This window comes from Primulina eburnea, chromosome 15 (genome assembly GCF_022965805.1).
Source record: "Primulina eburnea isolate SZY01 chromosome 15, ASM2296580v1, whole genome shotgun sequence".
Taxonomy (NCBI): domain Eukaryota; kingdom Viridiplantae; phylum Streptophyta; class Magnoliopsida; order Lamiales; family Gesneriaceae; genus Primulina; species Primulina eburnea.
Window position 1 is genome coordinate 18396564 of NC_133115.1, and position 144179 is coordinate 18540742.

Here is a 144179-nt window from a genome sequence, read left to right on the forward strand (position 1 = left end):
AGACAGACTAATCTCATGGTTCAGCAAAAAGCAAACATCCATAGCTACTTCCACAACTGAAGCATAATACCTTGCTGCTGGAAGTTACTGTGCCCAACTGCTCTGGATTCAGCAACAACGGAAAGATTATGTAGTTGATGCTAAAGAATCTCCAATATTTTGTGATAATACAAGCACGATTGTAATAACTTACAATCCAGTTCTTCACTCAAGGACCAAGCACATTGATGTCAGACATCACTTCATCAGAGATCATGCTCCGAATAAAGCTATCAGACTGGAATATGTGTCAACTGAACACAAGCTGCAGATATCTTCATCAATCCATTACCAGAGACTAAGTTTTCTCATTTTCGAAATATACTTGGCTTAATTGATTTGACTTAATAATATCTTAACATTATTCTTTTGTTAATTACCATTAGTTAATCCTTTATTTAGAAGTAATTGCTAAATTAGTCAACTGTAAGTTCATATTATCATTTAGTATTATGCGATTAATGTCAGTTTGCTTACAGAAAAGTATAAAAGAAATGATAAACAAAATAAAAATTTTATATATTATAAGAGGAGCGTACATTGACAGTATCTTTTTTGACTGCAGACCTTGAGTGGTTATATCCACTGTGGAAGCCTTTAGGAAGCCATCTGAAATAGCAATATTTTTCAGAGTCTTCCTCTCTTTGATAAGCATCAGAAGGTAGACACTTTCATTCGTGAAAATGTCAGCGACACGAGGGCCCTGCCGAAACTTCCTCATAGTTGCCACCCTTTTAGGAGTATCAACTGATCCCCCCTGCTGGAAGGATAGGAAGTCCTGAAGCTTAAGCCAAAATAGGAGAATCTTCTCAAAAACTTCATCCTCCATGGCCTTCTTTCGAGTCTCCAAAGCCGACTGCGTGAACATATCTGCCATGTCTGGACACTTTGAACTACTTGATCCTGTCATTCTTGCTTAGATAATATCTACTTGTTGATAATTTTTAACAAACCATGTTATTCTTATTTATAGCCAGAACTCAACGCAACAGAAGAGACGCAATCATTATACTGGACGATTCATCTTCTGAGAATAAGATTTGAAACGTCTGTCCTTTTTATTGTTTTTAAAAGTACTTAAAATTTTTTTTCTAAATTTCAGCCATCACATGAAAATATTTTTATAAAATATTTTACCCTTTAAAATAAAATATCAACCAACTAGCATTTTAAAATCAAAAGAAATAGTTCAAAACGTAAAATCGTCTACTGTTTTGCCAAACTTAAAAAACAATAATTTGAAAAGAATATCTCATACTAATCCTCTCAAAAATCCCTCAAAAGCATAAATAAAATGTCGTAAAAATCTTTAACTTAAAATCGTAAACTTAAATGCGGAAATAGAAGCGCTGATCCTTGGGTTATGTGCACCGACAGTCCAGCAAAATCACCCGTCAAGACCTCCAACATCATAATTATTAATATAACCTGCATCAACACACCTAGTGAGTCTAAAGACTCAACACGTCCTATCTTTGATAACAAGTAATACGTAATACAGTTAACATAGAACAGTGAAAAATACTTGTACTTAAAATATCATTTTCTTAATGATGCATAAACTTTAAACATTTAAGTAAACATTTTCATGATGCATAAAAACATTTTCATAAAAACGTTTTCATATAAACATAAACATATCACATAAATATATTCATATTCATATCCATATTCATATTCATGTTCATATTCGTGTTTGTTGAATTCAGATCGTGATTGTGACTCGTATTCTTAAACGTATTGTGCGATGGATCCATCTAAAGAAAACCACAGTACTGGGCGGCGGGGGACACCAGCAACACTCTCACCGGTCAACTGGGCCCTGGCCTACGTATTAACATAACATGGCATTGGAAATACGATCGTCGAGGCTCCCTCTAGGGCCTTTTCCCATAAATGGGCTCCCTCTGGGGCCTTCTCCCCTCACGACATCTCCAATCATATTCATCATATTCGTATTCGTATCAACGGAAACACGATCGTCGGACTCCCACTGGTACCATAACCCTCACGATATTTCCAACATATTGAAGTAGTCACAATCCCTTCACGTCCTTCAACATGTTATCATCACTTAATAAAAACATGTATAAAATATCATTTTTTATTTTGAAACCAAGCATGCAACATGTCTTTTAAATGCCCACATTCAAATCATAAAAATCATAGACATTTAAAAATCGTAATCTAACATATTAAAAATCATAAATATTCATGAACATTTTAAAATAAACATTTTTACATCATAACTGTTTGAAATAAACATTTAAAATAAACGTTTTAGCATATTAAATCATAAAACATTAAACATATTAACGTCTTAAAAATCCATAAACATATAGAATTGACATATTAACATATAAACATCCATAATCATTGAGAATGATCATATTAGCATATAAAACAGCATTACGGGCACTGCCATGACGTTTACTAATTTCTAGGTGTAAAAAGATCGTTTTACCCCTAGACGTAAAATTTCACATTTTGACTTTTTTCTTAATTTCATTGACTCTAACATGTTCCAAATAATTATTTAAGCCTACATGAATTTTCTCATATTTTTATTTGGCATAATTCGATGACTATTAAATTAATCTTTAAATGTGACGTATTAATGCGTTTTAATCTCGAATTAAATCAAACCTTATTATAAACTCCCAAATTAAAAACTTAGACTTATAATAATTATTTAAGCTTAACCCTAATTTTACATAATTTTATAAGGCTTAAAACTAGGCGTTTCAATTAACTTGTTAATTAGCGTTTCGTGCGGCGATTAAATCCCGGATAAATCCAAAACTCGTTATTTTGATCTCAAATTTTAAACATAACATTTTTGAGATTTATTCTACCCTTCCAAGTCATGAGCCACCCCCGTGGACCCATGGACTCAATTTTCTTCTTTAATTTCTCGTTTTTGACCCTTTATCGAACACACCGAGCCATCTCCTAATTTACTAGAGCCACGCCCGAGCCACCTCGAGCCAAACCCGAGCCAACCCACCTAGGGACCCTACTAACAAAGCCCAGCCCATATAATCAGCCCCTAAAGCGCTCAAACACCCTGGAACCGAGCTACCAAATTTGTGCATGTGTGTGGGCGTGAGTCTCATTGGTAAAAAGGACTCCTATATAGTTTAGGCCCCTTCCAGCCAAGCCACCCCTGAGCCCACATGACCCTAACCATCCCTGGACCACGTCCAGCCCAAGCCCAGACCAACCCAGCCCCTGGACCCTGCGCACGAGCCACCTGAAGAAGGCAGCACCTGTGCGTGACTCTAATGATGCAATCCTCACGTTCCTGTTGCTAGGCCTCTAACCATCGAACCACCCCTTGAACCATCATGATTGGACTCACTTAGGACCCCAAGGAGTCGACCTAACCCAGCCCAGGCCCCCTGGACCGAACCCACAAGCCTGCGGAACTCACAGAACCTGCGCCCCACTCCTTTGCACTCTCGGGTAGGAGTCCATGGTGTATAGGACTCCTCCCAGCCCACTTATCTCGAACCCTAGCCTAGCTAGGACCCTACCCTTGACTCCCCCACAGCCCTGGCTATCCCTGGAACCAAGCCAGAACCAGGCCAAGACCACAAGACCCAAAGCCGAATTCTTGAAGAATTTGATAGCAAGTCGGACAGCTTGTTCTTGGCTTTGTGTATGGTGTTTAGATGGTGTTTTAGGAGTCTATATACCGTGTAAAATCATGCCTTAACATAACCTATATCATGGCAGCCCTTATATACATGAAAACAACAAGAGTTTGAATCAAAATCATGCTAGAATTTTCATGGATTACATAAGAACGAAAATAATTCAAGTGTCACTTGTTTTTCTTTTTCTTTTTCAAACATTTCTTGGATTAATAAGTTGATGGTTGGATGTTGCAAAATGAAGCTTTGAAAATAAGAAAACCATTAAGGAAGCTAGCCATGGATACTCTCGGTTTTCACCCATGTCAATTCTGAATTTCAAGTGAATGATGACACGTTCAAGGGATGGCCAAGACAAGTGTCCCACTTAAATTTCCATATTTGCACTTTAGTCCCTCAACTTTTCACTAATTGCAAATTGGCCCCCGCTCAATCTTTTTAATTCAATTCAATCCTAAATAATTTCAATCCTAAATAATTCCATTTCAATCCTAAATAATTGCAATCATCTTGGAATATAATTCAACACTCCAAAAGTTTCCAATTACATACTCTCGGATTAAAATAATATCATCTTTATTATCTCGGGCCTTACATGTGGTTGGCTTTTAGCCCTTAGCCATGGTCCAAGCCATACCTTAGGATGCTGGTAAGAGTCTCTGGTTGGTGGTGCAAGCCTCAATGGCCATTAGTTTCATAAATTGATCAAAACAAGCACAATAGTTGTTGCTGCCATTTCTGTTCTTGACAACAGATTTGAGTTGCGGTTCAGGAGGTGGTTTGAGTTCTTGGTTGGCTTTTAGCCCATGTCCTTAGACTGGACAGTACCCCAATGAGTTAGGAAAGGCATGTTTTTGGCCGTTCGTGATTCGGTTGAGTTTATAGGTCGTACGAGAATTTACGGTGTAATGTGCCAAAATGACTCTCGAAAGAGTGTTCTATGTTTTTGGATTCCATTCACCAATTTTCGTGTACAGCTGCCCTCATGGTTATGTTTCAGTATATTAGGGGTATTTTAATCATGGTTAAACGTCGGTTTAATGTTGGTTCGGTTTGGTACGAAGCCATGATTAAAAATCAAGTTATCTGTTCTAATCGTCTCGTTTTTGGTTCTATTCCTAAGTTTTGGTCAAGATTCCTAAGTTTTGGTCAAGATAAGAATATTTGAATGTGTCACATAATAGAATTAGGTTGCAGTAAGTCTGGGAGCGATCCAACTCATCCGGTAAAAATAAGGTTATAATTATATTACGTGCATAAAAATATAAAATGTTTATTTTTGAGATATATACGATATGTCTTGTGGCCACCTTACGTTTATGGGTTTGGAAGTTGGTAGGCGCAACCGAGGACCTCTCCACCCGGTGATTACGACCGGTTTATGATTATGTATGGGTACGGATATCTAGTCTAAGGGCTGTGGTGATCTCTACCGCCAAGTATACTGTGGTTTAGTCTGATCAGGCACTCACGTTATGTTATGGGCCACTTGCTTAGAAACATTATCTCTACCAGAAAATTATGATATGATATGACAGAGCTCTATTGAGCCAAGCTTTTACATATGATTTTCAGATATGCACGTAGTTATAATTATTCATGATACGACTTTCACTGTACGCTTTACGATACCATTTTTTTTACGTTGCATGCGATTTTATGATATATTTACTTGTTATTCACGATATATACATGTTGAGTCTTTAGACTCACTATACTTGATTGTTGTAGGTACTGATGAGGTCGAGGCCGAGGGCGGAGACCAGTGAGTTGGCTTGGGTCAGCGCTAGTAGGAACCCGAGCACCTCATGTTTTAGTTATGCATAAAAATATAAAATGTTTATTTTTGAGATATATACGATATGTCTTGTGGCCACCTTACGTTTATGGGTTTGGAAGTCTGTAGGCGCAACCGAGGACCTCTCCACCCGATGACTTACGATCGGTTTATGATTATGTATGGGTACGGATATACAGTCCAAGGGCTGTGGTGATCTCTTCCGCCAAGTATACTGTGGTTTAGTCGTATCAGGCACTCACGTTATGTTATGGGACACTTGCTTAGAAACATTATATCTACCAGAAAATTATGATATGATATGATAGAGCTCTATTGAGAAAAGCTTTTACGTATGATTTTCAGATATGCATGTAATTATAATTATTAATGATACGACTTTCACTGTACGCTTTACGATACCATATTTTTTACGTTGCATGCGATTTTATGATATATTTACTTGTTATTCACGATATATACATGTTGAGTCTTTAGACTCACTATACTTGATTGTTGTAGGTACTGATGAGGTCGAGGCCGAGGGCGGAGACCAGTGAGTTGGCTTGGGTCAGCGCTAGTAGGAACCCGAGCACCTCATGTTTTAGTTTATGCATTTTCTCATGTTCAAACTCAGTTTTAATACGTTGGATATATTTTTAAGTTGTTGTTTGAAAACAATATTTGCTTCCGTTGTTATTTTAAAGTTAAAATTATTTACATGTTTATTTTATAAATGAGGCAAGATAATTATTTATTTAGAAAATTTTTAATAATTCCGCTAAAATATGAATACGAAATACCGGCCTTTACAATGACGCTCATCTTGGAATTGTTTCCATAAACAGAGAAGTTCAATACACATGTGTCCACTAGAATGCGTCTCAAGAGTCAATAAGATGTTATCTAAAGACTCCTTACTCAGCCCATTCTTAATGAAACCAATTTTATATTCTCTGTTATTGGAAACACATCCCAAAGATCTACATCGTTTGTCACAAATTTATCTTGCACACTTATGACAAACTCCTAACCTTTTGGCCCTTCGTTTTTCGCATAAGTGTTTTTTCCTAATCCAGGCAAATGCTGAATGAGCAATGATTGTGGAACTTCTCCTCCTAATCGGACCTTAACTTCTATTACAAGACGAATATCTTCTAGAATTCCTTTCTGCATTAGCAATCTCAATATTTCACACCTACCTGCATAAATTTTTCTTAGAACATTTTCAGAAACAGAGGAAAAATATTTACAAATTTTTGAGAGAATTTCATCCATTTTGAAAAGAAAAGAAATGAATTTTTTTAATTTTTGTATCAGCAATTGTGGGAAACTGATTTAACCGACTAAAAGAGTCACAGAGTACCGTTATCCGCCATTTAGCCGGGAAAATAAAAAATTAAGGAATCCTGAAATAAAAAACAAACAAAATTAAATGCAACACAAAGAAAAAAAATCAAGAATCGGAAAGGGAAATAAACTCTTCTTCAAAAATTTCATTTTCTAAAAATGGTTTAATCCTTTGTCCATTTACTTTAAAAACATCACCATTTTTAGGATTTTCAATATCCACAGCTCCATAAGGATACACATTCTTTACAACATATGGGCCTATCCATCTGGATCGTAATTTTCCTGGGAATATGTGAAGTCGCAAATTATAAAGCAAAACTTTTTCACCAATCTCAAAAGATTTTCTAAGAATTATTTTATCATGAAATGATTTGATTTTTTCTTTATAAATTCTTGTATTCTCATACGCGTCATTTCTGAGTTCATCAAGTTTATTAAGTTGCAATTTGCACAATGTTTTGGCATCATCCATGCTTGAATTAAAAGTTTTGATCGCTCAATAAGCTTTATGTTCCAATTCCAAAGCAAATGACAATGTTTTCCGTAAACCAACTTATAGGGAGACATATTCAATGATGTTTTAAAAGTTGTTCGATATGCCCAAAGCGCATCATTAAGTCGTAGAGACCAATCTTTCTATTTGGATTAACGGTTTTTTCCAAAATTTGTTTTTTCTCCCTATTAGCTAATTCAACTTTTCCATTTGTTTGAGGATGATAAGGAGTAGTTACTTTGTGAGTAATACCATATTTTTTCATTAATGAAGCAAATGGTTTATTAACAAAGTGAATTCTTCCATCACTTATCATGGCTCGAGGAATTCTAAATCTACTAAAAATATTTTCTTTCAAAAATTTGATGACGATTTTGTGATCATTTGTTTGACATGGAATTGCCTCTATCCATTTGGAAACATAATCAACTGCAACTAAAATATACAAGTATTCAAACGACGGTGGAAAAGGTCCCATAAAATCAGTTCCCCAACAGTCAAAGATTTCGATTTCAATGATAGGATTCAAAGTCAACATGTTTCTTTTTGAAATCGCACCCAATTTTTGACAATTTTCACAGATCTTGCAAATTTCGTGGGTGTCTTTAAACAAAGTGGGCCAATAAAATCCACACTGCAAGATTTTTGTAGCCGTTTTCTGAAGAAAAATTTCCTCTGCATGCTTCTAACTGACAAAATTTAATGACACTACTTACCTCATTGTCGGGTATGCAACGTCGTAAAATTTGATCTGGACAATACTTGAACAGATACGAATCATCCCAATAAAAGTTTTTTACTTCATTCAAAAAATTTCTTTTATCTTGGGAACTCCATTGCAGTGGCATTTTTCCTGTCACAAGATAATTTACTATGTTAACAAACCAAGGTGTAGTAGTAACTAAAAATAGATGTTCATCAGGAAAATTATCGTTAATTGGTGTCATTTCACAAGATGATCATGTTACTAATCTCGATAAATGATCGGCTACGACATTCTCGGTACCTTTTTTTATCTTTGATCACAATGTCAAATTCTTGGAGCAACAAAATCCATCGTATCAGTCGTGGCTTTGCATCCTATTTGGTCAACAAATATCTAATAGCAGAATGATCAGTAAACACAATAGTTGTTGATCCAATCAAATAAGAAAGAAATTTATATAATGCAAATATTATAGCAAGTAGTTCTTTTTCAGTTGTGGAGTAATTCGTTTGAGCATTATTTAAAGTTCTACTTGCATAATATATCACATAAGCCTTACCATTTCATCTTTGACCCAATACTGCACCGACTGCATAATCACTCGCGTCGCACATGATTTCAAATGGTAAAGACCAATCAGGAGGTTGCATGATAGGAGCTGATGTTAAATGTCGAATGATTTTATCAAAAGCATTTTGACATTCTTGAGTCCACTCAAATGTAATGTCTTTTGTTAAGAGGTTACACATGGGTTTAGAGATAAAACGAAAGTCCTTTATTAACCTCCTATAAAATCCAGCATGTCCCAAAAATGAGCGAATTTCTTTAATGGTTTTTGGAGTGGGTAAATTGGCAATGGCATCAACTTTTGCTTTATCAACTTCAATTCCATGAGATGACATGACATGTTCCAAAACAATTCCAGAAGTAATCATGTAATGACATTTTTTCCAATTTAAAATAAGACCTTTTTCCTCGCATCTTTTTAAAACATTTTCCAAATTTGCAAGACAATTATCAAATGTATTCCCAAAAACAATTAAATCATTCATTAAAATTTCCAAACAATTTTCAACAATGTCGCAAAAAATTAATAGCATACATATTTGAAATGTTGCTGGAGCATTGCATAAACCAAATGACATCTTTCTGAATGCAAATGTTCCAAAAGGACACGTGAATATAGTTTTTTCTTGATCTTCGAGAGTAATGAGAATTTGATAATAGCCTGAATATCCATCAAGAAAACAGTAGTAGGGATGACCTGCTACTCTTTCTAAGATTTGATCCAAAAATGGTAATGAAAAATAAAATTTTCTAGTGGCGTCATTTAATTTCTATAATCAATACACATCCGCCAACTAGATAGGACTCGACTTGTTAACAAATCACCTTTTTTTCATTTTTTATCACTGTGAAGCATGATTTTTTTTAGAACTACTTGTGTTGGACTTACCCACTTACTATCAGAAATAGGGTAGATAATTCTAACATCAAGTAGTTTGAGAACTTCGGTTTTCACAACATCTTTCATGTGTGGATTTAATCTCCTTTGTGGTTGTTGAGATGCTTTTGCATTTTCTTCTAAGTGAATTTTGTGAGTGCAAATTATTGGATTAATGTCCTTGAGATCTTTTAGTGTCCAACCAATAGCATTTTTAAGTCTTTTAAGCATATCAACTAATTTACCTTCTTGATCACTTGCTAGTTTGGAAGAAATTACCACCGGATATGTTTCATATTCTCCAAGAAATGCATACTTCAATTTTTCTAGTAAGAGTTTTAACTCCAATATGGGTGGTTCGTCTTTGTTCTCATATTTTGCCTCAAATTATTTCTCTGATCCTAGTAACGAGTGATACCTGATACAATCATCAAGATCATTGTCAATATTTTTTTAACAGTATTAATTGAACAAATATCTAATTGGTCACGACTACTCCCTTTATCAATGTTTTCTTCCACACGAGTTTCAATAAGATTTTCATCTTCACTTTCATATCCTTTGTCATGTGGTTGCTTACAAAGATTAAAAACATTGAGCTCCATGGTCATGTTACCAAATGACAACTTCATTATTCCATTCATGCAATTTATTAGAGCATTAGAAGTTGCTAAAATTGGACGACCCAAAATTACAGGAATTGCATTACACGCTTCGATAGGTTGTGTATCTAAAACAATGAAATCGACAGGATATACAAAGTTATCAACTTGGACCAACACGTCTTCTACCATACCTCTTAGCACCTTAACATATCTATCGACAAGTAAAAGTGTTACCGAAGTAGGTTTTAACTCGCCTAGATTGAGTTCTTGATAAACTGAATATGAAAGTAAATTTACACTAGCTCCAAGATCAAACAAGGCTTTTTTAATATTTCATTCTCCAATAATACATAAAATAGTAGGACAACCAGGGTATTTGTATTTCAAAGTATTATTATTTTGAATGATTGCACTTACTTGTTCGGCGCAAAATGCTTTCATTTTCACATTCAATTTTCTTTTCACAGTGCACAAGTCTTTCAAAAATTTGGCATATGATGGTACCTGCATTATTGCATCAAATAAAGGAATATTAACTTTTACTTGTTTAAAAATAACATATATATCAGAAAACAAATTTGATTTTTTTGTATTTTTCAATGCATGAGAGAATGGTGGTGACACTGTTTGTTGATCCTCTTCTTCGCAAGTTATGTGTTCCACTTCCTTACCCTTGGAGTTGATTTATCATCATCTTCACAAGGTTCAAGAAAGGATTTTTCCACAACCTTACCACTACGAAGGGTAATAACAAATTTTACCTGATCCATCGGTTGAGTTCCAGAAGTTTCATTTTGTGAATGATGATCCTTGGGATTAGGCTGTGGTTGTGAAGGATATTTACCTTTTTCATGAACATCAAGTGTAGATGCAAATTTAGCAAGAGTATATTTCAATCTGTCATGGTTTGAGCAGTCTGAGTATTGATATACACTTGCCAAAGAGGTAAATCTAGCTTGGAGATCATGTTCATCTTTGAGGGTGCACATACCTCCACCGGATGTGGGAGATTGAATCTTGTTTGATGGTTCGATTTTACCTTTAGTGTCCCAATTTTGAGCATTTTCAGCTAATGAATCGAGATACTCAATTGCCTCGTTTGGATCTTTATCTTCAAATGTTCCATTACACATAAATTCAACCATTTGCCTATCTTTAGGTGTTAATCCTTCATAAAATTGTGAAACGAATTTTCAAATTTCAAAATCATGATGTGGACAAAGATTAAGCAATTATTTATATTTATCCCAACACTGATGAAAAGTTTCTCCTTGTTTTTGAGTGAAAGTGATGATTTGCCTTTTGAAAGAATTTGTTCTATGAGATGGAAAAAAAAAATTTCAAAAATTGTTGTTGCAATTCATCCCAATTTCGAATGAATCCCGATCTAAGATTTTGTAGCCAAGTTTTAGCTTTATCTTTTAAAGAAAAAGGAAAAAGTTTAAGTCGAATGGTGTTCATGCTACAATTTAGATCATTATATGTGTTGCACACTTCTTCAAAATCTCGTAAATGCTCATGCTACTATCACTGGGCTTGGTCAGTAGGGTACCTAGGTGGGTTGGCTCGGGTTTGACTCAAGGTGGTTTGGGCGTGGCTCGAGTAAATCGGGAGATGGCTCGGGTGGTTTGGTAATGTGTCAAAAATGAAAATAATAAAGCTAAAATTGAATCCATGGGTCCACGGGTGTGGCTCATGACTTGAAGGGTAGAATAAATAATAAAAATGTTATGTTAAAATTTGGGATAAAAAAAATGAGTTTTGGATTATTCGAGATTTAATCGCCGCACGGAACGCTAATTAACGAGTTAATTGAAAAGCCTAGTTTAAGTTTTATAAAATTATGGAAAATTATATTTAAGCTCAAATAATTATTAAAAGTCTAAGTTTTTAATTTTTGAATTTTATAGTATGGTTTGGTTTAATTCGAATGGATCCCGGTCTAAGATTTTGTAGCCAAGTTTTAGCTTTATCTTTTAAAGAAAAAAGAAAAAGTTTAAGTCGAATGTGTTCATGCTACAATTTAGATCATTATATGTATTGCAAACTTCTTCAAAATCTCGTAAATGAATCTATGGATTTTCAGAATCTAAGCCATGAAAGTTGGGTAAAAGTTGGATAATACCAGGCTTAAAATTGAAATGAGATGCATCTGGGGGAAAAACTAGACATGAAGGTGTACTAGTACGTGTAGGATTCATGTGATCTCTAAGTGTTCTTCGCCTATCATGATCATGTTGAGATTGAATTTCATCTTCATTTTCTTGGATGGTTTCTTCCGCCATGTTTTGTAAAAATAAATGGTTATTTCGAATGAGTCGACCACTAAGTGCACGTGACCAAATTCTCATGCAAGTGCAAAAGAAAAACACACAAAAACAATAAAAATTCAAAGAAATAAAAACAAACTATAAAAAAAATTAAATAGACTTTAAATTAAATTATAATTTGCCGACAACGGCGCCAAAAACTTGTTGCGACTTTGATTGTAGCACTCCCAAGAGCAGGTTGTCCACAAGTAGTATAATTCGGTGAGTCCGAATATCGTATCCACATGGAAGCTAAGATAATTACAAGTCCACTACAATGTCTTTTTGTTTTTGTTTTTGTTTTTTTTTTCGTTTAATTGTATGAATCTTTAATTGGTAATTTTTAATTGTTCAAATTTTAATCTAAATAGTTGAGATTAAAGGATCCACTCTTGGTATATAAATAAAGTTAACATTAATGAATATTATTGAAATCTACTTAATAAAATGGTTCCAATATATTAAATAATCATATTTGTATTATGTTATATATTATTATCTTATAAGTATATAATATTTACCAAAACTTATAAATGTTGTCAAGTATTTATTGTGCTATATATATATTTGTAAACACAAAATCAAGGTTCCGCCTTAAATGGTTGGTAAAACCAAACAAACATTTAAATGGTACCAAGAAATTAATATTATAATATATTCATATATAATAAATCAAATCATCCACTTTAAATGGTTGGTAATACCAAACTACCTTTAAATGGTTCCCAAAAATTAATATTATGATATATTCATATATAATAACTCAAGGCATCCTCTTTAAATGGTTCCAAGAATTTAGTGTAACATATAGCAACAATAAATCAAAACTCCCACTTATAGATAGGGTATAATAATACTTAAAGAAATAAATATAACATAAACAATAAATAATGATTAAATAATATAAAACATAGATTCTTACCTTTTAATAACCTTATTATCATGACAAGAGTTTCACCTTTTCATCTCAACTTTGGGAAGTTAGCTACTCATTATTCAAAGTGTAAAACTTTGAATATGAAATTAACATGCTAATTATATTTAATTGAAGAAATTAAGGAAAAATAAAGAGAGAAATATTATGAACTCAAAGGTTTGTTCATAGATGAGGGATATCTCAATTCATTACAATGCACCCCTATTTATAGCCAAATTTGAGGAGACAACCACAAAAATTATGTGAAATTATACATAAGTCTTCATTGGTGTTCCAAGAAATTATATTTTAATACACATCACTTTTGAAAATCTTCCCATCCGAATTTTCTTTTCCACATAAAACAAAACATGTAGATATCTGAGTTGTTTGAATTGTGGTATTTTTTTTTACCATTTGACCAAGTAATTTGAGAGATATGGTCAAAATGCTAGGGAATGGTAAAACTGTCACTCCTTTGGTAACTTTATTTGTTTCTTAAGTTGATCCCAATTGTGAGAGTATTTTTATCTCATGCTTGTCACCAATATTGTAGATATTATCATCAATTGGGATCAACTTAGTGAGAGTACTTTTATCTCATGCTTGTCACCAATATTGTAGATATTATCATCAACTTTCTACAGGTCCAAGAATCATCTTAATCCCATTTGCAACGCCAATATTATTCTTTTTTTATCGAACCTGTAAAAATAATAAAAATTTATAATTACACAACAACTTATTTTTTATACAATTTATTATAAAACATATAATATTTAAACATTTAATAAAACAAAAACTGTAAATTTAAATTATAAAACATTTAATTAATGTACAATTTTCATGTTTATCACTGGGCTTGGTCAATAGGGCCATAGGTGGGTTGGCTCGGGTTTGACTCAAGGTGGCTTGGGCGTGGTTCAAGTAAATCGGGAGATGACTCGGGTGGTTTGTTAATGTGTCAAAAAAGAAAATAATAAAGCTAAAATTGAATCCATGGGTCCACGGGTGTGGCTCATGACTTGAAGGGTAGAATAAATAATAAAAATGTTATGTTTAAAATTTGGGATAAAAGAAATAAGTTTTGGATTATTCGAGATTTAATCGACGCACAGAACGCTAATTAATGAGTTAATTGAAAAGCCTAGTTTAAGTTTTATAAAATTATGAAAAATTATATTTAAGCTCAAATAATTATTAAAAGTCGAATTTTTTAATTTTTGAATTTTATAGTATGGTTTGGTTTAATTCGGGATTAAAACGCAGTAATATGTTATATTTAAATATTAATTAATAAGCCCTTGATTTAAGCTAAATAAAATATGAGAAAATTTATTTAAGCTTAAATAAATATTTGGGATATGTTAGAGTCAATGGAATTAATAAAAAGTCAAAATGTGAAATTTTACGTCTAAGGATAAAACGGTCATTTTACACCTAAAAATTAGTAAACGTCATGGCAGTGTCCTGAATGCTGTTTTATATGCTAATATGATTATTCCAAATGTTTATGAATTTTATGAGATTGATTTTAAATGTTTATGATTTATTATGTCAAATTGTCATTTTAAATGTTTACGATTTATTATGTCAAAATGTTATTTTAAAAGGTTATGATTTAATATGTTTAAAATGTTTATTTTAAATGTTTATGATTTAAATGCATATTTTAAATGTATATGATGTTGAAATGTTTATTAAAATATTTATGGATTTATATATGTTAAAAGGTTTCTTTTCAAATGTTTATGGATTTTTACGAAGAAATGATAACGTTAAAAGATATGTTGCATGATTGTTTTTAAAAGGAAAAGGATATTAGATGCATGATTTTTATGAAGTGATGAAAATGTAAAACATTGGAGGAGGTGAAGTAATTGTAACTATTGAGGATATGAGTATATGAATGGAGATGTCGTAAGGGAAAAAGGCCACAGAGGGAGCCCATGCGTGGGAGAAGGCCCCCGAAAGAGCCCCCGACGATCGTATTTACATTCGATGAGGATAGGAGAAAGCTCAGTTGACGAGTAAAAGTGTCGCTGATTTTCCTGCCGCCCAGTACTGTGGTTACATGTAGATAGATCCATCGAATTTTTGAGGATGAGGAAAGTCACAATTAACGATCTGAATTCAATAAAAAAGAAATATGCATATGCTCATCATGGAAGGATATATGTTATGAAATGAGGAAAAGGAAAAATGTTGAGGTTTAAGTTATACATGTTCATATGAATATATTTATGATGATATGAAAAAGGTTCAAGAAAATGTTTATGAAAATGTTTAGGCTTAAAGTTGATGCATCATTATGAAAATGTTTTTATTTAAAGTTTATGCATCATGAAAATGTTTATTAAAATGGTTATGTTTAAAGTTTATGTATCTTTATGAAAACGATATTTTATGTACAAGTATTTTCACTGTTGTATGTGATCTGTATATGTATTACTTGTTATCAAAATTATGGTGTGTTGAGCCTTTAGACTCACTAGGTGTGATTGATGCAGGTGATTATGATAATAATGATTATGGAGGTCTTGATGGTTGATCTGACTGGACTGAAGGTGCACATAACCCGAGGACCGACGCTAGTTTTCCGCACTAATTATGATTTATGATTTCAAGTTATGTTAAAAATATTTTACGACTTTTTATTTATGTTTTGAGATGTTTTTGAGAGTTATAGTATGGGCTGTATTTCTAAAATATATATTTGGTTGTTTTATTTTAAAATGGTGTCAAAATATTTTATGGTTCGGTCGGATGCTATGTGAGGTTTGAAAAAAATTAAAAAAAAAGTCTAATACTTTATAAGTAGAACGAATAGGAGACATTTCAACCAACTTCGAACCAACCCTCTCCTGGACCCTCGTGAACCCTTACCACCCCTAGAACTTGACCCTAGCCCGAATCGAAATCCACAACACCAGCTGCAAGCCACGACCGAGAACTCCCACATGACAAGGACTCTTCGTTTATGCGCCTAGGAACCTAGCTACCAGACCCAACCTCTGAACCAGACTCGTGTGCACCCTCCTAGGTGAAAGGGATCGATTTTAGGTGCCCGAATGCGCAACGGAAGTTTCAGAATTTATTTTCAAGAAGAAAAACGAGCACCTCACTCTAGATTGTGTAGCAAATACAAAAACATCAAAATGTCATACATATGGTGTTAAGAAAGTACCTATCAATCACAAGCATTGATGTTATGGCTCCAACTAAAGTGTAAACACCTTAGCTCTTGAATGGATGACAATCTACAAGCCTCCTTTCTTCAAGCTTCCCTTTGAGCACACCTTGCTCAAAAATTAAGCCCACCACCAACTAGGTAGATCCCCTCTTATTTTGCACTAGAAAAATAAGAGGATTTTTCAAGGAGAAGTGAGAGCTTTCTTCAACAATTGAAGGAGCAAAAAATTAGGAGAAAAATGGTGGTAAATTTTGGCCAAAGTTACTTGAAAAATGGGAGAGGAAGACTTGTCTAGATTGTGGGAAAAGCTAAAACACTTTTAGCATCCCAAGCCTTGATAATAGAAAAAGTTGTCTCCCAACCTTTCACATCCCATGCATGCAATATTATATGGTTTTTAACAATTAAAAACCCATGGACTTAATTTAATTATCTCAAACATATTTGAGACTAATTAAACATTACTTGAATTTACTCAAGTCACTAGTTGAATAATTATTTTACTATTGGGCTCTACAAGACCCAATATGATTTAATTAACTTGAATTAATTTAATTATTTGGACTCTACTAGGCCCACTAGTGTTAAATTAATTCAACATTTGAATTAATTTAATTTAGTCCATAATAATGTTTATGAAAAAATCACAATTTTCAAATACATTATTTATTTGGCCAACCTTTTTAATTTAGGAACACATTCATAAATTAAAAATTACATTTCTCTCATAGAAGTCATACTTCTATTTTTCCTTACGCTTATAAACTCCTTTATAAGCCGTTCAACACATTGAACTATTTTACTTCTCAACGGGATCTAGAAAGCTAGTACTTGTGTGGCCCTCAATGGTTCATTGATACAACTAGCCGTGGGTTCACATCTCCATGTGATTCGGACTAAACATGTCCTTATACGAGCATACCCCAATTGCTTCATTATTACTTATCAACTCCTTGATAACAAGAATGTCAGAACTCAAGTCTGATAGTACCCAACCAATCATGTTAAACGTCTAGCAGCATCGCTTACATGATTCCCTAGGTATCAAATGATAGTGCCTGCAAGAACCATTCATTTATGGTTAGCGTATAGTACAGTCCATTCAACTCATATATCCCGATCGATTCGACAACCATTGGTTTATCGAGAGTTGTCAATGAATCGATACTATGTGTCATGTCGTAGTTGCATCGATGGTGTAATCTAAGAAACTCCTTTCTTAATTACCACCATACTCTGATCAGAGATTTCAAACTACACATACATGACAACACATAGGATATCCATACCCGAAGGTAAGCGGTGAATCCCCGACTACAATGCATCGACTCCTATATGTTTCGACAGAACACCCAACCTTGCCACCTTGATGACCCCTTGAGAGTCGGTAAACAAGTCAAAGTGTAATTCTAGCATATAGAGTCTCAATGTTGTCCCGGATCATAAGGACTAATGGTGTACAACCATAAACTAGGACGTTTCCACTCGATAAGTGAGAACCACTTGGAAAGTCCTTTATGGAGGTTGTTCAGTGCACTCTACAAGGATCACCTATCTGCATGCTCGGACATCACAATGTCCCCTACCAATGAAACATGGTACTCACATCGCATATACTAGTCTCGAACTCGAGCGGCCTTTATCCTTCTTAGCGGCGGCTGAATCGACTAGGAACTGTTTAGAATATACATTATTCCAAATATGAGTTTCATGATACTCATCATATGAGCATCTCATATTTTTTCTACTATTTGTATATTCAAGGGCTTTATCTATGCAACTAGCATGGGTATACAGATAAAGATGTGCCAAAATAATAATTTCAAATATTATTAAATAAAGACTGTTTATACATAGAGTTTCATTGTTAACACTCGGACAAAACTTGGCTCGACGTGCACCTACTCTAACAATCTCCCACTTGTACTAGAGCCAACTACCCATATGCTTCAAACCCATCGATTCGCGATGCTTCTCGAATAATGGTCCAGGTAAAGGCTTAGCTAGTGGATCAGCAACATTATCTGCGGAGCCGACTTTGTCGATCGACACTTCTCCTCTTTCCACAATCTCTCGGAGGACGTGGTACTTTCTCAATACATGTTTGGATTTCTGATGAGACCTTGGCTCCTTTGCTTGAGCTATAGCTCCCGTGTTGTCACACAACACCGGGACAGGAGCAACTCCATTTGGAATGACGTCCAACTCTTGGACGAAATTCTTTATCCAAACAGCCTCCTTTGCTGCATCTGATGCAGCAATGTATTCGGCCTCTGTGCTGGAATCCGTAGTACTGTCTTGCTTGGAACCCTTCCAAGAGACAGCAGCACCATTGAGCATGAATACAAACCCAGAGGTTGACTTCGAGTCATCGATATCGCTTTGGAAGCTAGAGTCGGTATAGCCTTCCAATTTCTGTTCTCTACCCCATAGACCAAGAACAACTTATTAGTCATTCTCAAATACTTGAGGATGTCTTTCACAGCTATCCAGTGTGGAAGACCAGTGTTCGATTGATATCTACTCACTATACTTAGTGCGAAAGCCACGTCAGGACGTGTAGATATCATGCCATACATGATGCTACCAATTGCAGATGCATAAGGAATGCTTGTCATCGCCGCTATCTCATGCATCAGTCTTGGGAGACATAGACTTGGATAGGGACATGCCATGACACATTGGTAGATGTCCTCTCTTGGACTCATCCATCGAGAACCGCTTCACAATGGTATCAATGTATGTGGACTGGGTGAGACCAAGCAATCTTTTTGATCTATCTCTATAGATCTGTATTCCAAATACAAAAGATTCTTCACCCAAGTCCTGCATCGATAACTTACTCGCTAACCATATCTTAGTTGATTGCAACATCCCTACATCATTCCCAATGAGTAGAATGTCATCAACATACAGCACCAGGAATGTCACAACACTCCCACTGACCTTCTTATACACACAGGGTTCCTCAGGATTCTTAGTAATACCAAACTCTTTAATTGTACTATCGAATATAAGGTTCCAACTCCTAGATGTCTGCTTTAGACCATAAATAGATCTCTGAAGTTTGCATAGCATATGCTCACTTCCGACAGATGTAAACCCTTCGGGTTGAGACATGTAAATCTCTCCCTTAATATCCTCATTAAGAAAGTCTGTCTTGACATCCATCTGCCATATCTCATATTCATACCATGCAGCTATGGCTAGCATATCCTTATGGGCTTGAACATTGCAACTGAAGAAAAGGTTTCTTCAAAGTCAACTCCTTGTCTTTAAGTATATCCTTTTTGCCACCAATCGCGCTTTGAAGGTCAATACCTTCCCATCCGTCCCAAGTTTCCTCTTGTAAATCCATTTACGCCCTATGGGAACAATTCCCTCAGGTGGATCAACGAGATTCCAAACTTGGTTCTAATGCATGAAATTCATCTCAGATTCCATTGCTTCAGCCACTTGGATGAATCAGCATCAGATAACGCTTCCGTGAAGGTCCTTGGATCACATCCATGGTTAGGCTCATCATGACCCTCTTCAAGAAGCAGACCATACCTCATAGGTGGTCTCGAGACTCTCTCGGATCTTCTAGGAGCTTGTATCTCCTCTACTTAGCTCTTCGGGTGTGGGTTCTATAATTGTGGGTGTCTCTCGAACCTCTTCGAGTTCTATCATCTTTCCTTTTTTATCCAATAGAAATTTCTTTTACAAAAAGGTTGCATTCCTAGAAACAAACACCTTTGTTTCTTGGGGATGATAGAAGTAGTATCCAACCGAATTTCTTTGGATATCCCACAAAGTAACATAAAATGGATCGACTATCCAATTTATCTCCCACTACTTGCTTCACATATGCAGGGCACCCCCATATTCTAAGTATATTTGGGTAACTTACCCATCCATATCTCATATGGTGTCTTGTCAACTGCCTTTGAATGGATATTGTTCAACAACAGTGCCGCTGTCTCAAGCGCATATCCCCAAAAAGGATGGCGGCAACTCCGTGAACCCCATCATAGACCGAACCATGTCCATCAAATTCCGGTTACGACGCTCCGAAACACCATTCAACTGCGGTGTAGCGGGCGGAGTCCACTGCGAGAGAATCCCATTCTCCCTAAGATACTCTTGGAACTCGGCACTCAAGTACTCACCATCTCGATCCGTTCGAAGTGACTTGATGCTTCGTCCCAACTGTTTCTCTACTCCACTTCTGAATTCTTTGAACCTTTCAAAGGCTTCAGACTTGTATTTCATCAAATATACATACCCATACCTCGAAAAGTCATCGGTAAAGGTGATGAAGTAGGCATGTCCATGCTTAGTGGTGATGCTAAGCGGACCGCACACATCGGTATGGATCAAATCCAATAACCCTTTGGCTCGCTCCATATGGCCCTTAAAGAGAATTTTGGTCATCTTTCCTTTTAGACAAGATTCACAAGTCGCGAGAGCATTAATATCAGACATATCAAGCATGCCTACTCCCACTATCTTGTTCATCCTTCTTAGGGAAATATGTCCTAATCGAGCATGCCATAATTGTGCCGAATTTAGAGTATCTTGTTTTCGCTTGTTTGTTGTTGTTATAGCTTGGACATTGTTTAGTGGAATATCTTTCAATTTTAAGTTATAGAGATCGTTTTCAAGTTCTCCAGTACCAATTAAACATTCATTCTTGCAAATGTTGCAAACATCTTTGTTAGATAAACAAGAATATCCATTTTTATCAAGCATAGAAATGGAAACCATTTTTTTCACCAAATCAGGTACAAACAAAACATCTCTTAAAATCAACTTAAAAACATATATTGTTCAACAATAAGTAAACATTTCCCACGGCCTTGGCAGCAAATCTTGCTCCATTGCTCATATTCAAGAAGGTCTCACCTTCCCTAAGCCTCCTACTTCTTCCCATCACATGTAACTCATTACAGAGATGTGAGCCACAACCGTATCTAATACCCAAGAAGTAGAGTTAATTGAAATGTTTACTTCAATATAGAACATGTGACACCTCTGACCTCTTTAAATAAAATACACAGCGGAAATTAAAATTTATTTAAAATATGGAAGGAGTTTCAAAAATACATTTCTTTAAACATCTTTACAAAATAACAATACATGATCATTTGAATGACATAACAAAATACAAAACATCATTCCTATGATCATGCCAAAATCTTCCTTCCAACGGTGTATGCATATGACCCCCTATCCACAGTCAACGTCCCGAGCCGCCACTCTGATCTGCATCACATGAAATAACTGAAATGAGAATAAATCTCAGCAAGTGGAACTCTTACATAGCAATGAACATATACTCTGTAAAACACAGCTTTGAAATCATAAATACCATCAACTCTGAATCATAAACTCTGAACATGAATATCATAGCAATAGCATATAGATGAGATGGTATTTCTCTTTACTCTGGGGATTGATATCAATAGTATCTCTGCTCTGGGGTGCTCGTATCCCTATCGATATAAACCGATAACTCTGAGGGATATAAGCCTGTGGTCGTTGATCAACTAATTGCATGCAATCTCTGACTATGTATTATCAATCCGAAAACATTTAAACTCTCTCTTGGCATTAATAACACTTTGAAACTCTATCTTTACTCTTGTATTCCCTTTGAACGATAGTTGAGACATCAATTGTCTCCAATAAACATAGCAATGGAATCAATACATAACAATGAATCAATTGAATGGAATATCATATTAAAACCTTTAAAACACAATACATATAACATCATGTGAGCAAAAAGGATGAATTTCAACTTACAAACCAATAGAACACCTCAATCAAAGCTCTTGAACACCACCTACAACAATAATCCATAAATAACACCAACATCAACTCTATATCCAAAAATCCAAGCTAAATAATCCATAAATCCACAAGAACAACAAACCCAAGTCAACTCTTAACTCAAAACCTTAAAAGAATCGCACCAAAAGCTTACCTTAGCTTCCTAGTACCAAGGAAAACCATGATCTCAAGTTGAATCGCCAACTAGAAGCTTGAATCGAAGATAGGAAGCAAAAGAAATGGAAGAAAACCCTTGGAATAGAGAGAAAATCGAAGATAAGAAGGAAGGAAAAGGGAAAGTATGGCCAACCACTCCCAAAAAGTAACTTAAAATCTCGCCCATACCTAAACCGCGGGTGCGCTGCCACAAGCACCGCGGGTGCGCCTAGCTCACGGCACAACACAAATTCTGGAACACTCGGACCACGGGTGCGGCGCTGCAGACACCGCGGGTGCGGTGCGCACCGCGGGTGCGGTGCTACCTCTACCGCGAGTGCGGTGCTGCCACGGCTTCCCAACTCCAAAATCATGAACAGTCGACCGCGGGTGCACTCCTTGCACTACCGCGGGTGCACTATGGTCACGGCAAAGATCAATACTCAACCAACTAAAATCGATCCGAAACTCTGAAACGAACAACCAACAACAACTAACACCATCAAGAACAATAATAACCAATAATACTATGGCCCAAAACATAACTCTAAACATCCAATCACATAACCCAAATAACAAGCAAAGCTTAAACCGTACCGTACACCGGGCTCGGCTATTACAACTCCCCTCCTTAGAGGAATTTCGTTCGCGAAATTGACGTCACTGCACGAACAACTCAGGATACTTCTCTCTCATCTCATCCTCTGGTTCCCTCGTAGCCTCTTCAATCAAATGATTCCTCCAAAGGACTTTAACAATGCCGATCTCTTTGTTCCTCAAAACTCTAACTCTGCGATCCAGAATCTGAATCGAAATCTCTTGGTACGTCAAATTCGGCGTCAAGTCCAATGGCTCGTGGTGAAGAACATGGGAAGGATTCGGAATATACTTCCTGAGCATCGAAACATGAAACACATTGTGAACTCTATCAAGATCTGGCGGTAGGGCTAATCTGTAGGCTCGATCACCAACTCTGTCCAATATCTCGTATGGACCAATAAATCTCGGACTCAACTTACCCTTCTTGCCAAACCTCATCACACCCTTGAGAGGTGCTATCTTCAGAAACACATGATCGCCAACCTCGAACTGCAACGGCCTACGCCGAACATCTGCATAGCTCTTCTGTCTCGACTGCGCTGTCTTCATCCTCTCTCGGATCACAGCAACAACATCAGCAGTCTGCTGGACCAACTCTGGTCCTAACATCTTCCTCTCGCCAATCTCATCCCAATACAAGGGCGATCTGCACTTCCTGCCATAAAGTGCTTCGTACGGTGCCATGCCAATCGTCGCCTGATAACTGTTATTGTACGTGAACTCAACCAAAGGCAACTTAGAATCCCAGCTACCTGGATAATCAATAGTACAAGCTCTGAGCATATCCTCTAGAATCTGAATGACTCTCTCTGACTGACCGTCGCTCTGAGGGTGATAAGCTGTACTAACGTCTAACCGCGAACCCATAGCTCTGTGCAAACTCTTCCAAAACTCTGAAGTAAACCTGGGGTCACGATCAGACACGATCGACACTGGAACACCATGAAGTCTAACAATCTCTACTATGTAATCCTCGACATACTGGTTCATGGAGTACGTCGTCTTGACTGGGACAAAATGCGCTGACTTGGTCAATCGATCAACGATAACCCAAATGGAGTTAAATCCTTTCTGCACTCTGGGAAGACCAGTCACGAAATCCATCGTAATATGCTCCCACTTCCACTGAGGAATCGGCAATGATAGAAATGTCCCAGCAGGTCTCTGATGCTCAATCTTCACCTGCTGACAAGTAAGGCACTGAGAAATGAACAAAGCAACATCTTTCTTCATACCTTGCCACCAATAGAGTCTACGAAGATCCTGATACATCTTGGTACTGCCTGGATGAATCGAATATGGCGCGGTATGAGCCTCTGTCAGAATGTCTCGCCGAATATCATCACAAATAGGAACACAAATACGACCTCTGAAGGTCACCAAACCATCACCATTCATCGCAAACTCTGAGTTACCTCTCTCCTCTGCTCTAGCTCTCATCTCTGACAACTGAACATCGTCAGCCTGCTCTCTACGGATCCTGTCCGTCAGTGTAGCCCGAATGACCAACGCTGAAAAGCGAGCAATAGTCCCCGGAACTACCAAAGCAATCTCCTCTCTCTGCAAATCCATCAACAACGGCTTCTGAATCAAATAACTCAAGAGAGAACTCGACTTACGGCTCAAAGCATCAGCCACAACGTTCGCCTTCCCTGGGTGGTAATTGATAGTCACATCATAGTCTTTGACAAGCTCTAACCACCTCCTCTGCCGCATGTTGAGCTCTCTCTGAGAAAACAAATACTTCAAACTCTTGTGATCCGTGAAAATCTCACACTTTTCGCCATACAAGTAATGTCTCCAGATTTTCAGGGCGAAAACCACAGCTGCCAGCTCTAAATCATGCGTCGGATAATTCCTCTCGTAATCCTTCAACTGGCGAGAAGCATAAGCAATGACCTTACCTCGCTGCATCAGCACTGCACCAAGGCCTTTCTTCGACGCATCGGTAAAGACAACAAAATCCTCTGAACCACTAGGCAATGAAAGAACATGAGCTGTCGTCAATCTATCCTTCAACTCTTGAAATGCACTCTGGCAATCAATGGACCACTCGAACTTCACAGTCTTCCTCGTCAGATTGGACAATGGCAGGGCAATCTTGGAAAAATTTGAAATGAAACGACGATAATAACCCGCCAAACCAAGGAAACTGCGTACCTCTGAGACGGTGGTAGGAATAGGCCACTTCTGAATCGCCTCTATCTTCATCGGATCAACTGCTATACCATCCTTCGAAACGACATGGCCTAGAAAAGACATCTGATCCAACCAAAACTCGAATTTTTCAACTTGGCATACAGCCTCCTCTCTCTCAACAACTGAAGAACAACTCTGAGATGCTCTGAATGAAGTTCTCTGGTCTTAGAATAGATCAAGATGTCGTCGATGAAGACAATGACGAAGCTATCCAAATAAGTCTTGAACACTCGGTTCATCAGGTCCATGAAAACTGAAGGAGCATTGGTCAGACCAAAAGACATCACAAGAAACTCATAGTGACCGTACCTGGTCCGGAACGCTGTCTTAGAGATATCAGACTCCCTAACCTTCAACTGATAGTAGCCAGACCGAAGATCAATCTTCGAAAATACAGTAGCACCATGAAGCTGGTCAAATAGATCATCAATCCGTGGCAACGGATACTTATTCTTGACAGTCACTTTGTTAAGCTCTCGGTAGTCGATACACAGCCGCAACGACCCATCTTTCTTCTTACCAAATAGAACCGGAGCTCCCCAAGGCGAAGAACTCGGACGAATGAAACCTTTGTCCAATAGATCCTGCAACTGCGACTTCAACTCTTTCATCTCAGTAGGAGCCATCCTATACGGAGCCTTAGAAATAGGAACCGTACCTGGAGCTAAATCAATAACGAACTCAACATCTCTGTCCGGCGGCAAACCCGGAACATCATCCTCAAACACATCGGCAAATTCCCTCACAACATCAATATCATCAATATTCAACTTAACCATACCATCCACATCCACAATAGAAGCAAGAAACCCATCGCAACCTCTACACAGCAATCTCTCAGCCTCAAGACATGAAATAAAAGGAAGGACCAGCGAAGTACCTGCACTGGCGAGAACTCCTCCCTTAAAGCTATCATCTGCAAAGGTCACAGTCTTAGCAACGCAATCCATAACAGCACGGTAAGTCGATAGCCAATCCATGCCAAGAATAACATCAAAGGCAACCATCGGGATCACAATCAAATCAGCAAAGACCTCTCTATCATCAATACGAACAGGGCATGCATACACAATAGACGTCGGGCACAAGACATCTCCCGAAGGCAAAACAACATTAAGCTGGAGGGGAAGAATAGAAGGAACTATACCCAAAGATCTCAAAAACAATTCAGACAAAAAAGAATGAGTAGCACCAGTATCAATCAAAGTCGTAGCTACTCTGCCTGAAATCAAAATAGCACTAGAGATCACAGAAGAATCATGATTAATACCTTCCTTGGTCATCGTAAAGATACGACCCTGCACCTTCTCTTGGCTAGCTCCTCGAGGACAATCACGGGCAATGTGGCATGCCGTGCCACAACGATAGCAAGAATGAGTGCCAAATCTGCACTCTCCCCTATGATGTCTCCCACACTTAGGACACAAAGGCTTCTCGGGATCAGATGGAGCAACTGGAACTGTCGGTGGCCTAGGACTCGAGTCCAACTTGCCTTTCCCCTTGAATCGATCTCTGCCTCTCTGACTCGAACTCTGGCCCCTCTGAGCAATGGCCTGGTGTCTCGCTTGCCTCTCCCGGGCAATGTCCTTCTCGTCCTGCTCGGCCAACAAAGCTTTGGACACGATCTCCTTGAAAGTAACAGCCTTGGACATGTTGATATCTCTACGAATCTCTGCTCTAAGGCCTCGAATGAAATGAGCGCCTTTATCTATGTCGTTGGAAGCAATGTACGGGGCAAATAAGCAACCCTCCTCAAACTTCAGGATATACTCACCAACATCCATGCTCCCCTGTCGAAGCTCCAAGAACTCCGTAACCTTCCTCGCTCGAAGTGCGTCGGGGAAATACTTGTCATAGAACAAATCTGTAAACTCTGACCACTTCAATGTCGAAACATCAACGCCAACCTTGGTCGCATTCCACCATATGCGAGCAGCTTTAACCAACATGAAAACAGCACAACTGAGACGGTCTCTATCCTCGTAGTGGAGATGATCGAAGATCTCCTCTAAAGCCTTGATCCACTCTACAGCAACTAAAGGATCGGTGCTCCCTGAAAATTCTGGTGGATCCATCCTCTTGAAAGCAGAAAATATGGCATCAGTGCCAACAGCCTGAGCAACTTGCCCTCTACCTTGACCTCTGCCCTGACCTGCTCCTTGCAATCGGAGCAACTGCTGGATCTGCTCACTATGGACTTTGGCCTGCTCTTTAAGCAACTTGCCGAACTCGTCGACAACTCTCGAGGAAGAACTATCCTCACCCTCTACTGCTTTCCTCTTAGGTGCCATCCTCTACTCTACAATGTGCTCACAAAAGACATATCAATATATAACAATGGATAGATGCAAGAAAACATACCCGGACAGTTGAAAGTAGACGAAGTCATATGCATTGGTCCGAAAAACACCGCTCTGATACCACTAAATGTGACACCTCTGACCTCTTTAAATAAAATACACAGCTGAAATTAAAATTTTCTTTAAAATATGGAAGGAGTTTCAAAAATACATTTCTTTAAACATCTTTACAAAATAACAATACATGATCATTTGAATGACATAACAAAATACAAAACATCATTCCTATGATCATGCCAAAATCTTCCTTCCAACGGTGTATGCATATGACCCCCTATCCACAGTCGACGTCCCGGGCCGCCACTCTGATCTGCATCACATGAAATAACTGAAATGAGAATAAATCTCAGCAAGTGGAAATCTTACATAGCAATGAACATATACTCTGTAAAACACAGCTTTGAAATCATAAATACCATCAACTCTGAATCATAAACTCTGAACATGAATATCATAGCAATAACATATAGATGAGATGGTATTTCTCTTTACTCTGGGGATTGATATCAATAGTATCTTTGCTCTGGGGTGCTCGTATCCATATCGATATAAACCGATAACTCTGAGGGATATAAGCCTGTGGTCGTTGATCAACTAATTGCATGCAATCTCTGACTATGTATTATCAATTCGAAAACATTTAAACTCTCTCTTGGCATTAATAACACTTTGAAACTCTATCTTTACTCTTGTATTCCCTTTGAACAAAAGTTGAGACATCAATTGTCTCCAATAAACATAGCAATGGAATCAATACATAACAATGAATCAATTGAAGGGAATATCATATTAAAACCTTTAAAACACAATACATATAACATCATGTGAGCAAAAGGGATGAATTTCCACTTACAAACCAATAGAACACCTCAATCAAAGCTCTTGAACACCACCTACAACAATAATCCATAAATAACACCAACATCAACTCTATATCCAAAAATCCAAGCTAAATAATCCATAAATCCACAAGAACAACAAACCCAAGTCAACTCTTAACTCAAAACCTTAAAAGAATCGCACCAAAAGCTTACCTTAGCTTCCTAGTACCAAGGAGAACCACGATCTCAAGTCGAATCGCCAACTAGAAGCTTGAATCGAAGATAGGAAGCAAAAGAAATGGAAGAAAACCCTTGGAATAGAGAGAAAATCGAAGATAAGAAGGAAGGAAAAGGGAAAGTATGGCCAACCACTCCCAAAAAGTAACTTAAAATCTCGCCCATACCTAGACCGCGGGTGCGCTGCCACAAGCACCGCGGGTGCGCCTAGCTCACGGCACAACACAAAATTCTGGAACACTCGGACCGCGGATGCGGCGCGGCAGACACCGCGGGTGCGGTGCTACCTCTACCGCGAGTGCGGTGCTGCCACGGCTTCCCAACTCCAAAATCATGAACAGTCGACCGCGGGTGCACTCCTTGCACTACTGCGGGTTCACTATGGTCACGGCAAAGATCAATACTCAACCAACTAAAATCGATCCGAAACTCTGAAACGAACAACCAACAACAACTAACACCTCAAGAACAATAATAACCAATAATACTATGGCCCAAAACATAACTCTAAACATACAATCACATAACCCAAATAACAAGCAAAGCTTAAACCGTACCGTACACCGGGCTCGGCTATTACAGAACATATCGTTTCCAGAACTCTTCTGGTCAATATATTCTCTGCAGTTACGCCTCCAATGTCCAGGCTTCTTGCAGTGATGACAAATATCAACAGTCTTGTCAGCCTTCACTGGTATGGCTGCAACAATGGGACTCGGAGATTGCCTCTTCAAGGGCACGTTCTTCTTGGGACGTTGGAAAGAACGTTTCTTTCCTTTCCCGGGTGGACCAGTCTTCGTACCAGATGAAGAGCCCACATAAAGAACCGACTTCTCATCTTTCATAGAAGCCTGCATATAACACTTGGATTTCAAGTCATGGTCACACCATTCCTTGTAAGTCTGAAATTCCTCAGGAGTGCAGTAAGTCGGAGCCTCAACAGGGGATGACTTAGTTAAGTGCATACGCTATTCTTTCCGAATTCAAGAGGATTTTCAAATTTCTTAGCCAATTGAGGTAATTAGGTCTTGTTAATACGTGTTTGTCGAGCATTACATATAGCGAATTGTGAATCGAAAACATTGTCAAAAAGTATTGAAAAGTAAAACAGCTAAATGTTAATGACTATTTTAAAATATTTAGTAAGATACAAAGTATGGACTTTTACTTATAAATGTTTTCTCCCACTGTTTTGACATCTTTCACTACCCTCTAGTGAAAACGGGAAACTCCTTTTCTCATTAGGTACGTAAGGTCCAATTAGCGAATTATGATCCCGAATAATATCAGCCAATCACAATTCCTAAAAGGTAGTTTCCAATTGCATCTCCATGCAAGCCTCTACGTAAACTTTTGTCTCACGTTTGATTAGGACCCAATAATATGACATCGTTCATCTTTACGTGTCAAGCCTTACCCATCGATGTTGAACCTTAATGGACGATCGTCATGAGTTCCCCCAATAATATGAGCCGAAATCATGGGAGTTCCACGTAGTTCACATCACCGTGTCAATAGATGTCACAGCTTTCCGGCACCCAGGGCCTCCCCAATGATATGAGCCGAGCCCCGAGCATGGGTAGTGTTCATCATGCACCCATTGTCGATGAAAGACATGGAAATTATAAATAAATTTATAATTCTCCTTTTCAGGCTTGATATTAATTTTGAATCTTATTCAAAATGAGGGTTTTTAATTTTGAAAGGTCTCATCATTAATTTTATTTTAAAAGCTCGCCATGTTTGATCGTATGTTTGCCGGATTCATGCAACTTTGTTATTGTCATAATAATAACGCACATACTCATTATTTATAACATATCATGCATATATTATAAACAGTAAACAAAACAAGGATGAACAATCGCCCCAAAACAAACGGACCGTGTGAGCTAAGCACGGTCCTAGGTCCAATCCTAGGGAAATGCATGGGATGCAAATGCAACTATTACATATGCTTCCAATATTTACATGTCTTCGATCTTCATAATCATCAAGGCCACCATCTTCCAATCTTGATCTTCCACTATACTAATATTTACAAATAAATATCCATGACAAATAGGGATACATCTCATGGGGTGGGAACGGGCCATAAACCAAGCCCACTTTAAATTTGATAATTATTACAATCATTCAACACAAAATATCCTACCATACACCTAGCAAATTGGGCTTGGGTTTTTGATCATCCTTCATGCATAATATCACATATCATACACCATCAATTAATTATCACAATAATTAATTGATCCAATATTATATATCTTGATCCAATCACTAACCGCCACGATTATAAACTAAATTAACAAAGTATACAAACACCTTTGTCTACTAATTAATTTATTTATAACCGAATTTCTTGTAAATCACCATTTACTATAAATAATTAAAGTCCAACTTCAATTATTTATTTCATGAGAAAATATTTGCAACTTTTGTAAATTTAAACTTAAGGGCCCAAAAAATCATTTTTCACCAAAAACATTTTGGCCCATTAAAATTTCACCAATATGTTAGCCATCCAGTTGCCCAAAAACTCAAGGCCCATGACACTTTGATATTTCAAAACACCTTTTGAAAACCCTAGTCGTCATCGCCGTCGCCGGATTCTGGCCAACCAAAATTTTTTTTTTTATTAAAATAGGGGGGCCGTTCGGGGGCTGCCCTTGCTGCCCGTTTTAGAAATTTGCTGCCCGAAAGCCGCCCCAAATCCGCCCTTGAATCGTTGCAACAAATCATCTCATGCGGTTAGAAATCGACCTCAATATAATATCATGTAAATGCTACACAAAATAGTATCCATAGTTCTTGATACCACTTGAAAGGGATTGATTTTAAGGTGTTCAAATGCGCAACGGAAGTTCAAAAATCTTTTTTAGGGCATAAAAACAGAAATTTAAAGAGAAAAATTTCTTGAACACCTCATGTACTAGCATGTAACATATACAAAAACACAAAATATGACATTCATAGTGTGTTTAGAAATATACCTATCAATCACAATGATTGATGTTATGGCTCCAACTAAGGTGCAAACACCTTAGCTATTGAATGGATGACAATCTACAAGCCTCCTTTCTTCAAGCTTCCCTTTGAGCACACCTTGCTCAAAAATTAAGCCAACCACCAACTAGGTAGATCCCCTCTTATTTTGCACTAGAAAAATTAGAGGATTTTTCGAGGAGAATCGAGAGCTTTTTTCAACAATTGAAAGAGCAAAAAATTAGGATAAAAATGGTGGTAAATTTCGGCCAAAGTTACTTGAAAATGGGAGAGAAAGACTTGTCTAGATTGTGGGAAAAGCTAAAACACTTTTAGCATCCCAAGCCTTGATAATAAAAAAAGTTGTCTCCCAACCTTTCACATCTCATGCATGCAATATTATATGGTTTTTAACAATTAAATACGCATGGACTTAATTTAATTATCTCAAACATATTTGAGACTAATTAAACATTATTTGAATTTACTCAAGTCACTAGTTGAATAATTATTTTACTATTGGGCTCTACAAGACCCAATATGATTTAATTAACTTGAATTAATTTAATTATTTGGACTCTACTAGGCCCACTAGTGTTAAATTAATTCAACATTTGAATTAATTTAATTTATTACATAATAATGTTTATGAAAATCACAATTTTCAAATACATTATTTATTTGGCCAACTTTTTTAATTTAGGAACACATTCATAAATTAAAAATTACATTTCTCTCATAGAAGTCATACTTCTATTTTTCCTTACGCTTATAAACTCCTTTATAAGCCGTTCAACACATTGAACTATTTTACTTCTCAACGGGATCTAGAAAGCTAGTACTTGTGTGGCCCTCAATGGTTTATGATACAACTAGCCGTGGGTTCACATCTCCATGTGATTCGGACTAAACATGTCCTTATACGAGCATACCCCAATTGCTCCATTCTTACTTATGAACTCCTTGATAACAAGAATGTCAGAACTCAAGTCTGATAGTAGCCAACCAATCATGTTAAACGCCTAGCAGCATCGCTTACATGATTCCCTAGGTATCAAATGATAGTGCCTGCAAGAACCATTCAATTATGGTTAGCGTACAGTACAGTCCCTTCAACTCATATATCCCGATCGATTCGACAACCATTGGTTTATCGAGACTTGTCAATGAATCGATACTATGTGTCATGTCGTAGTTGCATCGATAGTGTAATCTAAGAAACTCCTTTCTTAATTACCACCATACTCTGATCAGAGATTTCAAACTACACATACATAAGAACACATAGGATATCCATACCCGAAGGTAAGCGGTGAATCCCCGACTAAAATCAGCAAAGACAAAATAAAAGATCTGTTGGTTACTCCTTTTAGCTAGTGTCCAAAAAATTGAATTGACCGTTAATATTTTTTGAAATATGACAAGGACACGTGGCACTCTTTGTTTAATTGTCGGCTACCCAGTACATTTGCGAGTCTCGTTTTTTATTTATTATTGTCGGGGACCAACACCTGTAATAGGTGTAATGACTTGAATCCTTATTTGAGTATAGTATTTATTAAGACATGATTAAAGATTTGTTAATTAAATATTATTAAGAAATTAATTAATTCAAGATCAACATGTTGGGATCTATCGTATTTTAATTGGACCAGACAATCTATTTCACAACACATTACTCCTAGAAATCTAGCTAGATGAATGAGATTATGACATGCGACAGATAAGATTGAGTTCGGATCTTCTGAATTAGTCCGGATGAAGCCTATAAGTAGAAGCTGATTTCATTTGTTTCCTACACCGTTTTCCCTCAGCTTCTCTATCTCGAGTTCTCGTCGTATATCTTTGGTTTTTAGCCAGTTTCAAAGGTAGTTCTAGTCTAGAAACTTCAGAGCTAGTGTTGACTTGAGAAAAGGTCGGTGAACCTGGATACGCAGATCGATACGTCATCAGCGGACCGACGACAGATGCATGTATAATAATAAAGACTTAAAAAGTGATTAAAAATCATTAGGAAGAACTTGAAAACATATTTAGTAATTCTGGATCTAACGTGATAATGATTTAAGCATGTTGGTATTGTCTAGGTTCAGATGAGTAGACTTTCTGTCATATTGTTTTAGTAAGGTACGTGATGTACTGACTGAGATATCCAAGCGTAGTATACACACTTATATGTTGCATATTTATCTGTTACATGATACCTGTTTTACTTCTTTGACATAATATGCATGACATATAACGTAGGGTCTGATATCTTTTGAGATATACCTCGATTGTTTCGGTCGCTCAGCCATGTTCTATATTATGGAGGGTTGGGTATCGAGAGCTATAGTGTCCAGTGGGACCAATGGACTTTGATGACCTTGGACATTGTAGGTTCATGTCTTGATGATAAGTGTCAAAGCTAAAATATGCCTGTGGCAGATCAAAAACTACTCACTCAAGCACCTCTAGACTGAGCATGAGATTCTTGACTTGATCTTTGATATTCGAGCATATTGCATTTCACATGCATCATATCGGTTTGTATACTCGTACATTTTCATATTGGGTGATTGTCGCTCACATCTTTGTTATCAACTTGGACACCCTATTCCATGAGGTATGTCTTAGTTTGGACGGTTTGTGCGGATTTTCGGTGGCGATCCAGTGGATGTTTTTACTTTGTTCATCATATGCTCGTGCAAGATTATTCTATTGCACTGACGCACGCATTGGGTGTTTGTACAATATATTTATAATTCATTTGTTTTATATTTAAATGAGGATCAAAATATAATTATAAAAAATAGAGAGAGACTACAATTTTGATATATGAGTTAAAAAAATAAATAGAAAAATAAAAGGAAAAAAAAAACACAAGTAAGAATTGAACCTACAACTTGATTTTTGAGTAATAAAGTTCTATCAACTAAGCTCTATGTGGCTTAGATTAAATTTTTAGCACTTATTAATATGTATAATTATTATAACATATCATAACACTAAAAATAAGTTAATGTGTCATAAATTTAATAATATAGTATATATAGTAATAGTAATAGATATAAAACTAATTCGAATATGATAAATTTGCAGAAAACAATGTTGTACTAATTTATTTTATTTTATTTTAATTGATGTTAAGACTATAATTTAAATCGTTGAATCGATATACCCTCATTATTTTATAAAAGAACAAGGGTAATTTTTTTCATTGAACTTTGTGCATAATCATTTACTTAATTATCCCAGTCTAGATCCCTTAGAAGTTCGGGCAAATTGCATCCATGACCCCTGTAAGTATATATTAAAAAAACCAAAAAAATCCATGGCTAAAATTAAGACTTCATTAGACAAATACTTATACAAAATATTTTTTATAAAAGAATTAAAAATATTTTAAAATTTGTGTTGAGATCGGCTGGGGAGATAATCGTTGATAGTTCGGTTATTGAAATAATGAACACTGATGAATTAAATCGAGTTTAGTTTTCAAACCAAGCGTAAGACACTCGAAATAATCCTTCGTAGAAACCGATTGAACATTTTGCAAAGCATTTAAAATATATGCAAGTTGAATGAGTAAAAATATTTTAGTTGAAGTATTTTATCAAACACTTGGTATCCAATATTTTGGTATTTGAAGAACACATAAAATGCTTCAACAATGCATCTTTAAAACTATGAAAATGATAAGTAAATCCAATAAACAAATAGACACGAATTTGTTTATAGATGTTCGTAGACTTCAAATGCTCCTATGTCACCCCTTCTTTCTCTTGGGAAGGATTCACTAGAATACTTTGATTTATACAACAACTTGTACAAACTACATCATCTAGGACTTATCCACTGCCTAAACTGAACTCCTAGCACTCAAGATTTTAGGCAGCACCTCACATTCAGCATATTGTTTAATGTCTCATATGCAAAGATTACAAACACAATATTTTACGTCTTTGTACAAGACTCGCTCAACTAATCTTTGACGTTCAACTCTCTTGTATAACTGTGAGTGATTGTGTATGAGGAATTTATCATTTACAGTGTACATCTCAAACATATCCTCACACAAGGGCTTGTGCTCTCAACTAATTGATTTCTTCATGCTAACTGCCCATGCTTTGAATCCTTTTCAAAAAGCGGCCGTAAGAATGATTGTAACTATCGGCTCTTGTTTTATCTTCTAGATGTTGTATTTATAAGCCCCAACAATGACATATACGTTAGACACAAGAATATGACCATTTGGAAATTTTCTGTACTGTTTCTGAAATTGCAACAGTCAAATTCGTCTTGCTCGGTATTTTCCTGACTGGTCAACTATGTTCAACTCAACCGGTCGTTCAGTTCAACTGGTCAGTAGCTGGTTCAGTTTAGTTTAGTTGGTCAGCTGATGGTTCGGTTGAGTTCAACTGGTTTAGTTGGTCTGGTTCAGTTCAACTGGTCTGGTTCGGTTCAGTTCAGCTGATTCAGTTCAGTTTCAGCTGGTGTGCTGAAATCAGCTATGCTGATTTCAGTTTGTGCAGAACCAATAGCTTCAATCGTCATTTATCAGCATCTTAAGGTTCGAATCAGACTTTGACTTCTGAAGATGATTTGTAGATCATCGTCTTATCTTTCCAACGCATACTGAATCGCTTCATTTTGATAACCGAGCTGAGAGATATGACCAAAATATCGCAACTGCTCATATCCAACTGATTGTTGTTTTTGTGCAATCAGTTTGGTAATTCAGCGATATTAGACCTTGATACCATCCGAATTTTCTTAACTGACGTGGAATACGACTTGTTCCAAATTGAGTTTTCTTATCAAGAAAGTTGGCGGATTGTCATATGGATTATCCAGTTGAGAGATATCAAAACATCGAAGCTTGCTAGAAATTCAATTTGTGAAGAATTCAGTTTCGGTTTGCTTCTTGTGTTTGCAACTTCACACTTGAGTAAATATGTTAGAAACACTAATAACAAGTTTTGTTAACATCAAAATCATGATTGCTAACTTGAAAAGTTCCAAACAATTTGTTTTAACAATAAATATGTGTTTGAACAACTATTTTATAAAAACGTGTTTAGAGTTGGAAAGTTGTTTGAAAAAGATATAAAAAACGATTTTATAGTTAAAAATAATTTAAAAAGTAAAAAAGATTATATATAAAAAAATTGGCTAAAATCATTTTTTCTCGAGTTGAATTTTTTTTAAACCACAAGTATGATTTCGAGTAACTTTTATCAATTTCATAAATGTAACGTCCGAAAATTCGAACATACTAACCACATGCATGCATGAAAACTTATTTGAAATTATTTAAATAAGTGGTAAGCATGTTTAAGTATTTACATGATTTAATGATTATTTAATTGAATGTTATGAATGGAACTTTCTGTAGTCGAATACGCGATGTACGACAAAGGCGAGAGAACCGAGGACGATTTTGATAAAGTTTCTACTTTTAGAAAGTTATAAATAGAAACTCTATATTTAGTAGTCCAAATTAGGAAAGCAGCAACCTATTTATAGTAAGGAACGAATTTAATCGGTAACGAACTTTTGCTAGAAAATTAGTAGTTTCAGTTGTGCGATACTAGAAACGAGTGGCACCAAATATTTTTAATTATTGTTGGGACTTTTTAGTGGATTAATTATGAGATTAATTAATTCTTTAATTAGACCTAGATTAGCAAAGATTTAATTAAATAATTAGGACCCATTAGGTAAACTTAAGCCAACTAATAACTAATTAAATAGAGTCCTACCCTACCCCTCCCCATAACCACAAGCCACTTCTCTTGCCAGCACACAGTCACACACACTAGAGTCCTAGGAAGGGCTGAGACAGAGGAAGCAAGGGAAGAAGGAAATTTCACGTCCCCTTCATCTCTCGTCGTGCCATATCTCGTATCTCGTAAGAATAAAGGAAAAAAGCATGTTTTCAACCTTTCTTTATGCACCATTCAATCCCTATTATTGCATGTATTCTGATTTTATGTGTAAAGTTTACAAGGATGATGATTTTCAATTTCCAACATGTGCATATCATGTTTTCATAAAAGATTTTTGATGTTTATTAAATTGTTGAGATAAGGATACAAACCGAGGGTTCCAGGGGCTGGTCTAGATGTTAGGAAGAGGATTGAAGGGGCTAAAAAGGCGAACCAAACAGCCGCAAGGGGCTGTGGTCCCTGCACGCAAATTGCGTGCAGGCTGAGGGGATGGGGCACGACTTTGGGGTTTAGCAGCCATGGGAAGCTGCATGGGACCGTAGTCGTGGTCTTGAGAGAAGGGTAAGGGTCCTAGGAAAGTCTAGGATGGGTTTGGCTAAGGTTTGGACGAGTTGGTTTAGGGCTGGAACCAAAACTTCAGAACTTGCACGCTCGGGGGCTGTTTTGATGTGCCACGGATATGTAGGCTAAGGGGTTGGTTTAAGGGCTGGTCCAGGGGCTAGGGACGTGCCTTAGGATCCTAGTGAGAGTCTATGGTGGGCCAAAATATGAGTCCAGGAAAGCCACCGCCGCTGGAGCGTTTGTTCCTCGGCTGCACGCGAAGAGCCATTCGACGGGCTGCTGTTGTGAGGGGTTTGGAGCCTTGAGCGTCTGGTCTGTGTCCGAAAGGGTCTGACCATGGTCTTATTTAGGGTCTAAGGAAGGGTTCAAGGGCGTGGTTCGGGGTCGTTTCGAGCCGTGGTCTATTCGGGGTCGTAAATCTCCCGAACGTGCCAAAAAAAGGGCGAAGTGAGCCTAGGTTAAATTCTAAATCCATATTTTCGGTTTTGGCTTGGGCTTGGAGACTTCAAACATCTGAAATGGTGTCTTAGGATGTTAATAAAGGACTGGTCTCGGGTTGGTTCGAGTCGGGAGGGTAGTTTGGGCATTTGTTTAACCAAAAACGCGAAAACGGTGGTAAACGAACCATCCGGTAAGCGAATTGAGTCGTTTTTGAAACGTAGGTCCTAAGATTAAATTTCCAGCAAGCTACTGGATATTTGTGGGTGTTTTTAAAGTTTTGAAATCGAGTGATCTCCTTGAGTCAAAGTTTAAGGTCGTCTGGATACGTATAGCGTTGAATCGTGAGCAGGTCGGTTTGAGGAAAATCGAGGGCGGTTTGCAACTTCCTAAAACAATTCCAAATCATGTTAAATGTTGTTTTTAGAAGCTTTAAAGTATATGCATGATATATGCTATTTTTAGAAGTTTTAACGTATTTTATCTCGATGTATATGAACGATATAAAGCAACTTTTGGAAATTTTAAAAGAACATGGAAAGTCATAAATTTTTTACGAAATGATAAAGTAAAGGAAAAAATAGAGGAATGTGAATTGATTGTGACAAAAATTAGTAAGAGATCCGTTGCAAACGTGAACGTTTAACTTGCAAGGAAAAGGGAGTGAACCGTCAAAAACGAGGACGAGAATCTCAATGATAATAGATACGTTGAAGAAGTGAACGGTGAAGTTATTCTTATGATAGTCAGTGGCATTGTCAAAAAAGTAGACGTTGAACCCGACAACCTAGTACTATGATTTATAGATTGATCAATCAAATAAATGTCGTCACTTTCGAGAACCCAACTTCACCTAAAAATGATAATTTTAAATGAAAAATGTTCATAACTACGCATGATTTCAAAAGAAGCATATTTTGAAGGTTTCATGATTGCACTGGAAAAATCTATTTTTAGTAAAAGTAATTTTTATGCATGTGAGTGTATGTATATCTACGTATTTGCTATATTAGGTTGGAATAGACTGAGTCATTAGACTCGCTAGGTTTGAATGGTTGCAGGTAACGATGATGTTGAGTCGTGAGGTGCGGACCATCGAGTCATCTGAGAGGCGCAATGCATACCCGAAGACCTAGAAATTCCGCATATGTTTAAGTTTTTTGAGGATTTTATGGATTATCGCTTTTATTTATAGACGGTTAAGATGCTATAATTTATTGAGTTGAATTTGAGACTTTTATTGCTTTATTTACTTATTCCACATAAAAGGTTTTGGATATTATGAAATTCATATATTAGATTATTTATGCTAGTTTATTTATGATAAATTAATTATGAATGGTATAGAAAAAAACTAGTGCAAATTACATGAATTTAGAAGTAGGATCGTTTAAATAAACTTAGTATATATTCACTATTGGCATAATGATGAGATGATAATAGACCATTTTTTTTTTTTACAAAATTGCACATAATTTATATCTGACTGTAAATTGTTGAAATGAATCCAGCCCAATACCTCTCTCTCTCAAAAAAAATAAATAAATAAATAAATGATGTACATGCCACTCATCCGATTAGATATACATGTGATCATTATGTCACTAACGAGAGACCTTGAAATTTATCGCTTACGTTTCAATAGAGCAGCTCACCTCTTTGGCTAATATGATTGGGAAGCCTTAACTCGCTGGAAGTTCAAATTGAAAGAGTATGGTGTTTATTGTGATCCTTACTAATTACAAGAGTTTTAATATGGGTGCTCTTACTTTGGTTTAAAACCTTTTTGGAATGTCTTATTATTATTAATTTTAGTCACTTTTACTTACATATTCGAATTCATTGCTAATAAAATAGCAACAGGGAGTTTACAAATTTTTGTTTTGACGTTCAAAATATTCATTGGACATCATATAATTTAAATCATTCATAGGACGTTTGGATTTGGTATATCTTTGCGTTTAAAAATGCTGGACACCAAACCAGTCTGATATTAGCAGAATTGATATTTCTTTTAAATCTTGACGAACAATCTACATGAATCAACAACCTATTTGAATATCCTGAATCAGGTCCATGATCAAATGTTTTGTCCTCTTGTGGATTGCATTAGAAATCAACACGAAATTTATGTCGAGATCAAATCGTCAGAATTTTGAAATTCTGGAAAGCGGCGACGACGGGTCATGGTGGAAGAAGGGTGACCGAAAAATTTTCCTTCAAAATTAGGAGTGGCCGATTTTTGTGACGGTGAGGAGAGAACAAGATTTTTGTAGACAAACTTGGGTGTAAAATTATGTTTTTCATATGAACCTTAATGAAATATTTATAAATTTTAATTCTCGATCTAATCACGACTCTTTTGAATCAAGATATTGTATTCCATTGTTAAAAATTCTCATGCATGTATTTCCCAATCTTGAAAATATCATGCATTATTAAAATATTATCAACTATTGATAATACAATATGTATATACACACACATATAACCATATACACCCATGTATATACATTTATATATAGATTAATTATGCATTAAATTAAATAATTTTTATTTAATTACTCAATAAATTATTAATTAATTAATCTATTATAGATTCTTCTATAATGTTTTATTATGAGAATTTTGTATTTAGTGGTTACTACTACTAATTTGTTCTAAATTTACTAAATAAAAATAATTGTGAACTCTTCATAACTCCGATTGATAATCAGGTAACAGAGATTTATCAAATGTACATATCTTGTTACATAATAAAAAATAAATTTCGTAGGACAAAATTTTCACTGATCCATTTTTTATGGCTTCCAGTTTTGTGAACTCATTCATTAAAACATTAAGTTCCACTCCCCTCACTTAATTAGTAGTTAAACTAACTTCCACAACTTCTATTATATGAAATCAACTTATACAATCTTTTATAAGCATTCTGATCTCCATAAAACTACAATCGCTAAATTCAACTTCTTGAATTTGACTATCTCGATGAGAACACATAATCTAATACTTGTGTGACTTTCAATGGTAAAGAGATAAAGCTAGTCGTGGGTTCACAATTTCATGTGATTCAAAATAATATTTATTCTTATTCGAGCTTATCTTAATTAGCCTCCTTCTTTTCAACAACCCCTTGATCAAGAACGTCAATACTTAAGTCTTATTTACTCATTGGATCATGGTAAAAACATGTAGTAGCATCGCCACATGATTTACTAGTATAACTTATAAAATTTCCAAGAACCTTAAGTTATGGTTAGCGTACAATATGGTTCATTCAACTCATATACCATGATCGAATATGTGACCATTGGTATATCTAGAGTTGCAAACGAATTCGATAACGATGTGATGTGTTTTTGTGTAATAACAGTGACATGATATGTGCAATTGATAAACTCCTTTCTAAAATGATGTCTTACTATGACTAGAGATTCCTTGCACTATTAACTCATCAGATCACATATGATATCTTCACTCGTTGGTGAGCGGTGAATCTCTAACTACAATGCACTGACATACATATTTCGAAACTACACCCAACCTCACCACCTGATGAACCTCAATGGAGTTAGTTAACAGATCAAAGTGCATGCTACTACGTAGAGCATCCATGTTGTTCAAAGTCAAATGACTAATGGTGTACAACTATAATTGCGGACTTTTCCACTCGATAAGTGATAACCACTTGGAAAGTCTGATAGATGGTTGTTTAGTGCATCATCAACTGATTACTCATTTATCTATATGAATGAACATCTATTTACCTTTACCAATGAAACATAGAGTTTACATAACTGATTCTAGTATCAAACTCGAGCGATCTTAATATTTATTTTAGGCGGCTGAATCAACTAGGAATCAGTTTAGAATACACAACACGCTTCTTATGAACCTATTTATAATATACAACACGCTTCCTAATAAGTTTCATACTCTTACGTTGAGAGGCAGACCTCATGATAAATATTGTATATTCAAAGACTTTATCTATGCAGCTTGCATAATGTAAATATCATAATTTGATAAAATCGAAAAAAATTATTAAATTAATATTTTTTTTACATAACAGCCAATAAAGTTCAAACCACAAGTTAGCTCGCAGTGTACCTACTCTAACAATCTCCCACTTGCCCTCAAAACCAACTACCTATTGGTTCACGATGCTTCTCAAAAAATGGTCCTGACAGGGTTTCGTCAGTGGATTAGTTATTTTATCTGTAGAGGACGACTCTCTCTACTGATATGTCTCATCTTCGCACAATCTCCCAGATTATGTGGAACGATTGTTGATGAGACCTCGGTTTCTTTGATTACACAATGACATCTGTGTTGTCGTAGTAGATCGAGACTGGATCAACTCCTTGAGAAATGACGTCCAACTCTTGAATAAAATTTTTCATCCAAACAACCTCCTTTGCTGCAGCTGATGCAACTATATATTTAGACTCGGTGGTTGAATCCGCCGAAGGGACATCACCACTATTGTTCTTGAATACAAATCTAGAGGTTGATTTCGAATTATGCACATCTGATTGGAAGCCAGGATCAGTATAATCTTTCAATTTTAATTCTCCACTCTCGTAAACCATCAACAAATTCTTTCTTCTTCTTAAGTACTTAAAAATATCATCACGACCTTCCAATGAAATTTTAAATACTTAAAAATATCACTTTTAATTCTCCATTCTAGTAAACCATTAACAAATTCTTACTTCTTCTTAAGTATTTAAAACATGAACATAAAAATAATAAAATTTTCAGTTAAACACGTAAAGAAACATAACACAGCCCATCTGAGATCAGTCCAAAATCGAATTAATATTTTGAAAGACAAAAACATGCTCACATTACACAAAATGTCACATTGAAAAACGGTTTTAACAAATTCAAGCAAAATAGGTAGTTTGCAAGAAAGCTGATGCTCAGATAATAAAGTAGATTAAAGGGAAATCACTGAAAAACATTTACTGCATATGTAACCTTTATATTCAGAACTATGCTCAAATCTAGTCGTGGAACACCGCCTCCCTCGATAAGCAGTTTCCATTCCAGAAACCTGTTAAAAAATTTCATAGCATCATCACTCCAGTATAAGAACTAACAAATAGCTATGATATATTGTGAAAATTTTTGAGCCTTGACATAGTTTTAGTTCCTAAAACTATTTTAGTCACCATAGTGCTACTACATGTGCCAGTTTTCATTGATTCAGAAAGCACAGAATGTAGCAGTCCTCAGCTAGGCCGGGTGGGATTCTCTATCGTATGCTAATATTTCATGGCAAGCAGTTGCATAAGCCCAGCCCTCAAAAATTTCTCCCACTCATATTTTGCCATTTCTATGATCATATATAGGAGTGACATATACAACGTGATTCTCCAGCCTCTCTCCGTGGCCAAGAAAATGGAACAAAAGAGGAAAAGAAAATCTTTTCATCGCAAAATCGTTTGAATACAATAAAGAACAATTTCTCGAATTCATCTATTCTATGCAAGCTTTAAAATGAAAAAATAAAGGGAAGAAAAATTCTGTGGTGAAGCCGTTGGTATGAAAAACCCAAGTTTAGATGTGCTCTACTAGTTAAAGTTTGACTAGAAATCCATAAATAGAGAGCTGAGAGAAACGAAACAAACCAAGTTTATGAAGTGGAACACTCTGCTTGCAGTTCGGCACTCAACATATGGTGGAGAAGGTTATCAACTCTCTGATTCCTTGACTTTATGCTGCTCAGCATCAAATTGAGGAAAACATTGATTCAGATCAAGATGCATCATGCAAATTGGTTATAAATTTTAGAACCATGATGTCTATGGACATACCCGATGTTCCGCCTCCGGAGGTTTCCTTTGTCATCCTGGATTGTCAGATAAACAGTTGTTTAATCACAAGTAGGCAGGGTAGAGAGATTACTTCAAATTTTTAAGGGTGCAGAGAAATAAATCTTTGCGTGGAAGTCAAATGAAACTAAAAACTTTGAAAAAAGCTATATTGGTTTAATTTATGATGTTTCTGACAAAAATAGTATCCATAGTTGACGGTTTCAGTCGATTGGATACCTCCGGTCATTCTCTACCAACTTCTTCCCGGAAAAACTCCTAAATCGGTAAATCCAGGAGTTCCTTGCTTCCCCAGAGTTCTTCCTTGTATGATATAAGTTTCGTTCCGTTTTCCAAGTGGGATAGTTTTCTAATACATTACAACATCCCTCTAGTTTAGGTCTAGTTTCTGGTTCAGTCCTGAATTAAGTTGTGTGCTAATTTAGTCCCTCAAGTATGTTAACTTGTCTCGATCACGTCACCGACGTTAACTTCCCCATCAATGCTTAATGGATCAAACACGTGACAATCACATATTTTCAGTTGGCCCAAATTAAAACGACGAGATGATGAATATCCCTCCTTACGGTTCAGTCTCTCAATTTTCTCGTGTGCTAATTCAGTCCTTCAACTATGTTCAATCCGTTAAATATTAATGAGGGAAGTAACGTAAAGGTATAAAAGTTTTATATGTGATGATTTTTAGTCTAGTAAGAATGCTGAAATCCTCTTGGAGGATCTCCATATACACCAGCAATACTTGTTTGTCATGAAGCTACACAAAATCCGGTATGTTGGCATATTTTTGCACAGCTTTCAAAAAACAAAGTATGCCAGCTGAGTAAAGTCACGGCGTATTTGTCTCAAACCCATAAGGGGGGAGTCATAAACCAACTATCAAAGTTCAACGTTTATATTATTGCTTTTTGGAAGAGATTAATCGATATGTTTACAACATTTTGCAAGAATATCGTCATGCTACTAATTTTTAACTCATCAGCATGATATCATAATTTCAATTTTAAGGAGTACTGGAAAACAAAAATGGTAGCTCAACCAAAAAAAGAGCAAGATAAGCATTTGGAATACGGATACTCTGAACCATGAGAAGAAATTTTTTTCTGAGTCAGTTACTAACCTGGGCTTCCCCATCTTCAGATTTCTCAGAAGATTCAAGGTCCATTTCAGCAAAGAAAGCCTCCAACACAAAAGCCACCACCTGCAATCATTAAAGATAATTCAATGAGCATCAAGATAAGTGGAGTTATGGTCCAGTGGATGGACCAAGGATATTCATTTAACATCGAGCATTCTCGGGTAAAATAAGAAGGTGAACTACATAAGTTTGTGAAATATTGTTGACAACTCACCAAATTCAAAAGTAGTAAAACAGTAATTAGATAGAAGCTGACGAAGTAGACTAAAGTCCAAACAGTCCCAGTCAAATCCTTGTAGCTCTGTAATTTCAACAATTAGTGAACCACATAGCCAAGTTTCTATCCATGAGGCCATGAGAAAATATTATGCCAACTGAAGCGGTGCCATAAAAAGCAGGAAATAAGTTGTCACAATATGTACTGCACCTTTATGTATAAGCGCATCAACAAAAAATAATCGCCTCCTCACAGTATCATCTAATTAAATTCTCAAATATCAGATTTTTTCCTGTACCTCCCAACAGGCAAGGTAATAATACAAATCTGAATATATGCACAAGATCCCAATATCTTAATAACATCTTCTTAACAAAAGCCATCTCATTCCATATACAGGTAAATTAGCCAAACAATTAACATTCTCAATACGAAGCACGGTGATAAGAACATATAATACTGGGAAAGCAAAATCTATCGGTAAAACATCATGTGGAATCAAGTGTATTGCAAGTTTGATATTCTCCAAGCACTCAACTTCGACTAAACATGGAATGATAATTCAATTGCAAAAATTAATGTTGCACACAGCATCCTATCATGAGAAAGGAAAATGATACGATGATTATTTTATTCAAAATAAACTGTCCAGAAAATAGTTAACCCACTAAATCAACAATCAAACCTGATTTTACTAAATTGCAAAATATAGGGAAGAAATAAAGTTTCACATTATTAAAATGCATCAATCAAGTATGTAACAGAAATCTTAAAAAAGCAGTTTTTATTAATATTACCTGCATCCACACCTGCCAGTTTCCCATCACGACTAAATTAAAAAGTGTTACCATCCCGTTGGGGTAGTCATTGAAATTGAAGAGTAAGTAGCTTAATAAGTCAAGGAAATACAGTCATCATCTGATTAATCGAAAAACAAACCCTCCACTAAAATGTCTTTAAAGGGGAAAACAACAAAAGAATTATTGACATGTTCCAGCCATGAGTCATAGCATATGTACAGCTAGAACTAGGCAAAGATATGTCATATTTAAAAGATCTTCACGAACAACAAAGGATACTCATCATCTTGAAGATCAGTGCCATCTAGATCTGGATTTCCAACATTCACAATCCCGCCAAAAATCTGCTTAGTAAAAACAAAATAATTATAAATTTCAAGAAAAATAAGAGTGAGAATGTTTTTGATTGTCCTACAATATTTTTCACCTTCAAATCTATGAGTGTTGTGGGATATGTTTCTTTTGAGATAATGTTTAAATTAATATTAATATTTGGAAATCGATGCAATAGGTAAAGAGTGATTAGTGTGCTACTGTGTTATGATTTGTGAAAACATAAAGAGAAAAATAGATTGACTGAGTAATTATTTTGTTTTGAAAAATGATTCGGTACATGATACATGGTTTAAAAAATTCAGAATAAGATTTCAAAAGATTTGAAAAAAGTAAAAATAAATTAGTTCAAAAGGATTAGATATAATAATTACAAATGAAGTTGAGTAAAAATTCAATTTAGATGAAACTTATTGACTCAAAAATGGAACAATTAGACCCTAGGTTTCTAAAGGATTCAGATGAGTCTATGCTCTGTTAAGCGTGTACAAAAACATAGACAATGTTTGGTTGAATTTTAAACTTAATTCAGTTATGAAAATAATTTTGCGATGGCATTTAAATATAAATTTAAAAGTTGATGTATTATATGAAAGAGATGTAGAGTGTGGGATTATAAGAACAAAGGTGAATAAACATAATGATAGGTAAAAATGTAGAGAATACAAGAATGATTGTGAAATTATTCTGTTTTAATAGTTGATTTAAAATGCAAAACAATATAAAAATTTTAAAAAGAAAATAATTCAAGTTCATGGAATTTATTGGTCCAAACAAAGTACCAAACATCCCCATAGGTTTTGCGATCAACAATGTCCTATGTTGCATAGATACGGGTACGGGTATGGTATCGAATATGATACGGATACGGCGATATGACAAATTTTGAAAATATAAGACACGATACGGCTATGATACAACAATTATTAAAAAATATATAAATATTATATATATATATATAAATTTAGTATTAAAAATAAAAAATTGCAGAGATATAAATTTTTATATAAATATATTGTAGAAATATATATGCATATTTATGTCAATATATAAAATGTACATCTTCATAGCAGTGATCTAAAAAAGAAAAAAAATCAAATTTTTTTGCTGAAACGTGTCCGAAAAATGTGTCCGCGGCGAGTCATCGCCGTGTCAGACTAGTCAACTTTAAAAAAGTTAACGTCATGGATTTTGCCGTATAAATCCCGTATCCGACACGCATACACATGTCGCATCCGTGTCCGTGTCGTATCCATCTCCGATACTTCATAATTTTTTTTAAGGTCTCCGTGCTACATAGACAATGTCTCTATGGTTCTTATTTTCCAATAACGAAACAAATTTTATCATTTACTTTTATTCCTTTTCCCTAAAACAATTTTTTTTCTCTTTTCAGATCTTCTAATATAATCATTACTATTTTCAACATTTTCAAAAATATTCTACTATCATAGTATATATTTTAACCCAAATATCACTACAAAATTTAAAATTAATTTTATACAACGATTTTTGACATGATTTGATAACCACGGTAATATTTTCATTTTCCTAAATAAATAAAACATAAATTTTATTTTCCCAAAACATTACCCTAGAAAACCTAAAATTTTAAACTAAACGTTGTCTATAATTCTTTGGGAGGTAAAGAAAATTTTTGTTTCAGAGTGCAGCAATTACAACTTATTTTCACTGAGTCATGAAAATTATATCAAGATGCTTCAAGCTAAGAGGGTAGAAAAGAGATGACAAAATCAAATATATATAAATGCAGAAAGAAATCAAACCTGCACACCAAGGGAGCAATAAATGCATAAGACACAAAATAAGGTTCCAAGATATGGCATCAGACTTGGTATCAATGTCAAAAACGTCGCAACAAAGGCCCGATATTGTGGAACATGCATCAATAGCCTTATCAATCTTAACATTCTTGCAAGAAGAAGATATCTAATCCTGTAGGGAAAAATCATTTCATTTAGAAATCTTGGAGAACCCAACTCATGTATATTTAAAGATTAAGTTTTTTCAAGAAACCACCTTGATGAAAAGCCTCTATTTCTCTCCATTTGAAAAAAAAAGTACAGGCGCTTTTTATTAATTGTTTTTGATGTTTAAAAACCTTACAAATGTTTCTTCCTGGGGGTAAATTTCTAATGCAAATCAGAACCATCATCATTCAAAATTGGTTCCTACCAGCAGTCTCTTGGTTGTGAACAAGAATAAAAATATAACGAATGATCATGAACTTTAGCGTACGAGTTAAATGGCTGGACGTGCTCAGATTAGTGTTTTCCATAACTTAGTAAGGCCTCGTAAATTTCGTTCCAAATTTTCATCTTTCTAGAATTCCACATGAGACCGTACCCATTTCCTTCTTACAGGAATAAACATGAATATCTGAAGGATCCTCTCTGATCCATATTTCACTGAGGGCTGACCACCGGACCTTAATTAAAAGTTATGAACTAAGGAAATGTGGATGATGTGATGTAATTTAATTTAGGCATTAGGATTGAAGTACAACAGAAGATTGCAGAAACCAAGAAGAAAACTATGTCTAGCAAGATTAATGACGAGAGCACACAACTGTACTTATTCCACATATTGTTTAATATTTATAAGATAATGAGTTAATATTTAGAAGTTTATTTATTGTCATCGTAATATAACCAAAGCAAGGAAAATGGAAACTATCATAAATTATTTCCGCATTTTAGGAAATTCTTCAAGGAATACATGATGTACAAATGCTGATACAATATAAATATTTTTTGATTTGCCTGGTCAATAATAAAATCCAGTCTTGTTCCTTTTTAATTATCTCAACCAAATAAATATATGAAAAAAAAATTTGACAAAAATAAAACAAATCTTCAGGAATTTAAATAAAATATTCTCACCATTCACCATTTGAGAGGAATGTAAGGCCACGGGGAGATATAAAAGTTGTCGTTTCTCCAATAACTGCAATGAACAAGACAAGATATTCATTCAATAAATAATGTTGCCAATACAAGAAACACTATAAAATTTTGTTATATTTCTTTCTTTAAAATTTATCCAGTAAGTATTGACAGCCATCCAGTAGCTTGAATTGAATTTGTATTTTAAATGTCTTAAACCTTTTGATCTCAAAGGAACACAAAAAGTTTCTGTTTATTAACTTTTAATTATAAGTAAAAGTAAAAGTAAATTATATGTTCATAAACTTATTTTCAATCACGCACAAGATAAAACTATATACATGCAACATGTTTGACATTCCATGGTACACTGACCAAAGTGACATCTACATTAAGGTCAAAAATTTATTTGACCACATCCTCCTATCAATTATAATTTATATTCCTCGTTCTCTTTTAGCATTAAAACTGATACATCAGTGACTCGCTACCTGTTAGACAGATGAATGCTACCTTAAGCTTGGCACTGTAACTGCTTATACAATAACTCGAAACATAAACATGCACATATCCACAATTTCATCTGTTTATTTTTTCTTTATTTCCTTCACCTACGAAGTTATTTACCACGCAAACTAGATGCTTTAAATGTTTCAATCACACCAACACCAATGAACTCTTCCTCAAAAAAAAAAAAAAAATTCCCATAGAATAAAATTTAAAACTCAAGCTAAATTCTATGAATTGGTATAAGTTTCTATGTTTGATGAGCTGATCCCTTGGTACTCTACCATCAATAAGCAGCTCTAAGATAATTATTATTCGAATTCTAAATGTGACTGAAGCAACAATTAGGTGAATCTGTTACTATTATGTCTAGGTACTTACCAATTACCCAGGTGATCACAAAGTCAAAGCGATTTTGCCCATCCCTCCAATAATTCATAAACCCATACGAATAGACTTTCAGAGCCATCTCAAGGACATAGAGCCATCCTGTGGAGGAAAATACAACTTGTCGATTAAAAAGTACAACAAATATTACAAAACTTCGTGATTTTGAAGATTCATTAGACATGTACGGAGATAATTCAGATAGCTATCTCATCATTCTTATGTCCAAGTGTCAAACTTGCGCTTCTCCACCATTTCAAAACCAACAATGGTTTGAGACTTTGATATTTTTGCAATAGTTACAAAGATCAGTTTGACACGCTTCAAAACAAAAATTGCACAACAATTTCATCTCCTTTGTATAGATATCTCATTCGTTATTTTCTTTAATGTGCAGAATGAGACAATATCTACATCAGCACCGGTATAGATTAGCAGCATTGTATTTTACTTGGTAATGAACTCTAAAATTTAAGACCATATCAGAATCTTTAAGCAAATAAACTTCATTTCTGTGCACAATGCCATTAAATTGTAATTCTCATTATTTTGGCGCCTCAACTCGAGTTATTGGTTGATGGAAAAGTAATTCTTCAAGATCTCGAATATCGTATTTTAAACAAATATGATGTATGGTCTCACAACTAAATAAACATATATGGGTAAAAGCGCTTAGAGACTAATTAATCAGACAGCAGAGAAAGAAAATGAATCAAAATGTAACTACTACAAGTTTACCAAATCACTTGGCACAACTATATTTACATAGTAAACGCCGTTCTTTCCCAACTAAAATAGAAAAGGTAGTCCAGTGATTACATTATGCAGTATGAGATTCATGGATTTCTTACCAAATACAAACTCCAACTTTTGCCAAAACCCTTGAGCAGAATTATTCTCTATGTCAAGCTGCAGATCAGTCCACAACAAAATTTCCTTGTGTTAAAAAATTGCTTTTGATGATGGAAATAGCGAGTTATTTGACAAGTTTTCTGAAAGAAATTTCCTAGTTTCTATGGCTTGTGATCGTTACAGAGAAACAAGTTTAATGAGCGGCATAGTACAGGCTTCAATTTTTTAATGAGATAATATTTCAATATTCCAATAGACAAAGGTCAATGAGAAGGCCCTGGACTAATATGCTTCTCATGCGCGTTGATAACAAAGAGCTCCACATCTAAATCTCAATATCCCAAGAATATTATTCAATCATGCATGTTGCTCAGCCACATGCAGGAAGATAATATTTATGCCTTGTTTAAATTATGTTGAAAGTCTGCAACTTCAAATATTTGATCAACACAATTTTTCCAATTCAATGCTACTACACCAGTAACTTAGTGGAATCTAATTCATCCAATAATGCATCACTCGTATAATTCATTGAACTGGAACAGAGTATATAGAATGCTGCTGGAAAAAGTTGGACTGCTCAAAGGCAGAGGGCGACGGAGAAGAGAATAGATCGAGCCAAACTATCGATGTAATTCTCTTAGTTTTCCAAATGACAGCAATGTGTTTGCACTTATAGGCTGTGCAGGTGGTATCTAATAGTAGCTACCTTTCAGTTAGCTACTCCTCTAAAGACAATGACATGATTGTATCATTCCTCACTCCCTGGAAATCTACCTTATCCTCAAAGGTAGAAAAATGTTGTATCCCTGCTCTCCCAAATATATCAATGTACAAAGTTCTTCCCTCTTTCCAGAAGATTTGATAACTTTAGAAAACAAACTTTAAAACAACTCCCTTAGCCGTCTTTGATTAATTTGGGGCCGTACATGGTTCACCAACTTCAAAAAGAACTTATATTATATTGAGTGATCTGAATGATTACAGAGATTTTTTAAAAGCAGAAAATAAAGAACATTGAAATATCACACAAATATTACATAATGCTATTCAATGTGTATCAGAACATATAAAATGGCACAAGGGGTCTTATATAAAAAAGAGACTATATCAAGCAAAACAATTAAATCACTACACTAAGGTACAATTTTAAAATTGTTTAAATAAACAATCATACCGTTGTCTCAATAACGACAGCAACAAAATTCATGATGAGAACGAATGCTATTACGTAACCAAACATGGCGCTTCGCACAAAGTTTTTCAGCATTTCAGATGCAGGTGAATGGTAGTACGTCGTGCAACTTTCAAAAATAGGTTCCTGAAAAGACAAATTAGAGGCAAGGCATATTCAGTAAATTCAGATGGACATACTTCATGGTTACACATAAGGGAAGTTGGCTCACTATATCTTCTTTTTGAAAACTGAGTCCTATCGCTTGAGAGAGATCATGAAATTCTTCTAACGTAATCTGCATGCGCACAAAAAGAAGTCACACGATAAATATCATTCCATAAAATTATGCACCTTTTGAAGCAATAGGTTCACATGATAAAAGAAACCTGCATACAGTTGAGCTTGTGACAAAGTATACAAGTCAAATTTGAATATGACAAGGTATTCAGAATGTGCCAAGACCCATATGATCTCAAACCAGGACAAAAATAAAAAAAAGGAAGGCAGTTGGGACACGGACATCAAATGGATATAATGCCACCCATTTAACCTGTATGTTGAACACATTACTCCAGGAGACTAAATTTCAAGGATATATAATACATGTAAGCTATAGCAGAAAAAATATCTGTAATTTCGATGCTTTGTTCTTTTAGTATTGTTTAGTAAATAAATTGGTTTAATTAGCAAGTTGGCCCTTCTTGACAACATGAATCGAGATATAATTTTTTTTTGGCAGAATTTTTGTATCCAAAGAGTATCTGATTGCATGAGGTGTTATTAAGACACCATAAAAACTTAAATTATTGGTCTATGGTGATAGAAACAAAGAATAATCAAGCAAATCAAATCAACTAGAAAACAAAATTAAATCCCGTAAAAAATTCCTTCCAAAGCCTAAGTTCCTTCGAACAAGAAATAAAATGATAATTTAGTGCTTAGTGGAAAAGTAAGAATGAGAAAAGACGTGGTAATAGCTAAAGTTTGAATTCTGCTCGGATCCTTTTAAAAGTCTACTTGTTCATTCTTAAAGCTTCTAGATCAAACAACCAGAATATTAAAAATTGTAATCAATTTTTCACCAAAAGCTGAAGTTCCAAAAATCTGGTACGAGTAAAAATGAAAGAAGATGGAATCAAAGGGAAGCAGGTACAGGAAGGGTTCTTTAAAGCAAATAATCTAATTAGGTAGCATTTGCTAATCTGCATAACAGTGCAGAATAGCTCAAAGTAATTAAATTACAAAGAACAATGCACACATGCTTCTACAATATAATTCAAATAAATCAGTCCAAAACAAAAGTTAAGAGCAAAATATTTATCGAAATGCTTTTGTAAATCACATGGTTTATTCAACTCAAATTAGCAAATTTTGAGAGCAAACAAGAACAACGTGGAAAAAATCACTGTATTTCAAAAGTAGATGATTTTTTTTACATCAGGGACGGAATAACTAGACTTACAGATCAAAATAATTGAACAGAAAAGTGTAAATAAAGTAAATCAATTACATCTGCCCACAAAAATGAAAGCAAGGGTATAGAATTCACCTTGACGTCACGACTGTCATCCAACTCATCAAATATCAATTCAAAATCATCCCGTGATATTTTTGGCAATGTCCTAAACACAATGGAGACATTACATGTTTAACCATTGACATGAAAAAATGCTGCAAAAGAAAACTGTATGTAAAGAAGAAATACTTGAATCATGACATTATCATATCTTCACATCAAAACAATGGTTTGAAGCTGAAAAATATAAATCAGTATCTTATTAAATATCATAGAAGCTATCTCATTAATGTGCAAGTCACCTGTTTTTTGTACAGATCCTTACGTTGAATCATATGAAACGAAATATCCATGTTGCAAAACATCACTTTGCAGAATGGTAATTGTCTCTTGTACGTAATGTTTCATTACACTACCAAAAGCTTATCTTTATAGTTGGTTTCAACAGAATAGCAATCTTCAACTATCCAACACTAAAATAATTTTGGGCGAGTAGAATTGTGTTCAAAGTTTATCAATATTTAGCAATCTACAATAGTCTCATTTGTTATCACATCGTTAATGTTACGTCCTTGTGGGCTAAGTTCCTATCTCAAGAATCAATTCTAACAGTTTGACAAGTTCAAAGGCAAACCCGAAGTTCATAATCCCCATTATTGATGCATATTTATTCAATTGCAAGGGTGACAAATCATGCCCTTCAGAAATTTTGACGTCAGAATTATATAATTCATTTTTTAAAATTTTAATATTGATGATTCCACAATTTATTGGTAAGTATTTCGAATAGACAGCTCCTGCATTATAATGACCAAAATTCAGATTGAAGAATAGTTTCTTCATCTAGAGACTTCCATTACTTAGGAAAAGAAATTTCAGATTTCACAAAATTTAAAGAGCCAAGGCCGTATTTATTTGTAGTTTGTAAAGAGAGAATGGGGAAAACGTACATATTATGCCACTTGAAGAAAAAAGAAGAGTGCTTTACAAAGTATATATAGAAAATACTGCTCTAAATCTATACTACAAACCAGGAACAAACTTAGAAGATAACCCAACCTAATCCTGAGAATTCCAATACAAATAAAGATAGATGAATACCAAACTTATGAGATAAAAAGAGGATCTGATTTTCAATAAACCCCCTCAAACTGGTCATATAGGTTCATTATGCCTAGCTTGGAACACAAATCTTCAAAATTAGGACGAAAGAGTGCCTTTTCAGAATATATGCCACTTGCAATTGTGTATGGATGTAATTGATATTGATAATTCCATTTTCAATCTTCTCGCTAAGGAAGCGACGGTCCACCTCAACATGTTTAGTTTGATCACGGTGGACTGGTTGGATATGCTAATGGCTGCTTGATTATCACACAAGATTTCAACTGGATAACTTTCTTCTACCTTTAATTCGCTTAGTAGTTTTCTTATCCACATTTCATCACAAATTCCATGGGCTAATGCAGAAACTACTGCGAGCAACAAGAAGTTGCTTCTTGCTTCGCCATGTTATTAGGTTTTCCCATACAAATGTGAATGTAACGCCCGAAAACCCGAACACACTAACTACATGCACATGCATGCATGAAAATTTATTTGAAATTATTTAAATGAGTGGTATAGAAGCATGTTTAAGTATTTGCATGGTTTAATGATTATTTAATCGAATGTTATGAATGTGAACTTTCTGTAGTCGAATACGCGATGTACAACAAAGACGAGAGAACCGAGGACGATTTGGATAAAGTTTCTACTTTTAGAAAGTCATAAATAGAAACTCTATATTTAGTAAGTCCAAATTAGGAAAGCGACAATCTATTTGTAGTAAGGGACGAATTTAATCAGTAACAAACTTTTGCTAGAAAATGAGCACCAAATATTTTCTTTATATTGTTGTGACTCTTTAGTGGACAAATTAAGTATTTAATTAATTCTTTATTTGGCCTAGATTAGCAATGATGTAATTAATTAATTATAGGGCCCATTATGTAAACTTAAGTCCACTAGACAACTTAAAGACTTAATTAAATAAAACCTAGCCACCCTACATCCTCATTCACGTCACTTTCTCCTTTAGCACACACAACTCACACACACTAGAGTCCTAGGAAGGGCTGAACACTAGAGGACACTAGAGGAAGGAGGGGAAGGGAGAAAGCTTTGCGTCCCGTTCATCTCTCGTCACTCCGTCTCTTGTATATCGTAAGAAAAAAGAACAAGGCATGTTTTCAAACCTTTTTTCATGCACCATTCAATCCATATTATTGCATGAATTATGATTTTGTGTTAAAAGTTTATGAGGATGTTGATTTCAAAGTTTATTGCATGTGCATCTCATCTTTTACAAGGATTCTTAATGTTTTGACGAATTGTTGAAGGAGGGATGCAAACCATTAGATGCAAGTGAGGATCTAGTAGTTAAGGGTAAGTTTTGGAAGGGACAATAGTCGTATAGGGAGCCGCATGGTGCTGCTGTCCTTGCACGCAATCGCACGAGGCCAAGAGGGGGAAATCGTGTGGTTTGGGGCTCCATCAATCATAGGGGCTGCATGGGGTCCTAGCCATGGTCTTGAGCAAAGGTTTAGAGTCCTAGGGAGGGCCATGATGGGTTCGGTCAGGGCTAAGAGGGGCTGGGTGAGCGCTGTAGCTGGAACACCACGGACATGCACATGGGGTGCTGTTTTGGTGCATGGGGTTTCCTAGGGCTGAGGGGTTGGTTCAAGGGCTGGTCCAGTGGTTAGGTACTTGCCTTAAGGTCTTGGTGAGAGTCTAGGGTGAGCCAAAAGTCGAGTCAAGGGAAGCCACAGCCGCTGGAGCGTTTGTTCCTCGGCTGCACGCGAAGAGCCATTCGGCAGGCTGCTGTGGTGGGGAGTTTGGAGCCTTGAGCGTCTGGTCTGTGTCCGAAAAGGCTTAACCATGGCTGCACGCAAAGAGCCATTCGGTGGGATGCTGTGGTGGGGAGTTTGGAGCCTTGAGCGTCTAGTCTGTGTCCGAAAAGTCCTAACCATGGTTTTATTCAGTGTCTAAGGAAGGGGTCTAGGGCCTGGTTCGGGGTCGTTTCGAGCCGTGGCCCGTTCGGGGTCGTAAATTGCCCGAACGTATCAAAAAAACGACGAATTGAGCCTAGTTTAAAATTTAAAATCTATGTTCGGTTTTGGCTTGGGCTTGGGGACTTCCAGCAGCTTATATTATGTCTTAGGATGTTAATAAAGGTCTGGTCTCGGGTTGGTTCGAGTCGGAAGGGTAGTTTTGTCATTTGTTTAACCAAAAAGCGAAAACGGCGGTAAACGAGCCATTTGGGAAGCGAATTTGAGTCATTTTTGAAACGTAGGTCCTAAGATTGAATTTTCAGCAAGCTACTGGATATTGTTGGGTGTTTTTAAAGTTTTGAAATCGAGTCATTATCCTTGATTCAAAGTTTAAGGTCGTCCGGGTACGAATAGCGTTGAATCTTCTGCGGTCAGTTCGAGGAAAGTCGAGGGCGGTTTGCAACTTCCTAAACAATTCCAAATCATGTTAAATGCTATTTTAGAAGTTTTAAAGTATATGCATGATATATGATATTTTTAGAAGTTTTAACGTATTTTGCATGTATATGCTATTTTAGCAATCTCGACGTATATGAATTATATAAAGCATCTTTTTGGGAATTTTTAAAGAATATGGAAAGTTATGAATGTTATATGAAATGATAAAGTAAAGGAAAATATTTTTGAAGAATGTGAATTGATTGTCACGAAAAAGTACTAAAGGATCCGTTGAAAACGAGAACGGTGAACTTGCAATGAAAAGGGAGTGAACCGTCGAAAACGGGGGCGCGAATCTCAATGATGATGGATCCGTTGAAGAAGTGAACGGTGAAGTTATTTTTATGATAGTAGGTGGGATCGTCGAAAAAGTGGACGTTGAACCCGGCGGCCTAGTACTATGGTTTATAGATTGATCAATCGAATGAATGTTGTCACTTTCGAGGATCGGACTTCACCTAAAAATGTTATTTTAAAGAGAAAATGTTCATATCTACGCATGATTTCAAAAGTTGCTTATTTTGAAGGTTTCGTGTTTGCATGAAAGAGACTATTTTTAGTAGAAGTAATTTTTATTAATGTGATTGTATATGTATGTACTCACTATATTAGGTTTGCGCATGCTGAGTTATGAGAATCAATAGGTTTGAATGGTTGAAGGTGATGATGATGTTGAGTCGTGAGTTGTGGACTATCGAGTCATCCGGGAGGCGCAGTGCATACCCAAAGACCTAGAAATTCCACATATGTAAAAGACTTTTGATGATTTTATGGATTATCGCTTTTATTTATAGACTGTTGTTAGGATGCTAGAATTTATTGAGTTTAATTTTAGACTTTATTGCTTTATTTACTTATTCCGCATGAAGGGTTTTGGATATTATGGAATTCATTTATTTGATTATTTATGCTAGTTTATTTATGACGAATTAATTATGCATGATTTAGGAAAAAAACTAGTGTAAATTAAATGAAAGATGGATGAGTTTCTATCCAACAAAACTTGCGAGATAAATTTAGGATCTTATTTTCAGCATTATTATCTCAAAATTTTAAAAATATTCTGTGCGATATTTCTTTTAAAATTTTTATGATGTGCTTCGACAATAATTTTTAAAACTGAAGTGATCTGTAACGATGATGCAGTAGAGACTGTGTTTTGATCCGTCAAAGAAGAAAGAAAAAAGCGTGATTGAGTTATTAAAACAGGATATTTAGCATGCGACATGTTCACTGTTTGAGAAAATAGATAATATTTTTGAAAAAGGAATGAGAAATCGTTTTGAAACGACAACTCTTATGATGAAAAATTCACCTCAAGAAGTGAAGGTTGTCTCCAACAAATTATTCCTGATGTGTTCACATTGATTATTTCCAGATACATATAGTGCTGACAGGGTAATCTTTCAGCAGTCAAATATGATTAAGCACCTCATCATCTTGCAGAGTCTCAAAATGTTTCTTATATCAACAGTATTAATGTATATCTAATCACTAGAATGGAAACTGGAGATGAATGCTTCAAGGAAGCAGGAAACAACATTTCGCAAGTGCAATTTATCACAAAAAAAAAAAAGTAACTCCACCTGTAATTGTTCAATTCTTCAAATAGATGAATGCATTGATCTTTGTCAAGGTAACCATGATTCTGCCAATTACCAAAATCATGAAAAAAATATCAAGACGTAATAATTGAAAGCAAAAAGAGAAAAGAAAAGATTTTGTTGCGATTTTTCAACACTGATAAGCTATGATTTTCCTGATTTCTAAGGAAAGAGAGAGGAACTTGCACTTGTTCGTTTACAAAAGAAAGAAACAGAAGTATAAGATTTGGTTCACATAAGTAATCACAATGTCATTTCGATGCTTCACAGTATCAACATCAGACAATGAATGGAAAAACATCTTTATTGATGATAAAGAATGAACCCCGTTCTTTTGTGGATTACGAACCAACCCCCAAAGAAACCTCCTTCAAAATCACAAGATTTTTTGACATCTACTTACCATATTGAAATCAATATTTTTCTTGTTTTACAGCTATCTTTAGCCTAGATAGTATCACATATTTTACACACACAATATTGTATCCATGGCTTCTATGAGGCACTCATCAACCTTTTAAATAAATAATTAAGTAAATAAACATATTTGTGTTAAGTTTATTTATTCTTTACAATATGTAGCAATATTTTGGTAGGAATGTGTAACCAATAAATAATAAAATTATGGAATAAATTTACTACCTCTAAATGAGCTTGCATTTAATAAGGCTTAATAGGAGCCCAGAGATCGAGTATCATACAAATTCCCTCCCTAAAATACTCAATGTGAAAACAAATAAAACTCTTACTCATAACCTTTGCACTGTAAAAAGGAAAAATAAGGGTAGAATGGAAAGGGAAAAAAAACAGAACAGGCGAACAAATTCTCTTCCTCGATCGAATAACCCATTAAAGTTTGTTTAATTCCTGGGTTTGTACTGTCAAAATTTGAGTTTAATCATAGAACATCATGATTTAGAATATAGTAGAAATAAGACATTTTTGGATGCATGTGGTCGAGATCATATTATGGCTTATTTTTTTTTTTTTGATAGGAAACATTATTTTATTCAAAAGAAATTTTAAAGGTCCAAACAAAAGACGCGGAAGAGTATTCCGCGAATTAAAAGTGATCAAAACATAAAATTAAATTGTTACAAAACTCCAATCCCTAACAACATCTGAAATAGCTAGATGTCCTAGTTCTTTTAAATTCCTTGTTGACTGTGCGACTCTTAATTTCAGCATTTCCCAAAGTTTGTCCTCCGAGGTAGACGAGTCATTGAAAATTCTGTTGTTCCTCTCTAGTCATATTGTCCAGAACGTGTAATGAACAACCATGTACCAGAAAGTATCCACGCTAGCCCCCTTGCCAAAACCCGGATCTATGGTGAACATATCTTTGGCCCTCCTCGGAGTAATCCAAAGAAATTTCAGCTCTTGCATCACCTTAATCCAAATATTTCTCGAGAAAGAACAATGCAGCAATAAATGATCCTGATCCTCGTCGCTGTTTTGACACAAGCAGCACCACTGTGGCCGTAGAGCACATGATGGCCATCTTCTTTGCACCGAATCAGAGGTCTGTAACTTGCCCAAAGCGACAGTCCACGAGAAAATTTGAATCTTTTGCGGGATAGGAACTTTCCAAATATGAATGTATTGATGGAAAACTGGAAAGTTATGGATCGGAAAGAATGACTCGTAAAAAGAACGAACTGAGAACAGACCCGAAGAATCTCCCAACCACACCTTTCTATCCTCCGAACCCAACTCGATAGTCACCGAATGAATGACACCCAATAAATTACCAAAATCCCCCAACTCTCTTTCATTAAGATTTCTTCTAAAACGCACATCCCAACGAAAATGACGACTGTCTCCTAACTCAAAAACCTCAATGAAATGACGAATAGGTTTATTGACGACGGTACAAATCGAAAACAAAGAAGGAAATCGATCTTTGAGACAAAGACTCTCTCCCCCCCAAACGTCCTCCCAAAACCTAATGTAATTACCTCCTCTCAAAACCCACTTACTCAACAGTTGAATTGCCGGGAAGGAACGAGAAATATATTTCCAAGGGCTTCTAGAAGTCGATGTCCTAGCCAAACCCAAATCCCATCCATTAACTTGAAGACCATAAATGCTCGTAATTACGTTCATCCACAACTGCTCCTTATCCTCCCTTCCTCGCCACCACCATTTCCCTAGTAAAGCTTTGTTTCTCAATCTGATGTTCCCCAAACCTAGCCCACCCCTATCCTTCGGCCTGCAAACCTGATCCCATCCAACAACGTGACAACTTTTATCCCCGTCCGCTCCATCCCACAAGAAATCCCTCATCAATTTTTCCATTATTTTTGCTACTTTCGCTGGCACTCGAAACAAGGACATGTAATAAGAAGGCATTGCACTTAGCACAGCTTTGATGAGGGTCAACCGACCTCCTCTTGATAAGAATGATTTCTTCCAGCTTGAGAGTTTTTTGGTCATCTTTGTAAGGACCGGTTCCCAAAAATCAAGAGTCGTCGGTTTCCCTCCCAAAGGTAATCCGAGATACTTAATCGGCCAATCATCTTTTTTGCACCCAATCGTTTGGGCCAAACCAACCACCTCCTCTTCCTCACAACCAATTCCCAACACCACACTTTTTTGAAAGTTGATCTTCAATCCCGATTTCATCCCAAATAAAGTGATAATTTCCACTAGTTTCCTCACATGTCCTTCCGTCTGTACCAAAAACAATGTATCATCAGCAAATTGTATGTGGGAGATTTCCACATTACCCCTACCAACCACCAGCCCCCTTACCTCATTCAAAACCTTAGCCCTATCAACCATTCTCCCCAAAGCGTCAATGACCAAGTTAAAAAGAAAAGGGGACAAAGGATCTCCTTGTCGAAGTCCTCGTTCCCCTCTAAATTTCCCCCTTGGTTTGCCATTAATAAAAATCGAGAACGATATGTTAGACACACACCCTTTTATCCACCTTCTCCATCTAACGCCGAATCCTTTTTTTTCGAGCACAAAATCAAGAAATCTCCAATCAACATTATCATACGCTTTTTCCAGATCCACCTTAAGCACCCACCCCTTTTTTTTCTTCTTACGGTATTCTTCAACCACTTCATTAGCAACAAGGCAACAATCCATTATTTGTCTTCCTTTGATAAAGGCACATTGATTTTCTGCAATTGTGAAGCTCAACACTTTTTTGATTCTGTAGGTCAACACTTTTGCAATTATCTTGTACAAGCTCGTTGTGAGGCTTATCGGTCTAAAATCATTTATCTTAACAGCATCTTGTTTCTTGGGAATGAGGCATATGTACGTTTCATTTGTGATGCCGTTCACCACTCCCCCACTGTGAAATTCAGCAAATACCTTCAATAAGTCTTGTTTAACCGTGTCCCAATTTTTTTGAAAAAATGCTATTGTGAATCCATCCGGTCCCGGCGCCTTCGATCCTTCACTTTCAAACACTGCTTTTTTGATTTCCTCCTCGGTAAAAGATACTTCAAGCTCGTCTCTCGCACCCAATTCCAAAGGGCACCACTCCAACCCATCAAATCCTCCCCCATCCCCCTCTGATTTCCTATACAAATGCTTATAAAATCTAACGATGTTTTCCTCAATCTCTTTTTCCTCCGTAACCAAAGTCCCATCCTCCAACTCCATCTTATCTATAACTGCTTTATTTCTTCTGTTTGTCAACATCGAATGAAAGAACTTGGAGTTTTGATCACCTTCCCTCAACCACCTCACTTTCGCTTTTTGACTTTCCATTTGATAGATTTTAAAAGTCAAATTTTCCAGCTCACATTTCGCATTTCTTCTTTGTAGGCTTAAATTTTCAGTCCATCTTCCCTCGGCTTCTAACTCATCCAAAAGCTTAACCCTGTGCCTCAACTCTTCCAATCTAACACCCACATTGCCAAAAACTTCTTTGTTCCAACTTGATATATCAACTTTCAATTTTTTGAGTTTCTTCATAAACTTGTAGCCCTCCCACCCTTGCTCCTCCCCCTCATTCCACCACAATTGGACCATATCTTTAAAGTTTGGATGTGTCAACCATACGTTCTCAAATCTGAAGGGGGCAGGTCCCCATTTCGCCTTCGTTGTGTCAAGTAACAGTGGGTGGTGATCCGAAGTAATTCTAGGTAACACGTTTTGTCTGGAGTGTGGAAAAATGTCCCTCCAACCAGTCGAAAATAAGTATCTGTCTAATCGGCAGCAAATCGGATCATCCCTGAAATTAGACCACGTGTATTTAGCGTTCAAAAGTGGAGGATCATAGAGGCCCAATTCACCTATCAACATATCAAAGCATAACATGCTAGTAGTGTTAGAAATGCTATACATCTTTTCTCCCGTGTTTCTGACCACATTAAAATCTCCTCCCAAACACCATTTCTCCCCGCAAATAGTACTGAGTCCTGCCAATTCATCCCAGAATCTCTCCTGTCGCCCGGCCTTACAGGCCCATAAATTGCTGTGAACCACCACGTGTTTCCATCGGTCGTCTCTATCTCAACTGACACGGAGAATTCGCCTATTAAATTATTTCTGACCATCACCATTCTTGGATCCCACATGACAAGGATACCTCCCGAACGCCCATCCGACGGTAAACAGACCCAATCCACAAATCTAGACTTCCACAAACTAGTCACAAACCATCTGTCAACAGATTCTTTTTTAGTTTCCTGAAGTACCACGATATCTGGATTTTCCTTTCGAATCATCCTGCGGACCAATTCTCTTTTCCTCGACTTTCCTCCACCCCTTATATTCCATGAGAAGATTTTCATAAAGAAATACGTGTGCCCTTAGAGGATGAACCTCTCTCATAATTAATTCCACACTTCAACCTATGCAATTCCCTCTTCAAGGCTGTGGTTGGAACCTTCCCCTCTGCCCCACATAAACCAGCGTCACAGACTGCCTTTTTTTCCGGTACAACTCTCCCTGACCTTACCTCCTGTTGGCCCTCGAAAAGTTCTTTCCCGTAACCCGGCAATTCAAACACCCTCTCACCCCCCCCCCCCCTCCTAAAAGACCACTAGACAACCCCAAAGCATTGAAAGACGCAGGAAAGTATGAATGAAGCTTGAAGGAATGATTGAGAATGGATGAATGAAAATTGGTTAGTACATGTCCCACAGCAGACGTCGCGTTTTCAAGTGGATGTAACTCGGCATGTGCATCATTCTTTTTTGGTGAAGAGAACATCTCCTTCAATATTTCAACATCTTCTACCCCTTTGATCGAGTCTTCTGATTTCATAGTGCCATGACTGTCTGTGTCTGAGAATTCGTAATCAATATCATCTCCGAGCAAGTCATCCTCCGAATCGTCGAACTCCATTACTGCTCCATTGTCTGGTTCATAGAAACCGCCAGGTTCTTCACCTTCGGTAAAGCCGAAGCTTGTGCCCTTCTCTTCACCCTCGTTGACCTCCTTTCCTCTAAGACCACTGTTTTCTACAAATTTCCTTGAATAAACCTTCTCGAAATTCTTAACTGTGTGCCTGGTTGCTCCGATACCCTCGCTAGACGTCTTTGTCTCCTCCTCCTCTCCTCTTTCAGTGATCGATTGGATAGGAGTTTGTTTGAAATTCGAAGCACTTTTCGGACTAACTCTCGTCAAGATTTTGTACACTTTGCCTCGATGAGTTTGTGGTCCTATTCCATTATTCCCCACTGTAGGGCTCTGTTTATCATTCAATGGCACCTCGATCTCGCAAGTTTCCCTCGGGTCTTCCTTGCCTTTAATGTTAGATGTTGCCTCAGCTCCCAATCTCTGTTCTTTATCAATGTATTTGTTTCCCCAACCAGCAATCTTCCTCTTTCCATTCACCAGAACTTGTGCATATGTTTGGCGTTGGTAATGTTCGTATGCCTTTGGGTCAAAAGAAACTACCTTGATACTGATATCAAAGATCCCACCTTCCAAGGGGACACGCAGCGCACTCTGAATAAACCCGCCTTCAAGGCCTTTAACTTTAATCTTTGCCGCTTCCAAGTTACGGTAAAGAATAGTGTCATGACTGATGGCCAACAAACCCCCACACTGTTCTCCAATGATCTTGAAAGTGTTGTTAGACCAAAGGTTCCAAGGTACCCCGAACACTTGTAGCCAGCTGTTGCAACAGTTTTGCATCCTCTCTTGCGTATTAATGTCAGGTCTCCATCCTTCGAAATCCAATGTCACCCCTTTCTCAAAAAAACCTCTTTTCAGCCTGATGTAATAAGCCAAGTCTTCCGAGCTAGAAGGCCACCACATTGCCTTGTTGGCTTGGAAGGGGTACAACTCAACCGATTTGTTGGTGGACTTCCAAAGAATTTCTTGAATAACTTTCCAAGTGATATTCACCCTTCCTTTAGTAATCACAACCGCTTCCTGCCAATTCCTCATCACTGTCTGATGTCCATTAGGCTTCGTAGCTAACTGCTCCTTGTGGCTAAGGTTCCCCTTCTCTTCCTTATCATGTGTTTCCACATAATTGACTCTAACTGGGGCGAAACCTCGTTGCATCCTAGCTTGAATATTCTTTCCCTGATATTTCCCTGCCAACAGCACCCTTAATGAGGACGATATACTCTTCCATCCCCTAAAGCTATATCCACTAGGCACAATTGTAACTTGCTTTCGTCCGTTGTGACTGAATTTGGTCAATTCGATGAAACTGCCTCGTTTATTGACCAGTTTCTGCATTGAGAAGATCGCATTCGTTCCCCTGAATCTCTGGAAATCCGGAGCTGCAGAGGGATATTTGACAAAATCATCGAATTTCAAGCTAACCCATCTTGCTACCTCACGATCAAAATCCAAACTGTAACTCGCAGACCTGGTTCGTTCTTCCCACCAAACGGAACCACCCCCATTTCCCAGCCGCAACTTGAAGAATTTGTGTTCAATGCGTATAACTTCATCGCGACTCCTGTACCCAGCGTCTGATTCCTTCTTCCACGACCCCATTGCACAGACTTCGATCGGAAAAAATATTCTGCCCACTGACAAAACCGAAGGAAACGAGAACAAGCCAAAACAAATCGGCGAAATACGAGAGTAACAACGAAATTGCCGCCGACGCCCGGAAGCCGGCGCCGGTGACGGAAAGGAACGGCAATCACCAAAGCTCGGGAAGAGGAAGAGCCGATCGAACGGTGGTTGACGCGAACGGTAGAAAAATAGAATAGAGGGAGAGCATTTCAAATTATTCTCTCTCTAGGGCTAAGCTTTTTATTATATTATGGCTTATTATTGCATAATCAATTGATAGTTGTTTAATGATTCCCAAAAACTGACTTTGTTATTTCTCAGCTTTAGAAAATATTTATTTTATTTCAGATTTCGCTTGGTATTACGACTAAACTGGGAAATTAAATATGATTTATTTTAAAATGAAAATATCTAAGTTAATTATAAGCTTTGGCAAAATGTTAAGGCTGTTGATTTCTTTTAAAATAAAAGGAATGCTTTTAAGCTTTTCACTTCTTCAAAAGATATAGGGATGGGATATTAATATTTAGTAGTTAACTAAGTTTCAAATCTGACCTTGTTTAGCATTCAAAAAATTACTAGGTTTGATTTCGTTCAAAACTTAGATGGTTTGAATGTTTCAGACAGTTTTAAATTCACTTCAAATTTTGTTACAAGTCGAAAGATCATCTTGTGTACGTGGAATTCTCCTGTAACTATTTGGATAGATGTAGTTTCCTTCGATTAATTTTAAAATAACACGCACCTAAGATTTTATGAGGTTGGGATGTAATCAAGATGGAAATTTTGATTAACAATTGATTATTATTGAGATTTTATCTTTCGAAAATTCCAAAGTTTTGGTTTTGCTACATCTTGTGTGTTTTTCAAATCAAACTAATCAAAGTTTAATACTTTGTAACATTGACCAACTGTTTCTTCACGCGCATTGTCAAAGACGAGTTCTTTGAAACTTCACTTGAGATCAATTGTTATTCTCGTGTTATTTATTAGGGTGAAACCACAATATAATTGTTTCAAAGATTGGGACAAAACTAAAGATTCGTTGCGTACTTGGATTGAGGGCTCATTTTCTTCCAAATGTTCGAGTCTGCTTTTCATGTTCACCAGGAATCATATCACCTTGGCACATAATTTGTGGGAGTTGATTTGGTAGCTTGAGTGCGATTATCCTTTCTCAGGAGTAAAGTTATGACGTGTAAAATTAACGGTAACATGTATTTTAATGGGTTAATTGATATGATCCATTTGTCTACTCAGAAGCATGTTCATTTGATTATTTATGTGACTATATGCATACTTTCATCCCCGTTTTTACACATAACAATAACACTTTTCAAGTGTTGGTTGGGGACGAGAGTTTTGCTTGGAAGCCAAAGGCGAGCGTTCGAGTTTTGTATTTTCTTGTGATGATTTGTATTTTTTAATGATTGTATATTGAGATTGTATGGTCATTTTTATAAGTGATTCGTATTCAATAGCCCCAGGGAGATGTCCCAGGTTTGTTATCTAAATTTCACTTAAAAATAAACTTGATTCTATTATTTAGATGTTAAGCTCTTTATATGCATGTTGTGAGAATAGACTTCATTTAATAATGGATTGAAATGGTTATAAATTAATTTAGGATTTTTAATTTTTTATTTTAGAATGCAGACTTTTTATGTGCTCAAATAAATATTGTACAATAGAGTGAAAATCTGAGGTCCCACACATACAACACTATGACGTACCGAAATGATTACCTATAATAGAGGCAAACGCAAAAGGGAGGGGAGATAGATTTAGTTAAGAAAGGAACTATGCTGCATAAATAGGGTTCAACCAATATATTTAAAATAAAATAATTTTGTGCAACAAAATCAATAAAACATGGATGAGAATCAAAATTCAATTAGAAAATGGAACCAAAATTATACTCACGTCAGAATCAAGTATGTTAAAGGCTCTCTGCAGTATCCTCGTTCTTTTCCGATCCTTCTCAGCCACTTGTTTTACAAGCTAAAAAATGGAAAATCATGACATGACTAGCTTTAAATCTAAGAATGCACCATATATCCGCATTCACAAGGTGGCAGGCACGAGGTAGAATTTAGGGAGTGTACCAAACGTTATATAAAAACAGACATCACATTTACCTAAAACATGCATTTCTCTATATCTGGTCTAAGTATTACAGTCATAGTTTCAGTTTAAATTTATAGTTAAATAAGTAATAACTCCACTCACATTTCTGTCCTGTTTAACTAAGCACGTAAAAGCCAATAAGGTAATGACAAAGGGCAAAGAGTATGACAATGTAACATATTGGACTCTCAAATTGATCCAACTAAATCTGCATTTTAGCCTGCTAAAACTTCTCTAATTTAAGAACATTCCGCACGCATGTAGGCTTGCATGATTAGAATCTCTCTCGCTTCCTTTTCCTGTTACTTCTAACTTGCACTCTCTAGATAACTCAATCAGGTTTAGTACCAAATCCATTGTCACCCTAAAACAGCCTAACCAGTTCAAGAACCTGATCAATAGTTATTAACACTCAAATGCTCTAAAGCTGACAAATTTTTGCATTTGATAAATTTAACCGGAGTAGTTGAAAACACCAATGTGATATGCGTTTGAGGACGGAGGAAGCAATACCATCCCCATATGTATAAAGATGCCATGTTTATCAACTGAAACTTATAAAGGGTGCCATAGGCAATGACTCAGAAGGATAGATACCTCACTCTTAAAGCTATCATACACAACGGCAAGGATCAAATTGGTGACAAAGTAAACACCCAACAGCACATAGAGGACAAAAAATAGGCAAGACCAACGCGATTCCCTGCAAGATTAAATATGTGAGTGGAATAGAAAAAGTTAAAAAACTAATGCAGGAAAATAAAAGGACTACAAAAATTAAATTATAACTACATAAGAAGCACCAATAATTCCAAGCAGTTTTAGCAACTCTTCTCCGTTTCTATGGGGTTTGACCAATGCTAAAGGAAGCTTTAACAATGTCGCCACTCGAAAAATTTTCACAGTTGAAAATTTTCATTATATTGTCTTAAAAAATGAACTTTCTCTACATGGGTTAAAATATTCACAACCACTAGATTATCTCTTTTTTTTTTAACTAAAATATCCCAAATTCAGCTATCAAGCACTAATTTCAAAATCCGAATCTCGAATATGTTCCCAAGTGGCCTAGTTTGAATCGGAACACATTTGTCTATGCAAATTTTCAGTAGTGCATAAATCGAAGCCATGAAATCTTCTAGATAGTAAAACATAGTATCCAAATTTAGCCTCTTACTTGTATGCAGGAATCCAAACATCTGGGTTGTTGGAAGTGGTGAATAAAACAAACATCTGGTACAATGTTGTGCCATATGATGTGAATATGGTCTTCCCTTGTTTAGTATCTTCAAAGATAACGTACGCCAACCAGCTCGAGAACAGAAGAAATAAAAGAAATAATGCCTGCATTTGATGCCCCGCCACGCATCCCGCAATGGCCAGAAAAGAAACGAACATTAAATATCATCATTCAAAATAATAGACAAATTCATCATAAAGGTATGTATTTTGGTTATCCACGAGTCTTTATTATATCTTAAATTTAGGAGGAGAAAAGTGTGTTTTATGGCAGCAGACACACCAGAACATTAAGGTATGTGCCGAGCATTCCAGCCAGGAGGATGATGCTATCTTTTATGTCCCTATTGTCAATTAAAAGGAAAAAATATCAATCAATCAATAAGTTAGTAAATGTAGCTCAACAGGCGACATGAGATTGCATGATGCCACATCTACTTATGAGGAAAAAATATAATACTGCATTCTTTTTGGGTAACCCAAAAGGTTATGACACATTTAAAAATTAAAAGGATAAAATCAATAGCAGTACAAATAAGATTAGAAATGAATAACGACTTACTTCAATAAAATAAATTTAAATCACCTAGCTAACTAAAATAATTAAAAAATGTAATATTTATAAATAATAATGAAGAATATGGATGTGGAATAGATAAAGTCAATTTAAATGGGTTGATTATTTTAGAAAAATAGAAAAGCTAAAATTAGTAAAAATACTAAATAGAGATAGGAGGTGCCACATTTTAATTTTGGGTTGATTTTATTTAATTTTTTTGTTTCAACTCCCAAACCGAACCCTTTACCCAAAGAAATCAGATCGTCTTTTGGTTTTTTTCCAAGCAGGACCATGATAAAAACTAGTGTCAACACATAATCTTCACAAGTAACAATGGGCGAGCTTTTGAACTAAGCTATTGACCCTCACCTGCATTCTAATGGCACGATTCACCAATGCAGTATTTATAGGGTGAAGCCGTTTTAACAACCTCACACCTTATCAATAGAATGCCCTCTTCAAGGTCTTAAAATTTCAAAATCTTTTCAACATTAAAAAAAATTTGCTCGCTGTTCTAAGACCTTTCTTAACTTGAATGTTATCAGGCTGTATGACCGTTGAAACTTTATCCTAGAGCCACCGAATGCGTTTTCAATAGTTACCTGGCTCAACAGAGGAGTTCATTCTTCAAGTTTTATTTTTCACTCGAGGATTGTTTATAGCATTTGTTCAATTTTTAAGTGTTCGCACGCTTCTGATCTCAAGCTCTTTGTAATACTCTCAACATCAAATTCTTCGTCAGGGGCTACATGACTTCTAGTGTTGCTGTAACTTCAGTTCCAACCTCAACTCTGACCAGTCCTGAGAGCCTATCTATATTGATCACCCATCCTAGACCGAATGGATCCAATTCTGGTCACAACTATTTTTCGGGTACTTAAGGAAAAGGAGGGACTTTGCTTTGTCAATGGCATACATCCTCCTTCACAAGAGAAAATTTCTCTGTTTTTTATGCTTAAAATTCAATCGTTTTTGGCTCGACCAGTTAATTCAATGAAAAATAGTGTTTATAAATCAGTATTTACTTTGCAAAATTGTAAAGGAGATATGGTCCAATTCTTTTCAAATCCAGTTTGCAATCAGAAATTGAAGGAACCTCAAAACAAGAATAATTGTCTGTTGATCTTGAAGTACCAATTCCTCCTAGAAAATGGTCAGGGTGGTTATTAAACATTCAATCTACTATTTTCTATCTTACTCAAATTTATCTTAGTCAAGAATCTACAATATCAAGGCAAATTGAGTGGCTCACCGTCTCCTCGCCCTTCATAAAAGAAAATTCCAAAGAGAGCTATCATACTCAATTGCAGGATGTCCATTACAGCTGAGATTACTCTAACTAAGATGTCCCAACCCACCGAAATCCCGACCAGAGAAGTCGAGTCACCATGACGAACCTATTGACGATCCTCTTAACTTACTTGGCACAAAGAAACATAAATGGGATTTCTCATTTCCTAATTTGTCTCAAAATTGATCAAGTGTTTGTCTTTCTCAAGTTCTGAATATTGAGTTCGGACTTAACCCGGTTCCTACCAAACTGAGTTCTTCCCTAGAGCCTCCCCTACTAATAACTAATTTACAAAATATAGACTTTATCAAATCTATTCCGACTATTCAATATTATGTTCATACTGAAAGAATCATATTCTTAATTTGGAATTAATGGATTAACATTGGCTAAATCTGCATAAATCTTGCCAAATCTGATATCGTAACAGTAATCTCATGCGGTCTTGACTTATCACTGTTGTTGACTGTCCAACTCGTCTCTATGTCAGACTGATGAGAGTTTTTTTGGATCCAGAAAACTCCTACCCAGTGTTTCTAGGTGAGCTACTGAGTGTTCATGGTAAAATAATTGATGCTCCACTGCCGATGTTCTTTTTTCTGAGCTAGCAGGTCATCTATCAATTTGGCATTTGATAACTACTCATCACTGAGCTGCCAACTGCTCTACTGCTATGTTGGTTGGATCGGCTATCACTTACAGATTTCGTGGCTGCTCATCGCTGAGCTGCGGATGACTATTCGGCTTGCATGGTCAGCTCGGCTAACACTTAGAATTTTACTCATTTCCATACTAACCCACATCACGTGTTGATTGCTAGCAGCTCAGAAAGCGAATTTTACGCATTTATATTCTAACCCACATCCCTTGCCGATAATTTTTTGAAAATGTTCTCTCCTCTTGCTCCTGTAGTGTTGCGGCAGATTACTCCATAACCCACCTTTTCCAGCCTACCTCCGGCGTCCTTCACCATGGCTCCGACCGCTGGCAGTCGGTGGTGTCCTACCCTTCTGTTTTTTTCTTCCTCTTTCGCCCTGTTTCTCTTTTCCCATTGTTAGCATCCACAGCAGGCAACCGACCACCTTCGCTGGTGGACTTTGTCTATCTTTTCTGCCCTCGTTTCTTTGTCGCTCCTCTGCCCTTTGCTGTTGCTGCTGCCTGTCATTGAGAATCACACTCCGTGATTCTTTCCTCTGGTTCGCTTAACTCAAGTAACGTTGCGGGGACGTACGGTCCGAGCAGTGATCCATTCCAGCAGCGGAGACAGTTTCATTCATCAAGGAATGAGAAATGGGATGTAGAAGTGAAGATCGAACAAAAAGTGTTCCTGTTTAGTTTGGGTAGTGGGGGTCTTCGATTTGTTGGTCATAGAGAACCAGGAATGTGAGTTATGTGCTTGAATTTGATCGAAAAGGGGCATATTGGATATGCTACAAGTTAAAGGACTTAATCTACTCTCCATCAACGTGTACGGCTTTCAATCAGTTCAGGGGTACTATGCTGTGTTTACCACCCAAAGAAATACAAACGAACGAGGAAGTTTATTGGAAGTGTCCAAATATAACCAGCTCGGAAGAAAACAGCTCATCATAGTGCCAATCGGTCTTAATTTGTTTAGAAAAGAATATCAAATACGTTGGCTAATTATTTGGTATTCATTTTTTGTAAACCTCGAGAGACGTTTTTATTTTTATTTTTTTATGGAAGGGTGTATATGGTTTACGAATGTTGCAGTAGTTGGGTTAGGATTTTTGGTCTACCTTGGAACTTGTGATCTTCTGAAACTTTCAAAATCCTCGGGGATCATGCGAAGAGATCTTGGGGCAGTAAAGATTAAGGTGAGAGCTACTGAAGGAGGATTTATTAACAATGGGATGCAAATTCCATGAAAGAATGGATTATAGAGATTAGAATCAAGGTTGATTCTATTGATTTAGCAGCCTATGAGTATTACGAACGTCAATCGTACGCTCAGGTCGTGATTAATGGTAAAAGGATGTTTGCGGGATGGGGCAATTCAAATATTTGTAGGAAACAAGACGGAGTCGCGGGATCCACCAGTCGCTCTAATATGGCCGTCAATGAATCTGATGTAAGGCGAGAGCATGAACCTTATTTAGGAGATAGAGTGGAAGGTATCAGGATGGGCATCAATGAGGTTTTGGTGAAAGATAAAAAGACTCTTGTTCTTCCTAAGGAGGCTGAGTGTCGACCAGTTACTTCTACTATTTTGTCGGCACCTCCATTAGGGGGAAAGGTGGTTAAGATCTTAAAAATAATCGCCCTTAAAGAGGTTAGTGATTTCAGAAGATCACCTATCCATTCCATGATCAAACAAGGATTTGAGGGTCATACCAGACTTACATATTGAGCATGAGGTCACGGATTTAAAAGGGCTGTTCTCGTCTTCACATGGTCCTTTGCAAAATACCGGGGCACTTCAGCAGGAAATGCGAAACCTTGGGAGAGGTACTGTACTCTCTTGTATTCAATCATCATTTCTAAATCATTCTTTCGATCTTCATTCTATTCTTCCTGCTTCCTTCTCCGTTCTGGGGAAGTCTAGCAGCCTTTTAGGCGGAGGAGGGCAACCGAGGATAGATGCTGAGCCGTGTAAAAAAAAAATCAAATTTTACAGGGGCTGAGCTGGGGAATAAGTTCCAAGATGAGGATGAAGCTTCGGCAGTGCATTCAGATTATAAGTGTTTTTATGAAGATATGCTTATGGAATATTAGGGGGGAGGGGCAGCAAGAAAGAAGGGATTAATTTGTATTGTATTACGTAAGGAAAAACCGGACATTGTTGTGCTTTTAGAAGTCAAGAGAAAGACGCCAGATTGTAGATTTGTTCCAAGTTTATGGAAGACTAGATTTTTTGATTGGGTTTTCTAACCCGCGATAGGAAGATCAAGGGGTATTCTAGTGATGTGGGATCCCGGAGTGATGGTGGTCAGTGATAACTTGATAGGGAGTTTTCGATCTCAATAGAGATCCAACTTAATGATGATACCAAATGGTGGTTCTCAACTATTTACGGACGTAAGCCAACTATTTTGGGATGAATTGGTGGGGGGGACAATTTGTGGTGACAATGGTGCTTGGGAGGAGATTTTAACGTGGTTAGATATTTGAGCGAAAAGATGAACAACCTATCCACAACTACGAGGATGTCGTGTTTCAATAAATTGATCAACGAGGTGGAACTGCACGATCCACCTTTATTGAACGCCAAGTACATGTGGTCTAACTTCAGGGATATGCCGATTTGCTGTAGTTAGACCACATGTACTTGGCGTGATATCCGACCAATCCTCGGCATATTTTTGCTGAGGAAAGAAGGATAGTGAGGTGCGAAATGGAAGAAATGTTGTTTAGATTGTTTCAAATGGAAAGTCAAAAAGTAAAAGATGGTTGAGGGAAGGGGACCAGAACTCAAAGTTTTTTCATGCCTTGCTGAATTATCGAAGGAATATATCAATGATAGATAAATTGGAATTGGAATATTGGTATGGGGTTGCAAAGGTTTGTCAGATTGAAGAGTCTATAATCAGTTTTTGTAGGAATCTTTATAACAAATCGGATGGTGAAGGGTTTCGATGGGTTGGAGTAGAGCCCTATCAGTAAGGTGGATTCAGAGGAGTTGAAGATTCCATTTTCAAAGAAGGAAGATTAAAACGGTGTTCGATAGCAATGGATCGAAGGCTCCAGGTGCGGACGGGTTTACATTGGCTTTTTATCAAAGTTGTTGGGAGACAGTCAAAGAGGATTTACTGAAGGTGTTTATCGAATTCTTTGAAGGAGGCGTGGTCAATGGGAATCCAATGAGACTTACATTTGTCTGATCCCTAAAAAACAAGATGCGGTCAAGGTGAAGGAATTTAGGCCAATCACTCTAATAACGAGCATGTATAAAATTTTTGTAGAAGTTTGTCATTTATTCAGTTGTAATTTATTATGCACGTGTACTTCTGTTATCTCCTTAGACTTGTTCTATGTTGTTAGTCTGTTGCATTTTATTAGGAGTTTATTTATCAGCATTAGGCTAAAAGGTTGTTGCAGCAGATCCTATGTTTAAGGGATCAGTTTTTTCCTCTTCTGTGTATATATTTTAGGGCTTGTACGTTGGAATGAATAAGTGAGAAGAATTTCTCTATTTTTTTTTCTTCATGGTATCAGAGCCTAGGCTCTCTAAAACCAATCTTCCATGACTAAATACGGGATGGCATTAACCAACCCTCCTTCCTCATCGGAAACCACATCCTCACATGGCAATCCCGACCATTTGTCTCCACAAATCACAAATCACAAATCACAAACTCTCTGGCCAAAATTACCTTCAATGGTCACAATCAGTTATGCTCTTCATTTGTGGAAAAGGGAAGGATGATCACCTCACTGGAGATGTGGTGCGCCCAGATTCAGCCAAGGCGGAATACAAGACCTGGAAATCAGAAAACAGCATGGTTATGTCGTGGCTAATCAATTCCATGGCTCCAGAGATCGGGGAGAACTTTCTTCTCTATTCAACCGCCAAGGAGATATGGCAGGCAGCCCGAGAAACCTACTCCAGCAGCGATAACACCTCAGAGCTCTTTGAAACTGAGAGTCTCCTCCATGATCTTCGCCAAGGTGATATGATTGTTACCAACTATTTCAATTCACTAACCCGATATTGGCAACGTCTTGATCTTTTCGAGGTATATGAATGGAAATGCCCAGAAGATGAGATCCGGTTCAAACAGATTGTGGAGAAGAAACGTGTCTTCAAATTTTTACTAGGTCTTAATTCGAACCTAGATGAAGTCAGAGGCAGGGTGCTCGGATCCAAGCCTCTTCCCAGTCTGCGGGAGGCCTTCTCTGAAATAAGGCGTGAAGAGAGCCGTCAGAAAGTTATGTTGAAACAGCCATCCACTACCTCGACTTCTGATTGCTCTGCCCTCGTCTCCTTTGATGCCTCCAAGGATGATATCGCCTATGCTGCTCGTGGACGACAGTCCTCTTTTGCTGATAACAGGCCTCGCCGAGGACGTCCATGGTGTGACCACTGCAAGAAACCCGGCCACACCATGGAGAACTGCTGGAAGTTACACGGAAAGCCCGCTGATTGGAAACCTCGTAATCCTCAGACTCATGACTCCCGAGCCAACAACGTGACCTCCGACAACAGTACCACCACATCAGAGCTGTTCAACAAAGAACAACTTGAGTTACTCCACAAGCTCATCCATCAGAACAATTCTCCAACAACCAGTTCTGGTACAATCAGTTCTGGAACAATGGCTCATAGAGGTAACATTTCTTTTGCCTTGCATTCGCTGAATGATTTGTCCAAATACTGGATAGTCGACTCGGGAGCCTCGGATCACATGACTGGAAACAAAAAACTATTTCAGTCTCTCAGTCCATGTACCTCTACTCACACAGTTCGCATTGCTGATGGATCTAGTTCCAGAGTTGAGGCCACCGGAACTGTGCGGATATCTCCGAACATTACCTTACAATCAGTTCTTTTTGTGCCCAATCTTGATTGTAATTTGCTGTCTGTGCACAAACTCAATAAAGACCTGAACTGTATAACTAAATTCTCTGCCACCATGTGTATTTTTCAGGACTCGGCTTCGGAGATGATGATTGGCAATGCTAAATGCAAATCAGGGCTATACATTCTCAGTGTGGACGACTCAAATTCCGAACCCAGAGCTATTTCTAAATTAAATTCTATTTCTTGCTTACATTCTAGTTCCAATAAAGATAGTGAAATTATGATGTGGCACTATCGATTAGGACATCCTAATTTCATGTATTTAAAGAAACTATTCCCTTCATTATTCATCAATAAAAGTGCTAATTTATTTCAGTGTGATGTGTGTCAATTTTCAAAACACACAAGAACTATCTTTTCTGCTCTTCCCTATAAACGGTCTCACCCATTTTCACTTATCCATAGTGATATATGGGGACCAGTCTCGGGTTAACAATATTTCTGGTGCACGTTGGTTTCTCTTGTTTGTTGACGATCACACAAGACTTTGTTGGGTATTCCTAATGAAGGAAAAATCAGAAACATACAAATTGTTCATTCAATTCAATTCAAAAACATGCTCGAAAACCAATTCAAAACAAAACGGAGTTGCTGAGAGGAAAAATAGACATCTCTTGGAGGTTGCTCGATCAATTTTATTCACCTCCCACGTTCCAAAATACTATTGGGGAGAGGCGGTCCTCACTGCTGCCTACTTGATCAATCGGCTCCCGTCTCGAGTCCTCAATTTCAAAACCCCATGTCAATCTCTTCTAGATGTCTTCCCTGCCACACACATCCTCTCTACCATAACACCCAAGGTATTCGGCTATACTACTTTTGTCCATGTCCACCAACATCACCGAGGAAAACTTGACCCGAGAGCAATTAAATGTGTCTTTATTGGGTATTCCTCACACCAAAAAGGGTACAAGTGTTATTCCCCAGTCACAAGGAAAATCTTCAACTCCATGGATGTTACCTTCTTCGAGGAAACCCCACTCTATTCTCGTCCTGCAATTCAGGGGGAGTCACAATCTGTGATAGAACTGCAGCATGAGAATTCTCCAACTCCAAGCCCTCCTATCAGAACAACCAACACGGTAATCATTCCCTCTGAACCTACACCAATTCCCGAAGTAACTCAGGACCACATTCCAACTCAATCTGAAACACGGCCCCTCCAAGTCTATACTCGTCGCCCACGTGATGCCAATCCACCCATGCCGATTGTATTGCCAATACCATCTCCGGAACCGAGACCAGAGGCTGACCAGCAAGGTAATAACTCTCTCACTCCTATTAGACCAGTAACGGTCCCTTATGATGACAGGCCCATAGCAGTGAGGAAAGGCGTGCGATCATGCACAGAGCACCCTATTGGCAATTTTGTCTCACTTCATAGGTTGTCCCCTATACATCGTGCCTTCATCTCAGAAGTTGACAAGATCGATGTGCCCGTATCCATCGAAGAGGCTCTCAATCATCCTAAATGGAGGGCTGCCCCCTATGAGGAAATCCGAGCCCTTGAGAAGAACAGTACATGGAATCTCACAATCCTTCCAACTGGCAAGAGAACTGTCGGATGTAAGTGGTTATTTTCTGTAAAGCACAATGCTGATGGGAGTATAGAGAGATTTAAAGCTCGCTTGGTCGCAAAAGGATACACTCAGTCGTATGGCATAGATTATCAAGAAACATTTGCTCCGGTGGCTAAGCTTAACACGATCCGAGTCCTCCTGTCCCTCGCCGTTAATCTAGATTGGCCGCTATTCCAACTAGATGTCAAGAATGCTTTCTTAAACGGAGACCTCGAAGAAGAGGTGTTTATGGACATTCCTCCTGGCTTTGAGGATAACACCACGGATGGGAAAGTGTGCAAGCTGAAAAAATCCTTATACGGTTTGAAGCAATCACCACGGGCGTGGTTCGAACGGTTCACTAGGGTTCTAAAGAAGGATGGATATGTGCAGTGCCAAACAGATCACACCTTGTTCGTCAACCACCTTCCAGCAGGTCAGATCGCGGTTCTTATAGTATACGTGGATGATATTGTGTTGACAGGGAACTGCGAGGCAGAAATAATTCGGCTGAAACAAGTCCTCTCAAGGGAATTCGAAATCAAAGACCTTGGCACTCTCAAATACTTCTTGGGAATGGAAATCGCAAGGTCTCGCCAAGGGATTTCAGTGTCTCAGAGAAAATACGTGCTTGATCTCCTAAAGGAGACCGGAATGCTAGGATGTAAGCCGGCAGCTACTCCAATGGATCCAACTGTTAAGCTCACAAATAGTTCCGGAAGTCCTCCAACCGACAAGGGAAGGTATCAAAGACTAATAGGGCGCTTAATCTACCTCTCTCATACTCGGCCGGACATTGGCTTCGCAGTGAGTGTTCTAAGTCAGTTTATGGGGAATCCTACTGTTGATCACATGGAAGGGGCTCTCCGAGTGTTAAGGTACTTGAAGACGACTCCAGGAAAAGGGCTGAGATTTCAGAAGTCTTCCAGCCGTGATATCATTATGTACACCGATGCAGATTGGGCTGGGTCTGCCTCAGATCGTCGGTCAACCTCAGGATACTGTTCACAGGTGTGGGGGAACTTGGTAACGTGGAGGAGTAAAAAGCAAATCGTGGTGGCTCGCAGCAGTGCAGAGGCTGAAAATCGCTCAATGGCTCACGGAATTTGTGAAGGTATATGGATCAAGCGGCTGCTTGATGAATTGAAGATGGAGACAACTGGATCTTTTCAGTTGATGTGTGATAACCAGGCAGCCATTAGCATAGCAAAGAACCCGGTGCACCATGATCGCACTAAGCACGTGGAGGTTGATCGTCACTTTATCAGGGAAAAAGTTGAAAACAAGACCATTGCCATCAACTATGTCCCAACTCACATGCAAGTGGCTGACATACTGACAAAGGCCCTACATCAACCTCACTTCGACACTCTATGTTCCAAGCTGGGCATGTTAGATATCTACTACCCAACTTGAGGGGGAGTGTAGAAGTTAGTCATTTATTCAGTTGTAATTTATTATGCACGTGTACTTCTGTTATCTCCTTAGACTTGTTCTATGCTGTTAGTCTGTTGCATTTTATTAGGAGTTTATTTATCAGCATTAGGCTAAAAGGTTGTTGCAGCAGATCCTATGTTTAAGGGATCAGTTTTTTCCTCTTCTGTGTATATATTTTAGGGCTTGTACGTTGGAATGAATAAGTGAGAAGAATTTCTCTATTTTTTTTCTTCAATTTTGGCTAAGGTCTTAACAAATAGGTTGAAGAAAGTCTTGAGCGAAATGATTGCGGAAAATAAATATTCATTTGTACAAGGGAGACAGACTCTAGACTGTTGCCTTATACCTAAAGAAATAATCGAGGAGTGTAGGCGAAAGAAAAAGAAAGGGAGGGTGTTCAAAGTTGATTTGGAAAAGACTATGATAAAGTGGATGGGATATTTCTAAATGAGGTGCTACAAAAGAAAGGTTTTGGTGATAGATGGAGAAAGTGGATAAAGGTTGCGTATCAAATGTCTCTTTTTCGATACTTATCAATGGAAGGAAGGATCTATTATCCCCTTTTCTATTTAATCTTGTGATTGATGTATGGCTAAGGTTGCGACTGCAGTCAGGGGATTGGAAGTTGGTTGAGATAAAATAGAGATCTCTAACATCTAATTTGTGGATGATACTATGTTTTTTGTTAATTTGAGAGGCATTTGCGTTGTTTGGTGGAGATAACTATTTTAGCCAGAAGTCGGGGCTGAAGATTAACTTGGAAAAAAGTGTTGTTGGGTTTAAATTGTTCAGAGATGGAAGTGGAAGGGTTGGCTTTAGAGATTGGGTGTAAAAATGAGGAATGAACAATTAAATATCTGGGGCACCGTTGGGAGGCCATCCGAGGAATTATGACTTTTGGATCTGGCAAGTTAGAAAAAAACGTTTCTATCAAGGGAGACGATTAACCTTGATTGTGGCAAAAGCGTTGAGTGCGATGCCAACGTATTTCATGTTTCTATTTAAAGTACCATTACGTGTGGGCCGTGTGGCAAATGGTATGGAAAAAATTATGAGAGATTTTCTATGGGAAAGAGCCGATGGGGAGGTGCATTGCCATTTGGTTGCTTAGGATCAAGTTTACACGACTTTTCATCTTATAGTTAGGACGGTGTTCAAATGGGAAAATATCGTTGTTTTTTGGGAAGATACTTGGTGGGGGGTTTATTCGTTCAAATATTTTTTTTCCATCTCTTTTCCAAATCTGCTCGAGTCATAACAAACCAATCAACAACTTTACCAGTGAGGTGGACCTTCCGGTTGATTCCACATATGCCTGGGATCTGCGCCTCAGAAGGGCTTTGAATGAGGTTGAAATTGATGAATTGAGTACTTATGTTAGGGGTTTTAGATACTGTTCATTTGGAGTTGGGTACGGTGGATTTTAGGGTTTGGTTGGAGGACTCTTAAAAGGTCTTTTTCTATCAGATATTTTTATAATTCTTTTTTTCTGATCAGTAATTTATAATTTCCCTTATTTTTCTAATATCTGGAGAGAACCTGTCCCACATAAGGTTTAAGTTTCTCGTGGAATGTGGCTTTGGGAAAATTTCCGACTTCCGATTCTTTGCAAAGAAGATGGCCTAATTGTGCATTATGTCCGAACTGGTGTACACTTTGCCGCAAAAAAAGAGGGGAATCAAGATCACCTACTTTTGCATTGTTCGTTCACGAGTGAATTTGGAACAGAGTATTGCAGGAATTGGATATGGAGTGGATATTTCCAAGAGCGGCGCATGATATGTCTCTTTTGGACCCCGGATTACCTAACGGATGGAAATGTCGAACTTTTTGGAATACCGTTCATCACCTTTTTCGGTCACTTTGGTTGGAGCATAATAGAAGAATCTTCAACGATATAGCAGAGACTATAGACGAGGTTTGGGAAAAGCTAAGATTTAGGGTTGCTAGTTGGACGAGAAAGCTTTCAGAGTTTAATCATTTACCTATCTCAGATCCAGCCAGATATTGGAAATTTTTGTGCTATTGATGACAGGAAAGACTATTGTGCTTTTGCGGATATCTTATCTACCTCCCTGTAATCTGTTTTCCTATTTTGATATAATTTTGTTTCATACTAAAAAAAAAAAGATTGTCTAGGCCCTCAACACTAATTGACCCTAATTGCCAATTTAAAGAAACTAGAAGACCAACAAACACAAAAAATATACAACTCTCCCTGGGTCATTTACTTCCATTTGTTCAATTGAGCAATGATGTATCAAAAAAAAATTATTAATAATTTTAATTTATGAATAACCAAAGGGATGTCAGGGGATAAAGGAAATAATGAATAACTACAGTCAATGATATATCCAAAAGTTTAGTTCAAATGCAATTATAGCAACAAAACAAGGTGAATTTCCCTTCTCAAAGAAAAGGACTGAAATCAATAGATAAACAACTAAATCTTAATGCATAATCTTCCAATAACGAATATAAGAAATCCATAAAGCACAAATATACCAAGAAATAGGAGTGCGACTGACCTGATGTTTAGAGCAAAAAATGCCACACGAATGTAGGGTGCAATTCGAAATGGAAGAGTGTAAAATGCCACTGGAGATAGATATATGACAAAGACCGCTATATCAGCAATCAATAAAATCAACAAAAGCACCTGCAAATGGAAATTAATGATATATTTTAAATCATTGGTTCAGACAACCACACAACCCTACTGACTCTTTGGCCAAACAAAACTGAAAGTTTCAACACTTGAATTCTCATGAACAACATTCACATTTGAGGATGTAATAATTAGATCTTCTCAAGTATGAAAGAATTTACGAAAGAAATTAAATCACGACATAAAATAAAGCAGATAATGTACAAAACATAATAAAGGTCCGATACTTCACGAATGTAATTGAAAACTTATCCTCTTGAAAAAAATAAATTTGTAATGAACTGAATTTAATGAATTGTGTACCTTAAGCTTATTGGCATTATTCTTCCAAAAGATGGCAAACCCTTCGTATGTGATTGGGTAAAATATATGAACAGTGAGAATCAAAAGAGTTATTCCCTACAAACAAGGAAAGAGATGCAATCTGTAAATCTGTAAAACATATAAAAGGCTGAAAAAAACACCCAAAGAGAGTCCACGTGTGAATGATTTATTCAGTAAGTTCAGGCAAAGGTGATCTGGCACATGGAATGTTTTGCAGAAAATAATTTTTTCTTCTTCGGTCATATAGCAAAACTACCACACAACATGGAATAGTAAAACCGTAAGACCGAGTATGTGCCACTCCACCGAAAGCCATAGCTTTTGCTATCCTTTATGTGGTTCTTGAAAATGCTAGGCATTAAAAATCAGCACGTAAATATTTCATCCTTTCAAGCAAAGGTTCAAATCAAAAGGTAGCAAAAGTTCACGAGGTAACTGTACTGTGAGAAGAAAAACAAAAATGTCATCTCAATATTAGAAAACTAGCATTTTGATGCTACGATATCAATACATAATAAATCATATAAAATTGAAAAACAACAACTCACTCTCTTTTCTATAGACACATTTCCAGCAGAACAAACTAGCCTCAACTTAAGAGCATAAATACAAAGAGGGGCATTAATGGGATGGCAACAGGGCGGTTCTGGGCCGCCTCGCCTCACTTTAGACCCGCCCCGGAAACCCGGGCCCGCTAAAAATTCTATAATCCATCTATTGGATGTGATGAAACAAGACCCGTCCCGGACCCGCTTGGGACCCACTTGACCGGTTCTAAACCCACCCCGCAGGGGCCGGGTCCATCCCTGGGCATTAATGCATAACTGAAGATACATGTTCATGACCACATGACACCCATCAACAAGGTGAGTCAATGATTTCGAAGAGGGGTTAAAAAAAATGCTATGAGATTTTATAGAGATAGATGAAAAGATAAGTTAACATACATTTCACCCCCTGCTGGAAAATAGCTCACAAATCTATGGGAGAGAAAGTAGTTGTAAAAACTGCTATGATTTAAACATGTAGCTAAAACCCCGGGCCTCCAATGCGGGGCTGCATGTGCGGTGTGCCTTTTGTGTATCTTTATGATCCTTTTTACACATTATCCAATTTGTATTAAAGGTTTCTTTTTTATATTCATTAATCGCATGTAAATTCTCAGGGAAGGAAAAGGTTTAGAATGTAACCATTTTTCTTTAATTAAGTGTTTAATCTATGAAAAAAAACTTCAAATTCAATAAAGATATTAGGGTCGAGTTACAGCGCCAATACAAAAATAAAATAAAAATAATTGAAAAGAAAAAAACAGCACAATAATTGGAGAGCATGGAGTTTTTCACGATATACATAAATCTGGGGATTGTACACTATTTTTTTCTAAGGTGGTTTTATGCTACTTTCAAACATCGCTTAGGGTAAAATGTGTTCCACCCAAGAAAACATGATAAATATTCATCAAATTACCACAACAGAACATATGTGATGAAATATTGACTTGTGGTTTACCTCGTAGACAAGACTCTCAACACCATTCAAGTAAGGTAGCTGCCCCAGGAAGTAGTAGTCCCTGTCATTGCATTGCCCAGAACACCATAAAGGTTTCTGACAATCCAAACAATCCTTTTTAACTAAGGGAAATTTTCTTGAAGCCTAACCAGAGGTTAATAGATAAAGAAGCCACACAAACCTCGAAGAAACACAGAACAATTAAGGCAAAGTAGTTGAGAGACCAGAGGAAATCAAACTGTATAAATATTAAGTAGGACTTTAAGGAATCTCCAAATCTTGGCTGGTCAAAAATTTCCTCGGGTATGCCAACACCGTCTTCAGCCTGAAAACATAATACATTTTTGAAATGGTTATGTAATATCGATAGAGAAGAGGAAACAAGTATGTCACAACCAGTTGAAACCAATGAATACTTCTGAAGTTGATTTGCTTTACTACTCAATCGCAAGTTTAAACAGTAGAATAAGAGGTATTGAAAACTAACTAGAGTATGCAACTCTTCACCCCTGTTTAATCCATCCCCTAATCCACAAAACTAAGAGGGTTACAATTAGATTACATCAGAAGGAAGTCTTTGATTCCCAAGCAAACAAGGAGGGCACAGAACAATAAAATTAGATAATACTGCAACATCGCTACTTAAACACCTGTGTTGAAACTTTCCTTATGAACCCTTTTGTCCACCATAAAACAGATAAAGTCTCACTTTACCAGGTGAATTGCAATTCTAGCATTGAGTAGTCTTAGCAGACTTATAGATCTTATGAACTCATGTCATTGAAATAGGACAGACCGACCAGATTGACACTCCGAGTCCATTATTTAGGTTGGGATATTAGGAAAATAAACGAGATAACATCGCAGCGGAACATCATAAGTAATATCAACAATGAATAAAATGGACCCCAACATTTATCGTCGTTCACCACTAAATTGGACTATGTCCACTCTAAACTTTCAAGGAGATCACTTCTTTATTAATAACAAATAAGACAAGAGAATTGAGAATACAAAGTATTTTACTCAGAACTATCTGATTTTTAACATTCACTTTCTCTCTACTAATCATATTCCTCCAAGGATAAACACTCCTAAAAAAATTTCACACTAAATCTTTTATCTTACTTATACACTTGTGATTGTAGATGAGATAATTTTGTGTTTTGGTGTCTTTTTTAAATGAATAATGAATGGGTATTTATAGGTGAAGTTTAGGGAAGAAAACAAAAAATTATACATCATTGCATACATAATCAAAACTAATAATCTTTGACTAATCAACACGTGTTCATAATTCAAAAATTGTGTTATTTGAATTCAATTTTAGTTTGCTTTGAATTCAAAGTTTGCTTGATTACTTAGCAATTCTCCCCCTCAAACGCATTTTGTGAATTCGATTACACCTGCAACAACTCTATGATATTCCAACTTCTATTTCGGAAATGTTTTGGTCATCATATCAGAACCATTTTCATCCGTGTGCATCTTTTCAAACTTTAGCAACTTCTTATCCAATACATCATGTATACAATGATAGCGAACATCTATATGCTTAGATCTTGAATCCATTGAAGGATTCTTTCCATTATGAATTTCACTCGGACTGTCACAAAACAACTTATATTGATCTTGCACAAAATTTAATTCCTCCAAAAACCCTTCCATCTATAACAAGTTCTTGCATGCCTCAGTTATTGCAATGAACTCCACTTCAGTGGTTGACAATGCTACACATTTTTGCAACTTTGACTGCCATGACACAGCTTCCCCTGCAAATGTTATCAGATATCCTGATGTGGATTTTCGGGAGTCAACATCTCCTGCCATGTCTGCATCTGCGTAGCCTACAAGCTCAAGTCTGGATCGTCCAAAACTCAACCTATATTTAGAGGTGCACCGTAGATATCTGAATATCCATTTTCCTACAGCCCAATGTTCATTTCCCGGTTTTAAAAAGAATCTACTCATTACACCTACAAAATGAGCTCAATTCGACCGAGTACATAACATGACATACATCAGACTTCCTACAGCTGAAATATATAGAACATTTTTCCTTCTTGATCCTCTGTAATAGGACTCTGTTTTGAGTTCAACTTGAAGTGGTTGTCAAGAGGACATTCAACCGCTTTGGTCTGGTCCATGTTGAACCATTGAATTATCTTTTCAATATAATTCTCCTGCGACAACCAGGTTTTCTTGGCATACTTGTTTCGATGGATTTCCATGCCAATAATTCTTTTTGCTAGCCCCAAGTCTTTCATATAAAAGGTCTTGCTTAGTTGCTTCTTTAGGCCTTTGAGTTCAGTAGCATTTTTGCCAACAATCGACATGTCATCTACCTAGAGCAGAAGCACCATCAAATCATCATTAGAGGTATTTTTTACAAACAGACAATGGTCTGGAGTGGTGTTCTTGAATCCGTGTTGAGTTATCACTGATTCAAACTTTTTGTGCCACTGTCTTGGTGCTTGCTTGAGACCGTACAAACTATTCTTTAATCCGCACACGATGTCCTCTTTCTCCTTCTCTACAACTCTGGTTGATCCATATAGATTTCTTCCTCCAAATCCCCATGAAAGAATGCGGTCTTGACATCCATTTGTTCCACCTCCAGATCAAAGTCAGCTGCTAACCCTAGCACAATCCGGATGGATGTCATCTTTACCACAAGTGAAAATATTTTGTCAAAGTCGACCCCATGTTTCTGCTCAAAACCTTTGACAACAATCCTAGCTTTGAATCTTGGTTGACTACATTGTTTTTCATGTTTCAACTTGATCAGCGACTTATTCTTCAAAGCTTTCTTGCCTTTCGGCAACTTCACCAGCTCAAATGTCTCTTCTCATGCAATGATTGCATTTCATCTTGCATGGCCTTCATCCACTTATCCTTGTGTTCACTGGTAATAGCTTCCTCGAAGCTCTCTAGTTCTCCCCCGTCAGTTAGCAGGATATATTCATTTGAGGAATATCTGGTTGAGTGTCGCACTTCTCATCCAGAACGTGTGGTCATTGTATCACGAGAAATTTCTGCTGGTAGTTCACTGTGAACACGGATCACATCATCATCCTCGTGATCTTTCTGCAATTTTTCATCTTCAATCGGTTGTGTATTTACCATTGTAGGCCACCATTCCAGATCTTGTTCAGATTCAGAATTCTCCTTTCCCGCAGTATCCAAAAAATCATTCTCCTGAAATACGGCATCACGACTTCTTATAGGCTTTTTGAGGTCCATAATGTAAAACTTGTAATCAAGTTGATCATCTCCATATCCATTAATATACACTTCTTTGTTTTGGCATCCAACTTATGTCTTTCATCATTTGGTATATAAACATAAGCAACACAGCCAAATACCCACAAATGATTATAGAAAACTTCTTTGTCTTGCCACACCTGCTCCGGGACATCGTAAATGAGAAGAACACAAGGTAAGCAATTCAATGTATATGCAATAGTAACTACGGTCTCACCCCAAAATTCCTTAGTCAGCTTTGCATGTGAGAGCATGCTTCTTACTCTTTCTGCAAAAGTTATATTCATCTTTTCAGCTAATCCATCTAGTTGTGGTGTCATTTGATGTCTGATTCCGTTCTTTTTGCATATCTCATCAAAGTATCCAATGTATTCTCCTCCATTATCTATTCGAATAAGTTTGAGTTTTATATTTGTTTGTCGTTCAACCAAGTTTAGAAAATTGTGGAATGTTTCCGCTACATGGTCCTTGGTTTTGAGTGTCCACACCCAAATTTTTGGAGAATAATCATCGATAAAAGTTACCCACGATAAATTGGATCGGATTTTGCTGTTTTTCTCCTCTGAGCGACAATGGCATCGGACCACATAGATCTAAGGGCACCAGATCTAGAATTTTTTTGGCTCACTAGGAGGTGAACTTTTGAATGATATCCTGTTTTGTTTCCGGCTAATCTTCGTGCATTGTTTCATATGAACCTGCTTTATAGCGGGCAGAACTTGCTTACTCACAAGGCATGTAAGATTCTTCACTTATGTGGCCAAGACGTCGGTGCCACAACTCTGTTGAGTTTTTTCACCTGCGTAGTTCACACCTTCAGAATGATTTTCCTGAACTACATACAAATTCGACATCTTTAATCTTTTTTTACCACAAGTGATCCTCTTGAAATCTTACATATCCCGTTTCGGAAGGTTGTGCAGAAACCTTTTTCATCGAGTCTTTCGACTGATATCAGACTCAGATGCATATCTGGCACATGCCTAACGGCTTTCAGGATCAGTGTAGAGCCATCCATGGTAGTCAAGCTCACATCTCTCTTTCCCATGATTCTGGATAAGTCGCTATTCCCTATCCCAATCACATCAAAGTCTCCTTGTGTGTAGGACGTAAAGCATTCCCTTCGAGATGTGACGTGGACTATTGCTCCACTATCGATCACCCAACTAGTTACTTGAGTTGCCAAATTTACAGACTCCTGCTCTAGCTCGTGAACAATATTGAATTCGTCAATGGCATTAGTTTGCTCATCATTGGTTTCATGTTTGCCTATCGGTTTTCAGCAGTATTTTTTAATATATCCATTTTCTCCACAACGATAACACTTTATTTTGGCATATCTCACTGAGGACTTGCTTCTTCTTGACTTCTGATTTGTGTTTTTCTTGATCTTGCTTCTCCCCCTTGACTCAGCGGCCAAAACATGGTAGAGGCTCCTTGAGAACTTTCCTCATCTCTTCATTCAAAATGCCACTCTTGATGAAGTCCATACTCACGACTCCTCCCGATGCTGTGTTCGTGAGTGATAGAGTCTCCCAAGACTCTGGTAATGAAGTTAGCACAATCCGAGCTATCACCTTGTCATCAAGTTTTATGCCCATACTTTATTACTGCTCCACGAATCCTTGAATCTCGATCAAATGATCTGCAACCAGAGTTCCTTCTTTGCATCGAACATGGACAAGCTTGCTCAAATATAACAATTTCTTGTTACCACTTTTAGAGGCATATAATGTCTCCAACTTCGTCCAAAGCGTACGGGCATGTGTCTCGTTACAGATGTGATTATACACGTTGTCATCGACAAATTGTCGGATGTACCACAGACTTGATCGAGCTCAAGTTCCATTTGGCATATGATTTATCATCTGGTTTATACTTGATGAACACCGGTAAGTGCTTTTTGGTGAGGAATAAAATATCTTTCATTTTACTTTTCCAAAGTTGATAATTAGAGTATTAAAGCTAATCATCTTGCTTGTGCGTACCTCCATCTTTAATGACTGCTACCAACGAATTAATCGTCAAAGCCTGAATACAAAAGAACCACTTCTCTAACACAGTCTAGAAAGACTTTTCTAATACGGAAGTTCAGACTAAGCTGCAACCCGGAGACTTCCTATAGTATTTGAGAACCTCGCTCTGATAACAGTTGTTGGAATATCAGGGAAATAAATGGTGTAACATCGCAGCGGAACATCATAAGTAATATGAACAATAAATAAGATGAACACCAATATTTATAGTGGTTCACCCCTAAATTGGCTTACATCCACTCTAAATCTCTCAAGGAGATCACTAATTGATTAATAACAAAGAAGACAAGAGAATTGAAAAGAAGACAAGAGAATTGAAAATACAAGTATTTCACTCAAAACACTATTTTAACATTCACTTTCTCTCCACTAATTTTATTCCTTTCAAGGATAAACATTTCTCAAGAAATCTCCAACTAAATCATTTATCTCACTTCTACACTTATGATTGTAGATGAGAAGATTTTGTGTTTTGGTGTGTTTTTGAAATGGAGAACGGATAGATATTTATAAGTGAAGTTTAGGGAAGAAAACAAAAAAAATTATATATCATTTCATACATAATCAAATTTAATAATTTTTTACTAATCAACACATGTGTTCAAAATTCAAAAATGGTGTCCTTTGAATTCAAATTTAGCTTGCTTTGAATTTAAAGTTTGCTTGATTACTTAGCAATTTATAAAAAAATTCAGTTTTTATTCGCAATTTGATGCTTAGCCATTTTTGTTGCTTGATAGAACTTATCTATTATCTTTTGATCTCACACCATCTTAAAACAAAAAGTGAATCAGTTTAATTTGCAATTCCGCTTAGTCTTCCTTTGTTATAAATCTAAACCAAGACTTTGGATTCCCTCAGTCCAAATCAATGGGTGGTAAAAAAAAAGGTACATCAATCAGTATCCAACAAAAATCCTAAAAGTTGCATATTGGATAATAACGTCATCAGCTCACATCAGTTAGAAAATATCTTTTTACAAAAAATACAACTACCCTGACCCGTAACCCTTCCAAATATGGCTTCTATTCAAACAAAAAAACAGAGGCAATTGGAGAATTTATCGCCTAAACTCCGGATCAAAACATAATGCCAACCAATACAATTAAACGAACCAGCACTGACAGCAACAGAGATACATTACAAGTTCCCAACAAACAAGATATAAAGAGACAAGAAAAAAAACATACTAGATCAACCAAAGCTGCAGCTTTTTGATAAGCTGATCCATAAGCAATAGCATCTGATCTGCGTTTATAATTATTTTTCCTGCCACCTCTTCCGCCTCCGCCTCCGCCTCCGCCTCCGCCTCCGCCGCTGCCGCTGCCGCCGATGCCGATGCCGATGCCAGCTTCCGTGTCCCCACCACCCAGCAAGGCCTCTTTCATTTTCGTCCACTCTGATCCTCAGATTATGGGCTTCTGACCAATTCAACCAGATTTAATACTACAGCGAGTGAATGTGGTAACGACTGATCAGTCGTTGAGTTTCCACCAATATTTAATATCAGTAATAATGATAAGTTATTATAATAATCGGCAGGGTGGTTGCCTTTAGATGTGTACGAATTAAATTACTATCCGTGTCAGTAATGGAAGAAATAGTGCGCGAGGTACGTGTCAGAAAGAAAAGAGATATCGAATGGTGTCGGCATGGTCTCAGCTCCTGATTTGACATTTGGCGGACGTCGATTTTTTTTGAAAATATATTTTGACTTGTATCTCAGGTCTTGACATCAACGTTTCATGTTTCAACTGAAATCATTGGTTGAAAGGTTTATTTTATGCAATTTAAACAAAATGTTCATATCAGTATATAAACTTAAAAATATAAATATATCAATATTTAATTTCATTTCAAAATACAAATATATGATAGAATATAGTCTATTATTATAATAACATATGCGGAAACATTCTAAGAGATGTTGAAACATTCTAATTTTGTCAAACTTCGATTTTTTTCATATGATACAATGTTTTCGATTCTATATAAATCATCTAATATCAATATCTCAAATTTAAAATAATAACAAAATGATAATTGTGATAATATCTTCTTCAATTTAAAAATATATTTAAAGAAAAATTTATTGTTAATTTATAGATATTTTTAGAAAACTGGAGGGCCAAAAGATTGAAAGGGCTAATGATTTATAAATGTTATTATAAGAAAATTACATGATTATTTTATAATATAAAATTTTAATGATTATTATATATACTTCATAAAACTGTTATTTTTCACATAAATTATTAATATAAATATTAAAAAAAATAACTAGGATGATTGAACGATTTTTTAGCCAAGTCGTGACACGAAACACAACTGTAATATGCAAGCTTGGTGAACGGTACGGTTTAAAATTTACTATGTTTATTGACTCCTTGGTTAAGTTTAAGTATAGTTTTGATGTTAAGAGTTGCGATTTATGGTTTATAGTATTGTTGATTATAGATTATGTGCAGTTTTGTTGTAGCGTCGTTACATTTAAATTCTTGATGATTTGTATGTTGAGCCAATTGGTATGAGGCCAATGGAAATGGTTAGATAAGGTATAGAGTTGCAACTTTCTTGTTGAGAGTGTTGTCAAATTATGAGGAGAAGCGACGTTGCGATTCGATTTTTTAGTTGCTAAGTATATTGTTGGCTACAGAGGAGAGTGCACCCGTGCCAGGAAAGCTACTGCACCCGTGGTATTTTGACAGAAGGGTGACCGCACCTGTGGTAGGAAAGACACCGCACCTGCGGTGTTTGGGCAGAACCTCCAGCGCACCCGCGGTTCATTGAGCAGCGCACCCGCGGTCATCGTTTTTGGATTTTTGGATGTGGTTCAGTGAGCCTAGCGCACCCGCAGTAAGAAGGTCAGCGCACCCGCGGTCGATGAACGGTGAAGTCGTGTTTTTGAATTTAAGTGATTAAATACAAGAGTTGCCTTCATTTCTCTCATTCTTTTCCCCCTCTTCTCGGTTCTTCATCTCAAGAGAGAGCTAGAGTTCTCATTTTCCTTCTTTGATTCCTTTGATTCAAGCTCCTAGTTGGATTATTGAACTGAGAGCAAGATCATTTTGTGCTTAAGAAGCTAAGGTAAGCTTTTGGGTTTGGTTATTCTTTGGAGGTGTTGGGGAGAAATTATGGGTTTGTTGATTGTGTTGGTTTTATGGGTTTATGGTATGGGTTTGTCATTATTAAGTTATTGATGGTTCAATACATGGTTTATTGTTGTAGGATTTGTACCAAGAGATTAGAATCAAGCTTCTTATTGGTGTAAGAGGAATTCATTCCTTGTGCTCACACGAAGTATATGTATTGTATTTCAATGGTTTTACTATGCTATTATTCCCTTCCATTTGATTCATGTTATGTATAAATATACTTTGTTGTATATGAGAGGCATTTATATGTCTCAATTGTGTAAAAGAGAATACAAAAGAAAAGAGTATTCAAAGTGTTTGTTTTAATGCCCAAGAGAGAGTTCAAATGATTTATTGGATTGATAAATAGATAGCCAGAGATTGCATGCAATTAGTTGATCAACGACCATAGACTTATATCCCAACAGAATATCGATTTATATCGATGGGATATTGATAAGTGCAAGTTTTGCACTTAATTTATATTAGAATCCATTTTGAATTATGCTTGTTTCGAACAGAATTATGCGTTTTTTTGGTTTGTTTTTGTTGTCATTTCAGGAATGGTGAAAATAGCGATCACGAAGCCAAGTGAACCAAGAGAACAATGAAATGCCATGAACCCTCGGACAGAACCTCGCGCGCGCCCGCGCGAGATCACGCGCAGCCGCGCGCAATGAGATGCATGATGATCGACAGTGGTGCGCGCGCCATCGCGCCAACTCTTGCGCACTCGCGCGCACCGATACAAGCGAATGACCAGTGGTGCGCGCGCCACAGCGCCAAAACACGCGCTATCGCGCGCACAAAGATGCAGCAGAAAACCCGAGAGCAGCGCGCGCCAGCGCCAGATCTCGCGCACCCGCGCGCGCAGACCCGAGACAGACGCGCCATCGCGCCAACTCTCGCGCAACCGCGCGAGCTAGCACTCGGCAGATGAGCAACACCATGCGCGCCATCGCGCCACTTCATGCGCCATAGCGCGCGCCGCGAGTCTAGAAATGTATAAAAAGCACGATTCTTAGGTCATTTAGGGGGACGCAGCCGTCAGGGGAGAAATACCTAGGAGAGCTAAAGAACTCAGAGACGAAGATCCGGAACGCGAAGATCGATCACAGATACGAAGAACGACGGATCTGGACGCAGAGACGGCACTTCGGATTTGTCTTTTATCTTTCGTTTTATATTTTCGTGTAAATTTAATGTCTGAATCTTCAAACATGCATTGTGTTCATTTATATTTCGTCATGAGCTAATCTCCCAGTCTAGAGAATGACGTAGCTTTGTGGATACGATAACTCGGTTCGGTGTTTTTTTTTTACATGATTGAATTCTTTTTAGTTTAATTGTGTTTCTTCGTGTTTATTCTACAACAATTTACTGGCCATAAATTGTGTGTGATTTGATTAATTCTACAACTCGGGAGAGGGAATAGGGTTATAGATCATTTGAAACACATCGTTAAATGTTTATAGCGTTCGGAAGGCGTATAACTTTAGCGAGGCTTAGGTAAGAACATTGTTTGCATCTACCCTTTAAACTTAGAGTTTTATTAGGAATAATAAAATTGAAGTTTGATTGGTACACTTTATTCGTCACTTGGGAAAGGATGAATAAAAAAAAATTAAGTGTTCTTGGCCATTAAATATTTGGAATTCGAAATTGTAATTGCATCCGAGAAGTATTATCGTTGACACTCAGTGAAATCATTCCTCTAGATACTCTCTCATTGATATTTCTCAATTCAGTGATTTAATTAATTCTTTGTTTTCAATCTATTCGATTAAACAAACCAACTTGATTATTGATTTTTCTAGATAAAGTCTTGGCTATTTTAATTACAAGAATTGATATAAAATCTTATACACACTCCTCGTGGGATCGATATCTGTACTCTAACCAGTACTAAAAACTTGACACCGTACACTTGCGGTAGTGAAAACACGCAACAAGTTTTTGGCGCCGTTGCCGGGGAGTGTCAAATTTGAATTTATATCAGAATTGTTACCAATTAGTCTAGATTTTAATTTAGATATTTTATTTTATTTCATTTTTGATTTATTCACTTTTTCTGTTTGACAGTGCATGCTAAGATCGCACAGCCCTGATTTGCTTATTTTTGATCCGGAGATCGAGCGAACTGCGAGAAGATTAAGAAAAGCGAGAAGGGAAGAAATCAAAGCGATGGCTGATAACAGAGAAAACGACCGACAGATGCCGCCTGAGGCTATACCAATCAGAGATCACTTCCGACCAGTGATCAACACGCATTATTCTGGCATTGCTCGAGGAAACATCAACGCCAACAATTTCGAGCTTAAGCCCGCATTGATAAACATGGTTCAACAGAACCAGTTTGGGGGAGCCACTACTTCAGATCCTCATCTACATCTCAGAACATTCTTGGAGATTACAGATACGGTAAAAATGAATGGTGTTTCTGATGATATTATTCGACTGCGCTTGTTTCCTTTTTCTCCCAGGGATCAAGCAAGAGGATGGCTGCAATCGCTTCCCTTGGGAAGTATCACAACATGGGAGGAGTTGGCGACAAAATTTCTGGCAAAATACTTTCCCCCTGCGAAGTCTGCACAATTGAAGATTGAGATCAGCACTTTTAGACAGACTGACTTCGAGCAGTTGTATGAGGCATGGGAAAGGTACAAAGAGTTGTTGCGGAGGTGCCCGAATCATGGGTTTGAAGACTGGGTGCAGATCGAGCTTTTCTATAACGGGTTGAACGGTCAGACACGGACAACAGTGGATGCAGCGGCAGGTGGCACGATCTTTGCCAAGTCCCCTGCTCAAGCCTATGACTTGCTTGAGCAGATGACCATAAACAGCTACCAGTGGCCATCTGAAAGATCTGGAGTGAAGAGGACTGCTGGAGTTTATGCCGTGGATCCAATCACATCACTTACTGCACAGGTTTCAGCATTGACCACACAGATTGCAGCAATGAACAAAGCAGGCCAGTCTACGTCTGATGTAGCACTGGTGACTGCCGAAGAGTCGCCTATTCCTGAAGAAGTGCAATTCATCAACAACAAGAACTTTGGAGGCTTTGGCGGATATCGAGGTAACCCTCCCCCTAACACTTATCACCCTGGTTTGCGAAACCATGAAAACTTTTCTTATGCAAACAATAAGAATGTGTTGAATCCTCCACCGGGGTTCAACACATCAAATGGGGAAGGGAAGCCATCATTTGAAGATTTAGTTGGAACGTTTGTGGTTGAATCTGGTAAAAGGATGTCTAGAACTGAGTCGAGACTGGACAACCTTGAGACACACATGGCGAGCATTGGTGCGACATTGAAAATCCTGGAGTCACAAGTGGGGCAGATAACGAATGCACTTACGTCTCAACCGTCAGGCGTAGTACAAAAGACTGCAGATCCAAATCTGAGAGAGGTGAATGCCATTTTTATGCAGCATGAGGAGATTGGTATGTTAGGCAGCGAAGAGAAGGAGGTTGAACTCACACAAGTTCCGAATGAAAAGCCAACTCCAAGCAAAAGAACCCGAGGTAAGAAATCTGAGAGGTATGAGTTAAATCAATGCATTGATATTTCTTTACTTCCCTACCCCCAGAGATATTTACAATTACAGGCTGAGTTTCAAAAAAAAAAAAGGTCTTGAAGATCTCAAGAACCTACACTCTAACATTCAGTCTACAGAGAAGGAAGAGGTGGCAATCACTGGAGGAGAGAATAAGGGCATGCAAGGAAGTCTTCCTCAGAAGCTGCAAGACCCCGGAGAATTTGTTATACCATGTGAAATAAGGGGGCAATTAGTGGAAAAAGCTATATGTGATTCGGGAGCGAGCGTGAATGTAATGCCAAGTTTTCTCTACGAGAAACTTGGACTGAGTGTGATCAAACCCACAGGACTAAGTTTGCAAATGGCGGATAAATCGATCAGGACACCGCTAGGTGTTGTGGAAGATGTTGAACTTAAGATTGATAAAATAAGGCTTTTAGCTGATTTTGTGGTGCTTGACATGGGGAACAGTCAGAATGTTCGTGCTATTTTAGGACGACCATTTTTGGCTACTGCAGGAGCTATTATTGACGTGAAACGAAGAAAGATGACCATGGAAGTTGAAGGTCAGCTTGTGGAAATAAAGGCATCCAAGATAGCATACAATCCACCATGAACAGGATGGGTATAGTCGGGCTGATGACGTTAAACCAAGCGCTGTGTGGGAGGCAACCCACAATTTATTTTCTTTAGCATTCATTTTGTTTTTATTATTTTATTTTATTTTACGTCCTGAGTTGTTAATTTTACCCACCACCAGATCTATCACCGCCGCAGCCCATGGAAATGGATGACTCAGATGCTGCGGACAACAACTCGAGCCCCGAGTTCTGACATTCGGGAGCGAGGTATGTGTTGTCATATTCTTTATTTCTATACATTGAGGACAATGCATACTTTAAGTTTGGGGGGTAACAAATTGCTTGTTAGAATTTTTCTGAATTTTTTTTATTTTGCACAGTAGTTAGTTTGATTTTTTTATTATTATTTTTATTATTGCATTCTATATTTGTTAGGAAAAGTCATGTAAGTAAAATGTGTGACCGATGATGAAAACTTAATTGCGATCCTGAAATTTATATGTGTTCATGAGAACCTAAGCGTCACAAATATTTTGCACTGTCATGTTTATTGATACTATTGTTGCTTAGAGACAAGTTGTATGCCTGTGATGCTAAACAGACGACGGATATCTGATTTTTGGTAATTCTTGCATGACATTGACTGACACTTTTACAAACATAGAAATGATCTAGGCGGTTTTTCACAATATCTTTGGGCCTGTTTTCTTTGTTACTGTCAATTGTAGCCCTTTGAGACTCGAAGTTTTTGAGATGCTTAAATTTTCTTCGTGCACCTATTTCATATATCATTTTTGCTGAAAATTGCATGTGATTGGTTTGTATGAGTTGACTAATGGATTGACGGAAGTCTAGAACTTGTTTGAACACTTTTCGAGGCGAAATACGGATAACATGTGACATAAGAATGATTTAGGCGATCTTTGGAACCGTTTTGAGCCTTCGAGCCTACCAAATGAACATGATATATCCCTAGTGTCCCATTTTGAGCCAACTAAAAAATCAAGTGGTATGTGTCAATGACACACAATTAGCCCCCTTGTATTTATTCTACTTCCCACAACGACTACCTAATGAAGCTTATACACTTACTGTCCTACCTAATTTTGAGAGAAATAAGTTCATGGGTGTTGTAATGATTCAAATACTCCTTGAAAAGAAAAGAAAAAGTTAAATGTGTTGAAAGAAGTTCAAAAGAAAAAAAAAATGTGAATCAAAAGTGGTGAAAAAGAAAATATGGGAAATGAAGGATATGAATGAAAAGAAAACAATAAAGTGGAGGGTGGTTGAAAAGAAAATGAAAATGAGTGAAGTTGATGAAGTTCAATTATTTCTCTCAAATTTTGAATTCCATACCTTTTATTGTAGCCGTGAGACGTGGCCTAACGTTACAAGCCTACAAGACCTATTAACCTTGTCACATTTATCCAATATACTAGTGGAGAAAAGTTGTTCAAATCAAGCTTATGGATACCTGAAAAACATTGTCAACGAGTATAGACTCTAATCACTTGCTTGCAAGCATCTCATTTTGTGATTTCATCTTTGGCATACTTGTGTTGATCATCTTTCGAGCCAAATAATCACCGAAAAAGTCCTATGTGATCTGTGAATGCAAATGTTGATGTTGTGTAAGTTGAACTGAACTGAGGATTTCTTGATTCTGTAAGGCGAATGGGCATTACAACTCTATTTGAGCATTCGATGGGGTAAACGAACATTGACATATCACACACACACGTGACTCTTGGGAAATCATGAATTACATGAAATTAGATGAGTCGGAGGTCAATATCACTTTTCGCATATCCATGACTTTAGTAATTTGCGTATTTCTTTATTAGCTGTTATTCTATTTTGCTCGGGACTAGCAAAAGTTCAAGTTTGGGGGGTTTGATAAGTGCAAGTTTTGCACTTAATTTATATTAGAATCCATTTTGAATTATGCTTGTTTCGAACAGAATTATGCGTTTTTTTGGTTTGTTTTTGTTGTCATTTCAGGAATGGTGAAAATAGCGATCACGAAGCCAAGTGAACCAAGAGAACAATGAAATGCCATGAACCCTCGGACAGAACCTCGCGCGCGCCCGCGCGAGATCACGCGCAGCCGCGCGCAATGAGATGCATGATGATCGACAGTGGTGCGCGCGCCATCGCGCCAACTCTTGCGCACTCGCGCGCACCGATACAAGCGAATGACCAGTGGTGCGCGCGCCACAGCGCCAAAACACGCGCTATCGCGCGCACAAAGATGCAGCAGAAAACCCGAGAGCAGCGCGCGCCAGCGCCAGATCTCGCGCACCCGCGCGCGCAGACCCGAGACAGACGCGCCATCGCGCCAACTCTCGCGCAACCGCGCGAGCTAGCACTCGGCAGATGAGCAACACCATGCGCGCCATCGCGCCACTTCATGCGCCATAGCGCGCGCCGCGAGTCCAGAAATGTATAAAAAGCGCGATTCTTAGGTCATTTAGGGGGACGCAGCCGTCAGGGGAGAAATACCTAGGAGAGCTAAATAACTCAGAGACGAAGATCCGGAACGCGAAGATCGATCACAGATACGAAGAACGACGGATCTGGACGCAGAGACGGCACTTCGGATTTGTCTTTTATCTTTCGTTTTATATTTTCGTGTAAATTTAATGTCTGAATCTTCAAACATGCATTGTGTTCATTTATATTTCGTCATGAGCTAATCTCCCAGTCTAGAGAATGACGTAGCTTTGTGGATACGATAACTCGGTTCGGTGTTTTTTTTTACATGATTGAATTCTTTTTAGTTTAATTGTGTTTCTTCGTGTTTATTCTACAACAATTTACTGGCCATAAATTGTGTGTGATTTGATTAATTCTACAACTCTGGAGAGGGAATATGGTTATAGATCATTTGAAACACATCGTTAAATGTTTATAGCGTTCGGAAGGCGTATAACTTTAGCGAGGCTTAGGTAAGAACATTGTTTGCATCTACCCTTTAAACTTAGAGTTTTATTAGGAATAATAAAATTGAAGTTTGATTGGTACACTTTATTCGTCACTTGGGAAAGGATGAATAAAAAAAATTAAGTGTTCTTGGCCATTAAATATTTGGAATTCGAAATTGTAATTGCATCCGAGAAGTATTATCGTTGACACTCAGTGAAATCATTCCTCTAGATACTCTCTCATTGATATTTCTCAATTCAGTGATTTAATTAATTCTTTGTTTTCAATCTATTCGATTAAACAAACCAACTTGATTATTGATTTTTCTAGATAAAGTCTTGACTATTTTAATTACAAGAATTGATATAAAATCTTATACACACTCCTCGTGGGATCGATATCTGTACTCTAACCAGTACTAAAAACTTGACACCGTACACTTGCGGTAGTGAAAACACGCAACAGATATAGGTACAGAGACAAATATACTATTTAGATATCAATCTAACAGAGAAAAGAGAAATACTATCGTTATTGTTATGTTATACTATGTTATTCATGTTTCAAGAGTTAGATGGTATTTAATGATTTCAAAGCCATGTTTTACACAGTATGATATGTATACATAGCTATGTAAGAGTTTCATTTGCTGAGTTTTATACTCATTTCAGTTATTTCATGTGATGCAGATAAGATTGACGGGCCAGGACGTTGATTGGAGCCGAAGTCATATGCATAGTATATGGAAGGAAGAATGCTATTTTTTAGCATTTTTGGACATGATCAAAATGATATTTTGTATTTTGATGCAACACTTATTTGATCATATATATACTATTGATTGTATATATTGAAAATGTATTTGTGTCAAGAAAATTTTAAATCCTTCCTCCCTTCAAATAAATTTTAGAAAAATTCCGCTGTTATTTTATGAAATCAGTCAAGGGCGATACCTTTAGTGGTATCAGAACAACGTTCTTTGGACCGACGCATATGACTTCGTCTACTTCCAACTGTCCGGGTATGTCTTCTTCTACATCTATTTATTGTTATTGGTTGATATGTATTGTGTGAGCACACTGTAGGATTTAATGCCTCCAAAGAGAAAGGCTTTAGAGGGTGATGATAGCTCCTCATCAAGAGTTGTCGACGAGTTTGGCAAATTACTGAAAGAGCAAGCCAAGGTTCACAGCGAACAGATTCAGCAGTTGCTCCGTTTGCAAGGTTCAGGTCAGGGAAGAGGCCAAGTGGTTCAAACAGTTGGGACTGATGGGATCTTTACTGCTTTTAAGAGGATGGATCCGTTTGAGTTTGCAGGAAGCACTGATCCATTGGTGGCTGTAGAGTGGATCAAAGCACTTGAGGCGATATTTGATCATCACAAGTATGAAGACAAGGACATAGTTGATTGTGCAGTATTCATGCTAGTTAAAGGTGCACGTATTTGGTGGAATGCTACCAAGGTAGGTGTTGATGTTTCGGCATTGAAGTGGCAAGATTTCACTGATCTTTTCTATGACAAGTACTTCCCAGATGCACTTTGAGCTCGGAAGGTGACTGAGTTTTTAGAGCTTCATCAAGGAAGTATGAATGTGGACGAGTACATCTTGAAGTTTGAGGAGGGCTGTCTGTTTGCCCCATATATTGTCTCAAATGACAAAGACAAGGGTGCTCATTTCATTAGAGGACTTCGAGCGGAGATCAGAAGGGACATCAATATGTCTAAGGCGGTGACATTTAAAGAGATCGTGGCTAAAGCACTGTTAGCCGAGCAAGATGAGAAAGTTATTGCTAGAGAGAGACAGGCGAGGCAACATGCTATTGCTCAAAGGGGTCAAGTTTGGAGCCAAAGAGGGAAATGTAGTTTCAAGGGGAATGGCAAGATAGAGTCGAGTTCTAAAGCACCGACAGTTCCATCTGATCCAGAGAAGCCATTGTGTCCCAAGTGCAGTAGGAATCATAGGGGAGAGTGCAGATTTGGTACTCATACGTGATACCGATGTGGTACTGCAGGCCATATCGCCAAGGACTGTCCGAGAGGATCGAGTAAAGAGAAGTGCAGGGTCGCATCTTTACCATGACGAAAGAAGGTATAAACCCTGATTCTTCTGTGATCTCTAGTACTATCTTAATTTCAGGCAGAGTAGCTACGACATTGATTGATACAGGTGCTACTCATTCTTTTATGTCTGAAATATTTTTGAGATCTTTGGTTTTAGTTCCTTCTATTCTTTCCCTCCAGTTTAATGTTGTATTGCCTTCAGGAGATGTGTTGTGCCCGACGTCTATTGTGTATGCGTGTTCTGTTGAAATTGATGAGCGAGTGGTTTATGCCGATTTGATTGTTATTCCGATGGTTGTGTTTGATATTATACTTGGCATGAATTGGCTATCGACTTATCGTGCAGTGATTGATTGCGTTGCTAAGACGGTGAAATTTGCAGATGATGGAAATAAGGAAGGTATGCTCACCAGTGCAGGTACTTTGCTGGTCCTTCCTTTTATTTTATTTCTTGAGGCTAAGAAGTTGTTGTTTAGAGATTGTGATGGGTTTTTGGCTTCGATTGTTGATATGGATAGAATTGCGAAGTGGAACATTGATGATATTAATGTTGTGAGAGAGTTCCCTGATGTATTTGAGGATGATGTGCCGAGTTTACCGTCGGACAAAGATGTAGAGTTTGTGATCGATCTAGTTCCGGGGACGGTTCCTATTTCCAAAGCTCCGTATAGAATGGCCCCTACAGAGATGAAAGAGTTGAAGACACAGTTGCAGGATTTATTAGATAAAGGTTTTATTCGGCCGAGTTCTTCACCTTGGGGAGCTCCAGTTCTTTTCTTCGAGAAGAAAGATGGGTCTTTGCGGTTGTGCATTGACTACAGAGAAATCAACAAAGTGACGTTTAAGAATAAATATCCATTGCCACGGATAGACGACCTTTTGACCAACTGCAGGGGGCTACAGTGTTTTCGAAGATTGATCTGCGATCTGGATATTACCAGATGAAAGTTAGGGAGTATGATATCCCTAAGACGGCGTTTCGGACTAGGTATGGGCATTACGAATTTCTTGTGATCTCGTTCGGTCTGACTAATGCTCCTTCAGTCTTCATGGATCTTATGAACCGGGTGTTCAAGCCGTATTTTGATATCTTTGTCATCGTTTTCATCGATGATATATTTATCTATTCCAAGACCAGAGAGCTTCATGCAGAGCAACTCAGAGTTGTTCTTCAATTGTTGAGAGAGAAGAGGTTGTATGCTAAGTTGAAGAAATGTGAGTTCTGGTTGGAGCAGATTTCTTTCTTAGGCCATATTGTCTCGAAGGATTGTATAGCTGTTGATCCAGTAAAAATCGAGGCGATACAGAAGTGGCCTATCCCTACCACTGTATCAGAGGTACACAGTTTTCTTGGTTTGACGGGTTATTATTGTCGTTTTATTTCAGACTTCTCCAAGATTGCCCTGCCGTTAACCAATCTGACAAGGAAGACTGTGAAGTTTGAGTGGTCCAATGAATGCCAGAGTGGATTTCAAGAGTTGAAAGATAGGTTGACGTCAGCTCCGGTACTTGCATTGCCTAGTGGTTCAGAAGAATTTGTTGTTTATACTGATACGTCGAAGAAGAGTCTCGGTGCAGTGTTGATGCAACGTGGAAAGGTTATAGCCTATGCTTCTCGTCAATTGAAAGACTACGAGAAAGATTATCCCACGCATGATCTGGAACTGGCAGCTGTGGTTTTCGTCTTAAAAATCTGGAGACATTATTTATATGGTGAAAAGTGTGAAATTTTCACGGACCACAAGAGTTTAAGGTATTTGTTTTCCTTGAAAGAACTCAATATGCGACAGAGACGATGGTTAGAACTTGTCAAAGATTATGATGTCACGATTAGTTACCACCCTGGGAAGGCGAATATTGTAGCGGATGCATTGAGCCGTAAGTCAAGCTCTTCTTTGAGTTTTATGATCCAGAAACCGTTGTTGTTAGACTTGCAGCGAGAGGAGATAGCTTTGGTAGTTCCGGGAACTATTGCTCGCTTTTCAGCGTTGATCATTCGGGCTACATTGACGGACAGAATCCGTAGAGAGCAGGCCATTGATGCACAGTTGACAGAGATGAGACCAGAGCAGAGGAGAGAGGTAATTCAGAGTTTGGGATGAATAGAGATGGTTTGATGACATTCAGAAGCCGTATATGCATTCCTGCTGGTGATGATATTCGGCGAGACGTCTTGACAGAGGCACATACCGCGCCATACTCGATACATCTAGATAGTACCAAGATGTATAAGGATCTTCGAAGACTCTTTTGGTGGCTAGGTATGAAGAAGGATATTGTCATGTTTATTTCTCAGTGTCTAACTTGTCAGCAGATGAAAATTGAACACCAGAAACCTGCTGGGACATTGCAGTCTTTGCCGATTCCTCAATGGAAATGAGAGCACATTACAATGGACTTTGTGATTGGTCTACCTAGAATGCAGAAAGGTTATAACTCTATTTGGGTTATCGTTGATCGGTTGACTAAGTCAGCGCATTTTCACCCAGTTAAGACGTATTCCGTGAACCAGTATGCCGAAAAGTACATAGCAGATATTGATAGACTTCATGGTGTTCCTGTGTCAATTGTGTCTGATCGTGACCCTAGATTTACCTCAGAATTTTGGAATAGTTTACATAGAGCCTTGGGTACACGGTTAGCATTCAGTACAGCATATCACCCTCAGAGCGACGGTCAATCAGAGAGAGTTATTCAGATTTTGGAGGATATGCTCAGAGCTTGTACTATCGACTATCCTGGTAGTTGGGATTCTAAATTGCCTCTTGTTGAATTCACGTACAATAATAGCTATCAAGCGATGATTGGCATGGCACCTATGAAGCACTTTATGGCAGAAAATGTAGATCACCCTTGTATTGGGACGAGATTGGTGAGAGGAAGATGTTGGGTCCAGAGTTGGTCCAACAAACAGCTGATGTTGTTGTTGTTATCCAAGATAGGATGAAGACAGCACAGTCTAGACAGAAGAGTTATGCTGATGTCAGACGAAGGCCGTTGCAGTTTGAGGTTGGCGATCATGTGTTCTTGAAGATTGCACCTCTTAAGGGTGTGATGCGGTTTGGCAAAAAGGAAAGTTGAGTTCAAGATTTATTGGCCCATTTGAGATCTTGGATAGAGTCAGTGATCGAGTTTACAGGTTAGCCCTACCGCCAGATCTTGATAGAGTTCATAATGTTTTTAATGTCTCCATGCTCAGGAAGTATATTGCGAATCCTTCCCATGTTCTTCGCCACGAGCCATTGGATTTGACGCCGAATTTGACGTACCAAGAGATTCCAGTCCAGATTCTGGATCGCAAAGTTAAAGTATTGAGAAACAAAGAGATCGGCATTGTTAAAGTCCTTTGGAGGAATCAATTGATTGAAGAAGCCACGTGGGAACCAGAGGATGAGATGAAAGAAAAGTATCCCGAGCTTTTTGCGTAATGACGTCAATTTCGGGGACAAAATTCTTTTAAGGAGGGGAGATTGTAATATCCAAGCTTGGTGAACGGTACGGTTTAAGATTTACTATGTTTATTGACTCCTTGGCTAAGTTGAAGTATAGTTTTTATGTTAAGAGTTGCGATTTATGGTTTATAGTATTGTTGATTATAGATGATGTGCAGTTATGTTGTAGCGTCGTTACAATTAAATTCTTGATAATTTGTATGTTGAGCCAATTGGTATGAGGCCAATGGGAATGGTTAGATAAGGTATAGAGTTGCAACTTTCTTGTTGAGAGTGTTGTCAAATTATGAGGAGAAGTGACGTTGCGATTCGATTTTTAGTTGCTAAGTATATTGTTGGCTACAGAGGAGAGTGCACCCATGCCAGGAAAGCTACTGCACCCGTGGTATTTTGACAGAAGGGTGACCGCACCTGTGGTAGGAAAGACACCGCACCTGCGGTGTTTGGGCAAAACCTCCAGCGCACCTGCGGTTCATTGAGCAGCGCACCCGCGGTCATCGTTTTTGGATTTTTGGATGTGGATCAGTGAGCCTAGCGTACCCGCAGTAAGAAGGTCAGCGCACCCGCGGTCGATGAACGGTGAAGTCTTGTTTTTGAATTTAAGTGATTAAATACAAGAGTTGCCTTCATTTCTCTCATTCTTTTCCCCTTCTTCTCAGTTCTTCATCTCAAGAGAGAGCTAGAGTTCTCATTTTCCTTCTTTGATTCCTTTGATTCAAGCTCCTAGTTGGATTATTGAACTGAGAGCAAGATCATTTTGTGCTTAAGAAGCTAAGATAAGCTTTTGGGTTTGGTTATTCTTTGGAGGTGTTGGGGAGAAATTATGGGTTTGTTGATTGTGTTGGTTTTATGGGTTTATGGTATGGGTTTGTCATTATTAAGTTCTTGATGGTTCAATACATGGTTTATTGTTGTAGGATTTGTACCAAGAGATTAGAATCAAGCTTCTTATTGGTGTAAGTGGAATTTATTCCTTGTGCTCACATGAAGTATATGTATTGTATTTTAATGGTTTTACTGTGCTATTCCCTTCCATTTGATTCATGTTATGTGTGAATATACTTTTTTGTATATGAGAGGCTTTTATATGTCTCAATTGTGTAAAAGGGAATACAAAAGAAAAGGGTATTGAAATTGTTTGTTTTAATGCCCAAGGGAGAGTTCAAATTATTTATTGGATTGATAAATAGATAGCCAGAGATTGCATGCATTTAGTTGATCATCGACCATAAGCTTATATCGCAACAGAATATCGATTTATATCGATGGGATATAGGTACAGAGACAGAGATACTATTTAGATATCAATCCAACAGAGAAAAGAGAAATACCATCGTTATTTTTATGTTATACTATGTTATTCATTTTTCAGGAGTTAGATGATATTTAATTATTTCAAAGCCATGTTTTACCGAGTATGATATGTATACATTGCTATGTAAGTGTTTCATTTGCTGAGTTTTATACTCATTTCAGTTATTTCATGTGATGCAGATAAGTAGCGACGGGCCAGGATATTGATTGGAGCCGAGGTCATATGCATAGTAGATGGATGGAAGAAGGCTATTTTGTTAGCATTTTTGGACATGATCAAAAAGATATTTTGTATTTTGATGCAACACTTATTTGATCATATATATACTTTTGATTGTATATATTGAAAATGTATTATGTCAAGAAAATTTTAAATCCTTCCACCCTTCAAATAAATTTTAGAAAAATTCCGCTGTTATTTTATGAAGTCAAGGGCGTTACACAAACACGGATGTGAAAGTGTACCGGGATTTCCCAAGACGAAAATCTTACGACACATAGTAGTGTTTATAATGTTAGAGTAGGTGTGCGGTGAGCTAACTCATGGCCTAAGTTTTATTGACTTTTATCTAAAAATAATCTTTATTTTAATAATATTTTACTGTTTTATCAAATTGTGTCATTTTGTCAAACACTCAGACACAAAACGCAAGATGTCTTGTGTAACATACCAAAAATTTGAAGGTCCACGTAAACAACGTGCATGCAAGTTATTAAATTTTTTTAGTATTTTATTAAATTGTTTTAAAGCCTAAAATGCATGTTCCTTTCATTAATATATGTTTAATTATTTTTATGCATAATTCATGCATGATAGGATTTAATTAATGAAATTTTAAAAGTTCACGCATTAGGGTTTCTATGTGCATTTCATGTTCGAACGAGGATCGGAGACCGGAGAATTTTCAGGAAATTATTTTTATCACACGATTTGTTTTTATAAATTAATACAAGCTGATTTTAAGGGTATTTTTCCAAAAATGGGATTTTATTGGATATTTTACCCGCATGATTTTTATTTTTAACAGTACGTAAATTTTATCGAATCGGGAGAATTTTTTATGGTTTGGCTAATATTTGCGAAATCCTCCTCACACGAATTATTTTCCGGGACCATGTTTGGGCCTAATGGGCCTACAAAAATTTTAAAATAAAATGGTGGTCCATTATCAAATCATTAATTTTACAATTAAGAATTTAAGCACTATTAAGCCTAAACTAAATGATTATTAACTGATATACACCCATTCACATCCCCACTCCATCGGTTTCATCACCCAACCAACCGACACTGTGGGGACCCGGACGCTAATTCATTCCTTAATCGTCTTCAGGAATATTTAATCATTCATAATAAACAGGGTCTAAATTTTTATTTTTTTTTAAATGACACAGCGGAAACAGTAATGTAAGTAAAATCAAATTACATATTAACCATGAACATACAATCTGATGTTATCTACAATAATCCAACTAGGTTCAACTAGATATCAGTGCTGAATCCTAAGTTGCTTCTGAAGCCCGGATCTCCACGCTATCTAGTCCAGCCTCGTTCTTTTCTTGACCCCGCTCCTATCCCACTTGTTGCCATGCACACATACAGACAAGACAACAGCCGGATAACTCCGGTGAGAATTACATTCTCAGTATAAATCATATATACATGCAATCATATAAACAATATTAAAGCATAAACGGATAATTCTAACATGTATCAAATCAGAACATGAATCAATACAATACTAAATCAAGTTCTAAACATGTGTCCTATTCAGGAACATAATCAATATCAAGAATAATTCCTATTCTAAACATGTACCAAATATCAGGAACCTAATCAATATCAAGAATAATTCCTATTCTAGACATGTACCAAATATCAGGAACATAATCAATATCCAGAATAATTCTATTCTAAACATGTACCAATATCAGGAACATAATCAATATCAAGAATAATTCCTATTCTAGACATGTACCAATATCAGGAACATAAATCAGTATTAATCAATACCATTCAATCTAGCTGTCACTCAAGCTCGTGACTCTACGATTTAGACTAGACTCAATCCTAGTCTAGGGATCCCGGTTTCCAGATGTGGTATTCCTATATCGAATTCCGTAAAGGATGGAACCATAATCTCTATTACTCGATATAACCAGTGCCCTGGTATTCCTATATCGAATTCCGTAATAGAAGAATTCCAATACCCTTTACTCGATATAACCAAATATGGTGTTCCTATTTCGAATTCCGTAATAGATTCCATTACTCGATATAACCAAACATCCAGTGTCCTGACCTAACCGTCAAGGACTGTAGCTCTATCGGCAATATCCTATCTTGAGACATCGTGCAATGTGCCGTGGCGATACCACCACTATCCGGCACTTCTGTCACAAGATAACTCGTCTAATACCTGTCATCTAATATCAAGAGAACAAGTACATCAATCAACTTAATGCAAATATCAATGCAATAAGGTAAAGTATGTGATTTAGGGAAACTCGAGTCAAACCTCACTCGAGTTGTGCAATCCCAACTCAACATTAATTTATACCTTTATCTTCTCGCTCAGAAGAAGAAGAAGTCCCGACTCTATCTCGGTCCATTCCCAATCTGGTAATAACAATATCGAACAAATATAGTATCAATAAACAACTCAATTCAATACCTGTTCCGATCAATATTCAAATCAAAATGTATTCTGATTAATGTCAATCGACATACAATCTAATCCATATCGATGATATCACGATATAATCGAAATCACTACTAAATCTGATCAATATCAATCAACTGATGTGTAGTGACCCGTTCCAGAATCACCTACTAATCAGAACTTAAGCATGCAAAATTAACATTTAAAACTGAATCAGGTAAACAGCGGAAAAACAGTAATACAACCCAATCGAATCTGTAAGTACAAAATACTTAAACAACCAGATCGAACTAAATACCAAGAATAAATACCAACAACTACAGGTCAACCTCTGCCAGCTCCCTGTCCACTCCCTCCTGGACCGTCCAACCTGAGACCTGCCCCATCGAATAGGGTGTACAAAACAGAGATAAACCGAGGACGTGAGCATAAAACGCTCAGTACCGAAAGCATGAGTATACAAGACTATGACATGCATGTATGCAAAATGTACTGGATACCAGGATCTGGGTATAACGAAATACTGCTCAGACAAATGACGTCAAGGTATGTAGCACTCTGCGCCGTCGCACCAGGAGGTGGCTCCCATACCAAATGAACCTGTGGATATACCGGTGACCTGACCACCGTCGGCCAACGGGGTCCAACCATCCACAACAAATGAGGGCTGAGCACCCTCTCAACAGGCTATCTCAAAGATAATCAGGCTCAACATGATTATGCAAATGCCGCATAATAAACCATGCATCATATGACAGATAATAATGCAACATATAAACATGCAACACATAGTAAAGCATACTCAATCCTGCTATCTCGGATAGTACTTTCGTACCTCAAACCAGTAGATCCTAGCAATCAGCCCTAGAATCAAGCCTACAATCCAAGTGATACCATATCACTAAACCACATCTAAAAGCCTTAACTAGACTAATAGATACTCCCAAATCTCAAAGGGAACCCAGAACTATACCTGCGTCCGTAGTCAGCCCACTGATGCCGCTAGCCCCCAACTAGAGCACAGCTCCGCTACAAAACCAGTAGCTCCCCGCTAGTGCCCGAACCTCGGGAAAAGACTAGAAACCCATCAGAAACGACTAAAACGCTCTGGAACTCTCGGAATTGGCGAGTGAAAAGTGAAGCCTCGCGCTTCTATTTATAGACAACGATCGGACGATCCGATCCACTTCGGACGCTCCGATCCGGTACACTTCGGACGATCCGATCCACTTCGGACGATCCGAACATTGCATGTCTTCCACGTGTCCAGCCACCTGTCTTCGGACGATCCGAACCCTGATCGGACGATCCGAACTCTGACATGACATGACTCGTCTGACTCCGAACAGAACGGACGATCCGAACCTACTTCGGACGATCCGAACCAACTTCGGACGATCCGAACCCGGTTCGGTCCTTCCGATCCCATCGAAATACAATTAATCCAATAATTAACTCAAATTAGGCATCGGGATACTAATGATGTCTCGACGGTATAACAATACAGTCTCGATAACCCCGTCAGTCCGAACATCACCGATATAATACCAGAACTCATAATCAATGTCGATACCAGTCATAATCTCAATAACAATACATATCTGATTTGAATTCTCAATCAAATCGAATCCAAAAATCATAACAATTACATGACCAGTCCGTTCTTTAATCTGACTTCAATTCTATGATGTCTAACATGACAAGAACATCATATATGAATTCTATTCAATTCTGACAATATCATAATTTCAAAACATGTCAAAACGTAACAAAACTTACGTCCTTGTGTAGCTCTTGACGAGAGGATCTCAGAACTGTGTCCGGATTTAAAATCTGATAACCGAATCTTTTAAAATCACAACTTTAAGCTCAAAATAAACTTGAAGCTTTCCAAATGATTTCTCAATGGAACTCTCGGTTTCCCCATGCCAAATTCTGAATTTTGAAGTGGAGAATGACATGTTCAAGGGTGACCAAGACAAGTGTCCCACTCAATTTTCCATATTTGCACTTTAGTCCCTCAATTTTTCACTATTTGCAATTCAGTCCTCAAAACTCTTTTTAATTCCATTTCAATCCTAATTAATTACAAAAATCGTGGAATTTAATTCATCATTCCAAAATTCGTAAATTAACTAATCTCGGATTAAAATGATATAATCTCGGGCCTTACAGACACCCTCTTCATTCCTTTATTATTCCCTCGGTGCAAGCCATTTTCAGCTTCTCCCAGCTGCACTTTCCCTCGGCTTGCACAACAGAAACATCAAGAAGGTTTGGCCACCTCTTTTCATGCAAGGGAAAACTCTTTCGGGTTACCATCGCATTGTTCTCGTTCTTCAATCATCAAGGCACGCTTTGTACCCTCTTTTCTGCATCATTCATCTGATATATATCTGCGTTGTATGTTTGTTCATGAAATATTCTCGATCTACCTAGAGCATAGAGGATTTTCGGTTTTTGTTCATGGCATGCATTTCTTTTATTTTTACTCACGCTTTTTCTGAATTGTGGTGTAAAGGGGCTGCTGTAATAGGATGGTAAGGGCTTGTACAGATCGTGATTTATGAGGCTTAGGTTCTGGTGTGTGCTGCAGGGTCGAGATCGATGAGTTTGAGAGAGGGCCAATCGGATTTTGGTGATTTGTGCGAATTGGAGTTCTCGATCGTGTTTCAGCTGCGCGATGGCTTTCTCCAGCCCTTGACCAGACCCTGGTGGGTCTGAGATGGGGGCTGGAATGGCTCAAACAACGCTGGAGTCGAAGGATCAACCAATCGAGCCATGTTGGAAAGGGTAGTCTCGGTAAGGAGCTTGTTGATGTTCCTCGGTCCCTAGCCGTTGAGAGCGTGCATGGGGATGATGTCTTTGTTCTGATAAGTTCCTTAGAGTCTAGTCTAAGTCCTCAGAAGGCTGGTTCATGGTGGAACGAGGGGTTTAGCTTTAGGGCGTGAGATTTTGGGAGATAAGGGCACATGAGGTGGTGAAAGGGGAGAGGACCGAGAGTTCCTGTCATATTCTGGAAATTTCAGCGTGAGTTTGGCAACCTAATGACATTGTATTAGTACCAATTAAGTGTCTTTAAGGTATGGTAAAAGTTGGGGAAGATTTGAGTAGCTTTTGAGTCGATTCGTGATAAAATCGAGATTTCGGTCCACGTTTTGAAACGAATCGATTAAGTCGAACTTGGGCTCAAGTTTACATCTAGGATTACTTTTAAAAATGTTTTGGGACATTTTAAGGAGTTTGGTAAGCTTCGGGTCAATCTTAGAGGTCCAGGGGTGAAACGATAATTTTTGTGTTCCCATGGGCAAAATTGTCATTTTGCACCCGGGGTGAGATTTGAAAGGGATCGTTTTAAGGTGTTCGAAATTGCAACGGAAGCTCAAAATGTTTTATTCTCAAGAAAACTGAAATTTTTTGCAAGAAAAGTTTTGAAAAATCGAACACCATGTACTAGTGTGCAAGCATATACAAAAATCTCAACTTTCATGCATAGGGTGTTGAGAAAATATACCTATCAACCTCTTGAGGTTGATGAATGGCACCAACTAAAGTGTAAATACTTTAGCTCTTGTATGGCAAGAAAGATCTACAAGCTCTCCAACCTCCAAAATTAGGCCCACCACTTGCAAGATAAATCCCCTCAAATTTTGCACTAGAAAAATATGAGGATTTTCAATGAGAAGTGTGTTGTTTCTCCAACAATTGAAGAACAAAATATTTGAGAGAAAAATGCCACAAGATTTCGGCCAAGTGAGAGAAAATTGGGAGAGTGAATGACTTGTCTAGGTTGTGGGGAAAGTGAAAAAAGTAGTCTTGCATGCCATGCATTATTTTAATCAAAAGTAATCCACACCCCTTCACCTCCCAAGCATGCAAACCCTAGTGGGCTTGTAACCTTTACAAGGCCCATGGACTTTTTAATTGTCTCAAACATATTTGAGCCCAATTAGACTTTACTTGATTTTACTCAAGCCCACTAGTTAAATAATTATTTCCAATTGGGCTCTACAAGCCCAATGTTATTTAATTAATCCAACACTTGAATTAATTTAATTATTTGGACTCTACTAGGCCCACTAGTGTTTAATTAATTCAACACTTGAATTAATTTAATTTAGTCCATAATAATGTTTATGAAAATCACAATTTTCAAATACATTATTCACTTGACCAAATTTTAATTTAGGAACAGTTCCATAAATTAAAATTTATATTTCTCTCATAGAAGTCATACTTCTGTTTTTCTTTACGCTTATAAACTCATTTATAAGCCGTTCAACACCTTGAACTATTTTACTTCTCATCGGGATTTAGAAAGCAAGTACTTGTGTGACCCTCAATGGTTCATTAATACAACTAGCCGTGGGTTCACATCTCCATGTGATTCGGACTAAACATGTCCTTATTCGAGCATACCCCAATTGCTCCATTCTTACTTATCAACTCCTTGATAATAAGAACGTCAGAACTAAATTCTGTTAGTACCCAGGCCAATCATGTTAAACGCCTAGCAGCATCGCTTACATGATTCCCTAGGTATCAAATGATAGTGCCTGGAAGAACCATTCAATTATGGTTAGCGTACAGTACGGTCCCTTCAACTCATATATCCCGACCGATTCGACAACTATTGGTTTATCAAGAGTTGTCAATGAATCGATACTATGTGTCATGTTGTAGTTGCATCGATGGTGTAATCTATGAAACCCCTTTCATAATTACCACCATACTCTGATCAGAGATTTCAACCTACACATACATGAGAAGACATAGGATATCCATACCCGAAGGTAAGCGGTGAATCCCCAACTACAATGCATCGACTCCTATATGTTTCGACAGAACACCCAACCTTGCCACCTGATGACCCCATGAGAGTCGGTAAACAAGTCAAAGTGTAATTCTAGCACACAGAGTCTCAATGTTGTCCCGGGTCATAAGGACTAATGGTGTACAACCATAAACCAGGACTTTTCACTCGATAAGTGAGAACCACTTGGAAAGTCCTTTTATGGAGGGTTGTTCAGTGCACTCTCTACAAGGAGCACCTATCTGCATGTTCGGACATCACAATGTCCCCTACCAATGAAACATGGTACTCACATCGCAGATACTAGTCTCTAACTCGAGTGGCCTATATCCTTCTTAATGGCGGCTGAATCGACTAGGAACCATTTAGAATATACAGTATTACAAATATGAGTTTCATGATACTCATCATATGAGCATCTCATATTCTTTCTACTATTTGTATATTCAAGGGCTTTATATATGCAACTAGCATGAGTATACAGATAAAGAAGTGCCAAAACGATAAATTCAAATATTATTAAAATAAGACTGTTTATACATAGAGTTTAATCATGAACCCTCGGCCAACACTTGGCTCGACGGGCACCTACTCTAACAAGATTTTGGTCTTGGCAGCCCCCTGAGCAGAAAATTAGGATATCTTAAACGTTCATGCATCATGATTCACGATTTAATAGATTTTATGAAGTTATACGTTGCATGCTTGAATTTAAAGAAAAATGCATATGTGCACGATTTTTATAAGTGATGCAAATGATGATATTTTGAATGACGAGAATTAGTTGGGACTATCGAAGAATATGTAAATGTTTAAGATGTATATGTAAATGATGATGATGAGGCCTAGGCACAGTGGATGGGTAATCCTTTCACTGATGTCCGACAGCCGCCGGGTACCGTGGTTCTATGTATGATGGATCCATCGTAAATGATATACGATAGTCACCTCTAATGAACTGAATTCGCCAATGATAAATGATGAATGATGAACGATAAATGATGAATGATGAACAATAAGTGATAAACGATGAATGATGATTAACGATGAGCTGTTTTGACACGTCATGATTTTACACGACACGTTTATGTTACATTTTTAAAGTTCATGAAAGGTATGTTGAGTATGGTATTTTTCACTGCTGTGTGGTATGTATATGTATTTGCTATTAACGTTGCAGATGTGTTGAGTCTTTAAACTCACTAGGCGTGTGTGATGCAGGTGAGCTTAATGATGAGGGAACTGGAGGTGCCGAACTCTGAGTAAGCAGACCTGGTACGGTGACACGACCCGAGGAACACACGTTTTCCGCATTATGATTTATGAGATTGAAAGGAGATAAACATTTTTACACGTTGATGATTTTAAGATTTTTATTTGTTTATGTCTATTTTAAACTGCACGATTTTACTGTCAAATTTTAAGATCGTTTTTAAATGTTATATTTTCTGTAGATCGCATGCATGCGAAACGTTTAAATGTTATTTCGAAAATGTGAGCTTTATAAAAAAAATATTTCCGAATTTTTAAATGAGCGAGATGTTTCAGTTGGAATCAGAGCAAAGGTCCTGTATAGGGTTGTGCCACCGCCAGCTTCTGCCGCTCAGTCTTCAAACCTCATGTCCGTAAGCTTTTATGATTTAAATGTTTTAATGCTATCACCTGCATGTTTAAATGATAAGCTTTACAGTACATGTTTGTTTGTCGTTATGTTTTGAGATTAGAGGCTTTAAAAGTTTTATGCATGTTCCTACATGAAATGAAAAATTATATGATTTTCATGCATGCTAGCTTATGATGGAATTGGACATGAATAAGAATTTTGCTAATGGGCATTAAGAAAGGATTGAAAATGATTTGACTATATTAATTTTTGGTTAGTAGTAATGATTTTCTACCTTTTGGATCATAAGTTAATCTTGAAGATTATGGATGTTTTTGGGGCATGTAGGTTTTCTACGAAAAATATTGATTGTTCATGGTTACTAGTTGAATTAATTTTTAGGATTTCATGTAAGAAATAACGAATCGAAGCCTACGAAGATTTTTGGAAGTATAAAAACGTGGAATTTATTTAGGATGCATGCTCCATATAGTGGGATTTAAGAATTTAATTGCATGAATTGAGAATTTTAAGGACCTAATTATAATAACCAATAATTGAGGACTAAAGTGCAAAAATAAAATTTTAAGGGACTATTTTCAAATTTCCAAATTTTGGGATTCAATTATGAGTTTTGAGAATTTTTAAGGTTTAATGAGGCAAAAATCGAAAATGTTATGGGGACCAGGAATGCAAATTTCGAAGATTTGTATAGCCAAAAATGTAATTTTTGAGTACAATAAGGGCCGAATTGCAAATCTCGAAATTTTTGAGGATTTAATTAGAACTTCTGAGGAACACTTGGGATGTTAAATATTTATGGAAATGTAAGACTGGTTATGATAATTAATTTTGGGTTTAATAAACTTAAGGCGATTGAACTTTATGATAAGGGGAACCTACAAAATGGAATTAGGAATACCAAAACTTACGAGTAATTGTGGAATTTTCGAGATTTAGGACAAATTGGATAATATTTGAGGAAAGTAAGAATTAATTTTACAATTTGTAAGAAATTTGGGAACTTATTTAACGGTGAGTAAGAATTGAATGGCTTAAATGATAAGAATTTTCGGTGATTTAGATTTGAAGGAAATATAGAATATTTATATACCTGGATTATAATTTTATAGTGAATGTTAGTCGAGGATATTGTGGGATGAATCAATCTTGGGCTTGAAAAATTTAAGCGTTGGTGAAATAATGTTGTGACAAATTAAGAATTTAAAGTGATGACGATTTAAGGTAAAGTTGATCGGTTAGTAAAGTTATAAGAGTAGACATTGAGCTAACAAAAATTTGGGAACTTAAGCTGGATGTATCATAAATTTTAATCATGATCTTAAGAGTTAAAATTATATTTTTTTTGGAATTTGATTTTTCTAGAAAGTTGGGTACGATTGATGGTTAGGCTACTTGATAGACGCATGTAAGAATTGAGGTAGATACCTTGTCTTGAGGAATTTTTGGTAAGTCCTTAAGAAACTTGAGAATAAGTGAATATGTTTGTTGAATTATGTTATCTAATACTATTTCGGTTGCGTAAGCTTGAATTTTATGTTTATGAAATATGTGTTCGTACGAAAATTTTGGGTAAAATAAAAACCAAAAGAAACGAGTTGTGTTCATTATAGGTTATCAGTGAACGAATATGAAGATTTTTATCGAGTAAGAAATCTAAAATCTTGATATGGAGAATTCTAGAACTCTATTGGGCTATAAGTAAAGTTGACTTATTAGAGTTAGTCCAACATTAATATGGGATAACTTAGTAAGTTTCATATGCTAGAATTAATTAAGTTTTGAGGATACGTAAGTATGAAACATTCATTCCAATAAGGAAAGCCCAAGGCTCCTAGGCCTCAACTTTATTGTAATTGGAAAGATAATAGTTTAAGCATGTATTTAATATTAGAAAGGTTTTATTATTAAGGTAGAAGATCGATATTGCATATTGAATTATCACTACTCGAAATTTAAGATTTGCGAAAATTTAATATTTGGGATGTACTTGTAAATAATTAAGTTATGTAAGTTTGGTGCCGTAAGATAAAGATTCGATTCTACTATTATGTGGTTGAGGTAAGGTTTAACATTTAAGTGTATTACCAATGATAAAAGTCGATCAGTAAATTTTGGTACTAAGCTTTCTTGAGTCGAACTGCATAAATGCTAATGTAATAGGTTGATGAACATCGCGGGAACAATATAAGAAAAGTAAGGTGCGATAATTTTGGACATCCATCTCTAGTCTGAGGAATTGCGAGATAAGTCAAATTCGAGTCCATAGTAAATAGAACTAAGTCATCCAAGTCGTTTTAAGTTGCGATTTGCAATCAAGGATTCAATAGAAAATTTAATTAGGATTGAGGAGACGTAAAGACAACTCAACACTTATTCTATCAGAGTAGCACAACGGAAGCGTGGATTATTGGGATACTAGAATTAAGAATCTAAACTCTTTGATTATCGAGGATAAGTGAATTTTGGAGACGAAATTCAATTTAAGGGGGGAAGATTGTAACGTCCCAAAAATTTTAAGGTGCTATGAATCTTTGTACGAACGAAAAGCAAACACGATTAAAAATCGAATCGCGCTCTCAATTCAATAACGAACAAAGGATCGTTGTTGTCCAGATCTTTTGAATCAAGTGTGTGTGTGATTTTCACCCCTAAACTACGAGGTTTAGTGATAAAGAATCACGATAAAACAATCGAAAATTGGAACGAACCTCCAAAGGACAAGCTTAAGACAATCCGTGCAAGAACTATCGACAAATGCCACAAAGTTAAAACTTTGATAAGTTTGATTTTTGGATTACAAAGCAAGAGCCTTGAAAAAGTTGAGAGAAAACTCTAAAACTTTTATAAAAATATCAATAATGATCTGAAAAGTGTCTAATTTTTCGTCCCTCATATGTTTAAATATCACAAAGATATCAAATCTAGTTACCAAGATAATTAAAACTCTAAATAAGGAAAAAAATATTTTTCTCGGCTGGGGCGCGCTGGGGCGGTGAAGTTTGGTCGCCCTAGCATGAGACGTGCTGGACAGACGCGCTAGGGCGGTGAAGTTTGGCCGCCCTAGCGCGAGATTCTCTTGAATTCACCTTCTGGACAGTGTCTTGAGCGCTGGGGAAGTAATGTTTGGCCTCCCTAGCGCGGAAGCTTCTGGTCCAAAGTCACGTTCTTCATATTTTAGCACTTGAACCTCCTTCCATTGACTTCCAAACTTTCTCCCGTGAATCACGAACCCCTCGGGATTTGGCTCCTTGCTTGGAAGCTCTCATTGATTGCTCATGAGCCCATTCAATGTTTCTTTGAATCTCTTCAGTCGTCCCCTCGTAATCGGTCCCTGCGGCAACTTTAACGGATCTTCAATCGTCCCCTCGTAATCGGTCCTTGCGGCAACTCTAACGGATCCCATGCCTTCCTTGGAGCTTGACCATCCATGTTCGCATCATCCTCCCCTTCTTGAAAAGGATTTGTCCTCAAATCTAGTTCGTCACCTACATCACACAACGACAAGTCACTAACATTAAAGATAGAACTCACGTTATACTCACTTGGTAGGTTGAGTTTGTAGGCTCTGTCATTGATCCTCTCAAGAACTTGAAATGGTCCATCACCCCTAGGTAATAGCTATGAACGTCGTTTTTCGGGGAACCTTTCCTTTCTCAAGTGTAGCCAAACCCAATCTCCCTTCTCAAAGACCACCTTCTTCTTCCCCTTGTTGGCTTGCTTGGCATATTGCTCATTCTTTTTCTCAATGTTGGACTTGACCTTCTCATGCAAGCTCTTAACAAATTCAGCCTTCTTTTTCCCATCCATGTTTAACCTTTCACTCACAGGTAAAGACATCAAATCCAACGGAGTCAAAGGATTAAAACCATAAAACCATAAACAATTTCAAACGGCGAATAATTGGTAGTAGAATGCACGCACCGATTGTAAGCAAACTCAACAAATGGCAAACAATTCTCCCAATTCTTTAAGTTCTTTTTTAGAATAGCACGCAAAAGTGTTCCTAAAGTTCTATTAACAACTTCAGTTTGTCCATCCGTTTGGGGATGACAAGTAGTAGAGAACAGCAATTTAGTGCCAAGTTTAGCCCATAAAGTTTTCCAAAAGTAACTCAAAAACTTAACATCACGGTCAGATACAATAGTCCTAGGTATGCCATGCAACCTAACGACTTCTCTAAAGAACAAGTCCGCAATGTTAGAAGCATCATCGGTTTTGTGACAAGCAATGAAATGTGCCATCTTAGAAAATATATCAACAACAACAAATATTGAATCCCTCCCCTTCTGTAAGGCTCGAGATTATTAATCTTCATTAACGTGGGACTCGGAAGATATGAGAATGCATGATGTGCAATGAGGGGAGAAAAGACATGAGAAATTAGAGTTTTTGAGTACAAGAGAGACTGCACCCGCGCTTAGAACAGGAGTGCACCCGTGGTCATTAAAATGAAATTAGGAAGGGAAGGCCGAAGCATCACCGCACCCGCGGTGCTAGAAGGACCGCACCCGCGGTGCAGCTACAGTAGGGTGACCGCACCCGCGGTACGAACAAGACCGCACCCGCGGTCGTCAAATTTCAGAAAAATGAAATTGGTGCCGAGAGCACAGCGCACCCGCGGTGCAAACATGACCGCACCCGCGGTGCAACATGCAGCTTGAAAAATAATCCACGTTTCCTGGTGTTGCATGCAATATATATATATATATATATATATATATAAGAATTACACGTAATTTCCTCACAATTCAGAAAAAGGGGTCGAAGCTTTGGAAAGAATTTTCCTTACGCCTTTTAGATTTGCGATTGTGAAAGATCCGTCCATCAGAATTCAAATCCGACTTCAGTTTTGAGTTCCTCTCGACACGAGCTATACAAGGACGTAAGTTTTATTACGTTTAGACAAGATTTGAATTTATGAGATTGTCAGAATTGAATATGAATCTGATATGGTATTTCTGTTACAGTAGACATTGTATAATTGAAGTCAGATTAAAGAACAGACTGTTTCTGTAATTGTTATGATTTTTGGTGTTGATTTGACTGAGATTCGATATCAAATTTGTGTTATCGTTGAGATTATGAGTTATATCAGTATTGATTATGAGTTCTAGTATTATATCTGTGATGTTGAGATTGACGGGGTTTTACAGATTGTATTGTTATGCCGTCGAAACATCAGCAGACTGACATCTGATCAGATTTGATATTGATTGAGATTGCATTGTTATGTCATTGATATTGATCAGATTATGTACTGAGTTGAGGATTAATCAGAACAGATTCTGAACTGAGTTATATACTGATATGGTATTTTTATGAATTGTCATTATCAGATTGATATGGACAGATTGGAATACCAGACTTCGTCTTCGTCAGACCTGGAAGACAAAGGTATAATTCATGTGATATTCGGGAAGACACAACTCAAATGAGATTCGATTTGAGTTTCCCAACAAAATCACATACTAGATTATTGTTATATTCTGATATGAATATGCTTTGTTTATTTGCTGATATGCTACTGCTCTGTTTATTGATTGATATTCATTGAATTCAAGATAGGAGAGTCTTTGACAGAACGGTCAAACTTCTAGACGTTCGGTGATATCGCAGCTTAGGGGAAGATCCACTCTCCTATTGTATATGTCGATACAAATCAGACCGAAGTCTAGGAATAAGACTTATAGTCATCCCGATTGGGAGGGTAGGTGACAGCCATTGACGTATTATTCACACCGGGATCCCTAGAGTTAGAGTTGAGTCGAGTCCAGACATGACGTGATTTGAGTTACATGTTAATATGATTTGAGTTGCATGCTTATGTTGATTTGATTTCATAGATTATGAAATCTATTACTTTTGAAATTGTTCATGATAGCGTGTTTCATGATTTAGATTGTTTATATGCATGTTTACCATGTTTTATACTGGGATTTATTCTCACCGGAGTATCCGGCTGTTGTCTTGTTTTGTATGTGTGCATGACAACAGGTGGGGCAGGATGTTGTGGGGACCCGGGCTCTAACTCAATTCTTTTGGGATTTAATTGGATCTTTGTTCGAAAATGTGGGTCAAAAAAATTTGCTTTTAACATTAATTCAAATGTATAGATAAACCATAACATGTCGTTAACTGAAATAAACAACATAATGTACATACATGTCTGTTTGTACAAACATTCACTAGTGTTCAAATGACAACTCTAAACATAAGTAGTACAAGTTTCATAAGGAACACTAGTAATCTGCGATGCCCGAGATCTCCACGCTATCATCATCTCTCATCTAGCTCGTGACCCCGATCCTGCCCCACCTGTTGCCATGCACACATACAGACACGACAACAGCCGGATAACTCCGGTGAGAACATATCCCAGTATAAAACATGGATGCATGCAATGTAATAAATCATGTACAATTGCATAACATAAATCAAGTAACATGAATATACATCTAAACATGTAGTAGAATACAAATCTGTATTCGACAATTCAAATCTTGACTCGACTCTTTTCTAATCTAGGGATCCCGGTGTGAATAAGACGGTCTGTTACCTACCCAACCACTCGGGGCAACGGTACGTCTTATTCCTAGACTTCGGTCAACTCTGTATCGAGGGTCTACACATATAGCAAATCTGCTCCTATGCGACGATACACCGAAACGTCTAGTTTTGGCAAGTCTGCCAATCTCTCCTATCTCAGGACTCGAATATAAATCGATAAACAAGGCATTACATAATCAATGTAATAACAATCTAGTATGTGATTTAGGGAAACTCGTATCAAATCTGAATCGAGTTGTGCAATCCTGTGACCACATGAATTATACCTTTCTTGTCGAATCGTCGGTCAAAGTCTCGAAGTCGGAATGTCACTCTGTCAAAACTAATCTGAAATGACAATATAACAATGTGCACTTCAGTCATATATATCTCAATCAACTCAAGGTACAAAGCTGAAGTCGATTTCAAATTAATTCGACGGCGTAACGACGTAGTTCTTCGATACCGGTAACTCAATAACACTAAGCTCAATGTCAACAATTCATAACCTTATCAAGACACAATATCATACTGAAATTATCCCTTCTCAACTCAATAAATATGCTGGAAAATCGCAACACTATCATACGGTATCTGAAAATCGATCCGATAGCGAGTATATCAAGCTCAAGATATCAAGAACACATATTCTAACTCAAATATGAATTCTTCCAACACATGAATATCGAGACATGCTGGAAATGTAAGAAACTTACGTCCTTTCGTAGCCCTTGTCAAGAGGAACACGAATCTCTACTCGGATTTCAAATCGGATGGCAAATTGTTGCACAATCTAAATTCTAATATGCAAAAGCTTGAAGGAAATAAAGGGATTTCTCGGTGCTATCATGTACTGAAATGAAGAAGAATCGAACAATACATATATATATCTTGCATGTAATGTAACACATGGCTCATCCTTTGCACACCACGCAACACCGCGGGTGCGGTAACGTAAGAGCGCGGGTGCACTGTGCTCTCGGCGAGTTCATCCAAAAATGTAGCACTTAGACCGCGGGTGCGGTCCTTACATGACCGCGGGTGCGGTCTCACACCGCGGGTGCGGTCACGCTAACACCGCGGGTGCGGTGTCTGTTCGCAAAATTCCACAAATTTCTATCACCTACACCGCGGGTGCGGTAGTCTTAGCACTGCGGGGGCGGTGTGGCTTCGGCCATGCTACTCAAAATCTCATTTAAACGTCATGCATTCTTACTTCTATGAGTTTAGCATCAATGCCAGTTGATAATTCTCGAGCCTTACATTTCTCCCCCTCTTAGACAATAGTTCGTCCTCGAACTTGCAAACAACTTAATCAATCATAGTAAAGGAAGAAATGACATTAGAACTGAAAGAAAACTCACATCATACAAATAGCTCGGGATGCCTCTGTCTCATCTCAGACTCTGTCTCCCAAGTTGCTTCCTCGATGCCATGACGACTCCACTGAATCTTCACTAACGGAATAGTCTTAGTCCTGAGCTTCTTTTCTTTCCGATCAAGAATCTGCATCGGTCTTTCAACGTAGCTCAAGGTCTGATCCAGCTCGGCTTCGTCAGGTTGAATGACATGAGAATCATCTGGCATGTATCTACGCAACATCGATACATGAAAAACATCATGTATACCGGATAGTGAAGGAGGAAGAGCAAGTCTGTAAGCTCGATCGCCAATCTTCTCAAGGATCTCATACGGACCGACGTATCTAGGAGACAACTTTCCTCGCTTGCCAAATCTGACGCCGCCTCTGAAAGGTGAAATCTTCAAAAATACTTTGTCTCCCTGTTCGAATACTAACGGTCTACGTCTAATATTGGCGTATTTCGCTTGCCTATCCTGTGCCGTTTTCATTCGTTTCTGAATGATCTTCACTTTTTCTGTCATCTCACGAATCATATCAGGCCCCAATTCTGGTACCTCAGAAATATCATCCCAGTACAACGGAGATCTGCACTTCTTTCCGTATAAAGCTTCGAACGGTGCCATCTCTATGCTCGTCTGATAGCTGTTGTTGTATGAAAACTCACACAACGGCAATGAGTCTTGCCAACTAGTACCAAAGTCTAGTACTACAGCTCTCAGCATATCCTCTAAAGTCTGGATAGTCCGTTCTGACTGTCCGTCTGTCTGGGGATGATAAGCAGTGCTCAGGTATAAAGTCGTACCCAAAGCCTGCTGCAAGCTGTGCCAAAAGTGAGAAGTGAATCGTGGATCTCGGTCTGATACGATCGACTTCGGCACACCATGCAATCTGACGACCTCTCTGACATACAACGCTGCCATCTGATCATGTCGATAAGTCATCCTGTACGGAATAAAGCACGCTGATTTGGTCAGTCTGTCTATCACAACCCAAATCGCGTCACAGCCCCGCGAAGATCGAGGTAACTTCGTCACGAAGTCCATGGAAATGTGGTCCCATTTCCATTCAGGAACAGACAAACTCTGAAGTAAACCTCCGGGCTTCTTTCTTTCTGCCTTCACCCGCTGGCAATTTAGGCATCTAGACACGAATTCTGCAATGTCTGTCTTCATCCGTTTCCACCAAAATTGTGTCTTCAAGTCGTTATACATCTTCCTGCCACCAGGATGAATGCTGAACCGACTACAGTGTGCTTCCGACATGATCTGTCGTCTTAAATCTGAAATCTCTGGCACCACTAAGCGGTTATTCACATACAGAACAGAATCTCTGACCTGATATTCTGAGATATGTCCAGCTCTGACCATATCAATCGATTTCTGCACACTCGGATCAGTTCTCTGTGCTTCTTTGATCCTCGAAATCAAGTCTGGCTCAATCTGAATCGCAGCAAGTCGCAACGGTCTACTCTCTGTATCAAATGTCAATCCAGACAAGCAACAATTTTCTACTAAACTCGATACACCTACAGTCGACAAGGACAAAGAACATACCTTTCGACTCAAGGCGTCTGCCGCTGCATTCGACTTCCCTGGATGGTACTTGATCTCGCAATCAAAATCTTTCAGCAGATCAAGCCATCGTCGCTGCCTCATATTCAACTCTGACTGAGAAAAGAGATACTTCAAGCTCTTATGATCGGAATAGATCTCAAATTTCTCGCCATACAGATAATGACGCCAGATCTTAAGTGCAAACACAATCGCCGCCAATTCAAGGTCATGAATCGGATAACGGGTCTCGTGCGGCTTCAGCTGTCTAGAGGCGTATGCTATCACGTGCTCTCGCTGCATAAGAACACATCCAAGCCCTCTGTGAGATGCATCACAATATACCACGAACTCACCTGTACCTGATGGAATTGTCAAGACAGGCGCACTAGTCAGCCTCTTCTTCAGCTCAACAAAACTGCTCTCACACTCTTCTGACCACACAAATGGCATGTTCTTCTGTGTCAACTGGGTAATCGGCTTCGCTATACTGGAGAAATCTCGGATAAAACGTCGATAATACCCGGCTAGACCCATGAAACTGCGTATCTCAGGCACAGAAGTCGGTCTCGGCCAACTGATCACAGCCTCAACTTTACTCGGATCTACCGCAATACCATCTCCAGATATAATATGCCCCAAGAAGACAACCTGTCGCAACCAGAATTCACACTTGGACAGTTTGGCATACAACTGCTCTTTTCTTAAAGTCTTCAATACAATCCTCAGGTGATCTGCATGCTCAGTCAAATTCTTCGAATACACCAAAATGTTATCGATAAATACAATCACAAAATCATCTAAATATCTCTGAAAAATGCGGTTCATCAAAATCATAAACACCGCTGGTGCATTCGTCAAACCGAAAGGCATAACAACAAACTCATAATGTCCATACCTGGTTCGGAATGCAGTCTTCGGAATATCAACATCTCTAACTCGGAGCTGATGATACCCTGATCTCAAATCGATTTTCGAATATACCGAAGATCCCTGTAACTGATCAAACAAATCGTCGATGCGAGGCAACGGATACTTGTTCTTCACGGTCGCCTTGTTCAACTGCCTATAATAAATACACAGTCGCATCGAACCATCTTTCTTTCTAACGAAAAGCACCGGAGCACCCCAAGGTGATACACTGGGTCTGATATATCCCTTGGACAGAAGATCCTCCAACTGTGCTTTCAACTCTTTCAGCTCTATCGGCGCCATCCTATACGGAGCTCTCGAAATAGGAACAGAACCGGGCATAAGATCTATGCTGAAATCAACCTCTCGAACCGGAGGCAACCCTGGAATCTCATCAGGAAAAACATCTGCAAACTCGCAAACCACTGGCAGATCTGCCAATGCTGGGCTCGTCTTCAGTAGATCTACTGAATATACGAGAAAGCCCTCTGCTCCTCTCTGAAGCAATCTACTCATAGTCAGAGCAGATACTAAGGGAATCCGAGATCTGGAACCCTTGCCGTAGAATTTCCACTCGTCTGTCATCTCGGGTCTGAATCTGACAATCTTGTGGAAACAATCTACCGTGGCTCTGTACTTGGTCAACATGTCTATACCAACTATACAGTCAAAATCAGCTAAACCAAGTACTACACAATCAAGATCAATCTCATGCCCCTCAAACTGAAGCATACAGTGTCTAACAGTAGTCACAGATATCAAACCACTTCCCAACGGAGAAGCTATAGACACTACTGTCGACAACGACTCAACAGGCAATGAATGTCTCAATGCAAAATGTTCAGAGATAAATGTATGCGATGCCCCTGTGTCTATCAACACATATGCAGGATAACCGCAAAGGAAACAATTACCTGCAATGACGTCATCTGGCGCCTCCTGCGCCTGCTCCTCTGTCAGGGCAAAGACACGTGCCTGCTGTCGAGGAGGCTGACTCACCGTCTGACTACCTCCTGGCCTCTGCTGTGTCTGTGTGGAGGGTGGCTGGAAGGAGTGTACAGAGGATGCCTGTCTCTCCATCTGTGGCGCTGGTGCTGATGATCCTGTACTCTGGAATCGTGATGCACCTCTCTGGGGACAAACTCTGGCAAAGTGTCCCTGTTGCCTACAGATGTTGCAGCGTCCCATAACTCCTTGACACTGCTCCGTCGCATGTCGCCCTCCGCACGAACCGCAGTATGCGCCACTATAATCTGACCCCTGACCTCTCTGTCGAGATCCACTCGAACTCGATGAACTACTCCCAGACTTCTTAAACTGTCTGCCCTTAGCCTTCAAAAATTCCTTCTTACCACTACCACTAGCTCCGCTGTCAAAACGAGGAGGAGGTGGTGGAAACTGTACGGTAGTAGGCTGTGGCGGTCTCTGCCCCTGAACACCGTAGGAAGCCCCTCGCTGCCTGATCAAACCAGCCTCGGCTCCCTTCGCTCGGTTCAGTGCCTCTGAAAAAGTACTAGGCCGGCCCGTGTTCACCAAAGTGAAAACATCCGGATTTAGTCCGTTGATGAACTGATCGGCCACTGCCTCGTCGTTTCCGGCCACATGCGGTGCAAATCGTAGCAATGCAAAAAATTTAGCAACATACTCCTCGATGTTCCACTGTCCCTGCTTCAGATTCGCAAATTCAGCTCCCTTATCTTTCCGGTAGGAGACGGGAAAGAAGCGCTGATAGAACTCGTCTTTGAAGACTTTCCACGTGATATCAATGCCTCGGTGCTCCAAGGCTCTCTTCGTCGTCAACCACCAGCTCTTGGCAACCTCTTGCATCTGATGCCCTATCAACTTCACACGTCGTTCGTCAGTGTAAGCCAAAGACTCAAACAGCATCTCGATATCATCCAGCCAGCTCTCGCATTCTACTGCACTCTCTGTGCCTTTCAGAGTAGGCGGATGGAAAGACTGGAATCTCTTCAATAAAGTCTCCATCGGCGTAGCGGTAACATCCATCTGTGCACCTGATGTGCTACCCTGCTCTGGCTGTGGCACTCGTCTAGGCGGCATAAATCTGATTATCAAACTGATTAGTACATAATCAATGTCATCTGTCTCAGCCCTCCTCTGATCATATACCTCTGATCGAGAATCGGTTCTGATTCAGGCTTGAAATGCTGTAAATCAATTCAGATAATACAACACAACATATAATAGGGAAAGCAACAAAGCATGCTAGCATCTCAAAAGCAAGGAAGATGACTCGATCTACCCCGCTCATTCTATTCTATTTCAGTCTACAGAACCTACTGCTCTGATACCACCTGTTGTGGGGACCCGGGCTCTAACTCAATTCTTTTGGGATTTAATTGGATCTTTGTTCGAAAATGTGGGTCAAAAAAATTTGCTTTTAACATTAATTCAAATGTATAGATAAAGCATAACATGTCGTTAACTGAAATAAACAACATAATGTACATACATGTCTGTTTGTACAAACATTCACTAGTGTTCAAATGACAACTCTAAACATAAGTAGTACAAGTTTCATAAGGAACACTAGTAATCTGCGATGCCCGAGATCTCCACGCTATCATCATCTCTCATCTAGCTCGTGACCCCGATCCTGCCCGACCTGTTTCCATGCACACATACAGACACGACAACAGCCGGATAACTCCGGTGAGAACATATCCCAGTATAAAACATGGATGCATGCAATGTAATAAATCATGTACAATTGCATAACATAAATCAAGTAACATGAATATACATCTAAACATGTAGTAGAATACAAATCTGTATTCGACAATTCAAATCTTGACTCGACTCTTTTCTAATCTAGGGATCCCGGTGTGAATAAGACGGTCTGTTACCTACCCAACCACTCGGGGCAACGGTACGTCTTATTCCTAGACTTCGGTCAACTCTGTATCGAGGGTCTACACATATAGCAAATCTGCTCCTATGCGACGATACACCGAAACGTCTAGTTTTGGCAAGTCTGCCAATCTCTCCTATCTCAGGACTCGAATATAAATCGATAAACAAGGCATTACATAATCAATGTAATAACAATCTAGTATGTGATTTAGGGAAACTCGTATCAAATCTGAATCGAGTTGTGCAATCCCGTGACCACATGAATTATACCTTTCTTGTCGAATCGTCGGTCAAAGTCTCGAAGTCGGAATGTCACTCTGTCAAAACTAATCTGAAATGACAATATAACAATGTGCACTTCAGTCATATATATCTCAATCAACTCAAGGTACAAAGCTGAAGTCGATTTAAAATTAATTCGACGGCGTAACGACGTAGTTCTTCGATACCGGTAACTCAATAACACTAAGCTCAATGTCAACAATTCATAACCTTATCAAGACACAATATCATACTGAAATTATCCCTTCTCAACTCAATAAATATGCTGGAAAATCGCAACACTATCATACGGTATCTGAAAATCGATCTGATAGCGAGTATATCAAGCTCAAGATATCAAGAACACATATTCTAACTCAAATATGAATTCTTCCAACACATGAATATCGAGACATGTTGGAAATGTAAGAAACTTACGTCCTTTCGTAGCCCTTGTCAAGAGGAACACGAATCTCTACTCGGATTTCAAATCGGATGGCAAATTGTTGCACAATCTAAATTCTAATATGCAAAAGCTTGAAGAAAATAAAGGGATTTCTCGGTGCTATCATGTACTGAAATGAAGAAGAATCGAACAATACATATATATATCTTGCATGTAATGTAACACATGGCTCATCCTTTGCACACCACGCAACACCGCGGGTGCGGTAACGTAAGAGCGCGGGTGCACTGTGCTCTCGGCGAGTTCATCCAAAAATGTAGCACTTAGACCGCGGGTGCGGTCCTTACATGACCGCGGGTGCGGTCTCACACCGCGGGTGCGGTGTCTGTTCGCAAAATTCCACAAAATTCTATCACCTACACCGCGGGTGCGGTAGTCTTAGCACTGCGGGGGCGGTGTGGCTTCGGCCATGCTACTCAAAATCTCATTTAAACGTCATGCATTCTTACTTCTATGAGTCTAGCATCAATGCCAGTTGATAATTCTCGAGCCTTACACAGGATCAGGGTCAAGAAGATGATGAAAGATCGAGATTAGAGTGGTGATTCCGGACTTATTGTAGATTTGGTTTAATACTTGAAATTTAGTATTTGAACCTTAGACTAGTTTGAATAAGTGTTGTACATGATTGTACCTTATTGAACTTTTATACTGAGATGTATATTAGTTACTTTCCATTACCTTCCGCACTTGCATTGTAAGAAAAAAAAAATCTTTAGACCCTGTTTATCTTAATTGATAATTGAATTAGTCCCAATGACGATTAAGAAGATGATTAGCGTCCGAGTCCCCACACCTTCTTAGTCCTAGGCAACCCCAAAAAAAAATCCATAGAGATGTCAACCCAAGGCTCACTAGGGACAGGAAGTGGTGTATACAATCCATGCGGTTGTGTTCTAGACTTAGCTTGCCTGCAAGTTATGAACTTAGCACACACACGCTCAACATCATACTTCATATGTGGCCAGTAGAAATGTTCATGCAATGCGCCTAAAGTTTTAGCCACCCCAAAGTGCCCCATTAAACCACCCCCATGTGCCTCCCTAACAAGTAATTCACGAATTGATCACTTGAGAATGCACAATTTATCTTCTTTGAACAAGAAACCATGATGCAAATAAAATTTGTCATGTGGACCATGCATACAAGTTTCAAATACAACTTTGAAATCATCATCTAGCACATACAACTCCTTGAAATGCTCAAACCCCAAAATTTTTGAGTCCAAGGTAGAGATTAGTACGTACCTCCGTGATAGTGCGTCGGCCACTAAATTTTCCCTACCTTGTTTGTACTTGATGACGTAAGGGAATGTTTCAATGAATGCTACCCAGTTGGCATGTTGTTTGTTCAACTTATGTTGACACTTAAGGTGCTTTAGAGACTCATGATCCGTATTGATCACAAACTCCTTAGGCCTCAAGTAGTGTTGCCACATCTCTAGAGTCCTCACAAGTGCATAGAGCTCCTTGTCATATGTTGGATAGTTAAGCGCCGCTCCATTAAGCTTCTCACTAAAGTATGCCACCGGCTGCCCTCCTTGCATCAGCACCCCACCAATACCTACACCCGACGCATCACATTCAATTTCAAAAGTATTAGCAAAATCAGGTAAGACAGGTAAATGAGCATTAATTAATTTTTGCTTAATAAGATTAAAAGACTTCGTTTGCTCTCGCCCCAATGGAATGGGACATTTTTCTTTATCACCGCCGTCATTGGTGCTGCCAGGGTGCTAAAATCCTTTACAAACCTCCTATAGAAGCTTGCAAGACCATGAAAACTTCGAACTTGACCAACAGTAGTAGGCGTTGGCCAATCTCGAATAGAACTTACCTTGTCTTCATCAACTTGTATACCCTGTGAACTTACCACGAAACCAAGGAAAACAAGTTTGCTTGTACAAAAATCACATTTCTTCAAGTTAGCATACAAATTTTAGCCCTTAGTGTGATTTGCACAAGTCTTAAGTGATTAACATGCTCATCCAAATTTTTGCTATACACTAGGATATCATCAAAGTAAACCACCACAAATTTTCCTATGTATACACACAAGACATGATTCATTAACCTCATAAAGGTGCTAGGAGCGTTAGTTAAAACAAATGGCATTACCATCCACTCATACAACCCGTACTTGGTTTAAAAGCAGTTTTCCACTCATAACCTTCCCTCATCCTAATTTGGTGATAACCACTTTTCAAGTCAATTTTGCTAAAATACAAGCACCATGCAACTCATCTAACATATCATCTAGTCTAGGTATGGGATGCCTATACTTAATGGTTATGTTATTGGTTGCCCTACAATCTACACACATACGCCATGAGCCATCTTTCTTAGGAACTAATAAAACAGGTACGGCACAAGGAGACATGGACTCACGCACAAAACCCCTATCTAAGAACTCACTTACCTGCCGTTGAAGCTCCTTGGTCTCCTCCGGATTGCTTCTATAAGCTCGACGATTTGGCAATGCACTCCCGGGAACCAAATCAATTTGGTGCTCAATCCCCCTCAATGGCGGTAGTCCTTGAGGTAGCTGCTCCGGAAATATATCATCAAATTCCTGCAAAACTGAAACAACAATGCTCGGAAGGGACCCGGCTATACCGCTTGTGTTAAAGAGGATCTCCTTGTAAAGAATCAACACAAGTGGTTCATGTGTGTGCATCAATTGTTTCAACTCACTTTGTTGGGCCATATATGATTTCTTTTTGGCCTCTTTCCTCTCATTTTCTTTCCTCTCAATTTTTTTCTCTCATTTTTATTTTGTATGGCTATCTCACTCTTTTGATCACTCTTTTTTTCAGCCATTTCATTTTTACTTTCAAAGGCCACCTCACTCTTTAATTCACTCTTTTTTTCGGCCTGATATCTCTTCTTTTTTTTCAATTGGTCCTCCAACACTTGCTTTGGGGACAAAGGGAGTAAAACAATGGATTCCTTCTTCAACACAAATGAATACCTATTATTGAAACCATCATGAGTCACCTTTCTATCCTATTGCCAAGGCCTACCCAACAATAGATGACAAGCATGCATGGGTACCACATCACACAAGGCCTCATCCACATACTTCTCAATTGAAAAGGCACTAGCACTTGATTGTTAACCTTCACCTCCGCACAATCATTCAACCATTGAAGCCTATATGGTTGAGGGTGTTTTAATGTAGGTAAACCCAATTTCTCCACCATTTCAACACTAGCCACATTAGTACAACTCCCCCCATCTATGATTAAATTGCAAACCTTTTGATTCACAAAACACCTAGTATGGAAAAAGTTCTCTCTTTGGTTAGTCTCCTCCTCCTTGACTTGGGCACTCATGATACGCCTAGTCACTAGTGCTTCGCCTACCACCGCCTCATATCCCTCATCAGGATCCTCTAACGTAGGCATCTCATCATCATCATCATCATCCTCACTATGAGACTCATACTCACCATAGTCATTTAAGATCATTATCCTCTTATTAGGACACTCACTAGATATGACCCAACCCTTGACACCTAAAACATTTAACATCTCTAGATCGATTAAGAGGAGTTTCAGATTTACCTTGCACTCCTTGCTTAGGCGCCTCTTGTTTGGTCTCAATTTTGGGCTTGGCCACCACCTTATTCTCCTCACGTTTCACTACATTTGACCGCCAAGAAGATGATGACCCCCCAGTTTGATTGGTGCGGCCAACTCCACGCCTTTTGAGTTGTTGCTCCACTTTTATGGCCATTTGCACCATCTCGTCTCGATCCAAGTAGTGCCGAAGCTCCACTTGATCTTGAATTTCCCTGTTCAAACCACAAAGAAAACGAGCCATGGTCGCCTCACTATCTTCCTCAATATTAGCCCTAATCATGACTACCTTCATCTCCTTATAGTAGTCCTCAACACTCTTCACCCCTTGCCTTAAGTTTGTAGTCTCTTAAACATCTCCCTATAATAGTGATTGGGCACAAACCTTTTTCTCATGACCCTATTCATCTCATCCCAAGATTCAATGGGTCTCTCATTATACCTCCTCCTAGTGGTCACTAATTGATCCCACCAAATGAGAGCATAATCTAAGAATTCGACCACCGCCAACCTAACCTTCTTTTGTTCGGAATAGTGGTGACACTCGAACACGAAGTCTACCCTCTTTTCCCACTCTAAGTACACCCCGGGTCAGATTTCCCATGGAATGAAGGAATTTTCATCTTAATACTACCCATGTTACCATCTTCCCTATTCCCATCATATCTACCTCGTACAGCCTCTCTTTTTCCTCTTCCAAATCCTCTACTTCTTCCATTCCTACCCCAATTCTCATTTTGACTCTCATCGTCTCCTCCCAAATCATATTCCTCATCGTCTCTACCCAAATCCTTAGGCTTAGATTTACTCCCACTAGCACTAACCTCAAGCTTATACAACCTCTCATGCAAGGGCTCTAATTCATTCCTCATCATCCTACTAAAATGCCCAAATAAGGCCTCCATTTGGAACTTAGAAACCCCTTGGTTTGAAACATCTCCTATCTCCCTCTCCATTTAATTTCTAGAATTGTACCTGCAAGAAAAAGTTAGTAGAAAACAAATAGTCCTCACCCAAATTCTCACGGTCACTCCAAAGAAAATTCACTCGTCTCTCCTCTCTTATTTTTTTTTGCTCACAACAAATACTCACTAGTCACTCCAAAGAAAATTCACTCGCACTTAAATATTTCACTCAAATGTGATAGTATTCTCGAAAGTGTGCTCAAGCTTTGTATTTGTATATCAAACAATCAAGTTCAACTTGTGAACAATTGTGATCGACTCACTTAGACTGCGTAGACAAGCAATTTGAAGATAAATAATTTTTTTGTTACTGTGAGAGGCAATTGAATATGACTCTCTAAAGAAATAGAACAAGATATCAAAAAGAAATAATGGTGAATTTTCGGAATTTTTGTACTCTTTTTTTTTCTGAGTACTTGCTCGAAAATCACCAAAAAAAATAAAAAAAATCAACTTTTCTTCGAGAATCACAGATTCACGAAGAGACGAAAAATGATAAACGAAAACAGATCTGGAAACGAACGAAGAAATAAAAAGATCTGAAAATTGAATAACAAGATACTTACTTGAATTCAATGAACCTAAGCTCTGATACCAAATGATATGAAACTTTGTACGAACGAAAAGCAAACACGATTAAAAATCGAATCGCATCCTCAATTTAATAAGGAACAAAGGATCGTTGTTGTCCCGATCTTTTGAATCAAGTGTGTGTGTGTGTGTGTGATTTTCACCCCTAAACTACGAGGTTTAGTAATAAAGAATCACGATAAAAAAATCGAAAATTGGAACGAACCTCCAAAGGACAAGCCTAAGAAAATCCGTGCAAGAACGATCGACAAACGCCACAAAGTTAAAACTTTGATAAGTTTGATTTTTGGATTACAAAGAAAGAGCCTTGAAAAAGTTGAGAGAAAACTCTAAAACTTTTATAAAAATATCGATAATGATCTGAAAAGTGTCTAAATTTTGCGTCCCTCATTTGTTTACATATCACAAAGATATCAAATCTAGTTACCAAGATAATTAAAACTCTAAATAAGGAAAAAAATATTTTTCTCGGTTGCGGCGCGCTGGGGCGGTGAAGTTTGGTCGCCCTAGCACGAGACGTGCTGGACAGGCGCGCTAGGGCGGTGAAGTTTGGCCGCCTTAGCGCGAGATTCTCTTGAATTCACCTTCTGGACAGTGTCTTTGGCGCTGGGGTGGTAATGTTTGGCCGCCCTAGCGCGGAAGCTTCTGGTCCAAAGTCATGTTCTTCATATTTTAGCACTTGACCCTCCTTCTATTGACTTCCAAACTTGCTCCCGTGAATCACGAACCCCTCGGGACTTGGCTCCTTGCTTGGAAGCTCTCCTTGATTGCTCATGAGCCCATTCAATGTTTCTTTGAATCTCTTCTGTCGTACCCCTCATAATCGGTCTCTGCGGCAACTCTAACGGATCTTCAATCGTCCCCTCGTAATCGGTCCCTGCGGCAACTCTAACGGGTCCCATGCCTTCCTTGGAGCTTGACCATCCATGTTCGCATCAGAAAGTCCATGTAAACCACGTGCATGAAAGTTATTAAATTTCTTTAGTATTTTATTAAATTTTTTTAAAGCCTAAAATGCATGTTCCTTTCATTAATATATGTTTAATTATTTTTATGCATTTTATGCATAATTCATGTATGATAGGATTTAAATCATGAAATTTTAAAAGTTCACGTATTAGAGTTTCTAGGTGCATTTCACGTTCGAACGAGGATCGGAGACTAGAGAATTTTCAGGAAAATTATTTTTATCACACGATTTATTTTTATAAATTAATACAAGGTGATTTTAAGGGTATTTTTCCAAAAATCGGATTTTATTGGATATTTTACCCTGCATGATTTTTATTTTTAACAGTACCTAAATTTTATCGAATCGGGAGAATTTTTTTATGGTTTGGCTAAAATTTGCGAAATCCTCCTAACACGAATTATTTTCTGGGACCATGTTTGGGCCTAATGGGCCTACAAAACTTTTAAAATAAAATGGTGGCCCATTATCAAATCATTAATTTTACAATTAATAATTTAAGCATTATTAAGCCTAAACTAAATGATTATTAACCGATACACACCCATTCACATCCCCACTCCATCGGTTTCATCACCCAACCAACCGACACCCTCTTCATTCCTTTATTATTCCCTCGGTGCAAGCCATTTTCAGCTTCTCCCAGCTGCACTTTCCCTCGGCTTGCACAGCAGAAAAATCAAGAAGATTCGGCCACCTCTTTTCATGCAAGAGAAAACTCTTTCGGGTTTCCATCGCATTGTTCTCGTTCTTCAATCATCAAGGCATGCTTTGTACCCTCTTCTCTGCATCATTCATGTGATATATATCTGCGTTGTATGTTTGTGCATGAAATATTCTCGATCTACCTAGAGCATGAAGGATTTTCGGTTTTTGTTCATGGCATGCATTTCTTTTATTTTTACTCACGCTTTCTGAATTGTGGTGTAAAGGGGCTTGTAATGCCCGAGATGTTATCACTATGATTAGACACTACTTAATTGACAGAATTGAGGTTGTAGGAGCTCGAGTGGAGAAGCCGGGCGCCGATACAATACAAGACCAATAGGTTGGACAGAACATCTGTCGCCCGAGCGGTAGAAGATGATCGGCTGAGCGCCAATGCATCACAAGATCACGATTTGGACAGAACGTCTGGCGCCCGAGCGGTAGAAAATGACCGCCCCGGCGCCAGTGTTCAAAAAGAAAAGTGCTCGGACAGAACGTTCCGCGCCCGAGCGCCGCCCTACATGCGAGAAAAATAAAACACGTATCTGAGTCATGCATGAGATATATATAACATCTACATTTCCTTCATTTATCAGCTGCAAGAGTCGAGAAAACTTTCAGAAAAATCCTCACGCCTTTTATTTTAGAAATTTGAAGTTGTGGAAGATTCGTCCGTTAGATTTTCAATCCGACTTCAGTACTATGTTCCTATCGACGAGAGCTTCACACAGACGTAAGTTTTACTACATTTTGATATGATTTGAAAATATGATGTTGAAGGAATCAGATATGATTCATATATGGTGTTCTTGACATAGTAGACATCGTATAATCGAAACCGGATTGAAGAACAGATGCTGTATGAAATTGTTATGAATTTCGGAATTGATTTGATTAAGATTTGATATCAGATTTGTATGGTTATCGATTATGAGTTGTGGGAATTGATATCTATTGATTTGTATTGCTGGGTATATTGAGATTGTGCAGTTATGCCGTTGAAACAGAATTTGATTTAGTTTTGATTATATCCAGTATTGATTTGAGTAGTGTATTGATATTATACTCCTCGATATTGTCATTGTCAGATTAAGTGTTGACAGGCTTTGAGTTCGAGACTTCGACAGAGTCAGATTAACAGAAAGAAAGGTATAAATCGATGTTAATCGGGATATCGACCCGAGTCAGATTGGGCTCAAGTTTCCCATAAAATCACATAATTTGTTTATTGCATTGATATTTGCAATTGAATGAAATTGATATGCTTAATCTATTGAGTTATAGCAAATAGTGTATTGAGTCATGGGCGGATATGCCAAGACACTGGATAATTGAATTATATTGATGTTGCTTAGGAGTAGATCGACTCCTATCGCTAACATTCGATATATGTGACAATGTCCAGGAACCGGGATCCCTAGAGTAGAGATGAGTCGATTCTGAGATGACGAGGCACGAGTTTATTTACAGTTTTATATCGATTCATGTTTTCGGACTTGATACATGTTATTGATGACTGTTTATGCTTTTATATATGTTTTTATATGATTGCATTTATTCATTGTTTACACTGGGATTATATTATCACTAGAATTATCTAGCTGTTGTCGTGTTTGTATGTGTGCATGACAACAAGTGGCACATGATCAGGGTCAAGAAAAGGATGAGAGAGGACAAGTTAGTGTGGAGATCCGGATCAGAAGTAGAATAGGATTCAACACTTGTTATATAGTAGTTGAACCCTAGTTTGATGTTATTGTATCCAGTACAGGACTTGTACGTATACTTTTGATATGTATATCAGATTGATTACATTACGTTTCCGAATTTATAAAAAAATAAAAAATTTAGACCTTTTATTATCTTAATTGATCAAATTATTCCCAAAAACGATTTAAGAAATGAATTAGCGTCCGGGTCCCCACAGCAGGTGGTATCAGAGCAGTAGGTGTGACTAGACTGAGATAGAAGCTACTGAGCGGGGTAGATTGAGTTTTCTTTCCTGCTTTTCTTATGCTAGCATGTTTTACTGCTTTAAATGCATGTTTACCTGATTATCTGATTTGAGTTGGTAACGTGTATTATTGAGAATGAATCAGAACCGATTCTTGATCAGCAAGCAGTAAGATGATCGGAGGGAGGACTGAACTGAAACAGGTTTATTGTATTAGGTTACTAATCCTTTTGATAATCAGATATGCCTCCTGGACGAGTCCCAGAACAGGGCAGTACTTCGGCTAATCCAATGGATGTGACAGCAACACCGATGGAAACGTTACTGAATAGATTTCAGTCGTTCAAACCGTCAACCCTGAAAGGAACAGAGACTTCTGTTGATTGTGAGTGTTGGTTAGATGATATAGAGATGCTGTTTGATTCGTTGGATTACAGTGATGAGCGACGAGTCCGATTGATTGGGCACCAGTTGCATGACGTTGCAAAGAACTGGTGGATCACGACAAAGAGAGCATTGGAGCATCGAGGTACGAATATCACTTGGAATGTCTTTAAAGCTGAGTTTTATCCGAGATTTTTCCCAGTGTCATACAGGAAAGACAAAGGGGCAGAGTTTGTCAATCTGAGACAAGGTCATTTGAACATAGAGCAGTATGTGGCCAAGTTCTCTACTTAGTTGCGTTTTGCTACGCACGTGGCTGAGAATGACGAGGATGTTGCTGATCATTTCATCAATGGGCTGAATCCCGAGATATTTACATTAGTGAACACAGGACGACCGAATAACTTTGCCGATGCCCTAAACAGAGCCAAGGGAGCCGAAGCCGGTTTGATTAGACAGAAAGGAGCTTCGTATGTTCCTCCAGCACCGAGACCACTGCAACCACTTCCCAGATTTCAGAGTGGCAGTAGCAGTGGTGGAAAGAAATATTTTCTGAAAGCCAGAGGAAAAAAGTTTAAGAAGTCTGGCAGCAGTTCTTCTAGCTCCAGTGGTTCCCGATAGAGCCAGAGTTATACCGGGGCTTATTGCAGAACTTGCGGAGGGAGACATCCGACTGGGCAATGCGAGGAAGTGGTTGGTAGTTTCCGTATCTGTAGATAGCAGGGATATTTTGCGAGAGTATGTCCACAGAGAGGTTCCCAGGGATCCCAGGGTGCAGAATCAGCTGGATCAGTAGCTCAGACTGATAGACGATCATCAGCTATGCATTCTTTCCAGACACCACCGACTACTACTCCATCACAGCAGAGGCCAGGAGGAAGTCAGACTGTGAGCCAGCCTCCTAGACAGCAGGCCAGAGTATTTTCTTTGACATCGGAGCAGGCTCAGGAAGCACCGGATGATGTTGTAGTAGGTAACTGTTCTCTTTGTGGTTATCCTGTTTACGTATTGATAGGTACAGATGCTTCACATACATTTATTTCTAAACGATTTGCGTTGATACATGATTTGCCTGTTTAGTATTTATCTGCTGTAGTGTCTGTCTCTTCGCCTTTGGGGATAGGTTTGATATCCGTGAATTCGGTCAAACATTGTATGCTACAGTATGACGGGCATGAGATTTCGTTAGATTGTATTGTACTTGGGTGGTCTGATTTTGACTGTATTATCGGTATTGATATATTCACCAAGTACAGAGCTACCGTAGACTGTTTCCATAAGATTGTGAGATTCAAACCTGAGATGGCTGAAGAATGGAAATTTTACGGTAAGGGTTCTAGATCTAGAATTCCTTTGATATCTGCACTATCTATGACTCGATTATTGCAGAAAGGAGCGGAGGGGTTTCTTGTATATTCAGTTGACGTACTGAAATCGAGTCCATCATTGGCGGATTTGCCAGTGGTATGTGAGTTTGCTGATGTTTTCCCATATGAGATTCCGGGATTGCCTCTGATCCGAGAGATAGACTTCAGCATTAGATTGCCAACATGTAAAAGCTGAGAGAAAGAAACCAGGAGGTTTATTACAGAGCTTGTCTATTCTTGAATGGAAATGGGATCACATTTGCATGGACTTCGTGACAAAGCTACCGAGATCCTCCCGAGGTTGTGATGCGATTTGGGTCGTGATTGACAGATTGACCAAATCACCATGTTTTATTCCGTACAAGATGACGTACACACATGACCAGATGTCAGAGATTTATGTCAGAGAAGTCGTCATATGGCATGGAGTGCCAAAGTCGATTGTATCAGACCGTGATCCTCGGTTTACTTTGCACTTTTGGAAGAGTTTACAGAAGGCTCTTGGTACGAAGTTACATCTGAGTACCGCATATCATCCTCAGACCGACGGACAGTCAGATTGGACTATCCAGACACTGGAGGATATACTTAGAGCAGTAGTGCTTGATTTAGCACTAGTTGGCATGAATCTTTGCCACTTTGTGAGTTTTCGTACAACAACAGCTATCAGAGGAGTATTGAGATGGCACCGTTTGAAGCGTTGTATGGCAAGAAGTGCAGATCCCCTCTGTATTGGGACGATATCTCTGAGGTACCTGATATTAGACCTGACATGATTAGAGAGATGACTGAAAAAGTGAAGCTGATTCAGAAGAGAATGAAGGCATCTGAAGACAGACAGTTTTAATATGTCAATGTTCGACGCAGACCGTTGGTATTTGAGATAGGAGACCGAGTAGTTTTGAAGATATTACCTTTCAGAGGAGTTGTCAGATTTGGCAAGAAAGGGAAACTGTCTCCACGTTATATAGGGCCGTATGAAATTCTCGAGAAGATAGGAGATCGTGCCTATCGACTCACATTACCGCTTTCCTTATCTGGGATACATGATGTCTTTCATGTATCATTATTGCGAAAGTACATTCCAGATGCTTCACATAATATTCAGCCAGACGAAGCCGAAATTGATGAAACTCAGAGTTACTTCGAGAAGCCGATTCAGATTCTCGATCGTAAAGAAAAGCAGCTCAGAACGAAGACTATTCCGCTTATGAAAGTTCAGTGGAGTCGTCATGGCATCGAAGAAGCTACCTGAGAGACTGAGTCAGATATGAGACAAGATTCCCAGAGTTATTTCACTGATGTGAGTTTTCTGATTAGCTTCTGATATACATTTCTTTCTGATATGATTTGATTGCCTATGATTTCGGGGACGAAATCGTATCTTAGGAGGGAGACATGTAATGCCCGAGATGTTATCACTACTATTAGACACTACTTAATTGACAAAGTTGAGGTTGTAGGAGCTCGAGTGGAGTAGCCGGGCGCCGATACAATACAAGACCAATAGTTTGGACAGAACATCTGGGGCCCGAGCGGTAAAAGATGACCGCCCGAGCGCCTATGCATCACAAGATCACGATTTGGACAAAACCTCTGGCGCCCGAGTGGTAGAAAATGACCGCCTGAGCGTCAGTGTTCAAAAAGAAAAGTGCTCGGACAGAACGTTCCGCGCCCGAGCGGTAATTTATGACCGCCCGAGCGCCGCCCTATATGCGAGAAAAATAAGACACGTATCTGAATCATGCATGAGATATATATAACATCTTCATTCCATTCATTTATCAGCTGCAAGAGTCGAGAAATTTAAAGTTTGTAGAATATCCGTCCGTTAGATTTTCAATCCGACTTCAGTACCGTGTTCCTATCGAAGAGAGCTTCACACAGACGTAAGTTTTACTACGTTTTGATATGATTTGAAAATATGATGTTCAAGGAATCAGATATGATTCATATATGGTGTTCTTGACATAATAGACATCGTATAATCGAAACCGGATTGAAGAACAGATGCTGTATGAAATTGTTATGAATTTCGGAATTGATTTGATTAAGATTTGATATCAGATTTGTATGGTTATCGATTATGAGTTGTGGTAATTGATATCAATTGATTTGTATTGCTGGGTATATTGAGATTCTGCAGTTATGCCGTTGAAACAGAATTTGATTTAGTTCTGATTATATCCAGTATTGACTTGAGTGGTGTATTGATATTATCCTCTTCAATATTGTCATTGCCAGATTGAGTATTGACAGGCTTTGAGTTCGAGACTTCGACAGAGTCAGATTAACAGAAAGAAATGTATAAATCGATGTTAACCGGGAGATCGACCTAAGTCAGATTGGGCTCGAGTTTCCCATAAAATCACATACTTTGTTTATTGCATTGATAATTGTGATTGAATGAAATCGATATGCTTAGTCTATTGAGTTATAGCAAAGAGTGTATGGAGTCATGGGCGGAGATGCCTAGTTATTGGCGGATATGCCAAGTGTTTGGCGGATATGCCAAGACACTGGATAATTGAATTATATCGATGTTGCTTAGAAGTAGATCGACTCCTATCGGTGAGATTCGATATATGTGACAATGTCCAGGAACCCGGATCCCTAGAGCAGAGATGAGTCGAGTCTGAGATGGCGAGTCACGAGTTTATTTACAGTTTTATATCGATTCATGTTTTCGGACTTGATACATGTTATTGATGATTGTTTATGCTTTTATATATGTTTTTATATGATTGCATTTATTCATTGTTTATACTAGGATTATATTCTCACCAAAATTATCCGGCTGTTGTCGTTTTTTATGTGTGCATGACAACATGTGGGACATGATCAAGGTCAAGAAGAGGATGAGAGAGGACAAGTTAGCGTGGAGATCCGGATCAGAAGTGTAGAACCCGTTAAACCAGATTACTTATAATCCATGCATAATTTCTAGTATTTAAATTAAGAATGATTCTTTATTATTTAAGGCATTTTAAAGTTGTTTTTATTTTAAATCGCATAAGTTTAGTTTTGTCTTTTCGGTTAATAAGCGAGGCCGGACTGGAGTTGGAGTATTGAGATAAAATTTAATAATAAAAAAATATTCCTACTCTCAATTTAAAGTAAAGAATAAGTTATTTTAATGTAAAAGAATGTTTAAGGATTTAATTAATTAATTAGAGATAAATAGTAAATAAGTTCTTTTATGAAAAATAATTAATTAAAAGCCTAAATTAAAATATGTGACCAATGGAGATAAGTTAATCTAGGCTTATTTTATTTAAAAAATTGTACATTTACATGTTAGTAATTTATTTTAAGAATTAGTCATCCATGCTGTGGGGACCGGGACGCTAATTCCAATTTTAATCATTCTTAGGAATTAATCAATCTATTATTAGAAACACGGTCTAATTTTTTTTTAAAAATACAAAGCGGAAACATAATGTAATTTACATCAAATTACATATTAAACATAAACATAAAAATCTTGTATTATCTACAAGAACTCAACTAGGTTCAACTATGTAATAGTGCTGAATCCTAAGTTGCTTTGGAGCCCGGATCTCTACGCTATCTAGTCCAGCCTCGTTCTCTTCGTGACCCTGATCCCATCCCACCTTGTTGTCATGCACACACACAAACAAGAAAATAGCCGGATAACTCCGGTGAGAATTACATTCTCAGTATAAATCATGTATACAAGCAATATTATAATCAATACAAACGCATATAACAGACATTTATAACATGTATCCAAATCAGATTATAAATCCATATCAAGAATAAATCCTATTCTAAACATGTACCATCATCAGAAACATAAATCAACATGTACCATATTCAGGAGCATAACCCACATAATTCAATATAAACTATCAATCGTACTCGTGA

The 144179-nt window shown here is 37.8% G+C and overlaps 2 protein-coding genes across 2 annotated transcripts; one reads left to right on the forward strand and one right to left on the reverse strand.

The window, feature by feature from the left end:
- Nucleotides 1–43173: 43173 nt before the first annotated feature.
- Nucleotides 43174–91304, reverse strand: LOC140815733 (two pore calcium channel protein 1A). Its single transcript, XM_073174791.1, has 24 exons — nucleotides 90877–91304; nucleotides 84568–84711; nucleotides 84387–84482; nucleotides 82857–82952; nucleotides 82414–82544; nucleotides 69781–69841; nucleotides 69436–69602; nucleotides 68856–68961; nucleotides 68055–68132; nucleotides 59163–59224; nucleotides 54080–54152; nucleotides 52760–52825; nucleotides 52531–52674; nucleotides 51353–51410; nucleotides 50496–50603; nucleotides 49605–49668; nucleotides 48489–48657; nucleotides 46648–46712; nucleotides 46366–46456; nucleotides 45566–45652; nucleotides 45334–45414; nucleotides 44199–44233; nucleotides 44013–44102; nucleotides 43174–43435 (listed from the first exon to the last, which is right to left on the reverse strand). The coding sequence occupies exons 1-23, from the start codon at nucleotides 91072–91074 to the stop codon at nucleotides 44018–44020; spliced, it is 2265 nt and encodes a 754-aa protein (XP_073030892.1). The 5' UTR covers nucleotides 91075–91304; the 3' UTR covers nucleotides 43174–43435; nucleotides 44013–44017.
- A 3700-nt stretch (nucleotides 91305–95004) lies between these two features.
- Nucleotides 95005–96979, forward strand: LOC140815513 (uncharacterized). Its single transcript, XM_073174601.1, has 5 exons — nucleotides 95005–95160; nucleotides 95237–95241; nucleotides 95304–95899; nucleotides 96017–96349; nucleotides 96465–96979. Exons 1-5 carry the CDS (start codon nucleotides 95005–95007, stop codon nucleotides 96977–96979), a joined length of 1605 nt encoding a protein of 534 aa, XP_073030702.1.
- Nucleotides 96980–144179: the final 47200 nt, after the last annotated feature.

Bases quoted from the DNA above. Each gene is read 5' to 3' on its own strand.
- LOC140815733 (XM_073174791.1), bottom strand. From the start codon at position 91,074: ATGAAAGAGGCCTTGCTGGGTGGTGGGGACACGGAAGCTGGCATCGGC. The intron at 82,545-82,856 runs GTACACAATTCA...TTCCATTTGCAG, and splicing joins ATAATGCCAATAAGCTTAAG to GTGCTTTTGTTGATTTTATT. The intron at 44,234-45,333 runs GTTAGTAACTGA...CTGACAATCCAG, and splicing joins CTGAAGATGGGGAAGCCCAG to GATGACAAAGGAAACCTCCG.
- LOC140815513 (XM_073174601.1), top strand. From the start codon at position 95,005: ATGGCTGATAACAGAGAAAACGACCGACAGATGCCGCCTGAGGCTATA. The intron at 95,900-96,016 runs GTAACCCTCCCC...CAAATGGGGAAG, and splicing joins AGGCTTTGGCGGATATCGAG to GGAAGCCATCATTTGAAGAT. The intron at 96,350-96,464 runs GTAAGAAATCTG...AAGGTCTTGAAG, and splicing joins TCCAAGCAAAAGAACCCGAG to ATCTCAAGAACCTACACTCT.